General features: G+C 36.2%; 2 protein-coding genes across 2 annotated transcripts; one reads left to right on the top strand and one right to left on the bottom strand.

The window, feature by feature from the left end:
• Positions 1 to 35,564: 35,564 nt before the first annotated feature.
• Positions 35,565 to 125,199, top strand: LOC149793413 (protein Aster-B-like). The gene is made up of 16 exons (XM_089967401.1): positions 35,565 to 35,952; positions 39,656 to 39,757; positions 47,883 to 48,372; positions 54,815 to 54,905; positions 55,885 to 55,988; positions 57,460 to 57,636; positions 62,003 to 62,149; positions 79,208 to 79,400; positions 83,084 to 83,227; positions 87,307 to 87,621; positions 94,755 to 94,808; positions 96,544 to 96,720; positions 97,793 to 97,868; positions 104,796 to 104,909; positions 106,902 to 107,022; positions 114,095 to 125,199. The coding sequence occupies exons 1-16, from the start codon at positions 35,708 to 35,710 to the stop codon at positions 114,188 to 114,190; spliced, it is 2,646 nt and encodes an 881-aa protein (XP_089823527.1). The 5' UTR covers positions 35,565 to 35,707; the 3' UTR covers positions 114,191 to 125,199.
• Positions 125,200 to 140,624: 15,425 nt separating this feature from the next.
• Positions 140,625 to 141,464, bottom strand: LOC149793412 (uncharacterized). The gene has a single exon (XM_089968996.1). It carries the CDS (start codon positions 141,462 to 141,464, stop codon positions 140,625 to 140,627), a length of 840 nt encoding a protein of 279 aa, XP_089825122.1.
• Positions 141,465 to 144,179: the final 2,715 nt, after the last annotated feature.

The following is a 144,179-nucleotide window of genomic DNA, read 5'->3' as shown; positions in this document are numbered from 1 at the left end:
GAATGAAGAGAACAGGTCCAAGAACAGACCCCTGTGGAACACCACAATATAGATCAACTGGGCTGGAGTGTATTCCATTTGCAGCTAAATTTGTGTCCTGTTGACCAAGTAGGACTTGAGCCACACAGTAAGGCTGTATCATGAATGCCAAATACATGCTGGAGACGGTGAAGTAATATATCAATTTCTATTGTGTCAAATGCTACAGACAAATCAAGGAGGGCGAGGACTGTAATCTTTCCGCTATCCAATACAGAGAGAATGTCATTAACTATTTTTAGAAGAGTATTTTCAGTACTGTGGCAAGGCGATATGCAAATTGTACATTGCTTAAAAGACTGTTTGAATTTAGATGAGATACAATCTGGGATAGAACAACCTTTTCTAAGATTTTGGATATGAATTGGAGATTAGAAACTGGGCGGTAGTTCTTTAAATCTTTATGGTATAGTGTTGGTTTCTTCAGCAGAGGCTTTACAATGACAGTTTTTTTTAAAATGATGGGAATCCCCCGGATGAGAGAAAGGTATTAAATAACATCAGTTAGTGAAGGCAATACTGGATCTAAGCATTCAAGCAGCAGTGATATTGGAATTGGATCAAGTTCACACGACTTTGGTGCACTCTTCATCAGGATTGTACGTACGAAATCCATAGAGACAGGTTCAACTGCTGCTAATGGTTGCCGCTCAAATTCTGTATCCCAACTGTATGGTGACGACGAGTGAATGAAATTGTGGTGTCAAGCTTATATCTAATGGTTTGTTGAGTTCTTTTCTAAAGAAATATGAAAAAGATTTCAGATGGTAAAAATTAATATAAATAAACGCACAGAACGTCTAATGTGTATTTATGAGCTCCATTTCACAGTCGATGATTATTTTAATGCATTTTTTTTATTCAAAATTTGTTGGAACAGTTATTATAATGTATTGTAACCATATGACCTGCATTCCTGTCAAAAGTTATATGCATCATTGAGATGGTTTTTTCTTTCATACGTGTATAAATTGTTAAATATTATATATACCGTACGCCTTCGTGAGCAAACACTCATAATAATAGGCCCGTGTGTGTGTGTGTGTGTGTGTGTGTGTGTGTGAGAGAGAGAGAGAGAGAGGGGCTTGGATTTTTAACTCAGTTTCAGTCATATCGCTGTCATGTCTGCAGTGTTGCAGTTTATAGTGATGTTAAGCACTGTGGCATTATGCCGCAGACATGTAGCATCATGTCCCACCCAGTCGCATTATCATGACACCAGACCAACCAGTCCTAACACTAACCTCATAATGCTGAGCGCCAGGCGAGGCAACTGTTAATGCAATTGTTTATAATTGTTTATAATTGTTTGGTATGACTAGGCCGGAGGTCGAACCTGCAACCTCCTTCATCCGAGGTGTACGCTCTAACCACTTAGGCCAGCGGAGAGGTAAAAAAAAAAGGAATAAAACCAGCATGTTAAGGAGGGTGTTTCTCTGAGTCAGCTGTAATATGGATACTGTAATATGGATATTTTCATATTCTTTATATTTACAATCATATGAAAGTCATTATACCGGAGGTAAATATAAATGAAAGCATGAGAGAGAGACAGACAGACAGAGGTACCCTAATTTCAGGCTACGGTTCTGACCGATCATCAAAGTGGGTAACAAAACGGTAACACTCTGACATGTTTCAAATAAATAAAGATGAAATAGATTTCAATTTGTAAAGGATTAGTAAAGTACAATGTATTTAATAACAGTTTGCCTAAAATGGGATCAATTTTATATTCGACGATTTTAATGCATTTCTTTAATTGATTATATCCCTGTTGAAATCCTAAAAATATATAGTTATGAACTCAATTTCAGTTAGTGATGTTCTTCAATTGCCACTATATGCATTGAAAGTTAATATGTAAATGTTAACGACTACGGTATAAGTCTTACGACTTACGATCAAAGATTTATTTTATTTTATTTTTTTAAACAACAAAATTATTATATTCCTATCAGATCTACAACTTTGTAATCCGTATAATGTTTGGATTCCAATTCGTATTAGTGTTAAAATGGTCTGGAATGTTGACCGACTGAGTCAAAACGAAGCAGAAACTATGCAGTTCGCACCAACGTAACGGGTAGACATCATCAATCTACTTTGCCCCACATTGGCCCGTGGCTATTTGCGAATGAAACGTCGGTGTATATATAAAGCCAAATCAATTAACTACTCAGAGACTTTGTTATTCGTTCTGGTAGGTTTTCAATAAAGTGATTTTCATTATGTCTACATGCCTTGACTTGAAAGAAAAAAGTGTCTGACAGGTTTAAATATGTGAAATTTGGACGGAACGTGTATTGTTGTCTACCGACACCTATAGTCACATCGACGTAAGACAAACCGAATTTGTAAGGTAAGCTCACATAATTTCAGTATATAGATAGACAAAGATCAACTATTTATCATTAAGATGTGAAGGAAGTCTCAGTAAAACAATACACAAAATATAAACGCTAAATACCAATCTGTATATAGGAACAGTGGTCGAAATTTAGACAGGGTTTTAGGGATAGCCCAAAAATACAGGATGTTGCACAGAACCAGCCAATTTATTTAAATGCGCACATATATGAAGAACTGTATAAGACATTAAATATCTCAACTCATAATCCTTTTCATTTACGTTCTAAACAGAAAATGGCCTACGAATCGGAAAACCGTTGAACAATTTATTCGCGTTCCATTTATAATACCAAACGGCTGTATAGAATACCATTACCGGGTACTTTGAATTTCCAATTTATAATCTAATTGACCTAGAAAGTGAGCCGTGAGAGCATTATACCATAAAACAACCATAACATAAACCATAACATAAAACATTTTTATGACATAAAAAATGTTTTTTCATAATTAATAGTGTGAAAACAGTACATGATAACTGTTTGAGTCTGAATTAGAAAATTATTCCCATCACCTAACTCTAGACAAACAGTCATGTACTATCGAAGATCAATTTTATTACATGTATTTCACTTCTAGAATTACAGCACTTAGACAATATTACTCAAGCCATCAGTACTGTAGCCATGACTTGCGACATCAGTCAGGTTAAATCAGATGTCTATGTCTGTTGCTTTTAATACTTAAAAATTTGTTTACTTTTTAGTATGTTACAAAAGAAACCATCTTGTATGCAGTATCGATATAAATATTTGAACTTTTTGACATGAAACTGACCTGATCATCAATGGTTATTTAATTGGCAAAAACAAAACAAACGAGTAATGCTTTTATCAGGTCAGTTTCATGTCAAAAAGCTAAAATCAAGTAACCTGGTCTGATCGTCAAAGCGGTGCACTTTTTCGAAACGTATGGTTATGTCATAGAGAAGTTTAGTCGCATGAGAATCAGTCAGTCAGTCAATCACAATAAGAAATATTAAAATAACAATGTAACACCATCAAGAACGGATAGCAGTTGTAGATTAGTTCATTCTTTCCCAACGTTTTATAGTCATATACTTAGCGTACACGATATGCTTCTCAAACTATTATTAACACATCTTAGCCTCGTCCAAGCACATATAGCTGGTTATAGCTTAGAAGTGACACCCTGATTATATCTAAAAGTGTATTTAGTGTGGGTTGACCCTGTCCTCCCTTAATACATCTGTATATGTTCATTGTATAAAACAATAATGTTGATTATGAATTTTGCAGGGTTAATTTCTTTTTTATCATCATATTTGTAAGTTTTTTTTAAATCCCATGAAGCCAAAAGCTTATGTACTTTCCGACCTCCATTAGGACTTTCAGAGGTCCGAGTTCCATAAGTTTGAACTTCCGATTTAGGGTCGTACTATTGCCCCAGTGACATGTTAATGTCATGGGCCAATTTCCTCCCCCTTGTTTTCCTTTTATTATGTTTTTTATTTAGTTGACTTTGCCAGAGTCATTTAGCCCCATTTGTTGTTATTGTATTATATATATATATATATATATATATATATATATATATATATATATATATATATATATATATATATATATCTTTTTTATTATTATTTTTTTTCCACGTATGTTTTTTTTATATTGGCTTATCTATGTCAAATGGTTCCAGTCTTTTTCTTAAGTAAGTATATAAGAATAATAAGTGTTTATATATGTGTGTATGTTTGTGTGGTGTGTAGGGGGGGGGTTTATAGTATGCCATAGCATACTGTATTTTATTAGGTTTTTTAAAGGGTGATGGGTTTTTTTTATAGTTCAATTTTTTGGCTCATTTTAGTTCATGTATCTTAATTCGGGGTAATTCTCTCTTCCCCGTTTGTCAAAACAGGGAGTTGAACTGTATTAAGTTTTGATTGATGTACCGTAGTACTTTTGTACTTCTAAATCATTATGTATACTTTTGGGAGTATTACATATTCATTAGATTCCTATTTCGGTTGAGTCAATTTGTTTATGTTTGTAGATCTTATATACTTGTGATAGATCTTAATATGTTAAATGAGTTAAATTGTACAGTATTTTCTCAAGACTGGATTTCAGTACATATCGCTGAGAAATTTGCCTCGGACCCATCTTCATGAAATGATCCGTGGGCAAATATGCCTCATGGCGCGATATATCAATTTAGAGTTAAGGCGATCGTTTTCTGCCATCAAACAGCGGGATTCTCTGTAATGGAACGTCTGAGTCCGTCTGGACGTCTCTGGTAGTACATCAGGCTTGTTCATGTATATAGAAACATTGTATTGAGTTGAATTTGGAATAAGATGGTTATACAACTGTGGCATAGATTCCATCATCAGAAACTTTAATAAACGTCTGAGATGAACTCTCTGTCACATTCATTGTTCATCTATTAAATTACTTTCCAAATTTAAAAGTTCGATTAAGACTGTAATATCTCTTTATTAAAATATAATTTTAATGTTAAATTATAGTGTTTTAAATGAAAGTTTTCATTATTTTTTGGTTATATTCAATTTAATTGAATTAATTATAAAGAGGAGGGTAGCGGATAAAATCCCTTGCGGGTATCATTTCTCGTATGATTTTCCATCCCCTGCCTCTTCTTTATTTATATATAAATGTTCTAGTCACAATGGTCTAAAATTAAATAGTTTGTATTTATGTAATTAAAATATAAGGGAGGGGAAGCAGTTATGAGTCCCTTTCGGGTGTCACTTATATGATTTCTCATATGGCATCCCGCCCTTATTTATAACTTGAATTTTGAATTTAAGTTAAATTACAGGAATTGCTTTTTCCATTGATTATAGCAGAGGGATCTCTGCAGGCCCCTTTTGGGAATCATGATGATCTCCTGTTTTGATCCCTCTATTAAATCTTCATATAAGATGATAAATTAAGATTTTGTGTTCAATCATATTTGTTTTGCTTGAGTTGGATGTGGAGGAGTCCTGAGGGGTCTTGTTAAAGAATCAGATATGATCTGTCCCTCTTGGAGCCACGCCACAGCTTGTTTTGATGTCAGTCAAATCCGCTATACATGGAGCAGCAGAGGGGGCGAATCCCACAACCTTTAGAAGCCTCCAAACGCCGAAATAAGCCCTTTAAAAAAAACGCGTTGACGCTTCATTGTAAACGTAATTGTCGCCGTTGCTGCTGCGTTTTGTTGTCATCGTCCCCAGAAGGGGCGACCGCTACAACTTTTAGGAAGCCTCCAAACGCCGAAATGGAGGGCTAACCCTACGCCGTTGTAAACTCAATTGTCGCCATTGTTGCTGCGTTTTGTTGTCGTCGCCCCCTCTGCTGATATTTATCCAAAAATCGTATCTAACCCAACTCGATATCGTGTTCGAGGATCATGTAAATTTATCGTTACAAACCCATGTGGTTTTGCCTGAGCACGACTAAAGAAATGTTTAAACTTATTTATATCCATATCGCCGCTGCACCAAGTCTGATGTATATTTCGTAACGTGTGTGTATCAACTCCGTTAAACACCGCAAGAATATTACAGTTATCCCTGATCACTTTCGGTATCTGGATATATCGTTGGGTTACATAAATCACATCAGTGTTTTTGTGTCTGCCGCGTGAAAATATCCTGGCAGGATTTGATTGTTTATCCAACATCACATCATCGTACACAACTAGATTGTTAATTCTCCCGTCAATATCATCAATACTTGGTGCTTCATCGATGTCAGTGATAAATTCAACAACATCATCGCCGTCGTTTAACGATTTTGCGCTTTCATTAAACTCTTTTAACACGCTGTAGCATCGCTGATCGACAACAGATGGAGCTACCAAATACAACTTGTCCCACTTCATCCACTTCATTATTAAATTAAGTAACAACTGTGTTTTACCGCTCCCACATGGGCCAGTTATAATCGCGCGGACAGAATTTGGTAGCACTGAGTTATGCTTAACTGGTTCTCGTCAAAATAACAGATCTACGGTTTCGGGTAAGTGTGAGCGATGCGGTACAAAAAAGTTTAAATTTATTCCCAGTGGAGCGCCAAAGTCAGCTAAAAAAAATAAAAAATGAAGGTGATATTGCAGCCAAGTTAGGAACATTACCAGGAGCTCCGTGGGCTAAATACCCAGGAGGAAAACATCTTCCAGGATATAATTACTGTGGTCCTGGAACCTGACTTGATATCAGACTTGATGCCTTAAATCAGCCCAATCCAGGTGAGTATCCGATAAATGCTATCGATAAAGCATGTCATGTCCATGATGTAGCTTATAAAAGCAAAAATACTGCAGCAGATTGATTATCCAAACAAGCAATATGGCAAATTTATCTACCGCGTATTAGAAAAATTAATTTTGCACATTTTGATGTTAGTGTGCCAAATAAAGTTCATCAGGCTGATATATTATTTCTACCACATGATACCATTCGTCGCAAAACATACAAGTACGCGTTCACTTTAGTTGATGTTGCAAGTAGATACAAAGATGCGGAACCGTTAGCGACTAAAATAGCATCTCAGGTTGCGTCTGCGTTTGAACGAATTTATCAAAGAGGCGATCTGCGATGGCCAAATCTATTGCAAGTTTACCCTGGCAGAGAATTTCAGGGTGCTGTATCTTCAACGATGAAGCAACACAACGTCACCATCGGGCGAGGACATACCGCAATTCACCGTGATCAGGCAATTGTTGAGCGATTTAATCGAACACTTGCTGAGCGTTTTTTTTGGATATCAGTATGCGATGGAATTCATTCAAGACAAGAGATCGCGCGAATGGGTTGCAAGATTACCAAGAGTGATAGCTGCATTAAATAATGAAATTACTCGAACAACCAACATGAAACCTGTCATCGCGGTCACTAAAAGACATATACCCGTACGACGTGATTTTCCAGTGCAGCCAATACTGGGTAATGTCACTGTGAGATATGTATATGAGCCGGGTGAACTTGAAGGTGGTAAAAAAAGAGCGACTGATCCTATCTTGAGTATTACCACACACAAGATATCTAACATAACTAGATCTACTGGTAGACCAGCAATCTACAGGCTGGATTCGACTGCTCCTCAACGTGGATTCACACGTGAACAATTACAAATAATTCCCGAGGACACACAATTACCGCCCAAATCACTTAACTAGCACCCAGGGTGCCTGCACCCCGACGTCGATTACACTCAAGACAGGTCAGCATCACAATATCGCGTGTATGACCGCGACTATTATCTTTTCTATCTACGGTAAATTGTCTTGAATTTTTATTACACCACAACATTATACAATTATAGCTCGCACAGTGATTATTCTGCTATTGTTTAAACGCGTTAATAAATTCAACATCAAGGTCGAAATTGCGATTATTTTTTTGTCAGTCTGTTTGTAACCGGCTAATTTATTTCTTATTATGTCACTGTTGTTTTCATTGTTATCAGCCATTGACTCTTCCAAGACAATTCTTCGCAATTGAGATATTCTTCTGACTCGAGACACTGACAAGTAAACTAAATTTGACCACTCGATTCGATCATCAACGATCCAAACAACTGTATCAGAGATAGTTAGTCCTTGAGATGAATGTATCGTCATTGCGTATCCTAGCGTCCACGGGGATTTGTTCATTTTTAGTGCATCTTCAACAACATTGACATCAACTAGCACAATATCATTTAATACTAAATTCTGTTTTCCTGACTGTCCTGGTATATCAACGTCGATATTTTGTAACCGCGTATCAGCTGGTCTATAACACAATGGCACTGGCAACATTGGAAATTTCTCCCGCTATAATTGAAATAACTGCTGTTGAAGTGTGTCTCTGACTATCTTTCTACTTGCCACTATCAAATCGTCTGGTTTCCACGTTTTCCAAAAGTCGCTCATTGACGTCTCTGAAATCACCCCGCGCAAGATTTCACATTGAATTTTATTCGGTTGTAATCTGATTAACGTTTTAAATTCCCTCAACGTTGCATCAAGTGCTCTGTGATCATCATACACTTCTTCATAATAATCTACATCTTTTAACCACAAATGCGGAGATGGACCAACAAAAGGTGGTGGCTGGCCGTGATCGCCGCACATTATCACAGCTGTATTTTTTGTTAGCAGCCAGTCTAGGAACAATTTTAATATATCTAACGACACTGTGTCTCAGGAATATATTTTTGCCCCATTCGTTCTGGACTCCACGTGCCGCCGCTGTACTTAAAAAAGCCGTGATAAGTACAAGAATTAACTCATCGTTGTTTCATCTCCCTGGCGAGTCTGTGTGTAGGTGTTAGCACAATCATATCTGAATTCCGAAATAACTCGATTGCTCGAGTTGTCTTACCAGAACCACCCGATCCGTTCAAATAAACGGTTTTGTGTCTGGTGATTGGATCATTCACAGATGGTGCATTCGACATTTCTGATAATTCTGATTTGCAATAACTGTCTTTGATAGCAACATTAGCGGATTCACAATAACAATGTAACATTTCCTTTTTTATTCTCCACGAACTCCATGATTCATCAGTGCTTGTAAAACGAGCCAGTGATCCTGAATATCTTTTATCGATATAAAATGAATCCGTTGCAACTCTACTGCAGTGTCGGGAAATCGATTTATCATTGATAGTAAGTTTATAGAAACATAAGCCAGCATCGAAGATCTTAAATGTGTGTATTGAGGTGATTCTCCATTAATATAACTTACAATTGTGCCTAACTTTTTCCCGTCGGACAAGAAAGCGTCCTCCCGATTGCAAAATATATTTCTCGCAGCGGCATCAGCATTTATAAAATTTAATTCAGCATCATCCATAATCAATCGTGAGTGATGTAGTTTATGATCATATGCACCACCTTGAGTAAATTTACCGATTATTCTTCTCCCGAGATCCTTTGCTGTTTTTTCACTATTGCTGAGTTTAATCTTAAGAACTTTAGGAGCTTCTTTAATAATGACATCCATGGGAGTATTTGGACTCTCGCGTGCATATTCTTCAATGACTTCATCGAGACTGATACACTCCGGTGTTGGTAACCAAACCAAAGTCTGCGGTCGATATGATATGATTGCTTCACTGACTGTCAACGATACCAGTATTCGGCTGTCAAGCATATATCGCAATAACACTATTGGTGCCCAACGCTTTTCACTAAAGTGTCTGCCAAACCAAACATAACAGCACGGATGAAGTTTTTCAGCTAGCGCAAACGACGTCACACGAGCAAATCCTGTCAGGGAAAAATCGGGAAAAGGACCGTTTATAGCAACTCGTGTCATCTAGTTCGTGGGATCTCCAAATCTTTTAAAGTATTCGTTACACTCGCCCATTCCGAGAAAGCTTCCCGGATAACACGCAATCATATCCACGGAAATCATCTCGCTGTGGTCATACTTAGTATTCCACAAACCGCCGTGTCCATACTCGACACAACTGAATTGTATATCCTCGAGAAACTCACTTCGGGTTGGCCTCCACGAATTTCTTTCTCTGGCGGTGTAAGCGGCAACACTCGGAACTGTAAAACAATTAGTTAATAACTGCTCAGTGTTTTCTGAATATTTCTCTGCAAGTTTTTTCATTTGTTGTTGCATAGATTCCGTCCGGTATAATTCACCGTTGGATCTTACAAATTGATCATACTCGCCATCTTCGGAACTTTTAAACAACCACATCGACACAGGGTCGGTTTTGCTTATCTGTTTAATACAATCAAATATATTTCCTGAATAATATTTCACAACACGATCCCGCGGAAATATCGTAACTGCGTTAGTCCAAGCGTGAGCGTTATGATCAATGATATTTTTTGGAGCTCCGTATCGATTAGGTTTCGATTTGTATAATACTTCTGCTATCGTTGTTACGGTTATGGGAAATCTTAATGCTTTTTCTAGCTCGGCGACATCGTTTATTGATGCTCCTGTATCCTTGACTCGCTCAGCCCACGCCTGCTATCTTGGAACGTCTTAGATCAGTTAGACCGTTTCCGCGCATCGCATTTTTAAAATGTTCCATTACTCGCTCGGCTACACAATTCAGCTTTGACAATCTCACTGGGGTGAGTTTATTGATTTTGGGGTTTTTTAGATAAATGAGCGCGGTCACAGGATATGCTCGAGCGTAATATGGTTTATCAATCCCAGTCAGCATTCCTGGTTTGGAATCTTTACTTAACAGAATAGTTTTTCCATTAGCAAGGACAGGGTCATTTTTGTCACGGATAATCCACGTGTCGGAATCTGCTTGCACAATAAAGTTTATTCTGAAAAAATATTTCTGACTGAGATAATCAATAATTGTTTTCGCTCGTGCATCATTCATTGTAGCGTCCTTGACACCTTCGGTGTCGCGTATAATTTTAAATGTGGACCATACGTGAGATGCACCGTCGTTACGAAATTCTTTTTTGGCATTCCTGATAATATCAAACAGATCAGGCAGGGCCCATCTCCGCGAGTCAGGGGTGAGTCTGTCAAGATCGAATCTAGAAGCTTTCCAGGGCCTGATTCTTTTAAGCTCCTCCATATTATATTTAAGACAAACATTTAAAAAAGAAATATTATGTATAGAATGAACCGGTGCAAGTGGCTTCAAGTTGGATCTGTAACTGTTTGTAACAAATTCTGCAGAAAAGAATTCTGCGGGAAACATTCCCAAAGCGTCCGAAGGGGGAGTTTAGGACCAATACCCTGCCTGCGATGTGGTGTTGGGGTCAGGAGTAAAACACAGTTATGGGCAAGTCGCGGAGGAAAGAGATACCGTGAACTTAAAAGATATTATAACAAAAAAATAATGATGTTGCGCCAAAATGTGAGCGCGATTATTTAACTAAGTTTTCAGACAAATTATAAATTAAGCAAATATATTATATATATAAATGAGCCAAGAATTTGTCTCACATCCTATCATTAAGAATTACGAAGCGAATCGTGAGGGATTAGTTAGGCCTTGAAGGTTGAAAAAACCAGTTGGTGTTGTTAGTAATGCTGGTTATCTTAAATTTACTGTTGGGAAAAAGAGGTATCATAATCACAGGGTCGTGTTCGAGTGTTTCTTTGGAAAGATCCAAGACGGTCTTGTGATCGATCACATCAACAATATTAAAACCGATAATTCTTTATCCAATCTGAGAATTGTGACACAAAGCCAAAATTGTAGGTCTGGTAATACTGGCTGTAGTAATAAGAGCGCCAAGAAAGTTGTATCCATAAACATAGATACGAATGAAGAAATAATGTTTCAATCGATGAACTCAGCTGGCGAGTATTTTGATATTTGTAGGGCTTCAGTACGAAGAGTCGCAGAAAATATATATAAATCTGCCATCTCAAAAAAATACAATAAACAAAAAATTGTTTTGTTATTTATTTCACTAAAATCCTGAAGTTTTTTAATGTAAATAGCATTAATTAAGGGAGATAACTCCGTTAAGTATATCTCATGCAATTAGTTCCCTCCCCCTTGCGAAACACTCTTTGTGATGTCAATTTATCCAGCGCGGCAGAGCGGTATACAGTTGTTATTTTTTTACAACCAATTGCGTCACAGTCTATAACACTTTCGCGTTTGTCAGTACAGGTATTTTTCGTAAGTAATATGAATCCTAAAATCCAGTTCAGAATTTAAATTCAGTTTAGAATTTGTTAACTGTAACGATATATACTACAAACAGGTAAATGGTTCTCCGTGTTAACTATACGATCACAACACGGAAGTAAAACATCTCCAATTACTTCCTCTTTGACTTCGTCAAGGTGACTTTATCAAAAACTGTCAACACGGGCGGGTGTACAATAAATAATATTTTTTTTTCACAGATAAAATCCTTGTTTTATTACATTCGTTTGGTTTTATGTTTTATCTGTATTTTTTCTGCGATTATATTTAAGAAAACAAGTACGAAAAACCGAGTGAGCTATTTTTGAACTTCCAAGTATCAGTCAGTTTATATACTATAGCGTCCGAATTATGTACGGGGTTTCGAAACCCAACAAAGTTGCACAACTTTCCGCGTTATCACCCTGACGGGGTGACATTTTACACCCCGCGGGATTGATTTTGGGGAAGGGTGTGCAACATTGTGGACAGTAGAATATAACCCCGTATCTGTCTGTGCCGTCCTTGCTATAGGTTGTACTGTCCTACTGTAAACTTGCTAAGATGCGGTGGCACTTTAGGTATAATAGTGTAAATACTATATGTTGTACTGTCCTACTGTAAACTTGCTAAGATGCGGTGGCACTTTAGGAGTTTACAAATGTAAATATTATGTATAATAGTGTAAATACTATATGTTGTACTGTCCTACTGTAAACTTGCTAAGATGCGGTGGAACTTTAGGAGTTTACAAATGTAAATACATGTAAATACTATATGTTGTACTGACCTACTGTAAACTTGCTAAGATGCGGTGGAACTTTAGGAGTTTACAAATGTAAATACTATATGTTGTACTGTCCTTAAATGAACCTTTGGGTAAGCTAGGGGTTCAACATGGGGAATGTTTCGTGTTTCGCAAACCTCTGGGCCTTCTAGACTGTTATTTGACAGGTTAGGGGCTCACATGGGGGTTGTGTTTCCGCTCCTGAGTTTGGTAGCCTATCATTTGATAAGCTAGAGGCTCAAGGAGATGTGGTGTGCAATTTTTTTTCTTCTTTTAAATATATAATATTTATATATATATGAATTACGAAAATATCAATGAAAAAAAAAATTAGAAGAGCGCTGATTTAATATACCACTAAATCCTGAAACAATTATGTCTGATTTTGAATCACTACTTGAAGCTAAATGCGCAGGGCGTTATATTCTTCCTGCTCAGTACCGATTTATAAAAATGATACAAAAAAAATTATATAAATCGCTGGCTACAGTAGAAGAAGCACAAATAAATGAATTTGTTTCATTGTCTCGTGCAATTGAAAAGATTAGGTTGGAATTAGCTCAAGAATATGAAACAAGGAAGATAATAAATACTCGTGTAAGGAAGTTAAAGAATTGTATGTCCTTTGATGAAATCAAGGCTGACGAGGAAGTAAATCTCTAATCTTGATATACCTAGAAGTCATGTACTTGGAAATGAAATCGCCTTGATAAAATCAAGGAAGTTGCACAACTTTTTTTTTTACTTACATTAGTCTGAGTTAGATAATATTTCCCTTGGTCGGCTGGATTTAATGCAAGAGTACGCATAATTGAGAATTTGATCTCTGTCGCACACAATTGAAATAATATGCTCGGGTCTGAGATTATCTAACTGTTGCTGTGTTAGTAAGAAGTCTTCATCTCCGTATTCATCAATAATAAATTTAACGTTAATTTCTTCTTGTGCAGATGCAGCCCTAACTGCTTGCTCGAGCGCTTGTTTGTCATACACGAAAACATCTATGTGGTGGTACATATTCATAAATCTAATCTAAGATCTAAATACGCGTATATATTCTAAAATTTGATGTATGCCGCAATGCGCGATCACAATATGATCTTTTTTTTTTAGTTGCTGTAGTTGTGTACCAGTAAGTATAAAATCGTCATTACCGTATTCATCAACAATTATTTTTTCCGGGGTAACTTTTCCAACACTGACAGCTTCATCAAGAAGTCTTTTGTTATGTATGAAACATTTCACACGGTGGTACATATTCACAAATCTAATCTAAGATCTAAATACGCGTATATATTTTAAAATTTGAGATATACTGCAACACGCGCTCGCGATATGATCTTTTTTTAGTCGCTGTAGTTGGTTATCAGTACGTATAAAATCGTCATCGCCGTGTTCACCGACAACTATTATTTCCGGGGTAACTTTTCCGGTACTGACCGCTTCATCAAGAAGTTCTTTGTTATGTATGAAACATTTCACGCGGTGATACATTATATAATACTTGCTTGATTAATTGTGAAATCGTAAACGATTTTTCAGTAATATATATATATATATATATATATATATATATATATATATATATATATATATATATATATATATATATATATATATATATATATATATATTTGCCTTTTACTAAATTCGCATGATTTTTACTAGTAAACACCCTATCAAAATTAGCAAATCGGACAGTGTGCACAAAATATATATAAAATAAAATATTTTTAAGATTGAAAGGCCTAAGACTTGAAAATCGTTTTACGATTTCACTAGCAGATTAATATGTAGTGTTTCATCCTGTAAATCAAGAAGATGACCGGGTTGGTCTGTCAGCGCGAAATTTATTCTGGTCGGCCACGGATTTAAACACCGTAGGTAGACTGGATTGATCGGTTCTTGCACAATCAGAAATCCAGGTGGTACATCTTTCGGAGTAAATGAATAAAAAACAAATCCTTGCTGGGCTTGATTTGATACTGTCGTGTCCCTGCTGTAACTGCCATCAATGACATCACACACAAGGTTGACCGCGACCACTTTAGTTATATTTACGATGTCCGGGGATACATGTCGGCCTTGCCCTTCGGGGTCATTGTTATGTCTGAGGATAGTTGGCACGGGCAGTGTTTTTCTGTATTGTGCGAGTATGCCATCAAAGGACTCATTGATTAGATCGTTGACTGATTTTTTCAACTCGGCTACATTATACCAGGGAAGTTTAAAATTCGGTAGATTCGCCTCTGGTATTCTAAAGAAGCTTAAAAGTTGTTGCTTATATTTGGTTACGCCGTCAACATGATCGATTATCGCCTGAATTAATCGCTGGTTAAAATATTCCATATCGTATGCGAGCTGACTTAATATCTCAGTTTGTTTAATAATTTCGCTGCGTAGTGATGTATCAAAAATATGTTCTTGGAAAAGTTGCCGTAGTCGCTGTAATTGTTTCTTATGCTCTTCATCAATGAATTTGAAGTAATTATTGATCTCATATAGGCGTACATTAAAGTGTTTAGCTGTTCCTCTTTGGAGATCCCGTTCATAAGTAAAATACCATATGATATTATCCTTACTGTGAAATTCAAATATGCTGCCCGACGTTGCGTTTTTATGCTGAATTAAATTTTCCTCGTATATTGGTAAGACCCCGTGGTATGACTTATTATCCGTGACATAGACTTTTTAGGTTCTGGTGGTATTGGTTGCGCCTCGGGTGGAATCTCAGGCCATCCTTGCACTATTCTGATCGAACTATTATATATATCCACGGCGTAGTCTGGTGTGCTTATTTCGATGGCAGAAGACAGCGTTGGCTCATGAACAGTTATTGCTATTTTGGATTCTTTTGTTGTGATATTTTTTATTCGACGTTGCAATTCCTCATTGATTTCTTCGATTTGATAAGACCCGATTGGTAACCCAATGACGTTCCAGTCTGGCGTGCCATCGTCTTTGATTTATATGCAAATACCAGTGAATTATTTGCTGGCAATCCACCAAACGACTTTGATCTGATATTGGGCCAACTGTGATATACTCGTAATTGTGCTAAAACGATCTTGTTTACTGGAATCGCAGTTGAAAAATTAATACTGAATTCTGGTTTAGTTGAGGTTACTCTTATTAAAGAAGTTCGTTTCAGGCTTGTATTTTCGACTATCTGTTGAAGTAATTCCGTCATTGTTGTTATTTATCTTTTGTCGCTTCAAATGACCGGTGTAGTCTTTATACATCTTTGCCATTTCGGCGAATTCGGAATATGATATTGTTGTATCGTCAAGACTGGATGATATCAGCAACGACAATTAGGCGCTTGTGGCCGCGATGTTTAACTTTTCATACTCGTGCAATTTTGTTAGCGCAAATGAAGATATTTTTTTCGCGATAATATTAGCAACTCCTGCAATTGTCCATGATGTTGAAACTGTAATTGTGACCGCGATTGCAGTTGTCACAGGTGTTAGCGCTGATAATAATACCCCCGTAGATGCAACTAACGCTGACACTGAATACACTATTGTGTCTAACACGATCACATGCCGCTTGTATCTTTTTACCTTTGCTGTGCATTCGTTGATGGTATCTTTTAACTCTGACTGCCATTCGCGTACTTGATCATATCTATATTGTTGCGCATCTGCCATCGTTGTCGTTGATACTGCCTTCATTAGCGCCATTTTATTATATTAAGCAGTAAACAATTGAGGTGTTTCAGCTACAAATTCCAAACACCACCAGTAAGATGTTGCGGTTAATTTCTTATCATCTGCCTCCAGTATAAATATTTCCTCGGTTCCCTTGTTTAATATGATAGTCACAATCCCGGAAAACTTGTCGGTGGAATATCGCCAGGGGTACGTTGTAAAAATTTCAAATTCAGCGGCACTGAACACAGAAAGCCTATACACTCCAGTGACTGTTGCTGTATATTTGATAGTATTATTTTGTTTAGACCATGTTGCAAATCCAGATGATATCGTGTATACTATGTTGGCAATATGCCCGGGAGTAACTCCAGTGGGGACTTTAATCAAACTGGTTTTGTTAACGATATCAGGAATCTCCGCTACGATATCTTGCTGTGTTTGTTTGATCGTGTCAATGTTGGTCTTGATATCAGGAAGTTTCATGTCGATGACGGGAGGAGTTACAAAGAACTTATCCGTGGTCTCATCGGTTTTTTGAAAGTTTCTTCGAAGTCTTGCAAACGCGTTTACATGAACATCATACTCGGCCCGCAACGCGGTTAGTTTACCGTCAATGGCGTCAACATATTGTTTGTTTGCGGCATCTTCCGGGGATGTTGGATCTCTTAACACGGTTATTTTGTTACCGTTCATGCTGAGTTCACCTGTCATTGTATCACCGGTCTTTTTTACACGTTCCCCTGCAGATTTCTGCGTATCATCTCGCAGCGCCGTGATTGATATCAGCGAATCTCTGATTTTTCCGCTATCAGTGAACACAGAGATGTTATCCGGAGTGGCTCCAATAACCCTACGAATTATTTCATGCCATTTGATATCGCTGGTTTTTAGCTTTCCGTGTCGGTCCTGAAAAATAACAACCTCATCTGGGTCTATTCCGGTCAGACTTAAAAGATTATCGATTTCATCTTTGGTCGCATATTTTGATAAATCTATATCAGCGCGCTTCACTTTTCTGTTGAGAAGAGATCTTCCGTAAATATCAACCATTATTTGATAGGAAACTGTTTAAATCGACCCGTGGAATACTCGTGCGCAACTTTGTGAGGTGGTTTGGTTGACGCTGATATCGCATCAAGAACATTTAATACTTGTTGACCACATATCGGAGGATCGGTCAGTGTTTCTGTTGGCAGCGATGAGTACCAAACTTTCCCGGGGGCGTCTTTTGTATATTTAAGAAATTCAACTGGCGGTGCTGACCCATACGAATCAAAATATATAATTCCACGTGGATCGATCGCGTAAGCAACCCAGTGAGTTCCTGGACCATCGCTGTTATCAAGATTAATAATTCCGGTTTCTGGATTATTCGATTGTTGTGGTAATTGATCTCGCATAAAGACGCCTCTGAAATTTTTATATTTAATTGTTTAACAGCATCGAGCAAATCAAAATTTGACAGTGGAGTAAAACCATTGGTTTTCAAAACCGTTTTGGGTACCATGAGGGCGGAGTTCCTGGAAGTCTTAACCCGCGTCCCCTTTTTTTAATCCTTTCCCTGTGGCCTTTTTCAATGCCATTTCAGCAGCGGTTCCAACAGCTCCTAACGCGGCGGCTTTAGCAACAGCTGAGGCATCAGCAGCTATCAGTGCTGGTAGTGCTGCGAGAAGAGGAAATATACCGCCGGTTTTAATCATGTCTTTAACGGCCTTTGGAGCGAAATCAAGTCGAACTCCAGTTTTTGCTTGTTTTGCTTTATTGAAATGGTTAAGTTGTGTTTTAGTCAGCGATAGCTTGTTTGGACCGCCAGTAATCTGATCATTTTTTAGTGTTATCGTTGCCCCGCATGTGCTTGCGTTTTTCGATTGTAATTTCTTAGCCTGACCAGGAGTCAGAGTGACATTAACGTGACTGTATGACATTTTATTTAATACGAGATTGATCTAATTGTTACATATTTTCCACTGGTGCATCAACGAATCTCATTCGGCCGCCAGCACCTTCAAGCAACATTGCTTTATCGCTGTGAATGACCGCGCTTGCTCTGTAATTAGCTATAGCTCCTGCTGCTGCTAGGTCTCTATTCACGGTAGCCCGAAAGTGCACATCAATAACAGACTGTCTAGTTAAATCAAGATGCTCTAGTGAGAAGTAATAGAATGGATAATGAGATATAAAATCCAATTGTGATATTTGCAAACCAGTATCAATATTTAGATCACGCGCTAAATATTTCGTCAAGCGTTGATATGCACGTGCAACATGATTATTACCAAAATTTAATAGTATGTTCTCAGACGGTTCATGATGTCCGTTTATTCTCAGAGAAACGTCAGTGATACCAAGTTGATCAAATATCATATGTGAGCGTGTTTGTGAGCCTACTCGTGTAACATCCTGAAGAGCAATGAAAATATGTCGCGGTGCAGAAATTCCCTGCTGTGATGCTATATGCCATGTAAATAAACCGTTATTATTACTCTGAATACTATCTGTGGTTGTTGTAAGCCACGATAACAACACTTTACCACCTTGATCCATAAAAGAAAGCAGTCGCTGTTCTTCAGTAATTGCAGGAGTCATTACCGGCATCCACAGTGATAGTTTTGTTATTTCTACCATAAAGCATCATTATCGTTATTTTTTCTATCAAGCACAACTGTGTGTTTTGCTCCAAAAATTACCTTTCTGACATCTCTGCAAAATCCAAAGATATGCGACAGCGGAATGGCACATGAAAAATTTCTACGATTCCCGCTCAACATTAATCTACGTGTATGAAAACCTAAATTAAATTCTGTATTAGCGTTAATAATCATGTCTTCCACGTCGATATCAGCAGGATTAGGGGCAGCGCGGTTTTTTGGTCGTCTAATAATAAACTGATCACTGTTGGGAAAATTAGAAGCGTCCTTGGCAAACATCATTGATGGACCAGCTGATCTTGTATAATCATCAGAATATCTCGCTAGACCAATTACTGTTGTAGCAACATCGACATCCTTCTGAATCGATTCAATATTTTTTTCCATCAATCATGTAGATAGCACTATCAAACAAGGTCATAATTCCGTTATTGACAAAACCGATTTTAACATCATTCCCATATACTGTATCGTCTGTTTTTTTATAATTTCACCTTCTACTTCAATAAATGCTTCAGCGGGCAAGAAATATATACTTGTATCCTGAACCTGTAATTCAATTCGTCCTCGTTTATTTGGTTCTCGTGCGTCATATGAATAATACTGATAATCACGCACTGATTCATTTTTAAGAGCCGGTTCGTCTATGTCGAATACTGTGTCGGATTCCCGTTTAAACATTTTATTATAGAAGTTATCGTCTAAAACGAAGACCACTTCCCGCCACCAAACTTGTGTTTATTTGTTCAGGATTTATCAGCGCTGCTAGTTTTTGATTTGCGGCTTCATTTATTACTTTACTAACATTTGGAGCATGTCTGCGGTGGCTGGTAATTTTACCGGCGAACCTCTTTGAGGTTTGCGTATTAATCGTGCCAGTCTGTCCTTGATTGCCAAGAATGCTTTACTGGCAGCGCTACCAACAGCGTCAGTAGCTTTATCTTTAATAACGTCAATAGCTTTCATTGATAATTGTTTTGCGATTGGTATTGATTTAGGTGCCATCCTCGCTAATAAACCCCGAATAACATCACAAAGTCCATCTCCGTAAGTCATCCTGTATACGGGTACTCGTGAGTTTACAACCCTGACCATAACGGTCTACGATGAGAATTGTGTACAATCATTTTATTTAATTAGTCATTTATCTAACTAGTCGCTGTCCGTGAGTTCATCAATAAGTTCTCGATAGATACTAGTATCCATGATACCACCTTGGAACAATCGCTGACAGATATCAGCCGCTTCATTAATTATTTCTGGCGAGTTATTTCCGGCCCGCGCTCCTCCTATGAGAACTTCTAACCGCGATACGTCATTGATGATATTGTTAGGGCAGGGAATAAAATCACCCCACCCCACCCCCCAAACCACGGCCAGTTGCTACAGTGTCAGGTGCGTCGAAAAATTCTTCTGGAGATTGTGGTCGTTTCTTGGTTTCTACATCTTCCATAAATTTTTTATACCCGGGATCTTTTGCATCAACAGGCAAATTTTTAGAAGCGAAATATAATAAAGGAGCCCAATGTTCGGGTTCTATTTTTTTAACTTCTTGAGGTTTTAGATAATTTTTTCTTGAATCATAACCATATGCAGCAATACTGAGTAATTTATCCCGGTCGGTAAAAGTACTAAGAGCTTTATCGGTAAAAAAAATCCTACAGGTGTGGATTGAGATTTTTTTTTTTTGTTTTATTTGCCGCATCGACGAAGTTTGCTCAGGCGGTGAATAGGGAGGTGGAGGTTCTTGTGGCTGTCTACCTTTGTCAAGCTCCTGCATTGCCTTTACAAGTCTTGAATATTTTAGATCGTTAGATTTGACCGCTTTTTTGTCGTAGTATACACGATATGCCCATTTAACAAAATTGTCATCAGTCGCGGAAATATATTTTGAGAATAAAACTTTATTTTTGTTATATAAACCTTCTAATATCAATTTAGGTAAGTTTGCTTCTGGTGTGTTCTTAAGGAATTTAATAAAAGCCGGCTTAAATTTTTCAGTCAGTTCAACACTTTCTTTTGCTGTTTTGGGTGCAGCAGCTTCGGCGACTTCAGTGCCTTCTTCGGCGGTGGGTGGAGGTTGAGCTGCAGCTATATGAGTTGGAAGATCTCGCAAAAGTTTTTTTGTTTTAGCACTGGAAGAATACCCTTTCTTCGTTCCTCTTCCTCCTTAATATCATCCTTAGGATCTCCCAGTAAAGCTCTTTCAGTGACCACCGCAGCTTTTTCAGTAGCTGTCGTAACAGGTCTAAATAATTGTTCTGCACCTGTCGCAAATTCAACTTGTGCTTCTTGCCGCGCTTGTAATTTTTGTCTTACAGAATCTCTCACAGGAAGAAATTTCTCAATTGCGGCTAGTCGCTCTCGAGCTAATTTAGCGGAATGCGCTTCTCCAATGTTGGCCATTATTGTTAACTTAAATTTTTAATTCACAGCAGCAGAGGGGGCGACGACAACAAAACTCAGCAACAATGGCGACAACTGAGTTTACAACCGCGTAGGGTTAGCCCTCCATTTCGGCGTTTGGAGGCTTCCTAAACGTTGTAGGGGTCGCCCCTTCTGGGGACGACGACAACAAAACACAGTAACAACGGCGACAATTACGTTTACTATGAAGCGTCAACGCGTTTTTTTAAAGGGCTTATTTCGGCGTTTGGAGGCTTCTAAAAGTTGTGGGATTCGCCCCTTCTGTTGCTCATGGTTGTTGATTTATTTTGTACTGGTCAATGAAGCTACAACGGCGGGCAAACTTACCCGCAGTCGTTGTATCCTTCATGTATGTTAGAAGAGAATACCTATTTGTTCCTCATCACGTGGTAGCCACTTGGTTTTATAATATTAGTTCCTTGTTTGCAAGCAAACAACGTTCTTCTCTCTCTCCTGGTGTGTTTTCACTAGCCTATAAGCTCTCCATGTGGAAGATTTCTTATTGTAAAAGTAGAATTAATGTTAATATCTGGTGTGTTTTTTAACTAGCCATTTGGTTTTCCAGGTATTATTCAGCTTCAGTGCTCCATATTTTACTATTTCTTTCACTGATTGCATAGTAAATGAAATTAATAACTATTTGGTATGTTTTTTTATCGTTAATATATGCTGTATGTAGTAAGTTTAGTGGATTAAAGTTACCTAATGTGTCGGTTATTTGATTTATTGCTTCAGTTCTCATTATTTAAATGTGTACATTCCAATATTATGTGTTCTTTCCTATCCGTAGCAGTATTACATAATAAACATTTTGGCAAAGAGTGGATTATGTTTCTTCTATATGCGTGTTCTTGTGTCCACCATGCATCATGAAGATAGAGATAAATATTACCATATTTATTTGGTTCTTTTATTTCTCTACAGTGTTTCCACACTTTAATCCAATCTACATTAGATACTTGAATTTCTATTTTATTAAGATCCGAATTTGTTTTTTCGTTTATTTGTTTCTCTATTAATGATTTTTCAAATATTTGCCACATATTTGCATGGTCTTTAAATTTCCTAATTGTCATATTAATTTTATATGTACAACTAGGTGGTGGTTTAGTAGAAAAATTTAAATTTCTATTTTGTTGTAATTTTATTTGTTTTCCGAACCAGTATATATATAGTCCCTGCCAGTAGTATAATGGTTGGGGGTCTAACATATTCAATCTTGAGATTATATTGGCTTGTTGTTTGTTGACTAGATTTGGTAGGCCTTGTCCACCTTGTTCATATCCTTTTTGTAATGGTTTTTTAGATAATTTATGTATCCTTTTTCAGAGAAATTTTATAATTATTGATTCAATTTTATCTAAATATAATTTTTCGAACTCTATATTGTCGAAAAGGTACCATATAGAGTTGCATAAATATGTTTTTGCTTTTTGTATTTTATGAGTGAAATTCAAATTTCTATCAGTCCATATATATATTTATGTGTTTTTCTAGAGTTTGCTTTATATGTAAAAAATTTATCATTTTGCTATCTTTTCCATACGTCACAACAAGTGCTTTTACCTGGTGTCTAATTTGTGCAGTTGGAAGTCCTTGTGGATTATCCTTCCACTGGCTTATTAATAGTATTTCTGTTTTGTTATCGTTTGCTTGAGATCCAGAAGCTTCACTAAAATTTTTGTATTGATTAATCAGACATGTATAGGATGATTTTGTGGTTATTATTTTATTACAGTCATCTGCATGTTGGAAAGTTTTACATTGTTCTTTCATATTTGTTATGTTAATACCATGAATATTTTGATCTTGTTGTATAGCATTATGCAATATTTCAATGCCAAGTACATAAAGTAACACAGAAATTGGACATCCATGTCTTACTGATCTATTAATTTTAAATGTTTGGGGGTTTTTTTGCCCCATTTGTTTGTACATGTGAGCTGATATATTCTCAAACTAAAGGTTTATAACACAGATGGAGAAAACAACTACTGTAAACAGTATCTGAAAAGTATCGAACTGTTTTCTATATCTTTTCATGACGTGGCAGTGGATGTTATTAACAGAATTTTTAAAAAATAGCATTTATTTTTAGCCTTCGCTAAAAAAATAAATGCAAATCGATGGTTTACATTTACTTTGAGGTAGACTTGAAAATGGAATTGGCTTGTTTGGTGACTGTCTGGTTCAGTTAGACTAGCACTGGAGATCAAATGGGTAAACTGAACTGAAAATTAACAGCCTACTCGGCTTACGCATTTACGTATGTCTGCTACAGAGGAAAATATCTAAAAATCGAGATGGTTGATGCGTGATGAATGATATGCTAACTTTATTCATGCATAAGGCACATACTGATTCTTTTAACGGCCTTGCCACAGGAAAATATTCAAAATAGCTATTTGCTGTCAAAAATTAATGTAAAAAAGAGGGGTTGGTGGCAGTCTTGGATCAGCATAAATACCACAAGTTGTTCTCATTTTTCTGAATAGATCATTGTCGGATGAAAATTCACCAGATCAACAGTTCAGTGACACCTTAGTAGGTTATTATCAGATCTTCTTGTCGGACAGCGGAGATATGATTTTAATCAGATTATGCACTATGTATATGTATTGCCGGTACACTGATACGTTGAACTCAATATTGTACTGGCATTTACTCTACTCCGGGACATTCTATCGTTCTGTACGAAAATCCAGTTTGGTTCTGCTTCGTGCTGTACGGCAAATCAACATAAGTAGGTCATTTAGTGCCAGTGCAACTAGAGGTAAAGCGCCTTGCCCAGGGACACGCCAGTGCAGACGACTCGGGCTGATCCGATGACAGGATTCGAACCAGCAGCGTTTCAGTACCGACTCTAGATAGCTAACCAATGAGATACTGCGACTCATAAAATCCAACCCTAACATAAATTATTTTTCAAAATGACACATCTAACTATACAACGAAACACATATAACCTATGACAGTACACAAAAGCCTCTTTTAAAATATTTTTTAAATGATAATTTTACTTTATCGTTCACGGTAGCTTTTTGAATCATCGACAATAAAAAAAAAATACCCTTACTTATAGTTCTTATTTATAATAGTCACTTTCATTTACAAGTGTGTTCTGCCAATAGAATTTACATGTACATATAACAGTTTCCATTTAATTAATTTCCTTTCCGTCTCTAAGTGAGACAAAACTTTTGCGAAAAGAAAAAGATTAAAATTAATTTTGTTCAGAAATTATGATACAGCCTAATTCATTGTGAAAACTCTGTACACATAAAATTTTCTTCAATTTTTTATTGATTTTTTATTGATTTTTTTTCTAACTAGAAGTTGTATCGTCAACGCATGGTACCACATATGCGAGATTTTTTATAGGCAACCGGAACCAGTTCCACAAAAGTGGTCAGTCCACATGAAGTGCATATAAACTGTGCTATTTACACTTACGTCCTGTAATTTGTGTAATGTAAGTTAATTTAAACTTGAATCTTTTAACTAAACAGGGATTTGATTCGGCTTTAACGCCACAGAGGTGTTGACAATGCAATAGCTTATTTTTATACCAACTTGCACACGACAAAATAAATATAGACAATTAAATATTCCAAGATGCAATAAAACATATTTGACATTTTAAATTTTATTCTTGCATGTATAATTAGTTTTCTTGCTTTAGTTTTTTTTTAAGTCACACTTTGTTTTAAAGTTAATAACATTATCTTTTTTTATTATTTTTTTATTTTTTTTATTTTATATTTTGACGGTATTTTAATATTGTCTGGAAAGTAAACTTACAAGCATCATATTAACAAAATGAAATTCGAAGATTGGTCTGAAGAATGTATATATTGTACGTCACTAATTCGCATATTTGTAATTATTCATTAACGTGTGAAAGAAAAGAGGAACTTCGCTCTGAAAATGTAATAGTGCGTGTTTGATTATAATGTAGAAGTGTTTATTTGTTATTCTATTTGTGCAATAATCCGACCTTTCAATACAGGTAAGTGGGGAATAATTTCCACAAGACTACTTATTTCAGTGCTAATCAAACATCTCCGGGCTAGTCAGGAGTGCATTGGAACAACGCGTCCATGGTTACGCACTGACGAGACGGGGTAGTATCTCTCATGTACAGTGCCCAAAAGGTGAAACAGAGGTCAAGTAAGTAGGCTTTTCTGCATGTTATGGAGCCTCCTAGTGTAGTATGGATTAAATAAGTATTAAATTTGCACCCGAATTTTAAGGCAAGGTAAAATAAAATTATTTATGTTGTAACCACACTTTTTTCAGTGAACGATTAATGACGTAAAATTAAAATGAACATTAGTAAACGATCTCAAGCAAGTGCTTATTTCAACTGAAATTTACGAAACGAGTTGAATGATTAAATACTCGTACGAGATTTAAACTATTCAAAGTATTTCATAAAATTCAGCGGAAGTAATCTCAAATCTAAGATTATATTATGTATTTCTCTATAAGAACTGCATGCTTTGGCCATGATGCTATCATCTTATATGACGTCATGATATCAATCGTTCTGTCACTCAGCGTTAGTAAACGAGTGCAATATTGGAAATTGTGATATGGGTATATAGATCGAAATAACACAGTAGTCACGTGATAGATTAATTTATGTAAAGCAGATTATACATGTACATGAAACACCTAAAGTATTTACATATCGCCCGTTGTTAACGATTGCTGTAGAGTTTAATGCAGTTAACACTAGACTACATCATGCTAACAGTTGTTGATCTCGCCAATACGACCCACCGACGTTTTCATAACTTTCTAATTGATATAAAGTATTGGGTATTGTTTCTATCGCCATATGTAGAGAGAAAAAGAGATAGAGACTAATTTAGCCTGCCTACGATTGAAGTTTCGTGTTCGGAATCCCATTCGTCACACTCTAATGAGCGTTACATAATAATAGTAATAATAAAAATGCCCTCTTCAGTTAATCAAACGAAATGTTTCACTATCTTACTCTCAAGAACCACCACCACAACCCTCCAAACATCCAGAATCACCCATTACATAAGCTGATTGAAGAATGTGATTTAAAGGTCACCGGCCATACTCTGACCTTTACGCAAACCTCCGGCAAGTACAAATTTATTTGTACAATGTTTAGTCCCAGCGGCTATCAGAAAGCACATATCTGCCAATAAAGCGAAACACGGTTTATAGAACGTTCCACCAATCAATAGCTAAAGTTTCTACTGTGTGATCTATGACATGGATTATTGCCTACAAGCATAATCAGTTGTTTATAAATCATTAATGCGATCGGAATGAGGTCGAAATTTTTTTAAAATGTTAGGTTCATTGGAAAGGATGCGTAGTTGTTTTTTTTTTTTTTTTTATAACATTGATCAGCCTTTGGTTTATACTCATGGTGCAACCATATGTGTGTGAAGAGTGAAATAGGCAGATTAAACATTACAGTGTGGGTAAAATAAAGATAAAGTAAGTGAATATTTTATCTTTGTCTTCATGTGTGTGTGTCTGTGTGTCTGTTTAAGCATAAGGTTATGTGTCATCATAATATTGGCATGTACGCATGAGGTTTTTCTCCTAATATAGGTAATGTATAGACAGGTTAAAATCATTAAGACCTCTCAAATTTGATGTTTTAAGCAAGTCACGCGTTAAGACCTCTCAACTTCGATGAGTATTTATGTCATCCAAGCCATTCTACTGCTTTTACGTCAGCTATGTTTTTATATAGTTGCAAAGAGAGGATGAAAAATCAATGCTATTGAGACATATTCATTGATATAGCAAGTTTGATTTAATTTCTCTAGTCTTCAGCAAAAAGGATTCCGAATTAATCGTAGTCAAACTACTATTTCTGAGTCATTGAGAACGAAAATGGTGCTTAAAATTGTTGATTGGCTCTAGTTTTAAATATATGATACTAGTCAGCATAAACGACCCTTGAATTGAAAATGACAGAGGATAAGTGTGTTATGAAGGGAAGGGGTCTCATTTTAAACCAGAAATTACTCAAATACACCTTTGACTGGATCTATGAATAAATCTATGACTGGGTTTGGACAGTACTTGCTTTTTAGGCAAAACAATGAATGATGCAATATGCAGCTGGTATCGCATCATACATGATGTTAATTGTATCATGTAATTCCTAAAAGTCATGGACGATGCAATCGTAACTAAGCTTCCATCACTCTGCTGAACAAATTGCCCTATATCAGCTCTAGAAATCATACCGTGTCATGCTCTCTTATTTGTCAGTGTTTGATTTTGCAAAGAGACACATTTCTGTTTAGCCAAAGTAAAAAGCAGAGATGCCTCGTTCTTGTGTGAATAATGCATATAACATCTGCTATGTTTGTGGTAAAGTAAATTTTGCATCACAAAATTATAACCACTATGGTTAAGAAATATATCACCTTTATTTGGCTGCAAAAATGGAGATCAGAACAAAAGGTGGGCCCCACACATATGCTGCAACACTTGTGCAACAAATTTTTGCCAGTGGTTGAAAAGGATGAGGAAATCTATGTCTTTTGCAGTGCCAATGATTTGGAGAGAGCCAGCAGATCATATCAGCAATTGTTACTTATGCATGGTGCCTCTAGTTGGGAAAGGTCTGTCAAAGAATAAAATAAGTACCATCAGTATACGCCATGTACCCCACGGAAAAGGACTGCCGGTTCCTCATGCACCAGATTCATTCTCACTTGAGTCAGACGAGGAAGAGAAAACGGATGAAACTTATAGTCCTGAACCATCAATGTCACATGACCCATATTTTCTCCCATCCTCCTCCTCTGAACCACACCTTTTAATACAAGGTGAACTTAATGACACTGTCAAGGATTTGGAACTATCCAAGAGTAAGGCAGCGTTGTTGGGCTCCAGACTACAGCAGTGGACTCTCCTGGCAGGTGTTGTTAAGGATTCATGTTCCGTGACCGTCAAAGGATCTTGTTCCATTCTTCTTCACGGAATGTGATCTTGTAGCCTGCAACAGCATCGATGGTGTGAGGGCAGACCTCAACATCGTTCATAATCCAGATGAGTATAGACTGTTCACTGATCCATCGAGGACGAGTCTTAAATAAAATTTGCTGCATAATGGCAATGTTTTACCATCAATTCCTTTTGTTGATGTAGACCTTTGAAACATAAAACATTTTTTGCGGAGCATAAGCTATGACCAACATCAGTGGCAGCTTTAAGGCGATTTGAATGTTCTTGCTCTCTTGCTTGGTCTGTACAATGGATACACAAAGTACTGCTGAAATAGTCGTGCGAGAGATTCCCACTACATCAAGAGAGATTGGCCACTCAGACATTTATTAAGCCTGGGAAGAAACGTGTTCAGCATCCACCACTTGTTGAATCAAGGAAGATTGTGTTACCACCCTTGCACGTCAAGCTGGATCTGAATAAGAACTTTGTCAAGGCCATGGACAAACCACGAGCAGCTTTCAGGAACCTTCGTGGAAACTTCCCAAGGTTAAGTATAGCTAAGAAAACGAAAGGTGTCTCTTTGGTCCTCAGATACGTGAACTTCTTTGAGATGATGCATGTGACTGTTCACTGAGGAAAAGACGGCATGGAAAACCTTCCAGTTAGTGGCAAAAACTTTCTCGAAAACAAGGCAGACAACGACAGGGAGTTGGTGGAAAACCTCCTCAAGGCATACACAAGCCTCTATTGCAACATGTCACTAAAGATATCATCTACAGTTGTTCCACCAAAATGCGGAGCAGTGAGCAACGAGCACGGCAAGCGATTTCACCAGGACATCTCAACAATGGAAAAACGCTATCAGGGCAATTGGAGCCGATCAATGCTTGCCGACTATTGCTGGACAATGAGGACAGCTGCTCCATTTAATGAATACAAGAGACGAGCCAATAAGCGCCGAATAGACAATGAATAAGGACTAAACTATGTACTTATATATACATAATAGATTTTTGCATTTTGTTTCATAATAAAATTTATTTATAAAACCATTTTGCTTTTTTTAGAGTGTTACGTAAACAGGACAGGTGAAATATTGTCATGGAAAGAAACCATAAAAGACATAGTTTCACAATCTATGATTAAAACTCATCTATCAACATGATTTACAGAGAGGTAAAGTGTAAGAACATTATTTTAATTGTGTATTTGAATTCAGCACATCGAAAGCCATAATAAATAGCACATTTTATCTCTGAAGCAGACGACTTCAGACAAATTGTAAACCATTGTTTTCAGAAGCACTTAAACCATATCATGATTATGTTTTTGAACTTTTAATTATTGATCAAATGGAACCTGAACAAAGTGTACCATGCTAGTAAACGGAAAGAAATGCGACATCTAACTTTGCACGATGCAATAATTTATTGAAGTAGTAACGTCAATAAAATATATAAATTAAAAAGAGTCTGTATAACATTATACAAGGACTGTATAAAAGGATAATCTGCATTTACGGGCTAAGGTCCATATGTTCCATTTATATGTACATTAAAACATGTATATAAAGACAACAACTTCATAAATACCACTTCCGGTCGACTTAGAGCGGTCTTTGCGGACAGGTTTGACTACGCCTCGTTAAGAGCTCTACACTTTTCTGTGGAATTTCAATAATGATATTTTTATAGAATCTATATGAAATATATACAAAATCTCGATTACATGGTCAACATAACATTTCCATGTTATAGATAGGCTGTCAGTCAGTGAAGTTAACGGATGCATCACCGGGATGACTACGCTTGGATTCAGTAGATCGGTAGACAGCTTGAGAAAGTCAACTTCATGTATATTATCTGGCCCTTGGCCATCTCTTCTATAGCCTTGATTCCTGAGAACAATGATTGCATATTTCTGTGTAATTGTGACTACCAACGTTCCGTTGTCCCCAGAAAATCAATTTTGCGTGTCAAACATGATGGTAAGTGTATCACATGAATACTTTTATTAAGTAAACAAAATGACGATTAATAGCAATCAACAGAAGTAAAATACATTGATTGATAATTATATCTATTTCATATAAATAAAGACAATTTTCAAAGTTAAATGGAATCATTGTATACAAATTGAACACTTATTATATCAATTATTGAACATAATTGATGTTTGTTCTATTTAAGTATATTTAATTGGATTTGCAACATTTGACACTCTGTCAGTGAATGTATGCTTTGCTCGTTTCACATCACGCATTCTTTCATTAGGCATCAATAATTCTTTATTTAGACTGACCACATGTACGGATTGATTGATTCGTATAGGCGTGATTGAGAAATATTGAGTTGTTCTTGTATACATTTCAATTGATTCTTTTCAGTATAATGTTGTTGTTGTGTAGTTTAACGCCATTTTTCAGCACACGATAGGCTATGCATGGCGGCCAGTATAAACGGTGGAGGAAGAACCCGGGAAAACCACGGGAAGAACCACCGACCCACGAGAAGCTACTGGCAAGCTTTCTCACATACCCGCATTGGCCGAATCCTAGACTCGAACCCACACAGGCAGTGATCCGTAGCGGAGAGCGCTTTAGACCACTCGGCCACTAGGGGCCCCTTTTTCAGTATAAGATGAGTGATAAAAGAGAGCTGATCAATTACGATCCGGAAAGTAAAAAATATTCTCAAGCGTAATACCATTGATATAGTACGGTGAAGGACTCAAAGGGTATATTCGCACAGATATAATAATTCGACTGCTAAATAGCCCTCTCTTTACGTCATACTGCCCAAATCTACGATATAACTGGTATCCAGCTCTTGTATATGTTGTAAATAATCCTTAAACACAAAATTCAAGACCGTTCCGCTGGTCTATTGGTTAGAGCGTCCACCTCGGATGCGGGAGGTCGTGGGTTCGATCCCCGACCGATTCATACCAAAGACTTACAAAATGGTACTAACAGCTGCCTCGCTTGGCGATCAGCATTGAGAGGTTAGCGTTAGGACTTGTCTGCCTGGTGTCAGGAAGACGCATGTGAACACAGAATAGTACATCCAAACAAGTCGTGATGTATTTCGTAATAAGACTAGCATAATTTCCATGAGTCGCCAAATGGCGTGATCGTTTGTGCATTAGTTTTATTGTTTGTGAAGTAACTAGTGGTCAGGTACAGAAAAACGCGTCTGATCACCTCACGGTGCGAATAACAATTTGAAGCTAAGGCGGTGAAAAAAAAAACAGTTAGTCAATGAAGTCACTTACAATGTGGTTGTAAATTCAGGGCAATAAAAATAATAAAAACACGTCCGATCTTGTCACTGTGCGAAAAGCTGCTGAAGTCATTTCGAAGCGAACGCGGTAAGAAAATAAGTATAGTCAATGAAATCGGTTATGATGAGTGATGCATTGTTTTTTTCTTTCTTTCTTAGGTAGGTGTGGCAAAATAATGCCAACGCAAGAGCGTTGTTACCATTGCAGTGCAGACAGACTGGAGTGTAAACTTGTAATCCCTTTGTTGCGTATTGTACTATTTCTTCTTGTCACATCAAATATTAAACGGCCACAGTATTGGTTCGCGTTTTGAAACTGACGAACTTGTTTAATCTCACTAAAACATTTTGACAAGCACACTCACACCAATAGAGACAGAAGTGTTACAGTACCGTGTGTCAGTTTATGTTGCTTATTTTTTTTTTTTTTTTTTTTTTTTTGTTTTGTTTGGTTTTTTTTCGGGGGGGGGTGGCCTTCAAACTAGTGAATTGGAGTTTGTGTGAAGTACAGAAGCTAAAGTTCAGTGAACCTCAAGGATGATGACCCAAGCAGCCTGTCCATTAATGCTCCATGTATTTACATAAGAAGAAATATGACCTCTCAGATACAAAGATATAAAGCAATCATGATTAGAACGAACACAAAGACATCAAACTGTAATAAGAAAGGTGTTTTTCTTCACGTCCGCGTAACGTAGAGTTTTAATCCCTTTCAAGACAAACATTACACCTTTTGTAGAGCTTGAAGGAAAACACTGAACTTAAGCGCTTTGCTCTAGAAATTTTCTTTGGCAGCAACAGACTAAACATAAATACCGTTACAACAATAACAAATCTTACATCTTCTATAACAAAGAAATACAATTAAAAACGTAGAATGAAAGTTAACGATGACTAACCAACAAAACCGAATTGAACAAAGGCAATGACGTGTAGAAATGCCTATCACTTTGGGAAGGTATGCGAATGTGATCTGCCATGCACCATCAACTTGGAAATATAAATTATAAACAGAGAGAACCCTGAATTCAAAATTTAGTTGTTTTTTTTTTCAAAATTATTTGTACATACCTAAGCATTAATAAAGAGTGGAAGAGGGAAAATACACATAGACCTAAGCATTAATAAAGAGTGGAAGAGGGAAAATACACATAGACGAAGAACAACAAGAAGTGCATTGCCCTGCTTGTCAGCGCACTTTTGTCAGCCCTATCTGTTACTAACAGCATCTAAAAACGCAAGGTTCACAGCCGAAAAGTGCTTGTCAACTCCTGAGATTGTGCCTTACTTGTGGACAAGGCATGCGTATGTTCAGGAAAGAAACGATGTCACATTTGTCACCAAATCGTGGACTTGGAACACCAATGCTACATTCAAAAATACCATTCCAAACATCAAGAGGAGGAAGATGATCAGAAGAAAGGAAATTTTATCTTTTTCGATTTCCAATTCGGTTTCGATTTCGAATGCATGCAAGAGACTGGCATTCACATTCCTAATTTCTGTGCGGCTCATCGAACGTGCGAGAAGTGCATCCAAGAGCCTATCTTTAGCCATTGCCCTCACTGTAGCAAGATTCCTGGAGGACGTGAAAAATATTTCGGGGACCGAACACGCTAACCGAATAACCCCTATGGATCTTAGACCCCATCGACGAGACGTGGAGCCAAGAGGACATCGCACGTTACGGAGATTGTCATCGCCATGACACAGTGCTGGCTCACAATTTCTCGGGATATGATGGACAGTTTCATTTGAGATACTATCAGGAACCAGGCACCGAACGTCCTAAAGTGACTTTAAACGGTTTCTCAAGAGCACATGGATCAAAACTTACATACTGTGGAACACCAGCACTACATACTTTCTTACAGGTGTCACATGTTTTGTTTGCAATGAAATTCAAAAAGACTTCATGTATAAAGTTGAAATAGGTATAGCATGCAAATATAAAAGTTTGACTAAAATTGGCATAAAACAAGGGGCCTGTCAGGAATTAGGTCACAATTAATACTTCCAGTTCAGTACGAATGTAGTTCTAGTCTATTTTTAGAACATTCTTTTCTCTCTCATTTTGGTGGTGATCGAAGAGTTTCATTTATGCATTTATTGTAGGGATTTAAAGGTAACTATTTATTCTTGATAATATGAGCCCAGGGTGTTGCTTTTTGTGTGTATTTCGGCGACAGTACACAGTGAGTAATAAGGCCTTGGTGATAATCCGGAAGTGAAATATGTGTTCTGTTTACATGCTGCTATGTTGACAGTCCAGCATCTCAAAAAAGAGAAGGTCAACATTTGACAAGAACTTCACCGTTAAATCATCTTTGAAGGTATTTTAGATTAACATAATGATTTGCATTGATTGTCATACAGTGGAAAGGTCATTTTTACTTCCCGAACTTCAGATGTAAATTGTATAAAAAAGAGCCGATAACATTTTTATACATTTTATATATTTGGTAATTCTTTCGTTGCATTTTCAGAAGCTGGTATTTTCTAGTCCGGCAAAATTCATTTTCCCTATTTTAATAGCTGCTATGGATAGTGTACTTCAGACTAATTCAGGCTGATTTTTTTAGCACAAGGGAGCAGTCATTTTAGTTAGCAGTGTGCTTAGATCTTGTACAATTTCCAAGAGTACAATATCCAGAGAAATATCATCCACATTACATTAATGTAGCATAGAGGTATGACAACATTCTATCCATTTTGCATGTTTTAAATGCAAACAACTTCACCTTACATACGTCACTCTCTCAAAAGTACGTAATAACTGGTGAGCGCCCCCTATAATTATTCAACATATTATCCCCGTCTGTTTAATACTTTTCTTGCTCAGTATACCCTTAATTAATTTAATTGCAAGCAATAACAGTAATGTGATCTGACCATCAGTTTGCAAAACCTGTTTGAGCATTGCCGCTATAATTAATGCACTTTGATGTAATTATCCAATTTAATAAAATTGATGCCATAATGAGCACTAAAAACAATGTTGACGTTAAATAATTTGCGGTCTTTGGTTATATGGAAGTGCTATATATTATACATGTTTTAAAAATATTTTAAAATCTGTATTCAGAGATCAAATTTAAATGAATTTATTATGAGCTTGAAATAAATTATCTACACTTATTATTATTTACACAAATTGCGAAGATAAAAATAGAAACAAAAGTTTGATTACTGTTTCGAGATTTTATTCGTAAGATACAAATTCAATAATATTAGTTTAAAAATTGTGTTACTGGTCAATAACTCTTTACACAATATTTATTTCGTAAAGTTAGTGTAAATAAAACACGATTTCCATTTGAAATCTATGTTTGACAGTGTTGAAGGCAGATTTACTTACACGATTTATGATTAGTTTCAAACTGTCTTTTAATGGTATCATTTCAAAGAAGAAACGTCTTTACATTCTCTTATTATGTTTGCGAAAACTGTAATAACTACTAAAATAAATCAGGTGCAGTTGTTTTTCTTGTAATATTTCACATAGTTCTAATCAGCCAAATTACTGTTTTGAAATTTTATTTGTAAGATACAAATTCAACAATATCTGTGAAGTTCTAAAATTGTGTCACTGATTAATAATTTTTTTCACAATAATTATGTCGTAAAGTTAATGTGAATAAAACACGATTTCCAAATGGCCCAAATCTACCTGAAAGCGCCATGGTCCGAATCAGGCAGCATTCGGCGCCGTGATATTGTACTGTAGCTCAATAAAACCGGAAGTGACGTATAGTTGTATGACGAACTAGATACTCGCCTGATTATATATTTTTGATAGTGAATACTGCTATCTAACACGGTTGTAAATATGTGCTGTCATTAGCCACCGATATTGGTTAAATAGTTGATGTGATAACAAAATTTTGTACAAACAGAGTACTATAATATGGACATAGAGAGCGATGATGTCGGTGAAGGTCCACCGAGTTCAGATCGGGAATCGGGGAAAATATATGTTGACAGAAGAATTTCCCATTCAAGATCTAGTTCGTCGGGAAAAGGTAGCACTGCCTCTTCTACGTGTTCTACTCCAGTTCGTCAGGGAAATGGTTACAGCACTGTAGCTACTGTCACAGGAGCATTCAGCAGTTTGCTGAGATCCACTTTGTCCTCGTCAGCCCTTGGAAAAGAGTGAGTCAATTGTGTTTGGTGTTTTATCTCCTTTACATTTTATTCATTTGCACTTGGGGACGGGTTAGACAGCTCGGAGTCTTACAAAGTTATGGACTGTTTTGATTTCATGTTTAAAACAGTCGGTTCGTTATGACAGAAACACGTTTGAAACATTTTGAACAGAAATTTGGGCCATAAACGAAGGGATAGGTGGTGGATAGGAAGGTAGAGGGGCCAAAAGTTTACGAAAATTCTATAACACATATAGACCCCTGACAAATTTGCTCCACCACTAAACCCTCTGATTATGATCCAAATACCTTCTCAGTCAGTACCATGGATGTGGACTCATAGGGTATGGAATAAGGTGTCCACTGCATATGGTGGATGTCCGTTGTATTTTCTGAGGTGCACTTAATCACTTAATATAGCTGATCTGTCATAGATTGTATTGCATTCATTGTGTATTTGATGGCACCCATCACAGATTTTATTGCAGTTACCCAGCCAGTCAACATACTAAAGAAACAAATAGGATTAATGCAATAAATGATAGCTATTTTACTTGAATGCTTTATGTGTTTGTGATATGATTTTAATTTTGTTAATGTGCATAGTGCTTTCTGTAATTTGTCTTTGAAATATCATGGAAATTAACCCCCAAAAAATAATAGCCAGGACATGCACAAAGTTTAATGCTGCTTTGTGCAATTATTGACTCATTTAAGTAAATTTCATATTGTTGACTTTAAATTGTCTATGCCCTTTTTAAATATGTTTTACATATTTTTCCATGACAGAATCTTTATTTGTCTTCATACTGACTTCTAACAAGGAATAATTGGGTCAAAATGTGACCCAATTTCATCTAAACATTATAAACTGGACATTTACAAATAGTTTTAAAACATTAGAACTGAGAAAAATGTATTGAATGAAATAATATATGCATAAACTTAAAATAAGTATAGAAATTTAACTCCAACTGTAAATATTGAAATGATTCATCTGATTTGATTCTTACAAACAAATTGCCAGGGCTAGTTCATAATCTTGAAAATATCTACTGATTCATATATGGAGATCACGTCTAACTACTGTACTGAGATTTTCGAAGCTCTTTCTTTCTAGTCTAACAGAATAATCAAACCTTTAATAACAGCCAGAAATTAAATTATTCAGTAAACATTTTCCACCAGGATGTTCCCCCTTTTCATATTCAGGTCATCTGTGGACAAGCTGCACAATAAGTAAACAGGCAAGAAACCTAAATTATCAGTTAATCTATGTCATTGCCATTATATTGTGAAATGTTCTGCCCCACAGACATACTTTACAGAAACCATATTCAGTTGAGTATGCATGTAAGTACCTGCCATTGATTGGTGAAAAAAAATGATGCCCTAATTTGTTTAACAGTTTTAAGGTAAATTGATGACAATACAAATATAAATAATGAATGTAATTAAAGATTGTCAGAATCTGATTTGCACAGTATTGTCAAATCATGAATATGCCATGTTTATAATAACTGTTACTTAAGTACATGTGACAAGGCACTCTGTTATCACTAGAAACTTTTTAAAAGCGTGCAGACTATGTTGACTTGCAAAAAATGAGTGGGCAAAATCTGTTTTAATTTTTTGGTAAACAGACTTGCAATGAAAATAAACCAACAAAATGAAAAAAGTACACATTATTGTTGATATTTGAGCATGAATACCTAAAATATGTGTGAATTCTTCTTGAAAATTGTTCATATCTGCAGTCTCAAACTACCTGTATTTAAGTACTGTATATGTGTTAAGATTTAATTTTAAAAAAATTATTCTATGAGCCCACATCATATCCCCATTTATTCATAGTGTCAGTTCCTAAAACACTTAACACTGTTTACTAATTAACATATTTATTCTAAATTAGTTGATTTTTGCACATATATGCTGCTTGGGATATTTCTTTATTCCTTCAAATTTAATGATGGTAATTCACTTATATATATGATCATTTGATCATCACATTTTCCCACTCAGCAGATGGTTGAATCAGGACTGGCAAACCCTTGAATTTGCCATCAGGCAAATGTGTGCGTACAGAAAACTCCTGTATAAGCGATTCTATGTGTAAAAAAATTGCATCCAAACACAAGTGATTAAGCATTTCTGAGGCCTCTGTAATTTAAGTACAACTGAATCAGAGCATACACGTATCAAATGATTTGTTAAATCTAAGTATAGTACAGTTTTATAGCAGTAACATCTGTGGTTGGTGAAATGATCAGCATACTAACATGATGAAAAGCCAGACAGGATACAACAGTGGTCGATACAAGATACATTCTTAAAGTCTTTAATAATTAAATAAAATAAAAAATATTACTTGCCTGTCTATACTCATTCAGAATGTATGTTAACAATAGGAATCATCTGCCATGGTTATGAAGAATAATGTGTCTTTTAAGAAAATACTTACATTACTCCTGGATAATTGCTGGAAATTCATTACATTTCAGAATGACGAGTTCTTTACTCATTTGTACCAAAGAGTTGTCACTACACGTTAAAGTTGTACAAAGGTGGAAATGCATTTTTAGTATTTAGTGCTGCTGCACCAGTAATGAAGATAATCAGCTGTAAGGTCTATCTTTGTTCATTAACTCACTTTTTGTTGGAGAATATTTTTTATTTTCGTCTGAAATGGGAGTAGGAAAACATTTTGTTGGGATTGCTTAAATTTTGCATTCAAAAACATCATTTTCAGAATGATTTTCATTTTACATTTTACCTGAGGCAAAGATGTGTAAATGATACTATTTTAGATTAGCTATTTGCCTGCACATGAGCAGATGGGTGAATATTGTACTTTTATTCAAGCAAATTTACTTGACCTATGATTTTTATGTCCTGGCCTGTTGTACTCCAAATATCAAACCCTACTCTTTGCAAAGGTTGATCAGTCAGTTGGCAGTTTTTGGGCCAGTCTGCTTTAGCTCTAATAACAGGAATTTTAATGCAGCTTTAACAATGTTTTCAGTCATATTCCTACAGTGTCTGGAATTTGGTAGTTTTTAGTGATGTTTAGCACTGGGCATCATGCAGCAGGCATGTAGCATCATGTCCCACACAGTCACATTATTCCGACACCAGTTCAAATACTAAACTGTTAATCCTGAGTACCAAGCGAGGCAGCTGCAAGTACTATTTTTATAAGTCTTTGGTATAACTCAGCTGGGGTTCAAACCCATGACCTCCCGCATCCTGGCAGATGCTTTAACAACTTTGGTCACTGGAAAAGTCTGAAACAGGTATTTTTTGTCCTAAAAAGAGTCTGGTAAAAAATTAGCTGTTTATTTTATGGCTGTAATTTTATAGCATGAGTAGAAAGTCTGCATTACTTGGTATCATTTTAGACCTACATATTTCCCCTTTTCTGTAATACCACCTACTTTGGTGTATTGTTAGTCTTGTTGACACGACGGAACTTGGAACAAGAGTACTACCTCATGATGCAAAAATGTGACATGCAGGGATAACGAGTTTTTTTTATTACACAGGTTTGTTGAAACATACTATATTAGGACCTATAAATATGTAATGTATCATACTATTATACAGCTTCCCATAACTCATACATTAATGAAAATGCTATAGGTGATAATTTCCCTCTATGTGAAAGTCCTGGAGAGCTTATTGATAATAGTTTTGTTTTGTCTGTCTCACAGGAAAAAAGCCCATTCTGTGGAATCATTGCTTCCTCAGGGAGGAGATATCAGCAAGATGAATGAAGGATCAACTAGTGACAGCAAATTCTCAAGTGATAGACGGTATGTTTACCAGTACTGTCTTAACCAAGACAGTGGGTCTTACTGTCATTAACTTAACTGATTCATTATGTTAGTATGAATTTAACTAAGACAGTAAGTCTTATCAGAATTAATTTATTCAGTCTTATAGTATGAATTTAACAAAGAAAGTTATCTTTACCAGTATTAACTTAACCAAGAGTCTTATAGCATGAATTTAACAAGACAGTCTTACCAGTATTAACTTAATTGATCCAGTCTCAAAGTATGAAATTAACCAAGACAGTAAGTCTTATCAGTATTAACTTAACCAATTCAGTCATATAGTATGAACTTAAAGGTCACCGGCCATACTCCAACATTTTCCTATTTATATCAGATTTGCATTACATGATTAAAAATAGTTATACTCACTAAAAAACATCATCAAGTGTAAAGAAGAAATAATAATTTACTCGAAATAGAAGTATACAATGTTGTTACTTCCCCTTAGTTATGATTTCCCGCTTATAGAGGATGCAACTGGAAATTACGTACATTTATCCATACAAAATGAAGTATGTGCTTCTTATTGTTGAAAAATAAAACACTATAAACTATGGACAGGGAATATTTTAGATGAAACTAATGAAAACTAATTTACTGTTCAGCCTTATATTGGTGTGCGTACACGAGGCTCTAGATTGTGTCGCTTTCAAAACTGTTCCGTTGTTTTAATTTAGTTTGAAAATTCCCATTAATACCGGAAAAAAGAAACAATGCTGGCTTCCCTGTGTTGGCAGACTTTATTAATAAAAAGATGAAAGAAATCGACACACTTAAAGAATCCAAAGGAACCAAATTTGACTTCCTTTTGTCGGCCGACTTCAGAAGAAGAAAAAATAGGCACACTAAAAAGATACTAAAGTCAATTTTCCAGGGTTGGTTTGCATTGTAATAAAATAACCTATGTATTTGATATCCTGTCGGTAAGTTTAAACAACGAGTTTATTGCTCCATGCCAGTTGTGTTTATCACCCGGGCTTCTATTTGTTTGCCTTATGTAATCATAATTGATTGAAGGGCAAATATTATACACAATAATAACTTGCTTTAATAATACTTTTGTAACCCATGCTAACAAAAGATTATCATTTGCACTCACATTAAATGTATTTTAAAATAATGATTTTTTTAATTTATTTGTGAGATACCGACTTATAGTTAACCTGGATACAATACAGTCTGGGTCATTTTGCAATAAGTAACTTATCATGCGTAAATGGCAGGTGCCTTCAAGCAATCGGGTGATACTTTGTCTCGTTTACGATTTTGTTATTTGACATAAGCGATGCACACTACACTAAGGATGCATACGCAAGCCGACATCTGATACATATATGGATTTCTTGAATATATATATTTTTTTAAAAAATAATTTTCGCATGATGAAAAAAGAAGGAATGAATGATAACAATGCAAGGTTAATTTCTTTCATTTTATTTTCAAACAAGTGTATGTTTATCAATTTATTTTTGTACCGTGAGTGTGTGTGTGGGGGCGCACAAATTAAACATAAAATTATTTCCTTTCTAATTTGTACGGAATAATGGAGCAAATTTGATTGACGATATTGACCATTAATGACAAGCTTTCAATTTACACGCACAAACACAAAGACAACTTGAAAAATAAAAACAATAAAATTAATTGGTAAGAGCTTCATATTGCAGCAACTAAATACTGACAAAATGCACAACATTATTCTCTCTCTCTCTCTCTCTTTCTCTCTCTCTCATGTGTAATCTAGTATGTATTGTATGCAGCTGTGTTACGTGAAGCCTAAAATTAAGTATATTTGTTATAATATCTCATGTACACTACCCTTAGCAAAATGTATACATATTGTGTGGAATATTTTCTGTTATGTATTTTTGTTTTATAAGTGATTATTGATAATTTGACCGGAAGACTTAAATTGAGAATGTCGTTGTGCAGATGCATATATTTGTTAGCATATAAAATGTATATAAATATTTTAATTAGAACAAGCAAGATTTGTCAGTTTGTGTTTTCTCTCATAAATATGTACGTTACAAAGTATGATTATTTTCTTAGAATATCAAAATAGTTTGTTTAAATTTAGTTTCTTTTCTCCCCTAAATCCTACTTACATAGCATCTACTTTTTTGTTGAAGAAAAAGAACGTACAAACTATTGTTAAGTTTGGCCGAATTGTATTTTGAGTTGGGCCAAATTCACTATAATCTGGCATAAATGATACAACTTTCCCATCCCTCCCCTATTCGATCCCACAGATTAAATAATCTTTTTTCTGGTAAACATGGTTTTTCAGAAAAAGAAAGAATGCTTTTTCTCATCATCACTCTTTTGGTTACATCTGTATGCAACACAGTGCACCATATTTGCTGTACAAAAGCACGATCGTATGCTATATTACAGACATTTACGTGGGGAAATTAAGCACTTGAATGGCTAGGTTTAATAGAAGGGATAACTGTACGTCATATCTGATTTTGGCATGTGGAAACTGTTGATTGTTTACAGAGATTGCCAAATAATTTTTTCATTTTATAAAGCGGAGTTTTAAGTCTAATTAAACATTTTTATGGTGTGCATGCATAACCAGTGCATTTTGTTTATAACTATAATAATATCACACGTTTGTACAATATAGGTGGCCGGTGACCTTTAACCAAGACAGTAATTTTGACCAGTATTAACTTAACTGAATCAATCTCATAGTATGAATTTAACCAGTAGGGAGTCTTAACTGAATTGAATTAACTGAATCAGTCTTATAGTATGAATTGAACCAGTAGGGAGTCTTTACTGAATTGAATTAACTGAATCAGTCTCATAGTATGAATTTAACCAGTAGGGAGTCTTAACTGAATTGAATTAACTGAATCAGTCTTATAGTATGAATTGAACCAGTAGGGAGTCTTAACTGAATTGAATTAACTGAATCAGTCTCATAGTATGAATTTAACCAGTAGGGAGTCTTAACTGAATTGAATTAACTGAATCAGTCTTATAGCATGAATTTAACCAAAACAATAAATTTTACCAGCTTTAACTTAATTGCTCCAGTCTTGTAGTATGAATTTAATCATTACAGTAGCTTTTACCTGTATTAACTTATATATGAGAGTAAGTCATACTAGCATTAACTTGACTCAAAGAACAAGCCAAATAAAAAAATATATGTGGTTCCAGTAACAGTGTACAAACAAATAAGGTAAGAAAGTAAATACAAAGTTTTTTTTGATTATCTTTTTTTTCCAGCTCATATTAGTTTGTCACAATTTCCTATTTAAAGTTACCAGTTTGGATGTGAGAAATGGTACCAGTTTGGATGTGAAAAATGGTACCAGTTTGGATGTGAAAAATGGTACCAGTTTGGATTTGAAAAATGGTACCAGTTTTAATTTTGCTGTGTGCATTGCATCATGAGAAGTTATAGGGATGGGGCTATGAAATAAATTAGGCTGGGTTACCAGAACCACACATCTCATGATTTGAGAATTGGGACTCCAGTTTTTAACTGGGACTTTAACTTTTTTCCAGGTTGGAAGTTCTGGGTTGCAACTTTTGAAATCCTAGTGAGACTTTTATCTTAGCTGTGTTAACTAAGTAAGCTTGACTTGAAAATAGTGTTGATGGGTCCAGGACCTGTAATCATTTGAGGGAGCTTGGTCCAGCATGCATATAAACTGTTGTGATGAACATCAAATTTAATGCAAAAGTGATGTTACATGTATGAGGTTTAATAAATGAATAATGTAGTTATTTTGAAATAATCAATGCAGTTTCTGTTCTTTACTTATCTGAATGTTAGTCTTAAATGGTTGTTGTCTTCCATGTCAAGGGACGCTTGATTATCCATCTGAAGTCGAATCAGCCTTTGAATTTGTTGTACCATGATAAAGGACAAATAGGGCACTGGATCTCTTGGTTAAGTCAGGGAACTATAAACAGGTTGAACACATTTTCCCTGTATCCCAGTCATATTCAACCCACATCCTATTTGTTTCCAGTGTTATTTCAATGCATGTACATGGTTTTCATCACACTTTGTATTCTTGTTTGGCTTACTCCTTTTGGCTTGGGTTCATTTTCTTCATTTTTGGGTTCATGCAGCTCAGAAAGCTAATAAATGAATGAAAGAAAGTGAATTAGAAAACAAAGTTTCAGTTTTGCCAGCCATTACATCAGCCTCATTGAATGAGGCATCAAGCAGATGCCTTTGGAATTATCTCTTTCCAGGTAATAAGGTGAGGCCCCTTTGAATGAGATAGGACTTTTAGGTCTTGCAACTTGTATACTTGTTTGGAAGGATACTTGAATTCAGAGGTCAAATAACACAGGTTCACACATTTTTCTATACAATTTGTTCCAGACTGATTTTCGTGTACACAGCAGAAGTGTTAGAAGGCTTCAAGCATCATTGCTTTTAATTTTGCGTATATTTTTCTTGACATTTTACACTTTAAGAACAATTCTGAGACTACTTTTAATTTTCAAGTTTTGGAAAAGGGGGAGGTCTGACGGACTTCTGACAAATTTATCTCATGGACCTAGCTGGGAAAACTGCAGTTCCTGGACAAAGGACTGCAGTGATTTTCAGCTCCTGATAAGTCTCAACAGTATGAATCAGAGGTCTCACTAGGATTTGAAAACTAGGAGTCCAGGACTTCTATTTTGGAAAAAACGAGTCCCACCAGCAAAAGTTGCTGTAACCTACCAGAAGCATGTTGGGCATACCTAAAATAGCTAAATTTCCAGATGATTAGAACCAGTGGTTGCCATTGAGTTTAATTTTCTAACTTCTTTATAACACTGATATATAACTCTTGTTTGTACATTAAAGTGAGAGTGAATTATGACAGGCCAAGGAAATGTCTTACTCCATGCACTGAGCTAAGTTAGACACATAGTGTTCCATGTGAAATGTGAAACATCAGTTTTTTCACTCGGTTTAATCCCATTACAATCTTCACCAATTTGCCCTAAAATACTTATCCGAATTTGTAATCAGCATTTTATCTAACTCTCAACATGTCTTGATTTCAAGGTCACATGCACTGCTTATTTGGGTACACTTGTTGTTTATTTGATGTACTCTTACACAAAAGTACATCACTGGGTCTTTCTGCCTCTGTATTCAGTCATTGTAAATATCAGTAAATTTTCCCATCACTCTGCAGCTAGTCAAGCCTTTGAATTTGCCCTCATGTTCTCCAGATGTAGTCTTACAATGACTATGTGTACATCTGTGGGGTCTTTCAGCCACTAAATTTTCTCATTGTAAATATTTGCACTGCTAAAATGATCATTTGATCATCACATTTTCCCACTCAGCAGATAGTTGAAGCTGGACTGGCAAGCCCTTGAATTTGCCATCTGGCAAATGTGTGCACATGGAGGACTCCTGTATAAGTGATTTTCTGTGTTCCGGGTGAACAAATTGCATCCAAATACATGTGATTTAGCGTTTTACGAGACCTATGATGATCTTAATCAGGCAAGTCTTATCATTATTAAATGAATCAAGATTGTCTTTTTTCACAAGCATGAACTTAATGAGGCTAACATAATTATGACTGTCTGACTAGTATGGAAGTAACCTGATAAGTTGTACAAACATTAACTTGCACAGTGAATGAAGTCTTACTACATGTAGTGACCAGTATGGTTAAGTCTTATTATTATATTAATTTAAAGACCTCAGTAGTGCTTAATTAACCAAGATGGTGAGCCTGATCAGTACAAGGTCAATGATGGCAGTAAATCTTGCCAGTATTAACTTGATCAAGATACTAGATCTTAAATGAGGGGCCCCAAGTGGCAGAGTGGTCTAAAGTGCTCTCCATTACAGATCACTGTCATCTCACCTCTGTCTGCGCCAGCTCGAGTCTCAGATTCAGCCATTGTGGGTATGTGAGAAAGCGTGCCAGTAGCTTCTTAAGGGTCGGTGGTTCTTTCCAGGGTTTTCCCGGGTTCTTCCTCCACCATTAATACTGGCTGCTATGTATAGCCTATCATGTGCTGAAAAATGGCATTAAACCCCACAACAACAAGATCTTAAATGTACTAGAAAGTATCCTGGATTGGGAGGGGGGCAAGGTGAGGAGGAGAGTGTCATAAGATTCAAAATAAAATAAAGTGAAAAAACCTGCATTGTCACTTTTGTTCATACCACATGCTTATGCTAAACATTGGATAACTTCCACTTATGATTTTCATAATAAGGTCATTTGTCATGGGCACTTGGACAACATTAACATTTTCTTTCACTAACTTTCATTTGTAAGTGACTGTTTCAGTGGCCAAAGTGGTTAGTGTCTGCCTTGGATGCGGGAGGTTGTGGGTTTGAACCCCTGCTGAGTCATACCAAAGACTTTTAAAAAAATGGTACTAGCAGCTGCATCACTTAGTGCACAACATTAAAATACTAGAGTTAGGACTAGCGTCATTATAATGTAACTGGATGGAATATTGTGCTGTATATCTGCAGCATCATTCACCAGTGCTAGACATCACTATAAAGTATCACACTGCAGGCATCATAGCAATATAGTCAGAAAATTGTCAAAGCTACATTAAAAATCAAAATCACACACACTACTTTAAAGCATGTAAACTTTGGTTTGCGGTAACAAACTGGAACAGTTATGGGAAGGAGGTTACTGATATACACAGATGTTAAAAGTTGGGCACAACATCCCATATAAAGGAATAATTGTATGATGATTGCTTTGTTGTCAGATCTTTTCCATGTTTTCAGTTCTGGTAACCCATAAAGTACTAGAAATTCATATTCCACAGATGGACATTACAAAATGGAATGTTAATTAATGATGTTGGAGAAAGAGGCAAACAATTTTTGGAAATTTAATAATTAGTTACATCAGAGGCAGACTTTAAAAGCAGCTTACATTTATCATAACATCTTATACATGAATATTTGAAGAAAACCTTATATTTTGAAAATAAATAAAGATGAATCAATGCAAGGAAAATCTAGATGAAAAAGAGTATATTTTCAAAATCAGTTTAGAGTATACAAATTACTGATTTTGTGCAATTTTTAGAATGTGTACAGTCTGTAAACTTATTCTAAGTCAGTATGAATGTGTTCGAGAAAATAAAGGTAAATAATATTTCTAGGTAAAATTTTGTTGGACCGTTAGAAAGTTGTGCATTTTCAGGTCAGTTTTCTTTCAGTAGATGAAACAATGGTACTTTTCATCAACGGTCTGTTGTTATGACGCATTAAAGTTTCCTTTAATTAGATCCATAACTATAGGCCTAGATAATGTCTTCATTTCCACTAGCTTTTCAACAGTGTCCAAAATGTGTGGTAAGATGCCATAGTATAGTCTTGACCTAGTGTACTGTATTATTGGACCATAAAACTTTCACTTAGTCCAGTTCACTCAGTTTGGATAAGTGCTGGTCATGCAAAATATGGCTGAAAGATCTGACCTAATTTTCAATGGCTTTAAGAAACCTGGACATGTTTAAATATGCAGTTCCATCATTATTTTTACCTGAGAAACATTGTGTGTACCAGGGGAATTGATTGACATGATGTTGATTCAGTGGTTTTGTCCAAACATCAGTAAAGCGTGAGCTTTACTACACTGCTGCAATTATTGTAAAACATAGTGTTACATAGTGATTGCATTTCAAGCATCAGTTCTAGAATTTTACAGTAGTGTTCTGTATTCAGATTAAAACTTTTGTTGGTGGGACTCCTGTTATTTCCAAAATAGGAGTCTTTGGACTCCTAGTTTTTAAATCCTAGTGAGACGTCTGAATTACAGTATATAATATAGTATTGCACTTATTTGTATTGTCTAATACTTAATTTCTACAGTACAGTTTAGTTTGTGTTCTACACCATTTTTTTCTCTCCAAATATTTTAAATGGTTTGCTTTCATGGCAAGGAAAGAACCTATTGCTTCTAGGGTTGCATCATAAGGAGCTCTGTTGCTTGTAGTGTTAGAAAGTAATGCGACTCACTTTTTTAGACTATTGTAAATGCTTTTCAGAGTCTTGTGTCACGCAGGACTCTTAAGCACAGAGTCTATTTATAATGTACCATAATTTACAGTACTTTCTTTTCTGTTATTTTAGAAAAAGCTTGGGGACCAGAAACATTTCAGGTTCAACCATTTCCATTAAGTATCACAAGGAGAGCTCTCAGGACCAGAATTTATGTCCTGCAGGTCCAGAAGATGAAAGGTCTACCTTAGAGGAAAGTTACAGTGGTCACAGCGTGGCATTTTCTATTGAAGGTTTCCCTGCAGCATTGGAGACAGATGTTAAAGGAGTAAACTCAGCATCTACGCCAAATTCAGCTTTCCCAAGTCGGAAATCCTTAGATGGTAGTTATGTGGGTAGGAATTCGGCAGATCTGAGTCCTAGTGGTTTGCAGGAGCAAGCGTTTGAGAAATCATTGAACAATATTCTTGAAAAGTGCTCAGAAACTTCCTTAGATCTCAGTTTAAATATTGACTCAAAAGATTTGAAAGAATCTAGAAGTCAGGATGATGGGGGAAGCACTCAGACTGGTAAAGCTGCTAAAGTCAGTGATAAAAAGAGGAAATCTTCAAGTTGGTATTCGGTAAGTGTTAAGTAAGCTCATGAGATCCTTCTCTATGCATGCATTTAAAACTTTTAAGAAGCCACCTATGGGTTTGTTGTTGTTGTAGGGTTTAAAGCCATTTTTCAGCACAAGATAGACTATACATGGCAGCCAGTATAATTGGTGGAGGAAGAACCCTGGAAAACCCCGGGAAGAACCACCGGCCCATGAGAAGCTACTGGTAGGCTTTCTTATGTACCAATGTTAGCCGAGCCTGAGACTCGAACTAGCACAGACAGAGGTGAGATGGCAGTGATCTGTAATGGTGAGCGCTTTAGATCACTCGGCCACTCAGGGGCATCCCACCTATGGGAAAAGGCTAAATTGTTTTTTAACATAGGTGATCTTATAATAGAGATTCACCTATCAGACTTGACTTTTGAATAAATGCCATGCACCAAGTACTGTTATTATGATTATTGCTGTTTTTGTTTATTCAATTGTTATTGTAAATTAAATATTTAGTCTTATTTTCTACATTTTCAAAGCTTTTTAAAAACATTTCTTTGTTGTGAAATTGTTTAGGTAATTGTCGTAATTTCCTGTTTAAAGAATTCACGAGCTTTCCAATGTTCATCTGCTGGTTCATGTATCAAAATTAATTTGTAAATTCAGCACAATATCACGTACAGTCATGTTATTATTTATTCATGCACGTTTACATGATCATCAAGAAGGCTCTCAAAGTAGATGTTTAAAAGCCCTTCCATTATCACATATATCATATATTTTCATCATATTTACTCACTAATAAGTCAAGACCAACTGCAACCTTCACAGATCCAGATCTGTTGTTTGCATAATGCTCCAGCAGATCTGGTTTGTGCAGTTTGTTAGGACTAATCACAAGAGCAAACAGGATGGACCCTGATCTGCAGGCACATTATGCTATGACAGAACATTATCTTTTTTGTTTGCAGATTGAACAATTGTAGACCAGATATAGAATATGTCAATCCAGTAATTGACAGATTACCCTTGTGGTGTTCTTTAAGTTGTGCAGGCAGGAAACACAGTTCCATCAGACATTTATTGTCAGACGTGCATACCTCATTTCTGTGTGATAACAGAATGCTTCATGGCATTCCTTGAACACTTTGAGATAACAGAATGTCTTGAATTAAAGTGACTGTAATGTTGGTCCATTATGTATTAATGGATTAGACAGAGTAACCTATTAAAAGCTGCTGTTAACATTTTCATAGTAAACATCGATGTTAATGAAGGTCCTGTATGAACATTATGAATATCTCTTTGTTTTTCTTAGACTAAAATACATTTGTGCATGCAGATTTATGTAGAAATTTCCATACTTTTATACAATGCTCCTATCCTATGACAAAAAGCAGTGTTTGAATGTTGAATTTAATTGTTTGCATTATAACTAATGTTGAAAGAGCTTTTTTATAAGCTTTATCGACCAAACTATTTCTATGCAATAAGCAGTGATAAAAAGTTTTGATTATGTCATATTTGATCAAGCAAATGCAAGTTAATATGATTACTAATAAAAAGTATCTATTCGTGACTGATCTGCATTTTGCGGACTCTTATTTGGTTAAACAAAAAGTTGGGGAGAATATAAATTAACAAAGGGATTTAGCTATCGTCAAAGTTAACTTCATGATGTGAATGATGCCTATTTTCTGGCTTATGCTTCCATTCAATCCATCCAGACCAAAAACAAAGAAACAAAAAAGCAACCAAAACAGTTTGTACTAATCTACTACCCAGTTTTTCTCTTCTTCTCATTTGGCCTTAGTTCTCAATTATTTTTCTGATAAACACATTTAGCACAGCCATCAACATACCCAAAATTAAAAGGGCTGGTTGGGGGGGGGGGGGGGGGGCTGTAAGAACAACAGTTTACCTTGAGTATTTATCCAAACAATGACTTGTCAATAACAATCTTGTGGTTTAATTCAGTCTTAAAATAACAATGGACAGATGAAACTTAAGCTGACTAATTGACTTCACTATTACACGTAGGATCCCAAGGGCAGGAGACCATGTACCCTACCCTCCAAATTTGGAGGACACATTTTAGGGGGACAAATGAATATAATAGTACATAATATATTTATAATAGTACATAATATATTAGTAGTGCTACAAAAATGAGATAATCTTACTTTCAGTTTTGTCACCTTAATTATATTGTCTACATTGTAACATAAATATAGTAACATAATTCTGTTATTCTTGGAGACATGTTATTGCAATAAAAGTTCTGTTGTACTCAAATCACCCATCAAAACAGGAACATGTGCTCAAATCACCCATCAAAACAGGAACATGTGCTCAAATCACCCATGAAAACAGGAACATGTTTGAATATCTGGTTATTAACCTAAGTGAGCTGCACCATTGAATTTCTTACTCAGGATCTTGCTCCCATTTAACTTGAATGTCCACTCATTATCTACCAGCATTCATAATAAATAACTCTCTTTTCTTACTTACTTTTTTTCTAATCAGAAAATTGTTAACTAAATGACATATTGTGTACTTGTACAAATATAGTTTATTTTTCATAATTTCAACCTCAAAAAATAAATCTTCATTGTTGTGGTGACTTTAACCTCAAAAATACATTATACAAATGGCTGTCAAACACACTGCATTGCTTCTTGGCAGACTGCATAAATATGAATGTTTTTTTCATGGCAGACAGTGTTTTACAATAGATATTCATAGCTATCTTTCCGTTTTTATCACCATTTGAGACTGTGACCATTGCTAATGCCAAGAGCTACATCGATGGACATCCACTAATGAAAGCTCTGTATGCATTTTTCAGTTGGTTCTTTTTCTGATGAAATAGTGCACTTAATGGGTGCACGGGGTCAAGATTTGAAGAACATTGTACAAATTTAATAGTAAAAATATAGATGGAAACCCTCAAGCCTGCACTCAGCATGCAGTACTTTTCACATGACATATCACTAATTTATAAATTAGACCAATCACAGTCTGTCCACTTTGATTGACTGCTTTAAGCAGCGAGAAAACACTTTTTGGTTGGGAAATGCCTGGCCATTGAAAGAAGAAAGAAGGTTGTCAATTAGTAAATGGCTTGAAAGGCCACTTGAAGACCCTAGAGTTATTTATCCCTTTTTCTGTTGCACTGGCAACAGTTCTTACCGGTATAATGCAGGCCCCAAGTGGCCGAGTGGTCTAAAGCACTCTTCGTTACGGATCGCTACCATCTCATCTCTATCTGCGTGGGTTCGAGTCTCGGATTCGGCCAATGTGGGTATGTGAGAAAGCTTGCCAGTAGCTTCTCATGGGTTGGTGGTTCTTTCCGGGGTTTCCCTGGATTCTTCCTCCGCCATTAATAATGGTCGCCATGTATAGCCTATTGTGTGCTGAAAAATGGCATTAAACCCAACGACAACAACAACCGGTATGCTGCAAGGCACAGCTGCTAACCTTTTCATCAGTAATTCCAGCTGTTGGCAGTGACATTGTGGTCCTGGAATTGTCAGCCTTCCTCAGTGTGCATGGACCAGAAGTCTTTTCTTCATACACAACTGCTTTGAAATGTTGTAGTGATAGGACCCGTTGGATTCCATGGTTTTATTTTTCAGTAATCTGAACATAGCATACACATTTTAATACACATAAACATTTTAATTGAGAAGACCACTAACATTTATGCATGAGAACCAATTTCTCTTATGGCTTATGTGATAACAAAGAAAATCACCACTTCTTTACTTGATGACATAGTTCATCTGGCAGAAGGAGATGTGTTTCTCTCCATGTCTGCTATCTGGGCAATTATCACATAGCCATTTTAGATTTCAACAGTCCATCAAACATGGAGAATTGGCAGGCCCAGTGACCCAGAGTCATGACATTATTTCATAGGAGAGGTCAGAAAAATGTAGGAGTGGCCTACCGAGGCATGCAAAATGGGGAACAGCCTTTCCATTCCCTTTCAGTGAATTCCATCAGCAATCTTTCAATGATTGCACTTCATTTCAAACATCATGGTGGGCAGAATTAATTTTTTCATGGAATAGGAGACACTGCCTATGCTGACCTGAGTATTATACAGCTTGTTTCACAGAGCCTCAATACCACGTTTATTGCCCCTCCCCCCCCCCATTATAAACGGTACACATCTTTACAGACATTACAGAGGTCTATTCAAAGTGGACATCTGGCAGCAAGAATGAATGTACTCCTTACAAGATCAGGGATTATTGCTATATAAACTAACACATTTTTCTCCATACTCCTTTTAGTTCCAAAGGTCAGTGGCATGCTTCAGCTGGTCATGAATCTGAGCTCTCTCTGACTTGTTCATTCATGAACCATTGTTCATATTGGAAACACCTAGACTAATTCTCAGTACTGTTTATTAGGGAGATTTGACATTTATTGATGTGGTATGCCAGTTCAGGCCAATCTTTTTTTTATCTAAACAGCAGTCTGGGTCTTCACAATAGTGTCTACAGAGCTGTGTTGCACTTCAAAGACACCACTACATTTCTGGCTTCAACTGCCACGGTGATACTCGGCAAAAGCAGCAGGTGAATTAATGCTAGATCAAGACATGAAATCCCTTGTTTGACTTCTGTTCCACCTTGGATACCTTGCCAAGTAGGACAAATCCCATCTCAGCATTTAATATTTTTTTAGTTCAATGCATGTGAGCAGAGTTTTTCTTCCTCAAGAACATGCCTTTGCCCACAAGATCAGGTGATCTTAGTTTTGGGGATACGCGAGGTCTAATCCAGCAAATATGAATACCTGATATGAGTTTAATAACATAAAATGTTTGGTATCATTGTATACTGCATTACTTCCATACATACTGTGATACTTACCATGGTATATCAAAACACATTATAGACCAACAATTTAACTTTCAGCTGCAAATGCCTGATATTTTTGTTTTTAATTTACAGCTCTCAGAGGGGAACTGAGTGGTTTGTAGTCTAAAACTGTTGCCAGATTGTGATGATTCAGCTTACACTATAGGTCACACCCTGTAAAAAACATTGTGTTGACATAAGAGAGAGTGTTGATAAAAGTAGGAAGTGTTGTCACACTGAACCCTACAGTTTACTAGCTACACTATTGATACAATTGCAGGGAAACTTTGAGTGGGATGCCAACACTCAGGCGAGATATTTATCAGAGATGTTCAGTAAACATAAAACACAACAACTTGACAAATGAGAAGATATTAGTGGACTAAAGAAATTATCTAAAATTCAAACAGAAAGCAACTGCTCTCCAGAAAATCTTAGGATGATTCTAGGTCTTACAAAGGAATACACGTACTTAACACATTGATAGATGCTAGTAAAAAAAGGCATTTCTTTTTATTCCTTGTTTGAATCTGAAATTTTACCAAAGGTTGGAATTGGCCTGAGTATCTTTGACAAAATCCCATTTGACATTCATAACATGTATCAAACATGTGATTAGAAGTTCATGCATATAATTATATTTGAACTATTAGAAATCTTATTTACTGATACTACCGAGGTACTGGTACAGTGAAACATACCATGGTACATACCACCAGAGAGAAATATATTGGTAATACTGTGCAAATCTAGCAGGGTATTCACTTTGAAATTCAGCTTTGTTAAAATCTATTGGCAATTATTCAACCACAGCATGCCAGAGTTGCCCATTTCCTGCCCTTGTTTTGGAAATTAGTGTGGCGTGGCCCCATTCAGATGTATTTATTACATGGCAGTCTGCTGGAGATAAAGGTCATAGTAAATGTATTTCTATTGTGGCAAGAGTCTCTGTCTGGAAAGTACGTTCTCATCTTATCCAACAACCACTGGCAAGGGAGAACCTAAAACCCAGACCTCTGCTGTCTGCTTTGGGATTTTCTCAGGTAGTGTCAGACCTTCATCAATAGCTGCCTAAGAAGAATTCTTCAGATCCATTGGCCAGACACCATCAGCAACACCAACCTGTTGCAGCGAACCTCCCAGCTTCCAGTAGAGGACAAGATCAAGAAGAGAAGGTGGGGTTGGATAGGACACAACCTACGGAAGCCGCCCACCAACATTACCAGACAGACAGTGGAATGGAACCCTCAAGGCAAGCATAGAAGGTGATGACCAAGAAACACCTGGCGACGCGACCTTGAGACGGACATCACTAAGATGGGTCACACCTGGAGTCCGCTTGAAGGGATGGCACAGGACAGAAGCCTCTGGCGATCTTTTGTGGGCATCCTATAGCCCGGCAAGGGTGACGGGCAAAACTAATATGGTGTTTTGATGTGTCATGACAGACTTTTTGGCCGAATGGGTTGTCTTTAAAGAGTGGTTATGGCGTAAATGTTGTTTAATGAGCAAGATAATGTAAAATCTCTGTTTTTAGGAGTCAGAATGTTTCAGAAAGTTTATTGAAACTAGAACCAGGTAATCTTTCCTTTCAGATGCTTACTCCCACATACAAGTCCCGCAGTGAGGATTTCAGGAGACTTTTCAAAGACAAAGATATTCCAGTTGATGAACGTCTAATTGTTGGTAAGTTGCACTTTCCCAAATCCATTGAGTAATCAGATGCATTCATTACACACACAAACTAACCATGTTTTATTCATGCTGATGGATGGTGTTAAATGTACTTAAGTTAATTATGTCTTTGATGTTTAATGTCTGTAGCCACCAGGTCTAACTTTGAGCTCTTCTTTAGGAGTAAATTATATCTAGCGAGTATGTGGGAGACATATATATCCCTCAAGGACTTGGCGGTAACATTATGGTCGTTGTTGTAGGGTTTAACGCCATTTTTCAGCACAAGATAGGCTATACATGGCAGCCAGTATAATTGGTGGAGGATGAACCCTGGAAAAAGCCCGAGAAGAACCACTGACCCACAAGAAGCTACTGGCAGGCTTTCTCACGTACCAACGTTAGCCGAGGCTGAGACTCAGACTCACGCAGACAGGGGTGAGATGGCAGTGATCCGTAAAGGTGAGCGCTTTAGACCACTCGGCCACTCGGGGCCCCCAACATTATGGGTATACATCATTACGTATGTTTCTCAGCATCACAGTGTAGCTCAGTGCTGACTCCACCTGTAAATCCCGAACATGTCAGTATGTAATTGAATGTACTTCAGTGGATTCTGCACTGACATAAGTGGAAAATGGTCAGTACACTTTGTGAATATGCTGTTCTTGTATGCCATCATCATTTGTGTGCATCACTTTAGTTTGAACTTGTCATCATGTATAATGAGATAACAACACATCTTTAACTGCTCACTAAGTTTAAATCTCACAAAATCTTTGTCATTACAGTAAAACTCCAAAACATAATGCCATAAAGTGTAGTGTTGTTTTTACTAAGCAATTTCAGTAATGTTATTAGCATTGTTACCTGTTAACTGTATATTTATTTTTGTTTCACCCAGAGTTTTGCATAAAAGGTTTTGAAAGAATTAGTAGCTATACTGACAAACATACAGATGCAGGTGAGACACGATTTTTTTCTTCTCCAGATTACTCCTGTGCCATGCAGAAGGAAATTCTAGTGCATGGACGTATGTTCATCACACAGAACTGGATCTGCTTCTATGCCAACATCTTCCGTTGGGAAACTGTGGTATGTATTAAGTAAGGTAAAAATGTTAGACTGTACTTTGTTAGATTTAAATTGTAAATAATGTGATAATGTCAATTTGAATGACTGAAAATGTAATGTCTAAAAGATACAAATAAAATTGATAATGTAATTATTGTCAAAGTAGAAGCGTTTCCATGGTGCACTGATGTCCATTGGAAATGGCATTTTGTTGAAATAGTGGGGAATAATTCTGTACTTAAGGTCATAATGACATATATATGGACACCTTATGGTCATTATCTTGATGTTTCCTACATTAAACACATCCGTCACAAATTGCCAAGTAGGTTTATATGGAAATATTTGTGACAGATTGGCATACAGACAGACAGACACTAGATGTCTCTTGCTGGGGCCTCTTAAAATAATGTCCTGATGACCAGATGTTTGAAAAGTTAAGTCACTTCAACTAAAACCCACCTTATAATGGTAAACACATCTCCTTCATCATGAGCTTGTTATTGTGTTGACACAGACTCTTTTGTGGATAAAATGTGGAAATGTGGATTTTTTTTATGCCTTGTCGTCATGACAACCTTTGCAGAAGCTTGACATAGCAATCACTTTGGCATCAATGTGCATGACCATCCATGCATTCAGATTCTAGAGTTTTCAAGATTTTAGATCAAGCTGAATGTTCAAGATTTCTTTCTTTGTAGCTGAATTATAGGCAGGTTTGACAATAAGAGATTCTCTTATGTTATTACAGTACACAAGTGAAATTTTGAGCAGGGCTTGAAAAAAGTTCCTCTTGTCCACTCGCATTTGTGAGCAGTGGCTAAGGTAATGCAATTCCTTTTTTTCAAAATGCTCATAGAATTGGACAAGCTGCATTTTACGCAGATTTTTTATTATGTAGAATTTAGGATGTACAATTTAGAATGAATAAAAATGGATGCAGGAGTACTAAATTTTCCGAATAATTAGTTCATAAGAAGTAACCAAGAGAAAAAAAAATTCAACCGTGAGAAAGAGCTCTTGGCAACATTCAGCTTCAGTACCCTCATTGTGGACTAGATTAGTATAAGAGGCATTATGTGAAGCTTTATATCAGTGGAAACTTTAGTATGATTTATATGTGCCAACTCTTAGACAATGCTTTACTGAATCCAAAATTGATGGTATGGTATACAATGGTAATGCTTGTCTCAGTTCAGTCACATTTGTGACATTCCCATTTACAAAACAGTTTCATTGCCGGAGGATAAACTAAGGCTGCAATGGGTGTCCAGTGATGTATACAGTAACAGTGACTATGATAGTGAGCAGAGTATTCATAGGTTCTTACCTGAGTTGTAAGCAGCACATTTGTATGCATCATAGTTGTCAATTTTATACCACATGATACTCCAGGTTCTTGCTTGCATTGGGTTATTTTCTTGCATCGATTACTTTAGTGATTTTTTTTTGCATGTTTTCTAAGCTAATTGAAATTTCATTCTTTCTTCAGTTAACTATTCCATGCAAAGAGATTAAAGGAATCACTAAAGAGAAGACAGCCCGGGTCATTCCTAATGCCATACAGATCACTACCGACAAGGAGAAGTTCTTTTTCACATCCTTCAGTGCCAGAGACAAGACATATCTCATGTTATTCCGCATGTGGCAAAATGCTTTATTGGATCAGGTGAGGAATGTAAATTATGGACTTGATAAGATTGATCATTTAGTCCTCTTAAAACCTCGCATCTTTTTAAGGCATTGATTTCTTTGTTTTCTATCTTTCATTTTTACTGTTGCATGATGTTTGGAGTTGAATTTCCTTAACTTTTTTCTCAGTGTCCATGAAACATGGCTCTTAGCATCCCCACCAATAGCAAATTTGCATGCTGTTTCTTTTTCCGTCGTTAAATGAGTTACCCAGATATATGAGGAATGCATATCTACCTTGCAAATCCAGCCCTCCCAAGGTAAAAAGTACCTTCACCACATAATTTGGTTTGATTAAGCAAGAAAAGCACTAAATGTTATATGCTTGCCTAAGCGGAAGTCAGACTAAACAGTTTCCCATTGAATATCAGAGTTTATGCTAAATGCTTTCATATCAGGTGGTTCAATTATTTGTACTCAGGGGAAGTACACTCCAGCTGTATTTGTATACTTTATATTTCTTGCATTAATATTATTGTGAACGAATATTTATGGTTCATGTGTCTTCTTGTGCTGACCTCTCAAGACAGTAGCCTAGTGGTTATGGTGTCTGCTTCAGATGTGGCAGGTCACAGGTTCAAACCCTGACTGAGTCATTCCAAAGACTTATAAATATGGCACTAACAGACCTGCCAACCCTCATTATTTTGGCATGAATTTCACAACTTGAGATAGCAATATATGGATTCATGCTGCATGCAAAATTTTTACGAATTCACAAATTCTCAGTCAGCTTAAATCATGAATAAAATAAATTTTATCCTGTCAGGTCAGAATAGTAGCAGTGGTCCCTCATACCGATAACAGTCCTGTATTGCTAGTTGGGATGTTAGCAGAACTATAATCCATTGTTATAGTTTGCACTGTAGCAAGCATTGTGATGTATGTAATCTATATTTAGAACAGAAGTTTTAAAAATACTTGTGAAGAAAACCAGGACCCAACTGATTATCTTTTTTAATGGCACTTATAAATACTTGTAGCAACTGATGTTTTTTAAAAACAAGCACCAGATGAAGATAGCTTTTTCGAGTGTATGAATATTTTGAGATATTGAAAGATTACCATGTATGGTAATTTGCTCGAGTTCATATTTTTCCACGCATGCACCAACACCACTAATCATTATTGGTGTAATGTTTGATCTTATGGATTAATACCATTTCGTAATTGAGCTACACAACAGTTAAAATGTTTTCACCTTCGTGGAAAAATATATGTATTCCACAAAAAGTGAAAAATAGATTGGAGTGCACCAAGAATTGGCTGTGCATTCAGCCATCAAACATTTATGTACAATATGCTTTTTATACAGTAGTATGCCGCAAATTTTAGAACTGGGAATGTGCACAGAGGCTCATATTGTTGCTTACAATTTACTTGTCATACATCTACAATATGATGCTTACAATTTACCTGTCATACATGTACTATATAATAATATTATTATATAGTACATTTAGGACAGATAAATTGTAAGCAACAATACAAGACCCTGTGAGCATGTGGCAGAACGATGTGAAAAATCACACAGCTTGCAAAAGGGACATATTGGAAAAATGAAGAATACCTAGCAGATTTCAGCTCGGGAGTACTTTAAACCATCTACTCAAGTCTAGCAAAAATTGTTAACACTATGTTAAAATTCAAATCTCACACACTTTTCTTGTGCACTTCATCATATGATAAGCTTATTGGGACCATCTTATCCTATTGTCTAAAGTACTTGCAATTTAAAATGGTACTTGACCCTATTTATGAGTGATATCCACTAATTGATTGTTTATTAAATGTGGCATGATTGTTAGTGTGATTTACACCTCACAGTAAGTTCAGTACAATACTGGACTGATTTCCCCTGTTCATACCATTTTTCTCATCTCTATATTGACAGGTGTCAACACATTGGGTAGACTAATTATGTGGGGTGCAAGCAGTTCAATGATTGTTGCATAAAACAAATCTTGTATAAATTGATTTGGGTGAAATTCAGGCTGTCCATGTCATGCATGTTCATGCCAGTCTGTTGATGTATGTTGATTGTTACTGCCATCAAAATAAAATGGGCAAATGAGAGAACCGAGAGGTGCATGATAGGGATGCCATTAGTCATGTGCATGATAGGGATGCCATCAGTCTTGCTCATGACAGGAATGCAATCAGTCTTGTTCATGATAGGGATGCCATCGGTCTTACTCATGATAGGAATGCCATCCGTCTTGCTCATGATAGGGATTCCATCAGTCTTGTGCACGATAGGGATGCCATCACTCTTGCTCATGATAGGGATGCCATCAGTCTTGGTCATGATAGGGATGCCATCAGTCTTGCTAGACTTACCCTTGCTACTGAAAGCAGAACAGATCTTAATGGCACCATCTATTGAGTCAGTACCTACATGGTACGTTGGCCTTCCCAGATTAGTAGTGAATATGACATTATCAGTCATATCATAGTACACACACTATGGTGATATTTTCTAGGATATCCAGTGCTGAACCTTGACACCAGCTGCCAACTGGCTGTGGACCATACCAGCTCTGGCACAGCCCAATGTACCCCTTCTACTTCTGGGGCTAGATACAGTGATTTATTTTCTCTATATATTAGGTTCATAGTGCTACAACCAGTTCATGCCATCAATGTACAGAACACAAGGACAGTACCATCATGGTATAACAATCAAACTGGATCAGTGGACATTTTGTCACCTCAATGAACATGATAAATCTATCTGGTGAAAGCTCCCAGACAGCATTGTCAGTTCCCTATCACACATATTTACTGAAATCTCCTGACATCATTGCCAGTTCCATATCACATACATATACTGAAATCTCCTGACATCATTGTCAGTTCCCTATCACACATATTTACTGAAATTTCCTGACATCATTGTCAGTTCCCTGTCATACACATATTACTGAAATCTCCTGACATCATTGTCAGTTTCCTGTCATACACATATATAATGAAATCTCCTGACATCATTGTCAGTTCCCTGTCATATACATATTACTGAAATCTCCCTTACTTCATTGCCTGTTCCCAATCTTACACATATTTACTGAACTCTCCCTGATATCGTTGTCAGTTCACTATCATGTACATATCACCCTAATATCATTTTAAGTACATTGTCATACACATATTGAATTAAATCTACCTGACATCATTGTCAATTCACTATCATACACATGTTTGATCCCTATCCCAGGCCACATTTTTTGATAGAGACACTTACACCTTGCAGCCTGCACAAAATGGCAGAAACAACACAAAGGCAAGGAGATAGATCTTTCATGAGAAGAGACACAACGGATTTTAAATTATTTTAGTCTTTGGTAAGTTCATGATGATACTAAATATTTTTGGCTAAGAAAGGACAAGAATTGTTTCAGATAATTAGGTGCCCATTCACGACTAATTGTAGCAATCTTTGCTTAACTACCGGGAAACACACTGCAACATTTACTTGAAAACAATACATGAGAGCTCTTTAGAATGTGAGCAAGAACAAAGTTCATGAAAATATTTTTTGGAAAACATCATTCTAAAATTACAAAGTATTAAACAATTATTTTTGGCAAATAATATTTGATATTTGAAAACATTGTCCAAAAAGCATTTTAAAAATCCCATTAGGCTAGAACAAAGACCTCCCTGTCTCGTGCAGATTTTGACTCGACTTAAGACACAACTTTAACCCTTGTCTAGTGCATATGTGATTCACCTCTCAGACATGACCTGCTTCCTAGTTATTGTAACTTTAGCAGTTAGTGTCAAAGTTGCATGCATTATTGATTGACTTGAACTCTCTGCAGTTTTGCCATAATGGTATATTGCCTCCCATGATAGCCCATGCTTTCATTGCCATATTGGTAAATTGCCTCCCATGATAGCCCATGCTTTCATTGCCATAATGGTAAATTGCCTCCCATGATAGCCCATGCTTTCATTGCCATAACGGTATATTGCCTCCCATGATAGCCCATGCTTTCATTGCCATAATGGTAAATTGTCTCCCATGATAGCCCATGCTTTCATTGCCATAATGGTATATTGCTTCCCATGATAGCCCATGCTTTCATTGCTGAAAATAGGATCCTGATCATGAAATGTGTTTTAAGAAGAAACCAGTTTTGAGAGTATAATGTTTCTTTGACGATATTTACCCCACTCATTAAAAACCAAAGAAATATAATTTGTATGTTATGAGTGCCTCTGTGTGTGTGTGTGTGTGCATGCAATGGGGCGAGTGTGTGTATGCAAGCATGCATGTGTGTACATCAATAAGTTATAATTTACAGTACCTTTGACTCCATGTCATCCCCTCTTTTCAGCAAATGACCCAACAGGAACTGTGGCACTGGGTGCGCTCCAGTTATGGGGAGGAACTGGGTCTGACTTCCAGTGATGAAGACTGTGTATCTCCTCTCATGGAAGATCTCAAGGACTGTCTTGGCAAAGATGACAGCATGATAAATAAGGTTAGTGTGGATGTGTATTGTATCTTCATTCTGTCCTTTTTTTAAAACCCAGTTGAACCATCCTGCATTGGTGGCATTTGGACATTTCAGATGTTTTATATATCCAACATAAAGAGAAGCATTTGATGATATGATGTCTGTCTGCCTGTCCATTGGTCTCTTACCAGTTTTTTATTTACTGCACAATATCTCAAGCTATCCACCATGTACAGATAAACAAGCTTTGTGGATGGTATACACTTAATGTAAAGAAGAATCCTATCAATCTCATGGTCAAAAGTTTGAAGTTCAGGGTCATTGTTACTGAAAGAAGAAAAATAATTTGTACATAATTGTATTTCTCCATATATATTTATTTAACATTGTGAATGGCTTAGGGTAAAGAAGAAGCTTTTCAGTTTTAGGTTAAAAGAAGGTCATAGGTCAAGGTTATTGTGACTGAGTGACAGAAGAAAAATGGTTGCCAAACAATAACTTGAGTTCTCCATCATCAAACCTTATAAATGACTTGCAGTTTGGTAAAGAAGAATTCTTTTAGTTTTAAGATCAAAAGGTAAAAGTTAAAGGTCATTGTATCTGAATGAATACAGTTTCCATTCAGTAACTTGAGTTCTCCATCATCTTCATTTACCAAACTTGTTGGATGGCTTCCACTTTTGGTAAGGAAAATAAATCCTTTCAATCTTTGGGATCAAAAGGACAATGGACATGGTCACTGTGACTGAAAGTAGAAAATTGATTTCAACACATTAACTTGCGTTTTCACCATCTAAAGTTACCAGACTTGGTGGATTGCACACACTTAAGGTGAAGAAGAACAACAGTGATATCAATATCAAAAGGTCAAAAGTCAAGGTTTCTTAGAGACTTTGTATGTTGTCTAGCTGGTCTTAAATGAAAATGGTTCTGCTGTAACATCAAATAGGATTGTCACAGCAACTCTTGTGAAAATATTGTTATTACTGTTCATCCTGAATGGAAGGTCATATCAGAATAAGGTTTTCACTGAAAAGATATTTTTATGATGTCAGCTGCATCCAAAATGAAAGCAGTGCTGATATTAAATCCAGTATGACCACCATGGCAGTCTTTGTGAAAATCGTTTTACTGCTACTTCATTCTAAATGGAAAGACTTATCATCATGGTGTTTTCACCAGAATTTTTTTCTTTAGAGTAAAGCTGGAATTATATGAAAATGGTGCCAAACTGACATCCAATATGGCCTATGGAGCTGTCTTTAAAATAGTATTACCGCTACTATTCCTGAATGGATTGTCATATTTACATGTTTGTTCTTTTTTTTCTTATGATGTTTAATTGGTCCTAAATGAAAATGGTGCTGATCTTGCATCAGATATGGATGCCACATTGAGTAATTTTAAAAGTTTGCTAGGGCTGAAAAATATCAGAGAAGGTTCCAGCACTCAGCAGTTAAAAAATAACTGTCTTATCTTGAATTTTCTGCAAATTCTTTAAGATCAGTAGAGCTCTGTCCCTTCTTGGGACTCGTTTAAAGGATTACCAGGTTTGATTCCCTGTGTTTGTTATAGGAGAAATAGTGTAAATAGTGTGTTATCACAAGATCATTAGTTGGTGGCTTTTGCTGAAATGTTATGGTTAAAGGAAACTTGAGTGGGTGGGTGAGTGAGCTATCATATTCATGTATCGGTTATTTTTAGCTCTACTGGTCATAGCCCCAATGACTTTTTCAGAATTACTACAAAAAATACCGGAAATTTATAAAAGCTGACATCAGTGATTAAATAATACATAGGTGATAGGAGCCATTAAGAAGGTCATATTATTTACAAAATAGGGGATTGTGAGGCAACTGAATCTGATTTTGAACATTACAACATTATCAAATAATGCATAATTATTGTAGCACTTATTTCCAATATACTTCCACATTCATGGTTCTCATTATTTCTCAGTATTGATTGATGATTGACAGTTATTACATTTGATTGGCTTTAAATTTCCTTTGACAAATTAGATATTATAGTGGCACTGACTTAGCATGGCTATGGTTTGATAAAAAGGTTCCACTCGTATCTATCTCTCCATGTAAAATTTATTTTTACTTTAGAAAGATAATTTAATTAATCATTATTCAATTGATAATAGTTGCAACTGATTGTGCTTGCTTCTGATTGCTGATACACTGTTAGATGTTGTCATCAGGATGTGCAGATTTGGTTCATATATAAACACATACAGTGTAATAAACAAAAACTTTGTTGGTCGTGGTAGTAATCTGTATAAGCAAAAATAACCATTTTCTGGATAATCAACATTTTTCTGTATTCACTATGATTTTGTATTAAAAAAATCATGTAAACTGGCTTTTTGATTGTAATATCTGTTAGGTTTCATTCAGGCAAATTATGGAAATTGATTTAAACCTTTATTTTGCAGAAGTCATCAAGGAAAGTACATAATATTGAACAAGAGGTAAAGTGAACTGAGTTATAAGCGTTAGCTTGTTTCAAGTTCTCCCCTCATTAACGATAATGTTTACTCTAATATGGACCTTGATATATATTTTTCAGTTTATTGTATCCAAACTCTTGTAACCAGCATAGAATTTGATACCTAGATATTAATTTTAAAGTGCTCAGAATTTATGAGAATTGACTGAACACCAAAAACAGAATCAGAAAATCTTGATACAGAAAAAGGTCATTTTTAGCTCACTTGTCCATAAGACCAAAAGAACTTGTGTGATGGTCCTGTGTCTGGCACGAGTCATCTGTCTACATTTTCAACTCATCAGACACGACTGGACCAATTTCAACCAAAGATGGCAGAGAGTGTTATGTCTTGATTTACCTTTCAAATGATACAAATCTGCCTTCACATATGGCTGATGTTACTAAAAGCATTTAAATAAAAACTTACAATGACTTTTTCGGAAAGACTGCAATACAGAATTTGACCAAACTTGATAAAGCATCTTGGCTTAAAATCCTTTCGATTTTATTTCAAATGATGCCAATCCATCATCAGATGAAACCTCCATTACTAAAAATTGAAACAAACAAAGATCTAAAAGCCTTCTCTAAAAAGCTGAACTTAATTTGATCATATTTGACAGTATCCTCGTTTGAAAGCCTATAACAACTGTACAAATCATGTTGATACCATTTTCAATATGACTGTCATTACTAATAATAAAAAAGAAAACCTTTAAATGGATTTGATGCATAACTGCCTTAGTAGAATTTGACCATCTTTGACTAAAAGCTTCCTGGCGAAAAGGCAAATAATGATAATCTAACTAAATATAGCAATCATCACTAAAGAAAAAAATTGGTAAACTTCTGTTCAAAAATGGCTAAACAGAATTTAATCAAAATTGACAGTAACCACTCATAAAGGCCTTTTATATTTGTGCAAATGATACAAGTCTTCCATCAAATATGGTAACCATTACTAAAAACCGAAACAAAATTCTCAGAACTGTAAAACTGACCAAATTTAACAAAGCATCATAGCATAAAACCCTTTCAGTTTTATACTAATGTTGATGATCGGCCATAAAAAATGGCATCTGTTAACTAAAACAAAGAAAGACCTTTAACTGACCAGTGTGGTTAGAATTTTACCCAATATGACAGATGCATTATCAGATATGACCACTGTTACTAAAAAGTAAAAAAAATTCTAAACAGTTTCTTGCCCAGACCATCATGCAGAATGTACCAGATATAACAAGAAAAAAATATACATTTTGACATATAGGCATGATGAGGGTACACTGTAATACATAGCCACCTGTACTAAAAATAGAAAAACTGTTAAATGACTATAGTGTAAAAATCTTTCAACAGATTTTGACAAAATTTGACAGAAAGCATTCTGGTGCAAAGGTCTTCTAAGTTTATGTAATGATGCAAATTAGTCGTCAGATTAGGCTGCCGCTATTAAAAATAAAAATAATATAAAACATTTTTGAAAAACCTCTTTGCAGAACTACTCAAAAGAATTGAACCAAATTTGTGTGAAAGCATCCAGGCCTTTCAAATTTTCTCAGATGATGCTGATCTGTGTTTCATTATGACCATTGCTACTAAAAAAAAAAAATATAATAACTTTAAACCACTTTTTTCAAACCACTTCTAAAACTGGTCTTCAGAAGTTCTCCAAATTTCACAGAGTAATGCCTTTCTATTTTGCTCAGAAAATGAGAATATGCCATCCAATATGGCTTCCATTACCACATGCTAGAATTAACTTTTAGAGTAAAATAGCATCATAACTAGACCAGATTTATTGGTCAACTGCCCATACATTTTTGTTGTAGGTGATGTCTGGGGCCAACTCTAGCCTTTTGTTTTAAAGCATTATAATTTGTATTTTGTATATATTCATGAAATAGAATTGGTGTATGACAATGAACCTATGAACAAATGCAACAGTATGAAGTTTGTAATCTTGATCGAAGTGCTGTTTGCTGATTTATAACAAGATATTTCATAACATGAATTTCCTGAAAGTTCTAGCACTGTAAATACTATTTTTAAGAAGTATTTGATTCCATTGTAATATTTCTTATGTTTTCCTAATGTAATAAAAGATTTCCATCACAAGGACTAATTTTGCACATATATGTATCTCAATTGCAGGTTCTATGTTTAACAAGACATTTTACATTAAACTGGTTCTTTACATGTTATATTGCAACAACACATTCTTGCACAAATAATTTTAATCTGTTTTGCAATTTAGGGTGAGAGAGTTACTTTTGAATCCTTATTACAACCCCACTCCAACCCCCACTATATCCTAACCTTAACAATAATTGAGAATATGTTCAAATTAAAGATTGATGATTTCTTAATGTGAAATCCAGAGAGTTGAAAAGTCATTGTAAAAAATATAGCTAGATACTGCCCACTCATAATTAACTTGAGGATTAGTAAAACCAAGTGTAAAGCATGTGCTTTCACAAGAGTGCTGACTTGTCAAAATATTACATAAATTATGCAGCTTTGACAGAGATGATACATTATACGCTCTCATTGTGAAAATTAATCACACATATCAAATTCATTGTCAGTAACAAGACCTTCAGGTCTTTCACAGCAGTGTTGATCATCATGTGGCTTTTTACTTCCTGTATTAAATTGCCCACATCCATTTGCACATATATTGAATGAACACCACGCATTAGAAATCATTTTATCTGCCTTACTCCACATTGTGACTGTTAGTCAATTATTGATTTTCTTCAAAGTGAGTACTGAACAAGCACTATATGATAGTGATAATTTAGCTGCCCTACTTCACAATGTGGCTGTCAGTTCATTGCCATATTGCTCTGGACAAGTGCAGAAAGCCATGTTTTAATATGTTTCTCTGGTATTATAAGCTAAAACTATTATAGTTGACATACACGCCAGTGGACAGTGTGCTTGCAGATTAGGATCTGCCCTGTTTTTTTAATATTTTTCTGATGGTTCAAGAAGAGAACCACATAGACCGGTGGCAGTGCATTATGTGTTGATTAATGCAAGTCTTTCCTTGGCAGTTGTGTGTGTTTATACTAAAGGAATTAAGGTACTGTATTACTTAGACACAATTAATACTGTCCACTGACTCCTAAAATTATAAATGTGACTCTTAAATTTGGCAGATTATGGGTCAGTTGACTTCAGAATGTGACTCCTGGATTTGTCAGTTTATGGATCAGTTGACTCTTAATATAAAATGCTTGTAGGAACTATGTCTCACTGTCCCATTGTATCAATATTGGACAATATTAGCCAACATAAGGACTGTTTTACCTCATAAATTATAATAGACCCAATCAAAAGTTAGACAATTTAACTCTGTTTTTCACACACTGTTGCATTTTTAAGGGTACCATGGGACAAAGGTAGATTACAGTGACCTACTTTTCACTCTCGGGGCCCCGAGTGGCCGAGTGGTCTAAAGCGCTCTTCGTTACGGATGACTGCCATCTCACCTCTGTCTGCGGCGGTTCGAGTCTAAGATTCAGCCAATGTGGGTATGTGAGAAAGCTTGCCAGTAGCTTCTCGAGGGTCGGTGGTTCTTTCCGGGGTTTTCCCGGGTTCTTCCTCCACCATTAATACTGGCCGCCATGTATAGCCTATCGTGTGCTGAAAAATGGCGTTAAACCCCACAACAACAACAACAACAACAACTTTTCACTCTCAAGCATTGAGTTTTTGCATTGAACTCTGATTGTCTTACACTAATGTATGTACAGCTCTGGATATGTATGCTTATCCTGGAAGGTACTACTCAGAGCTGTATCTTGCCTGCTTGATTGTGATAAAATACATGATAGTTGGGTGCTGATATAATACATACCATGACATGTATTACTCAGTGTTAGCAATCATTACAATGCATATTTTTATACAGGAGCAATGGTACAGTTTAAATCATAATCCCTGGTCTGTTTGACTTTGCATGTAATGTCTGTATGGCTCAGTTGTTGTTGTATGTGGTGTGATCATTAGTATTACCTGAGGAGAAATTAGTAGTAGTCAGACAGTTTAATGGCACATAAACACTTTACAGCCAACATGGTGCCAGTTAAAAGAAACATTTAAAAAATTTAAATAATTGCAATCCAATGACCTGAATAACTATATCATGACAATTTTGCAGATTCTGCATGATTCTGCATTTTGTTGCTAATTGTTCAATGCTTTTATAATTATCTGACCCTGAAATCCAAAGTATTTCCAGGTGGGAACCTTAAACAGAGCTGAGAGATTTACATTTAAGCTTTCATCTGCAAAGCAGGATGGAACCAGAAGTTAATTTTTCATATTGTCAAGAAACCTACACATGATCTTTTTTTACCTGAATCTATAATTAAAAACAGAAATGTTCAGCATATAATTAACACTTTAATTAACCATATCTCACTAAAAATGTCCATATGTTTTGTCACTGAGGCTGGCGGTTTCTATCACTGACATGAGGAACCAGTTTGATAACATTTTGTAGATGGATATTAATATATAAAAAAAGAACAGCGCCAAAATATTAAATACCTTTTCATGGAGAGACATAAATTGGGTGCTCAACAGATATTATGAACTTCTGACACTGTGACACATGTAAGGTGAGGTTGTTTGCATTTGCAGCATGCACAGTGGAAACAATATTATCATACTTCTGTTACTTTTGTATGCCTCTCATTTAAATATATGGCGGGGCAGACAGATCTTTGTCCCATGCTGTTTTTCCCATGCCTATCATTCTGATCATGTCTGTCACATAATGTCATGCAAATTTAGTTTCAGGTGAGTAAATGTTTTTGTATTTCATGTATTGAAATAAAATTTGTATAAGCTTTACATTCAGAAGATTTAGGTCAAGTTTAATCTTCACTCTTTTCTGGCAGATCCTATGGAGTTATAGCCCCTGGTTAATTCTGAAATTTGCTCTTTAGTTTCTGCTTGATAACTTTTGAAGGATTTTCTTGTTGGGGCATCCAGACTTGTTTGGCTGGGGTCCAAAATAGATCAGATGTTTAAGTTGCTGGCCACATGAGCAAGAAACGTTCCTTATCACTAATTTTGCATATTAATTCAAATGCAAAGTTTTAAAAGCCCTGCCTACATGGCCACAGCCACATAGTGTGAAGTCATTGCATGCAGTCCATAGGTTAATCATGCCTGGTACAAGGTTTTTCATTAGGAAGACCCAGGTCAGGTCTTATTTCCAGTTTTCCACCCAGTTTTAAGGAGTTATCACCCCTGTTTTACTTGACAGCATTCAGCTTTAGTTGGTGTTAATAACTTTAAAAAGATTTCATGTATGGAAACTGAATTTGGTATGAGACTTTACATGAGGAAAACAGAAGTTTAATTTTTTATTTTCAGTTTTAAAAAACGGCATAATGTTATGGAGGTTTGACCCCTATTTGATTTTAAGGTTTGAGCTGCCATTTTGATACAGTACATGTAATTTTTAGGGATTTTGTTGATTGAAACTAAATTTGGTAAGAACTTTACATTACTGATATCTAAGCCAAGTTAGATTTACACTGCTTATGATCCGCCACTTGCACGAGTCTACCTTGTGCATAGTTGTCAACATTTGTTACTGTGCTTTGACTGCACTTTCATAATTATGTTTCAGTGAACATGGCCCATAGTCCTCCACAATTCTTTAATTCTAAACATCCCTACAGCATTTATATAACACTGTAAATTCCCTATTTATTATGGGTGCACAAATTGTCATGAATTTAATTGTTGCTAAATCAATGATCTAAAGAACCAACAAAGATTGTTTTCTATACAGGATGAGCAAGACCTTTTTCCAGATCTTCAAAGTTAAGTAGTTCATCCAGGTAAATGTCATTTTTCACAAATGTTAGTACCAAAGATACCAGTAAATGTCAGTTGTTACAAACACCAATGCTAGTGATGCCAGTAATATAAGTGCTAGTGATATACAGGTAATTGTAATTTTTCAGAAATACAGTTAGTAATGATACTAATAAATGTCATTGATCACAAAAACACAAAATATTGTGATACCCACAAAAATATATGAATTTAGAGGATTGAGTATAAAAATATATGATCTCAATACTACCTGTCTTTATGTTCCAAAAGGTCATTTCATTGGGTAGACACCTGGATTAATAAACTGGGATTGAGAAAATGGAAATATGATCAAATCTGTCCATACAGTCACATTTACAATATCAGTCACTTGGTCACAATGGCCTTTTTAATTTTCCCGTGGCAAATTTCCAATATAAAATATCATATGCAAAACTTGACTGCAGACTGTAGTCACAGGCTTGGTGTTTCCAAACTAAACAGTCCTTAATGAAGCGGTTGCTGGAGCATATCTACAGTGGCAACTTGATCTGTGCAAACTAAACCTAGCTTGTGAGCAAGGCATTGTTTAGATAAAGCAATCTTGTGTGAAACCATATTGTGCATGCATTTACCTATTTACCTTGGTTGTCAATATAGCTCAAAGTAGTCGGTATGTCGAATTTGGAAGTGAGGACAATTTTATTATTGGGGTACAGGGTTTAGACAATTCATGTACTGGATGGCGGGAAAAGTATTTGTGTAAAACGGCTGAAATGGTATAGTTCTATATCTTTATCTGTTTCTCTTATTTGAAGCTACCTATTTTTTTTTTTTTTTTAAATCTTTGAGAAGTTGAATGAGATAACAACCCTTTTCATATGGGCAGTGGTCATTCGTTATTTTAAACTTTACTCTAATTGGTAGGCAAAGTTTCGGTTCATGGCTCACAATGTAAGCTGAGAATCAGTTCTGAATCAGTGTTTTGTCATGGTTCAGACTAAGATAAGTGATTATTTAAGTTGGTGATGATTTAATCTGATCAGGATATATTAATATTGTGTGGAGCATGACTTTTGAAGAGAAGAACAGTCCTGTATTTTATGATTTTGTTGCATAATGCAAATTTTATAACTTATTAAGGTAGTTGTTGTTGTTGTTGTTGTTATAGGGTTTAACGCCATTTTTCAGCACAAGATAGGCTATACATGGCAGCCAGTATTAATGGTGGAGGAAGAACCCGGGAAAACCCCGGAAAGAACCACCGACCCATGAGAAGCTACCGGCAAGCTTTCTCACATATCCACATTGGCCGAGTCCGAGACTCGAACCTATGCAGACAGAGGTGAGATGGCAGTGATCCGTGACGGAGAGCGCTTTAGACCACTCGGCCACTCGGGGCCCCTATTAAGGGAGTAAAAGTGCCTTGTCCAGGGACAGACCACATTAGCCAGTACTAAGTACATGAGTTCCATTTCTTAACTGCTGAGCTAGTGATGGTTCTGAAGAATAATGATCTGCCACTTGCATGAGTCTACCTTGTGCATAGGTGTCAACCCCTTGAGATGAAAACCTGTACACAAGACCAATAAAAACCTTACCAAGACAAAAAAAAAAACTTTCACAAAAAAATGTATCCATACATTATATAAGAACAACAGTTTTAAAACAGCAAAAGTATTTTTTACACATATTTTGTATAATTATTTATATTTCTGAAACTTTATTTCATTCTTTTTACTATCATCTTCCTGCTTTTGTTAAGCAAAGAAGATTTTGATGGATGCTCCCTTCATTTCACAATTTCTGTTATGCAGTTTTGTCCTGAAGTGTTCCTCTATGCTCAACACCACCACTTTAATGTCTTTACTGCATATTTTATAAAAAAAGCATGTGAAGAACCAAACTTGGATACTTCTACAGTGCCAGGAAAGACTTTAATCCAATCAGCCTGACACTTGCCACGCCCTCGGTCAGTGTTTTCAAGCTTGCGTTTCTTTGAGTTAGGCCCAGCCATTTGATGGATGGAATATTTCTACTAGATGAGAGAAATAAATAAAAAATAATTCAAATTTTTTAGATTTGACAGTGTGATATAGGAAGATCTCCCGATTACAAATGTGTTATGAATTTATGTTTTTCCCCATAAACCCCAAGATACTATGCTAAGAACTCTCCAAAAATTGAAATCTAGAAATAAAAAAAATTAACACAGTAGCAGTCCAGAAGTTTATAACTTCTAAGCTGTCGATCATTTCTATTAAAATTGCATATCTGGTGTTTGAAAAGTTATGAATTTGCTATATGGTGTGCCGATTTTGGTCACAAACTTGATATAAATTGGCAGTGTCTTATATTTTCGAGCCATGAGAATGACATCACTCAGTGTCTGTACTACATCAGTCATTATGGCAAAGTATCTTCCTGTTTGCAATACGTATCTGACAAATTTAACTCAAAACTATAACACCACAATAAACTGCCAGTGCTAAAATCAGTCATTTAATTTTACTTTGTATATTGTTAAAGTTTATTAAATTGACTTTATCACCACACAGAAGAGTCAGACAAATTACGGTCACACCAACATGACTGCCACACTGTGTAAAGAGAAAATTGTTGTTAACTTTATGCATTCAATAGTAACAAGTATAAATAATAAAATAATAATGTATAAAATAAGAAAATATCCTACTACACACTGTCAGCTCATTTAGTCAATTAAAATTTTGATTGAGTGTCAAATTTCAGAGTGATAATCGACAAGATCTTCACACGCAGGAGTTGAACCATGGACGAAACTTGTTTCATTATCAAAGGAAAAGTGCGGTTTTGAGTATGATTGGATTGGTTGTTTCGGGCTACACTAGTCTCACTGAATTATCATTCCAAAAAAATTTATTCCCGTAGTCCTAGATGAACACACACAAAAAATAATAATAATTTAAAATTACAAATTTTGTACCACAAAAAATGTACAAAACATTTGTACGGCCATACACTGATGAAAAAGGGAAAAAATGTTACAAATTATGGGTAAACTGTACAAGTTGACTCCTATGCATGTATTTCCAAACCTCAGAAATATGCAATAAAGTTTTAAAAAAATTATATACTGATATCACTGTTGTTGTTATTTTTAATATTATTGTTATTATTATTATTATTTTTATTATAAAAGATTTTAGAACTGCTCCTTTTGCCTAGTGGTTGGAGTGTCTGCCTCAGATGCAAGAGGTCATGGGTTCAAGCCCTGGCTGATTCATACCAAAGACTTATAAAAATGGTACTAACAGCTGCCTTGCTAGGCACTCAGCTTTAACATGTTTGTGTTAGGACTGGTCGGCCTGGTGTTAGGATACTGTGACTGGGTGGGACATCATGCTAGGTATCTGCAGCACGATGACCCAGTGCTAGACATGACTATAAACTGCCACACTGCAGATATGACTGAAAAATTGTTAAGTGATGTCACAAATCCAAATCACACACACATAAAAGGTTTTAATTTTTTTTTGTTGCTGCAAATTGCATTGAACACAAGACCTACATCACCTCTGAAACAGAGCAGTTGAGAACAAAAGAGAAAATTACACTCATTTACCTACTCAAAAGTGCTTTGGAACTACTTAGAAACAGGAAGAATGACATGCCTTATAAACTTTGTAAATATCCAACATCATAAACTGAATGTCATAGGGGTGGGGTCCTCAAACTCTGAACTTTTCAATGAGTTTGCAGATTTACAACAGATTCGTCATTTTTGCAGATTTTGATTTTCTAGATTTTTCTCTTTGAGATGGGTGTGATACCATTCAAGGCTAGCTGATTGGATGCATTTGAGAGACCTTGGGGAAGGCACTTTCTTCCTATTTTCTCTGCATGATTAAGCTAGTAATGTGTTAAAACGTCTGTTAAATCCAACCAGCTACAACCTCCATGTAGGTTGTGCTTGATGTTATAATGGAAGGAAGACACAAGCTTAAAGATTTACTGCAAGCTCCTTGGTATAGAGGGCTGAGAAAAAAAAAACAGTTAGCCTGATGCCCAGTGCCCCACTGAATCTAAATCTGGTCTGTCCCGTATTTTAAGTGACTTGCCATTTAAACTTGAAAATTAACATGTATCATTTGCCTAAAATGAACCTTGAATTTACTGAAAATGCACCATTTTGATTTTGAAGTTCTCGAAAGACCCTGGTAGATTAGTAATATTCAGTTAATTAATATTAATATTCAGTCCCCTCTCCTCCTCCCCCTCCCCCCGCTGGGACCCCCAGTAGATCCCGCCACAATATGAAGATTGTAAGTTTAATTATATCAAAATCTGTAAGCTTTTTCGATAAAGCAAAGTGCATATATGTGACCACTATTTCTATGTTGAGTATTTGATAGGGCTCTGATAATAAGGACTAATAAATGTGAATGTTTGATAGCTAAGCTAAATAAACTAGGGGAATATTGACTTCTAAAAGTCTCGAGTACAATTTGTGTCACCCTCAGATGAGTCAAGTACCAGAAGACTCATGCATGTGTCATACTTTCATGTAGCTAGTGGTATTTCTCGTGCATTTAGATTTGTCACAGATCATAAGACTTACACAGCAGCTTTACAGGACAGTGATGAGAATTTTATGTTTAATTAATAAATAGTCTTTGCAACATTTCAGTTTTTGTTAAAAAATATTTCATGGCATAAAACATAAAGATATCTCAGATTGCAGCATCTAAAGTGCAAGGTTCACAAAACATCAGATAGAGCATGCCCTTGTCCCCCCCCACTTCCTCCAGCATAACATGCCTAGCATGACTTAGCTCTGCTATATTTGAACAATGTCCCTTTATTACAGATCTAGCTTGAGAGCTCTGCACCCTAAAAGAACTGAGACAATTATTCTATATTTTAATTCGTTATGTGAAGAGTTGATAGCCACTGGTTGTATTGATGTATGGAGTGAGTGTTTCCTAGGGCTGTGCTACATTTACAGTACATGTACTATGACATGAAGTAATAAAGAGACTTCATGGTACTGTTTTTACTGATTGGTATCATAACATTTATATAACAAATTCATCTCTTATTTTCCATTTTTAACTTTGAGAAACATGGATATTTGTCAGTGTTCAGTTAATGCAACTAAGAGTACTGGTTTACATAAGACCTGGAGAAAATATTGTTTTTGTGACATCAGATTTTAAAGAAACAATTTTAGTTGAGAAGGTGACATATTTTATTTGTCTGAAGTACACTATTATGAGAGGCAAATATGCATGGAAATTTAGTTTCAAACATTTTTATATTTTTGTTAAATTTTGAAGTATAGCATTTTGAACTTTGTGTCAAAATAATTTCTTAACATTTCTTAATTGGTCCAGTGGGGTAAGTGGATTTTCAGTTAACTGCTGTGGTGCTTAGAGCATCCACCTTGGATGCAGGAGGTCTTCAGACCCTGGCTAAGTCATACCAAAGATGGTATTATCAGCTGCCTTGCTTGGCACTCAGCATTAATCAGCCTGGTGTCAGGATAATGAGACTGGGTGGGACAGGATGCTACATGTCTGAGGCATGATGCCCCAGTGAAAGACATCACTATAAACTGCCATACTGCAGAACATCATAGTGATATGACCGAAAAATTGTCAGAAATATTTTTTTTGTTGAGATCAGATGTAAAAATATTTAACTTGTATTGCACAGTGAAGTCATAGATTTTATTTTGAGTGGATTTTAAAAATTAATTTTTTGTGAATCTTTTTTTGGACATTGACATGGTCACACTGAAATGTGCAGCTTCAAATAATTTTATTCTTGTATGTATATTGAGATATTTGCAGTAAATCTAACTAGACTGTTAAAATGAATTTTTAAGTCTGTGATAGAGTGTCAGAAATGTGTATTACTAAAACAAGTGAGCAGAGCCGGGTCTGACACTGACAGCAATATAATGGCTAAAATTAGCTTCATATTTGCACCTGCTTCAGACAAATTGACCGGGAAAGGTGTGGACTAATCAAAACATTATATACCATATAGACACGCTTATTAGACAAGCTGAACTGCAAACTGCACAGATCCCAAATTGCCATCCCATAATGCACCGGCAGATCTGAGTCTGTGCAGTTTGTTTAGAGTAATCAGTAGAACAAACGACATAGGCTCTTATCTGCAGGCACATTATGCTGTCAGGATCTTTATTGCTTGCAGTTTGACTTGACCTATAAATGAGTATAGATGGTAACTGTTTCTTTTACTAGAATTAAAATTGCTTTGGTGGGCAGAAAGTGTTGTATCAGCTAATTATGAAGGTTGAGTTGACAAATTAAAGTACATTCGTGTCCTACATTGTTAGTATTCACAGATAAATGTTCAAGTTTGTAATATTGTCATTCATGATGATCAAGCAGATTCTCATTCAGAGGTGGTTAATTTCCAAACTCAAATCTGAAAATAAAATCACGCTAATCTTCCTTTATATCTCCTACTTTTATGAAAATCACAGATCTTTTATTTACAGCATCATGGGCATAGTGTACTTAAATAGTGTCACTTTGATTTATTATGTCATGTAGATGCTATAAATGGAGTAGATAATTCAAGTGGTGTGATATAGGGTGATTTATGAAAGCTTGTCTTTTGAATTGTGTATAAATTTACATCAGACCACTGATAAAATAACCCAATCTCTTTGATAACTTTTTCGGGGTCAAAATCCAGGATAGTTTTGTCTCATGGTAGGGAAAGCTGATCACAAATTCCCTCTGTTATCAGTATGTCTACACAAGTTACAGAAAGGGACCTAGTAAAACAGTTTGAGGCCAGGAAATCCCAAGGGTCAATGTTTGTATAACATTTTTCAACCAGTCAGACTTCTTGCAAGAGGCTCTCTCTCTTATTTTAATGTTAAACATAATCTTCCCTGTGGTCATGCTGCAAATTCGGAATGGAATGATGAAAATTGAAGCACTTGTCAATGGCATGGACAGGAAGTCAAAGGTCATAGTAACAAAAGGAGAGATTTGTGAAAGCCAAAGCAAGGTACAAATTAAATTTTCACTATAGTGCACAAAATCACTTGCTTTGGGTCATAACTGTAAAGTGGTACGTTCCTTTGGCTGATTTAGATGCATGGCCACTCTTGTATGAGAAACCCTCATTAGTAACATATTTCTGTTTATTGTTTTATACCCAAAAATTTGATAGATCAAATATAGGTACCATTGTAGTGTGGCCATCTGTCTGTCTGTCCTCCCTTTCAGTGCTATCATTCTTATTGTAGAACACATATTGGAATATATTCTTATATCACTATTTTCTCAGATGAGTTCGTTAATGAGCATGACAACATGCCTTTTAGTGAAATCTTGCATCAAACTGAGTATCTTACCATTTTTAAAGTCAGATTTCCAATGCGATTTTGATCAAACTTGGAATATTGGCTTGTAGCATCGGCATCTTGGAGTAATTATTTATGAGCAAGATCCAAGCATATTAATGAGGTGATCTTGCATCTGATTGGCTGATCTTGTTAATGCTCTGGAAGCTGTGTTTATATCATTCAAATATTGGATTAGTTTGATAATGACCAAAATCCATGCGCATGCATGATATGATCTTGCATTTGACTAGAAGTGTTTGCTACCTTTCCAGAGGTCTGTTTGAAATTAGGTTTTACTCATACCTGGAATATAGGCTTATGACAAGAGCCATATGTTATGTTGGGGGATATTGCGTCAGATAGGCTGAGCTTGTTGCCATTATCTAGACTGTGTTTCTGATCCAGTTTTGAGTACATTGATAAATAGTATTAAATAAATTGGGCACAATTTTGAGTAAGATGAATGCATATTAATGAGGTGATCTTGCATCTGATTGGCTGAGCTAGTCAACACTTTAGGGACTCTTTCTGTTATGTTTTTTTTATCAGATTTAGAAGATAGGCTTTTATAACAAGGGTATCCAATGAGTTTCATAATGAACAAGATTTTGACATATTAATTTAATTTAGCACAATTTTACAGATAGTTCCCAATTTATATGCTATGTAATCATTTTTTATGTTTTTTTTAACATACTTTCTTATGCCTCCAAAGGAAGGCAAGAAGGTTAACCATGAAATCGATTATTAAAATTCACGGGTTTGGGGTTACACAGAGTTCTTCCACTTGCCAAAGAATGCAATCCAGTTTTTAGTTTGGTTTTGGTTTTTGGTATTTTGAGGTTTAATGCCATTGTTGAGTACATGCTGGACATCGTGTCCAGTATATTTGTTAGAAAAACAAGGAGCAAGTATGAAAAGAGAAAATCCCCCCTTTACACATGCACAATTGAGTTTGTATGCGTGTTCAGGTATTTCAGATTATGAGACATATCACATAAGTTATGGATTATTTTATTTATGACCCCAGGGTCAAGTAAAATGGGAAAGCAATGGAGAATATGCGTAATAAGAAGTATATGGATATTCCATGGCATTCCCTGGAAGACATTCTAGTTTAGCATTTGTACTGCATATGAATTACTGTACCCTTTGTATCCACTGCCAAGCATCTAGAGGATTATGCTGACACTTTTAAAGGATCATTCTCGACTTTGACAAAATTCCAGACTCTGCCATTTATGGATAACTGAGACCTGATAAATAATGGACAACCATTTTGCACATTTCAGTTTACTGTTGGAATCAGATGATGAATCAACTCAATTATTTTGTAATGCTAGTTCTAAATTGTAATCCCACAGGATATGCAGACTGATTCCTCAGATATAGCCCCATTGTCTGACATCCAGAACCAAAGCAACCCTGATGAAATTGACCATGTTCTGGTTGAAAAGAATTATGGGTTGAAAAAGGCTGTTGACATGTCACAAGCTGGGAACAATGATGAGGCACCAACAGACTTGAGTGATACCACAGAGGAAGATAATGGTGGTGGTGAGGACAGTCTTATTTTATTTTTTTCCTCATCTTTATTTGTGAAAGATGAGAAATTGGTGGTGGAATTAATTATGTTTTTACTTGTACATTTAGTGTAATAAAAGCACAGTATGCGAAGACCTGTAATTTATTTCAAAGTGTGATTAATTACTGTCATTTTTCCAGTTATTATAATACATGCACATCGTGTAGAGAGCATTATTTTTAATTTAAATTGGAGTTAATTACTATCACTTGTCCCATTATTGCAAAACACATACAGTTTGCAATGCCCATTTATTGCAATACAAGCACAATTTGCAAAGACCTTTATTTAATAAAAAGTGGGATTAATTACTGTAACTTGTCCAATCAGTGTAATACATCTTTTAACACAAACATTTCCTCCTGAGACTAGTTAATGTGTATTAATTTGTAAAGGAGACAAGTGGTATTTTTTCCTCCTTTTTAAGTTGAATAACCAGGAGATCTTTGTTGTATTACTAGAAGTCATAGTTTATCATTTCAGTTTATGCACAGGTCTTGGAATTAGACAGTTATTGAGAAGAGTGATGCAAACTCTTTGATAATCTGAATATAATTGGGTGGGAATAAAAGAGTATACAAACTAACAGAAATCATTGTTGTTATCATTTATCTGCTTGGCTGGCTGTTTGTCATATGTTTTGTCTCGCTTGCAGAATAATGGTGAGATATATAGAATCTATGTTGGGATTTGGACTGAGACGATGAAATCCCAGTCAAGGGGTTACATTATTTGCCTTCCCACGAGGCTTGGCGAGGGGGGGAGGAGACAATGTAACCCGGCGACTGGGATTTCCTTGTCTTGGTTCAAAATCCAACTTAGTTTTTTTTTTTTTTCATCCAATAATTTCCTTTAAAGTAAAAAAGAAATCACTTTTGCAATATAGTTCAAGCGCCAATGTTTATATGCGAGGCATTAATACAAATAAGTTAATGAGGACTGTCACATGACCGTGTCATCCGAAGTACTCAGTTTTTATGTGTGAGCCAAACAAAATAACAACATAAAACATTGCATAGTATTATGGTACTGAGGTTTTATCACATTTAATATATGGATGTTATATGAAATTAACAATAAATAGCTGATACTTATTACATTAAAGTGTTTCCTTTTCGTCAGTTCCAATTCAGAAAATTATTTTGTAAATAATGAAATGATACTGGGTTCACACCCATGTTGTAGTTTATAGGCTATTTTTATATGAAAAATTACATGTAGCTTGAATGTCCATGCTAGGGATATTAACAGGTAATTAGTGATCTGTGACACTTTCGTATATAACTTCTTTTCGTTGGAGGAGGTGAAACTATTTGTGACATACTTGTGTTGTCCTTAATATTGATTGTAAAGTAAACCCCCATGTATAAATGACCCTCCAAATATGGACCCTGGTGGATAACCATGTGTTAAACTTTCAAGTTCACAGATTCTTTGGAAATTTATTTTTCTGTCTTGGAAATATGGCAAGTGTTACCTTCGTGAAATATGCTTATGAATGAATGTGTTGACGGTTAAATAATTCCTTCTGGCTGGTAAGCGCATTATTTGTCATTAAATATTATTGGTATGTCAGGTGTATAGGTCTATAGTCTATGTGCATGGATCCGTGTTTTCTGTCATAGTTCATTTCATTCAGCATTGAGAATTTTATCCTATCTGTAGCAGTCATTTTTCAAGTCAGCGTCATTCAGTGTAGCTAATAGTATATAATTTGTTTCACACAAAGTATTTAAAACTAGTTACGTACCTTTAGCTACTTTTAATGACGTTGACCTGAAAATGTATTGAGCCAGGCCTGCATATAGGATAAAATTGACCATGCTTCGTGGAACGAACTAGCATAATACCAAAAAAGCTCGACATAGTATGTGTATGTCTTCTTTTTCTAAAAGTAGTTCTGAGCGCGTGGACACCTTGACTGAGACAACTGGTCTGAGATGACTAGACTAAGATAAGAAAAAGTAAGGTTAGCAAAACAGCTATATTTCTCTGTTGCATGGGTGAGAAATATGTATAGCTTTTATAACACTCTTGTGATCGTCATTGTACCTGTAAGCATCACTGTCAGTGTCAGCAGTTAATTCTGTTACTTCTTTTAATGTTACCAAATCATATGATATTGGGAGTACATACAGCAGCTTACAAATGGAGATACTCACTATATCGTTTGAATTAGGCTTGCAATACACAGCAAGTAACAATTTCACTACTTGTTTTGCAGTCCAGGGTTGCATAATGATCAAAATGACATATAAATGATGTTTTCTTTTGCTACGTTAATACCTTGTATAATTCATCATGTTATTTTAACGAATGGTTAAACCACAAGTTAAACTATGTAGTTTTTGGTATCGCAAGATGAAATATATCCAGTATTAACATAGTAAAAGAATATTTTCGTTTTATTATATACCAAACTTGCTCCAAAATTAAAGTTTAAAAGATTAAACTTACTCTTTGGCACAGTATACACCTCCAATTTCTTTTTTTTTTAATTCACCTCGCTTTCATAGCCTGATCATATAAATAGATGATTTAAGAAAGTAAACTATTTGTCCAATTCAAGAATGCATCGCAATGGCTTTTTGTCGTTGTTGTCAAGGCAGTAAGGGGAAATAATTTGGCAAAATGATAATGGCATCTAGTCAGATTTTATTATCAAACATTAATTTCCATGTCTGAAATGTTAGGCAGTTTCTATTTATTTGTACTAGCTCACAAGGTACTCTTTTTTTTTTTGCAAGTAAAACTTCTGTAGTCACACACAAATCAAGGATATATTTGTCACATGTGAAAGTATAAGGTTATATTTTTCACATGTAATATAATGGAATGAAACAAAATAAGAAAATTATTTTGCCAATAAGTCTATATTCCACATTTAAGTATAAAATAAATTCAGATATTTTAGAATTTATTTTTGAATATCTGTCTGCATGTATCAATTCAAATTATGCATTTTTTTATTGGCATACATCCTAATAAGATTTATGGCTTATAGGGATTTAAATCCCCTTATGTCAGTGGTATGGTATCCATCTCTTTTACCAAATATAATTTACATTACTAATAATAGTAACAAACTGTATGGTCTTACTAACAATTAGTAACAAAGGTTTTGTTATATTCGTTTGCAGTTTAGACCAGTTTTATATGCAAAACGTGACATCTCAAATTTAAGTAACTAATTAGGCTTTGTAGTAGTTATCTTCCTTGTTCCCCAGATGGCAATAATTGAGACAGCTAAAAGGAAATGATCACGATCAGTTCCTCAAATAAAGTTTTAGATGTTGATATAAATTCTCTTGTAACAAATTAAAAACAAGAAAATGTTTATAATATTATAAAGATTATTTTGTAGCGGTATGTTACAAGATTTAAAAATTAACCATAAATAGCAGCATCTCTTGTTCATTTTTACCATTAGATCTTATATAAATTCTCATCACTTTCAGCCCTGTAAGCCATCATTATTTCAATTGCTTTGATTATGGTGAATTACCATATTTATTTATTTTCAATATTAGAAGAAAAATAAAAATTGTATTGATATTTAAAACCCTAAAACTGTCTGAATTACATCTGAAATTTTGTTCTGAATGACCATTAAGCATATTAAGTTTTATTTGCATGTATATGTATTTATTTCCAGGTGAAGTCGTATGTTCTGAACATGAGCATCTACCTAAGTTGGCACATAACGAGGTTTACCAGATGCCGGTTGACAAGTTGTTTGAACTGATTTTAACAGACTGCCCATTCTTTCGCAACTTCACTGAGGCTAGAAAGCTACAGGGTAATTATTACTGGATCAATACATCTTACAAATCAGAAAGTCCTCAGCTGTTACCATTTTATGCTAGAAAAAAGAAAGGCTGATGTAAATAGTTGTTGTTTTGGTTGCCCTCAAGCCTGTCGTTGTTACGGTCTTTTGACCTTATGACAGATGTTGTTTGTAAAATACCATTACTAATGATAACTCTTCCCAAAATGAAACTCTACATTTGTCTGATAGATTACTAAGGAACTCCAGCCATCTCAATTTCACCAGCTTTAGTACTGCACAATTTATTTCAGTCAAATTTCCATGCTAGAGAGCTACTTGGTGGTGCCATATAAGGGAAGACTGCTGGCTGGTCAGAATAATTAGAATGTTTCTAGGTCATGACCCCAATTCAGTTTTGACCAGTCAGCTGTTGTCTCAATATTACATTCTTTATAGATTACTGTGACACGCATTGTATGAAAATAGGTGGAAAAAGGTGAACACAATTTCAGTACTCAAGTCAAAAGTTGGAAATATTTAGTATCACTTACAGAAATATATTAGCATTTTCTTTTTGGCATGACATTTTTACATTTTCTGTCGCTTTATTAAAAGAGAAACTTTCTTCACATCACAGTGATAAAACTGCAACATAATTTGGTCATATTTCACAAGGTACCAGTGTAAAGAAACAAAGGCCACTTCCTTTGTGACATATTCTATACTGCTATACTGACAACAAGTAGGCTAAAGTAATCAATAAGTGATGCATACTAAATGACCTATGGCACTTGTAATGGGTAGAAAATACATTCGGATTTATTCCTGAGGTGCAAATTGGCACCCACCTGACCCATGGATGAGTAGGTATGTAAAGTTTTACTGGGCACAGTCAATTTTTACCTGGTCAGGGATAGAGAATAATGGTTTTTCTGAGCCCTGCAGTTTTATGTCATATACATTAGTCTGCAGTCTGTTGTTCCAAAGACGTATCTGATATGAAAGTTGGGGCATTGAAATATTTACAAATCTGGCTTTTAGATTTTTCAAACCAGATGTTATTTTAGCTGCTACTTCTGTGCGGACAATCTGTTAACAAGGACAGTAATAGTTGGAAATGTAGCTTGTCTTTGGGGCTGAAGCCAGGGCATATTTTGAGAAGTGTGAGGATGAGGAGACCAGGTCATCACCTGAATTACACAGAATTAATTTTTTTTATCTAGTTTGCAATGCTGTGGATTACATAGTTGACCATTTTCTGATGGATGATGAGGCACCCAGACAGGCCAAGGTTACAGATACTGCAATCCAAAACTTCAGTTCTTTGAAATACTTTGTTCTGTAAATTTCTTACCTCATTGCTAGTCATTTCCAGGGCCCTGAGTGGTCTAAAGTGCGCACCGTTCCAGATCACCACCTTCTCACCTCTGTCTGCGTGGGTTCGAGTCCAAGGCTCAGTTAGCGTGGGTACGTGGGAAAGCCTTCCAGTAGCTTCTTGTCTCATGGGTTGGTGGTTCTTCCCTGGGTTTTCCAGGGTTCTTCCTTCACCAGTTATACTGGCTGCCATGTATAGCCTATTTTGTGCTGAAAATAGCATTAAGCCCTAGAACAACAAGAATAGCTAGACATTTCCTGTACAGCTCCAAGGTACTGCACCAAATTAAAATGAAATTCTCTTTGAATCCGATTACAACTCCTCCAAGAGTAGTCCTAGAGGCAGATAGAATACTGTATATACTTGATTGCAAGTTGGGTCAAACTGCAAACTGAACAGACACATACTGTACAGGCAGAGCTAGGTCTGTGCATTTTGTTAGGAATAATCAGTTAAACAAACAACATAGGCTTTGATCTGCAGGTGCATTATGTTATGGCAGATCAGAATCTATGTTGTTTGCAGTTTGACTACTTATAAACGAGTACATATGGAAGATACAGCACTGAATATGAAAGTTACTAGATTCACATCTAAATAATGCTTGGCATTCTTCTACAGTCTGATTGGACTAGCATGCTTGGAAGGATCACTTTAGGAAAATAATGAGATTTTCACCTTAGTTTGTAGAATTGGAGCATAAGCTGGGCATGTGTGAATTATTTTCAGCTGTTGTATGCTGATGAGTACAAAACTGTTCAGTATTACAATTTTAAGAATGGACAGAATTCAGAAGATTATCTTAATCAGTAATTTCTGTGTTTAGTATCAGTTCTTCACAAAATAATTTGGCTGTACTTTCAGTGTGGGTTCTCCTTTCTTGTTTTACTGATCATATACCAGAAAAGCATTTGGGATGGTCCATTGTCCAACATATGTCTTTTGTCTATCGACCATCTGTTTCTTAGTACAACTTTGCTATCACTATTTCTCCTAAACTACTTGGAGGTTCGCAGTAAAATTTCACACATTTATCTCATGTTCTAGTGCAAGGGTCTCAAACTCAAGCCACCCTGAGGGCTGCATGAAGGCATTTTTGATGGCCCAAGGGACGCATCACCTTTGTTATCTCTCATGACACCTTGTGATGCCAATCATTTTGCAGGCCACAGGATGTGGCTTAGCCACATGTTTGAGACCCCTGGACCAGTTGGTCCCAAATTTAAATGGTGCTGCTGGGACATCCATTATGGTTACAACAATGTCCTTCTTGTAAGTGTTGTTATCGCTACTCTTCCTAAACAGAGTGTTAGATTGATGTTAGATCAGCTTTTCACCAGAGGACTCTAATGATATGTAGCAGGTCCCTAATGAAAATGGTGATAGCCACTGTCACTCTTGTATTGCTCCTCTGAGATCTAGTGATCTCACCAAGGTATATATAAAATATTTCTGCTATAATTGGAAAATTGAGTTTTTTGTTAAGGATTTTGATCTTGAAAATCACCGATTTTAGTCTCAGATCAGAGACTTTTGAGTTTCAGATTAAATATTGTCTTGATTGAGGGATGGCAGTTCAGCATATGTGTGAATCAAGCTTAAGAAGATAATATTGATTATATCAAGGAATACAATGTATATTGTTTTCAGAGTGTAAGCTTGTGTTGTGTTTGGTCAATTGGTAGAGCATTAAATCCAAGGGTTTCATACATATCCAGACCAGGCTGTGTTGGCTGCCTTCGTGTGTCTTTGGGAATAGCACTTAGCTCCCATTTCCTATATATGAAATAGCCAGTAATGTATTTTAAGTGGCATTAACACAAAGGAACCAATTAGACTTTTCATATTTACTGGTATTTCTTGTGCAGTATGACTGCTGTTTGGTACAAGCACAAAATATGAACATCATGTTTATTTGGTACTTAGAGGGTTTGAACGATGTTTTCTTTACCTTATTCAAGAAGAAGTCATGTATTTATATTCTTTGTGTCTCTATGGTAGTTTCAGATTTTGCAAGATATTTGTCATTGGTCTTGTGGAAAAATAAAAACCTAGTCCATAATAGAAAACAAAAATACAAAAGTGCATGATCTTCAGTTTATGTTGTGGTCTTGTAAATCCCAATGTCCACTCTAGTCAAATATGTCTGTCTGAACACGTTTTTAATATGATGAAATTTAATCAATTCATGTTCAGTTAGGTTTTGTTAAAATACTGTAACCGGTTTTCAGTTCAAATTGTTGGTTGCCTGAGGTGAATGACCTCAATCTGACTTCAGATATAGCTTAATTGTTGAAGGTTAGAATGATTTCTCCAGTTTTGTATAAAAATGTTTACTAAAAACAAATCTGACTGTCAAAATGCTGAAAAAGCAATAAATTAGTTACATAAAAAAATTAATGAAAAGGAAATCAGAGATCTCAGAGAAAATAAAATGCATTACTACACAATTATTAAATTTGCACCATAGACTTTTCAATAAAATTAAATTTTGATATGCCCATTTTTTTTTTAAAAAAAATTGTTAATATTGATTGTCCAGTAAAATGTCAGTTATCTGCACTCATCTCGTGGCATGGATGTAATCAAGGTAATTGGTTGTCCTGAAAAAATGTGTAGAGAGTAAATTGGTCTATATAATTAAAAAGTCATACAAAATGGTAACTATATTCAGTATATCAGAGTATTACAATTTTGCTATCCTCTGTATGTTTTTCATATCATTGGTTTCCAGATGTTTCTGTGGGACCATGGAAGGACAGCCAGGAGGATAACATTGGCCGTGTTCGTACAATCAGTTATACTGTTCCTCTTAATTCTTCATTTGGCCCAAAGACCTCTCATACAGAAGAGAAACAGATCTGCTACCAGCAGAGTCAACCAGGAATGATGTACATTATCGATGGAGAGTGTTATCCCATGGGAATACCATATGCAGATTCATTTTATGTAGTGAACAGATACTGCTTGACTCGTGTGTCTAAAGACAAATGTAGACTGAGAGTGACTAGTGAAGTTCGTTTCAAGAAAACTGTTCTTTTAGTGAAAGGTAAGTATTTTTATTCTTCATTTTCTGTATCAAAAAATACAATATCGCAAAGTGTGTTTTCAAATTTGAATGGAATTCCACAATACATGGAACTAAAATGCATGGAAAATCAGTTTTCTCTTGGTCAAAATGCATCAAAAATCCTTGTGAAAAAATATAGTGATAGTCCAAAATTGGGGGGAAAAGTGTGTTTATTAAAATATCATGTTTTTATGTCTTGAAGCTCATATAATCTCCACCACAGACATTTTCTCAGAAATATCCATTGTTGTACTCACTTCTTTTTATTTTTGGCTTGGAGGGAATTCAAAGCCTTCTAGTCATAGGCATCAAATCCATTTGCTTTTCGCAAATAAAGTTTGTATTACAGTAGAACACTGTGTCTTCAAAGACCACTCCTTCGGCCAAAAAAGGATAGTGCATAAATGGTCTCTGATGACAGGTCATAACACTATAATCATTAAATATGTGCATAGAGAACTTTGTCTCTCAAGATAGAGAAAGGTTAACTGTACTAATAATAGTAACAGATGATATGATATTGCTAAAATTAGTAACAAAGTATGGATATACAGGTCCATCAAATCAGTTTTATGTTTCATCAGAGACAATTCCTTCGGTATTGTTTCACTGATAGTAATGATTGAGTAGAAAATGCTTTTGAAAGGTAATCAGCACAATAAATCCTCAAATAATGTTCAGATGTTAATATAAGTTTTCTTGTGAAATACAGTTAATAAAATGTAGAATAAAATTGTGAAGGTTATTCAGAGAAATCTGTAAGAATGACTATAAATAACAATATTGATAACAATAATAACAATAACAGTAATAAGTATAGTTATGTTCTTCCATCTGTCTCATATCAGTTAGCATGACTTCACCCATCCAAACAGTCAGTGGTTTCAGTACTTTGATTCACACATCTGAAACTATTCTTAGCACTCACCTCAGTATAAAGGACATCTACCCACAAGGGACAGATCTTTAAAGGTCCTGTTTATTTTTTTTGAAATCATAGTCAACCTCTTCACAAAGTTCTCCTCTGCATAAAGGGAACAGTTTTGGAGTCCTTTCAGTGTCCATTATAGATGGGTTTCACTTTATTTTGATCAGACTATATATAGCAACAGAAGAATGTCTGCATGTGTGTCTATTATTTCCAAACCTCTATAAACATTATACAATACCTGCTATATTGTGTTCCTGTATCTTTTCATGGTGCTGGTCACCAGTTCGAGAAAATGATTCCTTCCACAAGAATGAAGAAAACAATATGCTTCCAATCTTATGCATTAGCCTACTTCCAACATTTGGAACGTCCCTCTCTTTTCCCTGGACTTTTGCAGTTCTATACATGTCTCATAGGCACCTATCATTTAATTATTTTGGCATTTCTCCTGTTAACTCTATCCTTTTCTATGTTGAATTCATTATTTTCTCATTTTGTTTGTATGATTGTCGTGTGTCTGTGTCCCATTTCATTTAAGGGTTTGACTACATTCTTGTGGGGGCCTCGAGTGGCCGAGTGGCCTAAAGCGCTCTCCGTTGTGGATCACTGCCATCTCACCTCTGTCTGCATGTGTTCGAGTCTTGGATTCGGCTAATGTGGGTATGTGAGAAAGCTTGCCAGTAGCTTCTCATGGGTTGGTGGTTCTTTCCAGGGTTTTTCTGGGTTCTTCCTCCACCATTAATACTGGCTGCTATGTATAGCCTATCGTGTGCTGAAAAATGGCGTTAAAACCCTACAACAACAACAACAACAACCTTTTAGTGTGTTCACCACTTTCTTATTAAATTGATGTTAGGGTAAGCATCTCTTTCTTAATTCTTGTATTATTTCTTCAAGTTCCTTTCAGATTCAGTAATGTCACAATGTGTAGGTAAATGCATTCCTAAAAGTGTTGTGTGCACAGCATCTACTCAGCATGTACTGTGTATTTACTATTTGTCTTTGGAAAGATGAAGTATGGGACATAATAAAAATCACTGTGCTCTAAGGGCTAAGAAGAAGTGAACTGCTTCTTCCTCTTCATCACATGAAGACCTCCATGCAGATTGGAAGGTCTTGCTCCTGATTTACAGGTCATTAGCTACATTGAAATGTGACTATCACTCAATTGTGTATGGATCAGCATGCAAGTATCCTACTTAAGTTGCTTGATCCAGTACACAGTCTGGGATTTAGACCAGTCTGGGTGCATTTAGAACTTTCCCTGCAAAAAATTTGTATGCTGAGTCAAGTGAACCAAAACTTCATCTCAAATAAATGGAATTTCCTCATCAGTAGCTTCAGTATTGTAGGAACCTAGCTTCTAATCCATCTTACCCATCATATGATATAGTGTTTAGGAACAAATGCCAAATCTATCCATCTATCCCATCATATGGTGTAATGTTTTAGGCCCAAATACCAAACCATCTTCTAATCATCTAACCCATCATGTGATGTAATGTTTTAGGCCCAAATACCAAACCATCTTCTAATCCATCTAACCCATCATGTGATGTAATGTTTTAGGCCCAAATACCAAACCATCTTCTAATCCATCTAACCCATCATGTGATGTAATGTTTTAGGCCCAAATACCAAAGCAACCTCTAATCCATCTAACCCATCATATGATTTAGTGTTTTAGGCCCAAATACCAAACCATCTTCTGATCTATCTAACCCATCATATGGTTTAGTGTTTTAGGCCCAAATTCCAAACCATCATCTAATCTATCTAACCCATCATATGATTTAGTGTTTTTGGTCCAAATACCAAACCATCTTCTAATCCATCTAACCCATCATGTGATGTAATGTTTTAGGCTCAAATACCAAAATATCCTTTAATCCATCTAACCCATCATGTGATGTTTAATGTTTAAGGCCCAAATACCAAGCTATCCTCTAATCCATCTAACCCTGCATATGATTTAGTGTAGGCCCAAATACCAAACCAACCTCTAATCCATCTAACCCATCATGTGGTGTAATGTTTTAGGCCCAAATACCAAACCATCCTCTAATCTATCTGACCCATCATATGATTTAGTGTTTTTCATCCAAATACCAAGCCATCCTTTAATCCATCTAACCCATCATATGGTGTAATGTTTTAGGCCCAAATATCAAGCCATCCTCTAATCCATCTAACCCTGCATATGATTTAGTGTTTTAGGCCCAAATACCAAACCATCCTCTAATCCATCTAACCCTGCATATGATTTAGTGTTTTAGGCCCAAATATCAAACCATTATCTAATCTATCTAACCCATCATAAGATTTAGTATTTTTGGCCCAAATACCAAATTTGTAAGTTCAGAAACCTATCTTCTTTCCACAGTTTTGTCCTCAGAAACAGCAGAAATCAGTGTTGCAAATATTACAACATTCAGCACCATTACTGTGGTTATCAAAATCCCATAAAATAATGTTTGACTTTGGTGAATTCAAACAGTCAGCAGCTCCTCAGCTTTTTCAGAGTAAATTCAATTAAATGAGAACCTACAATTGTAGCCATATTTCCCTATATACAGATTGTTTGAAAGATGGAGACAAAGTTGGAGCTGCCATTGTAATACTCCCTTTCAAGCTGTTGCCAGATGAAGCCTCAGTTTCTACTGCAGAAATTACAGCCATACTCAAAGCTTTGAACTACGTTGAAACATCACAACAACAAAAAATGCATCTTTCTGGATTTCCCTGTCTTCTCATTGAAAGCCTTGCAGTATGTTTAATCTGACAACCCATTAATACCCAGATATTAGAGAAACATTATGTTCTCATGCAGTCTAGGCACACTATCTTGTACTGTTGGCTGCCTTGTCACATTGGCATGAAGGATAATAAAAGGACAGATAAAGCAGCCAAAGATGCCCTACAGTTACCTGTTTCTGAATGGAAGATTTCATATACTTGTTTGAAATATTGGATAAATCAGCATGTTTGTCATACTTTTGCAAGATAAGTAGAATGAGAACTTCACACACAAACTTAGGAACATCAAACCAACTATTAAGAGTGGCATTCCTTGTATGAAACAAATTGGATGATGAGGCGGTTTTGTGCCAATTGCACATACCTTATTGATGCATACATTCTGAAGGGTGAACTTTGACCTGAATGTATACGCTCATAGTGTCAAGTGACAGACCTCTGTCTGCGAAGGTTCAAGTCTAGCATTCGGCTAATGTGGGTATGTGAGAAAGCTTGCCAGGAGCTTCTCGTGGGTCGGTGGTTCTTCCCAGGGTTTTCCTGGGTTCTTGCTCCACCATTAATACTGGCTGCCATGCATAGCCTATCGTGTGCTGAAAAATGGCGTTAAACCCCACAACAAATCAAGTGACAGTGGCACTCATTCTTGAAGAGCATGTTCATTTCCACCCTGCGAGATGGAAGTATTTTGATGTGAACTTCTTTAAGAAACTTTATGTGGATGTACCACTCAAGAATATCTTGAACTTTTTAAGTAAGGGAAACTGGTTTGTATGACAGATTTTAATCATGTTTTCTGCATTTTACATGCACTTTTATCTGATATTTTAGATACATTTACAGTATTTTATCATCATAACATGTTATATATATATATATATATATATATATATATCTTGTACTAGTATTTACATTTATTTTGAAGGCTTTATCATCCTGATTTTTTAATGTTTATCTTGTAATTAATGGTTACATTTATTTGGAAGACTTTGTCTTCCTAAGTGTTGTGCAGTTCATTTTTACATTTTGCAGACTATGCCATTAGTTGGCACTACATAGCCACTTTTGTACTGAGGTGCTGTAAGGCATTACTACATACATACTATTCCCAAGAGGGTTCTAGGGAAGTGAAGAAGTTGCCTGTTTCTGTCAAGGGTGGGATGATTGGCACATTGGAAGGAAGTTGCCAGCTCCTATGAGGGAGGAATCATCAGCACTTCCTGGGAGAGGGAAGTTCCCAGCACACAGTGTCAAGTCCTGCCTTCCTGATGTAAGGATAACATGGCCTTCTCAATCAAGTAGACCTGGGTTTTAAATCTGAGAGGTTGCTCATCAGTCAGGTTTCCCAAAGAGTAGACCTAGGTTTTAAATCAACAAGATATTGTTCACCACAGTCAAGCCTCTGGAAGAGAGACTTCCCACTAAGGCTTACATCAACTGACTGGTCATTACCTGGTGATCATTCATAGAGTACCTGGTACTACGCACCAGAGCATAAGGCACTGGTCTAAGAAGAGTGTTAGGTGACATTTTCCAAGGGTCTATCATGGGGCACTGGGCACAAAGTATCAGGTACCAGTCACCACTAATATGTCAAGTGACAGTCATTGAAGGTCTATCACCATTCACTAGTTACCAGGTGTCAGTCACTAGGAAATGCGCCAAATGAGAGTCATAAACATCTATTACTTGGTGCAGTTCACCAGCCACTGGTTACCAGGTAGTGTGTCAAGTGACAGTCATCAGATTTCTTTCACTGGGTACTTAATACCTGTTACCAGGTACCAAGGACCATATGCCAGTCACTGGAAAATGTGTCCTGTGACAGTTGTAGAGGTCTGTCACCAGTCACCAAGCACCTGATTACCGGATATGGGGGCCCTGGGCACCAATCACCAATAACTGGGTGTGGGGATTGGTGCAGATCTTTCATTTGTCATTCTTGTACCATTTCTCATTGACACTGGGTGCCATTTACTGGGAAATATGACAGTCATAGAAAATCTGTTACGGGAAACAAGGTAACAAACATTGGGTGTCAGGCACATGGGTGATCATCAGTCACCAAATATGGTGCTCAGTACCGATCTTCCAGTTTTTACCACTGGTATCAGGAAATATGTCAGCTTGATAACAGACTTTTTTGCAGTGCTTCTGTACAATCCTATGGGGAACGGTCTCCAAGTTTTGATGACCTGATTAGGTAATGGGATTTGATTCACACCCCTCAACGTTCTTATTCAACCCAGTCAGGATGTGGAGACTCATGCCACCTCTTGGTGAATCAGCCATGTTTCCTACTTCCTAACATGACACCATGGATGACTTTGTTTTGACTCCATAGATTGGCAGACCAGGCACACTGTAAATCATCCCCATCTCTTTTGGCCTTATTACCGAGGGTGAGGGAATAGGGATTGCCATTGCTACTTACTTTGTCATTCCCTCTCTCTACATTGAGAGGAAGAATGTATTAGTTGTCCCTGACCCAATGAGGGACATCAATGCCCCAATCATAAAGTCCCTTTCTGAATAGTCCTGCCTTGCCTAGAGAGTGAAGATGAGATGACAAACTTTCAATTTTGGTCAACACAGATCAGCTTCCGGAGGGATGAGTCATGTTGGATGCATCTCCATTTTCATCCCACCCTCCTGACCAGATGACACTTGAAGAGGACCTTTGACAAGGTTTACTGCCTCCTTCCCCACATCTGCATCTGGAAACCTGAGCATTGTTGGATGCTAGAATACCCTCTAGTTTGGAGAAGCCCTCGAGGGCACAGCTGAAATTGGACCTGCTGTTGCTTCCTCACCATCACTGAAGATATTGAGGCATACCCTCCCATCCTAGGGAGTGGTCTAGTCATCCCCAGTCCCAGACCAGCTTCGTTATCTTTGTAACTCATCAGGTGGAAATGGTCTTGTTGATTCATATTTTCATCAGAACCAGCTTAAAACTCCTTTCCACCATTCTTTCTCATGACAAGGTGGCTGGAGGGCCAGGGAAGGAACTCTCTAAACCTCTCCCTCTTTCCAATGGAGAAAGTGACCCACTTGTGCCAATTCCCCCTGTTTTCAACATTTCAGTAAGTACCATAGTGGATATCATTCTAGTGGTCCATTGGTCAATCTGTTTTCCCACCTATATGTGAAATGTTTATTTTTACTCTGGTTTTGGGGTTTGTGAAGCAATAAGACAGGAGCCAACCAGTGGGTCACCTTTTTGGGGGGTTTGTACTATAAAATTTAATTGCATTCTTTTAAGTCCAGTGTTAATTACAATTGTTTTGGGGAGTTTTGAAGGAGGAAAACTTGAGTCTTAAAGGATTATTTATACTAATTAGTGGATGGAACATTATCTGATTATATGAGAGCTCATTTTATATAATGTAATACCTTAAAGTAATGTGTAAATTCTATATTTCAGGTATGATTGAGAGGAATAGCATTCAGGGTGTCCTAGATTTTTTCGACTGTTTAGGTGAGTAGATATATGATTGCAGCATGTAGGTAAATGTATTTGCAGTCATTGCATACATTTTTGAAATCTATGTTAACCTTACTAAATAGTACTGACTCTATTATCTGAACTCTGCTTGAGATATAAATTTTGTTCAGATAATTGTTTGACCATAACTAATAAGTACAGCATTTCCTTACTACAAGACCTTCATTATAAGATTTTCCAGTTTCAAGGTGGGTATGGTCTTGGATCCCATTTATTATAAAGCAGTAAATTAAATGTGTGTGTGTGTGTGTGTGTGTGTGTGTGTGTGTGTGTGTGTGTGCGTGCACATGAGTTTGTGCATGTGTGCGTGCATGCATGCATGTTAACATAGCTTTAACAATTAAACTGTCATACCACTAAGATGTCTACAGTTTGGCAGTTTATAGTGAAGTCTAGCACTGGAGCATCATGCTGCAGACATGTAGCATAATGTCCCACCGAGTCACATTATCCTGACACCAGGATGACCAGTCCTGACTCTAACAACTTAATGCTGAGCTCCAAGTGAGGCAGCTGCTAGTACCATTTTTGACAGTCTTTGGTATGTCTGGGCTGCGGTTTCAACCCACTACCTCCCACATCTGAGGCAAATGCTCTAACCACTTAGACCACCCAAGCTGTGCAAATTATATGTATTATGTAGTTCATTATAATGTGGTCTCACTCTATAGTGGTATACTCTGTAGTACCCATCCACAGTATTCTAAAGGATTACTGATGTACTGAATGAATCATATATTGGGGAACACCCATTGAGTCTGTATGATCCAGGTTAGTGATGTCTGTATATGACATTTAACTATACTTCCATACTTATGATTTGATCATCCTGATTTGTTTTAGTAAATAATTTTCATTTCCTGTTAGCTTATTTATGCCACCTGCAACAAAGTTGAACATGACATCAGTTACTTGCATTTAGATTTATTGCACATCGCAAAAATTACAACGTTTTTCAGTGCATTATTTGTGCTGAACAAAATTCAGTACCAAGTGGTCTAAAGCGCTCACCATTCCAGATCACTGCCATCTCACCTCTGTCTGCGTGGGTTCGAGTCTCAGGCCCGGCTAACGTGGGTATGTGAGAAAGCCTGCCAGTAGCTTCTCGTGGGTGGGTGGTTGTTCCCGGAGTTTTCCAGGGTTCTTCCTCCACCAATTATATTGGCCGCCATATATAGCCTCTCCTATGCTGAAAAATGGCGTGAAACATTACAACAACAACAACAAAATTCAGTATTTGAATAGTATACCGTACCTGTATTTTAATAGTATGCATTACCTGTGAATTGATCCTTTTGACAAGAGCACAAATAGGTGTGATAATTTATTATGTGCAAGAATTTAAGACCTGGTGCTTTGTTTCAATATACATACATGCATACTACCATAGATATTCTAGAAGTAAGAAGTAAACTATATATCAGTTTTAACAATGCTGTGAAGCATAGAGTAGAAAAACAACTTGAAAGAAATAACCAGCTTTAGAGGGGCAAGCATGTGCCTTTACATTGTCAAAATTGGATCATATGCAGGAACACAAACTTGTAAAGCAAGTACATTACCATTGTGTTATCTCGGTCTCATTACATTTGGGTTGATCTTACCTTGTTATTTTATGAGTTTTATTAGTGATTTTTTTTAATTAGACTACATTTGTTATTTGGGTATGAGCTGTTATAATAATCAACATGATACCTACGATTTTCAGGACTTCATCTTCGAAGAGAATGCGACAGGCTAAAGGCTATACAAGGCAAACCTCAACCCCCACCGATAAAAAGGAAACTACGTAAGAGACGATCTCATATTACAAGAGGTGCAGCTGCAGAACTTCCTACCTCACGTCCAGCAGAAAAACAGGTTGCACCACCAACTCCTATTAGGAGTAAGTGAGATTTTTTTATTACACTTGACTTTTTTTCCCCAAGAATAAGCACAAACTAGAACTTTAAAGAATATAGACACTGTTGGAAAAGGAAAATAATTTGAGACTGTATAATTCATCAGAATGTATAATGGTATCTGCAGAAAAATGTAAGTCTATTACACTGGTTGTCTTAAAAGCTTTAGTGTGCCAGACTTGCAACTGAGATCATTCAGGTTTGAATCTTACCATTGGATCAGTATTGGTCAGCTACTGCAGTGTAGGGGCCCCGAGTGGTCTAAAGTACTCACTTTTATGGATCACTGCCATCTCACCTTTGTCTGCATGGGTTTGAGTTTCAGGTTTGGTCAATGTGGGTATGTGACAAAGCTTGCCAGTAGCTTCTTGTGGGTTGGTGGTTATTTCCCAGGGTTGTGCTCCACCATTAATACTGGCTGCTTTGTATAGTCTATCTTGTGCTGAAAAATGGTGTTTAACTCTTCAACAACAACTGTAGTGTGTCCTTGGGCAAGGTACTTTAGTCCAATTGCCTCAGCACAAAATGACCTACTTATGTTGCTGTGCCTTAAAACACTGAACCAAACCAAATTTGTTAACGTTGAAACTGTCAGAGTCTATGTATCAGTCAAAGTAACAGTTGTATACCTTTAATTTACTTGTTACTTTGTATATCTTTGTTTATGCTTTTGAAAGTATGAACACTTTATTCACAGATGGAAGTGAATAAATTTGAACTTATATATACCTAATCATAGAGATTTGTTCACCTTATCATAGGAACCAGAGATATGTTCACATTTTCTTAGGGACTATGGATATTTTTTCATCTAATCATAGACACCAGAAAAGATTTTTGTATATGCAAGACTCTTCATTTTAGAGCAATGTAGCCATGGACTTCCATATATTCCTTTTTTTTTTTTATATTTAAAAAAATGTTTTTACACCTTTGGCTAAAAGGAGAACAGGTTGAATATTGTTCTAAAATTCAGTACATATGCTATCTATATGAAAACGTATGCTATAGAATTTTAATATGTGATGTTTTCTAATTTTCGTTTGTCTATATCAGGTATGATCTCAACACAGAGAGAGGAGAAACTATCCAAGCTAAATGCTGATACTCTGGTCAGGATCGTCTGCTTTATGCAAGTATTATATTTCTTAATAAAAGAGTGGACAAAATTTTCCTGGCCCAACTAGCCAGAACAAGTAAAAGTCATTGTTGGAAAAAGGAATTTTCCTTTAACAAGCCCAAATTTTTACCCTAATATTTTCTTGGTATCTTTCATGCCAGGCTAGCAGAAGCAAAAGTTTAAACTGTCGCCCACTGTAAATAAATGATAGTATTCTATGTAATATTAATGTCATCTGTATTAATTTACCAAAAGTAGCAAAACTTTAATCACATGCAACCATTGAACATTGTATTGTACTTTTATCTTTATAAAGTGCACCCAGTTGTAAATAGCATAGACAGTTTCAGTCAGTCAGAATATGGCCTTTCAAATGTAAAGTCATATTTGATTGGTTGAAATACACTTTATAGTATAGACAGTTTCAGTCAATCAGATATGACCCTTCAAATGTAAAGTTGTTTTTGATTGGTTGAAACCTATAGATAGTTTCAGTCAATCAAAAAGTGGCCTTTCAAATGTAAAGTCATATTTGATTGGTTGAAGCACACTTATAGGCAGTTTCAGTCAATCAAAAAATAGCCCTTCAGATGTGAAGTCATATTTGATTGTTAAAACACTTTCAACCTCAAAGGTTTTATAAACTCCATGCCAGATTTTGAGTCAATCATGCACTGGCAGGTCAGGGTCAGTGATGTTTACTTGAAGTCTTATGCATAAGGGCTGTTCCAGTAAAACAAATATCTCCCCCCCCCCCCCGGGGACGGCACTTCAAAAAAACTTCTGTAGGAGGTTGTGTTTTGAACTGTTTTGATTCTGACAGTGGAAGGTTGGTTAGGAAAATCACTTCTGTTGTGGGTTGTGTTAACAAAATGAGATATCGCTGGTGGGGTTGTCAAAAAGAGGAAAGAAAACGAATATATATTTAAAATCGCATCTAACCGCCTCCTAGCAGTCTAACATGAATAAAACATTGGGTCTGAAAATGATGCCAGTACATGCGAGTGCACATAATTTGTATGAATTCACATACTTTTTAAGCAGTGATACGCGTTCAGCAAATTACGTCAACGTCGCGGATATAAAAAAAGTGCTTTGCGCAGTATGCAATTTTTATTAAACTTTTAACTTTAAAAGTGCATTTTGCGACATAATTTGTGCTGCTGCAGCTATCTCACAGCGCTTGATGCGACATCCAGATATCTGGATACTTCGGTTCGACATGAATGGCAGTTAAACTAAATTTGATTGGTTCATTGGCCCTGGAAAAAGCATTTTATGGAGTTTTGGCCTTACTTTCAACATGGAAGTTTTACAAATGCGTGTTTCCAATAAGGGCCACACAGGAAACCAAAATGGTTGAATCACAACACAGTTTGTCTTTAGACGACATTTTCAGTCGGCAAATACTGGCTGGTGATAGCTATGATGACAATGAATTTCATGTATATCGGTCTGTTGGACATTGGGAAAATGTCACTGGAAATACCAGTGTGTGATTCTGAGTCCAAAATTAATGTTGAGTGCGAGTCCGATGTACGTGTTGGATGGACAATATGCCGGTTATATTTATTCAAGATACCCATGTCTAAACAAGCAGATTATTTGAATGTTGGACTTAAAACCCTAATACAGCATTATGGAAGAGAAAAATCTGGCATAAGAGGCAGCAAAACACTGATTCAAGGAAGTGAATCTTTGGCAGAGTTCATGTTCGTGAAAACTGACAGAGGTCTCGGAAACGCTTATAATCACGCGTATTTGGATGCCATTTTTTTTTTATTTAGGTGGGAGTAAAATTCAAAGACTTGCCAGTCCTGCTTCAGTCACCTGCATAGTGGGAACATGTGTTGATTAGTTAGCTGTGATGATATTTACAATGACAGAATTTAGTGGTTGAACCAACCCCAACCAACCCCAACCCCCCCGAGTCGTCACCGTTATAAGAGTACATCAAAAGGGACATGCTGCAATAGCTAAGCGGCAAGATCAAAGGCTTTGACTGGCAGCTGGGTGGGAAAATCTACTGATATTTACAGTGTTTGAATTCAGAGGCAGAAATATCCAGAGATGTACATGTGGTCATTTATAACAGTACATCAAATAAACAACTTTCACTTTCATTATTGTGTTCATTTCCGAGTGTAACAGAATAAGCAGTACACGTGACCTTGGAATCATGACATGTTGAGACCTAGACTTGAATGATTATTTTGGGGTTAAATGGCAAACTGATGAAGATTGTAACGAGATTCAGGAGAGTGCTAAAGTTGCTAGAACTGATAGTTTGGAAGGGACAGTAGTCAAGTGTAATAAAGTGTATGATGCCTAGCTTAGTGCTTTAAATAAGATCTTCCTTGGATCGAAAAAATTCAGACTCACTCTGATGGACAAGCAAGAGCTATGCCAGTGTTATAAAGAATGTAGAAATTAAACTCTATGGCAACCAATAGTTGTTATAATTTGCATAGTTTTCTGAGAGGGGACTGCAGCTTTTCCTGGTGGGACTCATATTTTTACCAAAATGGGAGCCATGGACTCTTAGTTTTAAAATCCTAACAAGACCTCTGGTTCAAAACTGTTCTTTTTGGAACAGAGATATCCAAGAGAGAATACCCATGGGGCCATACATGTGAGATGTTGAAAATTGTACAACCATAAAGAATAGTAACTTGTTCAAGCTAGTTATGCATATGCATTTCAGACAGCAGGCAATGAAAGGAGTTCACAGCACAGAATAATAATCGTACACAGAGGAGGAGGATCATATTAAATTCAGAAACAATTAACAGATTAATGCTCATAGGGAACATCAGAGAATCCCCATACAACATAATTAAGTGTGTGTAGATCTCTAGTTGGCAGAACCACTGTGGCAACAAAAGAATAAAGAGACAAACTTTTATATCATGCAGATGTATGACCAAATGATGTACGTGCTGTCTATGTGCAAAAATTAAATTACATTAAACGTAAGAGACTGACTGATCTGTGTAAACTCAAAGCAAGATGGATAAAATTTGTCCTGTTTGTGTTCGGTTCTTCCTATGTATATTTTGATCATGGTGGTATTTTCTGCAGACCTTTTGGCACTTAGTTCCAAGCCATCATTTAATATTTGTATTGCAAAATGGATAACTAAAAAAGTCTATTATCTAGTACAATACATTTTAAGCAGTATCATTAACTGTTGATGAAATTGATGAAAAAATACTTGATGTCATTCTGATATATGGATTCTTTACTACACTACTAATCTGTTGATCCTGATTCTTTTTTTTAAACCATCTCCTTTAGTCTTGCTGGTACCAGTGCTTTTAATAAAATTGTAACTTCTATTTTCTTGCAATCTAAATATTTGTAATGATGTGTTATTGTCAAAAGGTAAAATGTGCTTAGTGTTGTAAAATCTAAAACTATTAATTAGCAAGGGACTAAAGTAAAAAGTGGACAGAAATTATTGCCATATTACAGTGTTGTTAGAAACAACAGAATAGTTGTACAAGATGTATTTTGCACAAAGTTGTAGAACTAGCGCTCGTATTGTCACCACATATTCTACTTAAATAATTATATCATTATTTCTGTATATTCCTATCAGTATTTTCCCAGTGGTAGTAATTTTCTGATCTGATGTTGTTCATTTCTTGCGCAGTTTTTACACATCAAGAATTCTCATCGTATCATTAAAAAACAATGTAATCTGCACCAAATTGAGTTGTTTGAGAAGAAATTAATTTGTTTAACCCAAAAATCACTGAAGCTACAAGTTCTTGCATTAAAGTCTCACATTAAATAACATTTGAAGTAGCCATGATAGTAGTTTAGGATGCAACTATACCAATTTCACCTTTGGTATATCCAAGTCTTGAATGTGATGAAGGAACATAGCTCCAGAATAAACAGATCAATTTTAGAACCTGTTCATTGACTATAAATCAATTTATCCGAGTCCAACTGAATTGTTAGAAAGTTTTTAAATCTTTTGACAACATCATAATTAGCTGTCAAATATAGAGTAAGCCTATGGTCTTTATGCCATCCCAACCAAGACCCCACCACAACCCCGTGACAGTGCCCAATGACATGACAGTAATAATCGCAATACAACTAGAGAAGACATCTCTTCGAGAATTTTGATTTCAGTAGAGCCATAACAGAGTGGAACAGTAAGAAAGAGTGACAGATATTTAGGCTATTCCCACCGCCACCACTTCCTGATTGGAGATCACACACACACAAAACTTAGAAATCCTGGCAGCATCCCTGCAGGGGAAATAACTTGACTATTCGATTTTATTGGTCTCTGGTTATCCCATGGTATTTCTGTTACTTGAACATTATCTTACAGTGTGTCCATTCAGCATGGTCGAAAAAGGCTTACAACCATTGAGAGTTGTTAAAGGACTCACATTATTACAGATGTGAAAGAACAAGAACCATACTATAAATCAGTGGAGATAAAATAGAGTATGTATGGGTTTGACTGTCCCTGATTGGCTGATAATGAAAGTAAGATTTTAGTAAAAACAATCTTTTGACAGCTTGCCCTACTTGTAACTGAAAAAAGTGAGGGACATTGTTTTATTAACATAATTTCCGTCCCTTTACAGACCCGAGTTTGGATGACTCATTACTGAAATCAGCAGATGACTCTTTGGTGTAGTATTGAAAGCACACATTTCAGATTTGTATAGATTCAGAAAATGGTGTGGCTGTTATGGTTTTCTTTTCACAAAAGCTGTCATCATAGATGTGTCTATACTGATACAAATTTGATCTTGAGCACTCAAAATTTTAAGTTACTGAATTTTAATATCATTGTGTTTGCACAGGTTTACAGTGGGAACTGAATTAGTACAGTGAGTCCTGAACTCTTGAGTTTTGTGCAGAAATATGGAATCCAAGCAGAATACATCCAGAAATGTAGAGGTTTTAAATCTTGGATTTAGTCTCCCCATTGTGTTTCACACTGATATGCATATTCACAGAATATTTGTATAGTAGTAGGAAAAGTAAGTGAGAAATTTAGATACATATCATAAACAAGACAAACAGTATGTGGGGGGACAAGATCATAAGAACAGGCTGGAAAGGAGAAGTATGATAAAAACAATAATGAGTTGAAGTGTGGCTCTTTTTTTAAGTGTGCAACATTATTTTCTTAGCTTCAGTAAGAAATTTCATCAAAAGGAAGACAATAAAGGGTGTACAGTTAGCTAAACCAATATGAATTTAGTTACTTAAAAGCTGTATCAAATTGATTTTAACCTTCTGGTCTGTTTCTGTCCATTCTGGTGATATGTCCACTGAATCTGTGTGGTTGGAGAAAATATTTGGCAAATTTAAAAATTTATAAATCTTTTGGCAGATTATGATTATACCCTACTTCTGCCTGAGAGATTTGAATAATTTTATTGCTTGGTTTGTTGATTGTGGTTGTTGCTCAGTTCAGATGCATCATTGAAAAACATTGAAGATTCTCATGCTTTGTTTCAAATATTTATTACAGACGCATATCTCCAGATATTGATGAATATAGCTTGAATAAGTTACAACAATTCTAGTTGGAACAATGAACATTGTTAAGAGAAAATTTAAGTGAGTTAAAATGTAAACTTTTTGACAGTGTGTGATGCAGGATTGCTCAAGTCTTTCATCCATTTTTTAAAATCTAACTTGTTATAAAAATGATTGACTTGCTATATGTTTTTAATAACTTTATATTAGTCTTGCAGCACAGCGTAAAAATAAGACATCGGTAACTGAAAAAGATGTTCTTACAAGAAATGGTATAGTGTAAAAGTATGCAGAAAACATGTGACATCACTTCCACAGGCATCGTTGGTTTTTTTTTCTGACAAGTCATTTAAGTTTACCAAAACATTTATTGAACAAAATAATAACAAGGAATCAAAGAATCTGACGACACATTTAAAGCAATACAAGATTTAACTATTATTCTAATCAAAAGCCTGAGAACAAAGAAAAATAGCAAGACATAGTGATCACTTTAGTAAACACAGAGTTTAGTAAGGATACAAATTCATCATTTCTGTATTAGAATAGAAATATTTATTATAAAATCTGTATTCATGGATGTTAAATTAGTAGGTATTAAGGGACTGATCAATGACATCTACAAATAATAAGCCACCATGATTTCACAGTATCAGAGACATACTTGGCTGACAGACAAACAAACAGAAGGACAAAAGACTGATTATAATGAATGAATACAAATAAAAATATGCAGTAGATTACCTCCAGCCAGCTGTCATTTAAATCGCTTCTATCCCCAACCCAATATTAAAATCGCTTCTACCGCCCACTAACCCATAGCCATAAATTATGTTTAAAAATTATACTTCTGTAGGGGGCACTGTTTCTCGATTAAAACACATCTGACGGTGGATCATAATTTTTTTTAATTGCTTCTGTTGTGGGTTGGTTGAATTTGAAAGTGCCTTACCCCGGGGGTTATATGTTTTACTGGAATAGCCCTAAATAAAATGGATCAGATAGATGCATATATGCCACTGTATAATATTCTGTCATATCATGGTTTATACTGTATGTTTAAAATCACATAGCACAATAATGATAGACCCTGATTGCTGACCTATTAGTTATCAGTGTCATCAATTAGCTGTAGGGAGGAGGCTGATTGGCCTACAACTCCCTGCACCATAAGATGACTCCATAATTGTTAGATTATCTTTCTTTCATTGAAATGGGTGGATAACTAAGTTCCATCTACTTCATCAGTCACATTTAATGTTATCTACCATTTCTAGTCCAGCCAGATAACTAAAAACTCAACCTTCTATGATGTTAATCAATATTGATGCTTCATTGTCTGCAAACACTTATTTAAAAAATAACTACAAAATCTTGATATGATTATTCTAAATGTGTATATGTTCTTGTTCTTTTCAGATTGGTTTTACTAGTGATGTTTAATGCATTGCTTTTTTACAAGCTGTGGTCATTAGAGACACTTACTAATGTTTTGTACTTCCCGCATTCAGAAGAAACCATCCAGAGTTTACAGTATGCCTGCCCCTCCCTCTCTCTCTCTCTCTCTCTCTCTCTCTCTCTCTGATACACATACATACTCGTGCAGATAAACACTGACATACAGATAGAATATATGTTACTATTCTGAAATACAATACTGAGTGCTGTACTGTCTTGAAGACTTTGTGATTCATTTATTTTGTGATGATCAGCTTTATGGTAAACAGAAAGAGCATTTTCACCATAACTTAAATTCATGTTTTGGGGAAGAGCTCCTATCTCTTTGTATTTAATGCTTTTTTTTGTAGCAGCCTAAAATCCACAAAAACTGTACCACAGTGGGGTGAATTCAATGTAATTTTTTATTTTGTAAAGTTATATTTTGGGGTGTGAAGTTTCATATTCATTACATTGCTTGTTAACTTCATGAAGTGACCAATACACCTTAAATCAATTAAAACTCTGTTCAGCACATTCATTATGCCAGTGTGTCTTAAATTTTGATTGAAGAGGTCAGTAGTACTTACAGTACATCTCAGTATACAACGATTATAGCATTTTATTCCAAGCGAATGATCATTTATTCTCAGCAATTAGATCATTTCAGTAATTTGTCTGTGATTTATTCCAGTTTTCAGTATGCACTTCACAACACTTGACTGATTTTGCTAATATATGCCATTGTTTCATTCTGTTAAGGTAATAGTTAATTAAATGTGGGGCATAAAAGCTTTAATTTGCAGGATTAAATGTTTGGATAAAAGCTTTAATTTGCAGGATAAATGTTTGGCATGTACAAGGTTTAAACAGGCTGACCACATTTCTTATGGTTAATGTTCATCCTGCTGAATGACAACCTATCCATTCAAAAATAATAAAAAAAATTGTAAAATTTCCTTCCTCCATTAAGACTGACTATCAGCAATTCACTTCACCTACAAAACATAAACCAATACACTTCACCTACAAAACATAACCCAATACACATCCTAAGATGTACCAGTATTCATGATACAAGTTTATTGCTGTTCAAGGATACTTATCTGTAAACCGTTGTTTTGTTGGCTTCAGAAACACCAAAGTGTTCCAAATGTATAAAATGTGAAATAAAAAAAATGAAAATATGCTTATTTCATTGCTGCACTATTAGTTGTGCAGATAGATGTGAAAAAAAGTACTTAGACATTTTAGAGTGGCCGAGTGATCTAAAGCGCTCTCTGTTATGGATCACTGCCATCTCACCTCTGTCTGCGTGGGTTCGAGTCTCATATTCGGCCAATGTCGGTATGTGAGAAAGCTTGCCAGTAGCTTCTCGTGGGACAGTGGTTCTTTCTGGGGATTTCCCGGGTTCTTCCTCCACCATTACTACTGGCCGCCATGTATAGCCTATTGTGTGCTGAAAAATGGCGTTAAACCCCACAACAACAACAACTTAGACATTTTGTTGTACATAGTTGATTTGGTTTACTTCCTGTTGTATTTGTTTGACTGATTTATACAGATAATAGCTGTTTTTATTTATTCTATTTATAGAGTATAATGTTTACAATAAGTAAAGAATTTGTTGAAATTATATAAAAAATCATACTCAACTGATAATATTGGTTATCAGTTATCACATCAGCATGTATATCTTGATAAAATACTTTAACTTTGAACTTTGCTAAAATACAGCTCTGCCAATAAATTAATTTAATTCAATCCCTGCCCCCCCCCCCATAAAACCGTCCTTCAAAATCTTGATTAGCAAATGAGCCATCATTGGGACTTTTGAACTGATTTTCTCTTAAAATTGTAATGTACAATATTTGGCATTAGGTGCATTTTTTATTGTGAATTTTGGAGAAATAAGCATGAATTTTACAAATTACACTTTCTAGAAAAGGACATGATTATTAATCAGTTCGTATATCATCATCTAATACCATCATTAACAAAATGTCTTCCATTTTGGTCTAACCAGTTGGAATTATATTGTGGCATTGTGATCGTATGAGAGATCTGAACTTGTTTTTTATTTTTCAGAAATCCACCAAAGTCTGCTGATGAGTGGATGCATTTATTGCAGCAGCAGCAATTTTTACATGAAGCAGAACTTGAAAAATGGAGAGACGTTCTAGCCACATCAGTTACTTTATTAGATGAGGTTTGCTAACAAGAATTATTTTAGTCACTTATTATTTTAAAACAGTTGTGTGAAAATTGTTTTTTTTCATCAGGTAGTAACACACTCATGTATGTCAGCAAAATCAGAACAGCCTGGGTCTTTTAAAAGTACATCACTGTGACCTATATTTTGTGCTTTCCATGGAAAAAAGATCACCATCATGTAAATTTTACTGTATTGTTGGGAATTTTTTAACACAGCCATTGCACAGACACCTTAACTTAGACGTGATGCTTTGAATATACATGTGGCATGGTATTTAGTAGAAGGATATGACTAAAAAAAGACTCCAAGATTTGTATGATAGTAACTACTAAATTCAATTTAATACCTCAGCTTTATAAGTTCACATCCTCTTTTTGGTCCAAGGAAAATATGTGGCTTACTGAGCATACATTTATAGATCTTGGCATGCCATGTGTAGGGATAGGAGCTGCTAAAACTCACCTATAACATCATGTGTTGGAACTTGCTTCTGTGAATATCTGATATATGAATTTTATTTGTTGGTTAAATCGGTCATAAAAAACAAATCAAACATGCATTTGTTCAGTGTATCCATTTTGGGAGGGACAGAGCACCTAAAAGATGGAGAGCAACCAAACATAGAAGAGTATATACATGCATATGTTGCAGATATTGTTTATGATGTAATCCACCTATTGAATGTCGCAAAATTTACTAGCATAATCTCTGATATTTGTCATCACATTACAGAACTCCTACTCAGAATTTTTGGCCTGACACAGGTGTCAACATTTCATCTTCGAATATGTTGCCCAATCACAATAAATTAGGAGAACCTCAACAACTCCAGTCCTCCCAGGCTAAAACATTTTAGGTAAAATGCAAAGAGTTATCTACCCACCTTGGTTTTGGTCTGAATGATCTCCCCTTGATACAGGAATTGGCTCCAAAATCCTGTGAATACTACTTGTATTGAGTAGCACACACTCTGCAGAAAGAGAGTCCTTGCAATGCACATACAAGTATGCTAGAAGTTTTCTACCTTAAAGCTAGTGGGAGCATTTACTCTGAAGAGAAGTTTACTCTGTCCAAAAATTTCCAACTTCTTCGATAATAAAGTTCTGTTTCTTTTAGTACCATCACTTTGCCATCCTCACACATTTAGGTGATCTTGGTATGCACCTGCATGGGTTGCTAGTCAGTCCCCTCACATTGCAATAACAGTATTTAAATATGTACAGGATTTGTGTATGATATAAAAACTAATATTGCTGTATAATTTGCACTATGGCTGGATACATAAAAAAACGTTTTCTATACTAATCTAGTCATAGCATCTAGTTCATAGTTGTACATGTGATGCTTTACAGATTTGACCTGGCCTTCCCTACCAATAACATTGTCTTACAATTGCCATTCTGATGTTAATGTCATAAGTATCAATAGTGATGTTTCATTGCATTTTTATGTACATGTATTGTGTTTGTTATGAAAACTCGGTTATATTGCTGTATAGTTTCCACTGAGGTCAGGTATGTACCGGTAAGTTTTCTATGCATAGGTTAGTCGTAGCATCCACTGCTTCAGTGATGTAGTCAGTTGGCCTTTCCCAGAGGTACCTTTTTTAGAATTTATATTTTAGCATCAACTTCATAAGTATTAACAACATCAATCCAATATCCTACCTATATTTGCTGCTACATGCACCCTTGTACAAGTAAATTGTCATTGTGTGTAGTTCTGCACATTGAGTTCATAAAGCGGGATGCTTGCCACACTATACCTGTATATATTGTCTGCACCATTTTGTCTTAAGATTTGGATCATGGGCAAGACCATGTGTAAGCTTTGTAAACATTACAAACATAGAACAATTTCTGTACATGTTTAGTTTGCTGTGATTGCTAATCTATGAATACATGTGAAACTTGCACAGTGTGGATAAAAAGTCATTGGGCTACAGCATGTTGGTACACACTCCACATGGTTCATCAGCCGTGAAGTCATCCTAGGTAACATGATTAGTGACAGCTCCAACTCCTTCCTCACCATCACCTTTTTTGTTAAAAAACACCTCATTTACTGTCTCATACTTTAGATGTACAGACTGGCTTCATGTATCAAATATACCTGGACCCAGTCCTAATTTAATGAACTGGACAAAATCATACCAACTGTGATGGCCCTGTTCATCTTGAGATGACAAAATATGGTTACAAGCTCCATTGTCTTTGTTAGATTTCACTCACAAGAGAAGACTCTGTCTTCTGAGCATCAATGAAGAAAGTCCTTAGCTTGTTGCCACCAGAGTTTTTGCTCTCCTGCCTCCTCTGTTATTCCATGCCACTCAATGGCCAGTTGGTGCCCTTGTGCCCATTTGCAATTATGGCACCAGGAAGACGATAGCCAAGTTACCAGTAAGTACTATGAATATGACCCCAAAGAAGGAAACGATGGCTTTTTCATCAATACGGAACTTTGACAATTAATGGGGATCACTTAACAGCCATCACATATTCAGATACAGCCTTTTCTCGCACTTAAGGGGACAAGTGTCAGGGTTCCAGTGTCCCGTATCCCACCCTGGCACCATTACATGGGCTTTCACATCGCAATCACATGGTCTCTGCCCAGTACTGGAACCATATGACCTTAGTGTCTTGGTGGCAATCATGTAAAACCTAGCTTCAGTTCTTGCTAGAATCATATTTCAACCAAACGATTCCTCCACTAGGAAATGGTATTGTAATCATTTCAACAGTGGCTTACATTCTTACAAAGAATTGTTTTTTAGCCTGACAATCCTTTGCATACAGGGTTTACTGAATGCAACAGCAAACATCATCATCCTTACTTGCCTATTGATGAGGTCATTACAGTGATGCTGATTGTGGCTGAAACTTTTATCCTTGGAACAAACAGTGTATATCAGGTCCCATGGGAAATAGAAGAACCTCATTTGACTTATATCAGGTTTTCCCTGGCAAGTACAGTCTTCTAGTTGATAGTTTGTACATATGTGAGCATAGTGGCTGGGATACATATCTCATTCCATTATTCCAGGAGGCGAGTGGACAGTTACTCACTCAGGTTCGTCTGTATCTTAGATATGACAGCCATAAGGAAAACCTTCCATTGGTGGCAAGAGAATCTAGAGTACACAACTCCTCTGTGGTGAGTTATCTCAGAAGACAAGGGGAAATTATGTCCCCTGAGCTTTGCATTCTTCTTTTCGAATTTCTAAGCTGGTGTCTTCAATGACAAATCTGTGGACAAGTTTGTCATATTACAGGCCAGCTGCAGGCATTAGCACACTCACTACCCCAGAAGAATCCACTAAAACAAACAGAATTGTAACTTCAGTTTTCATTCGCATATGTACCTGCTGAGATGGAGTACTGGCGGATCGGTTGGTAATAAGGGAAATGCAAAACTACCAACCCTTGTCTCAATAATCCTGGATCCATTGAACTGGGCAGTTGATGCTCTTTGCAAAGATTGAAACAACTTTAACACATATGCTCACCCTCCAACACAGCCTGTTTCAGAACATGACACACAAAGCAAGAGAGTCACCTCTTCCTTATTATTCCACACATGTGGGAATAAATCTTGGGTTAGTGGCCTCATCAGTCAACAGGAAATGGAGATATTTCCCAATCTGTTCAAACAGCATGATGGCTGGCATTCTATCCCAATGTAGAGTTGTTGAACTACATCTGGATCCTATTAAACAAGCCCTCATGAACAAACGGTTCTCTCATTAAATGGTGGAGAAGTTTGCTCAGGCAAGATAGCTCTTCAGTCGAAGTGTATGAGGGAAATGGAGAATTGTTGTTGTGGGGTTTAACGCCATTTTTCAGCACACGATAGGCTATACATGGTGGCCAGTATTACTGGTGGAGGAAGAACCTGGGAAAACCCCGGAAAGAACCACCGACCCACAAGAAGCTACTGGCAAGCTTTCTTACATACCCACATTGGCTGAATCTGTGACTCGAACAAGCGCATACAGGTGAGATGGCAGTGATCCGTAATGGAGAGCGCTTTAGACCACTCGGCCACTCTGGGCAATGGAGAATTATTGTAAAATGGTTGTTGTTGTTGTAGGGTTTAACGCCATTTTTCAGCACACGATAGGCTATACATGGCAACCAGTATTAATGGTGGAGGAAGAACCCGGGTAAACCCTGGAAAGAACCACCAACCCTTGAGAAGCCACTGGCAGACTTTCTCACAAACCCATATTAGCCGAATCCGAGACTCGAACCTGCGCAGACAGAGGTGAGATGGCAGTGATCCGTAACGGAGAGCGCTTTAGACCACTCGTCCACTCGGGGCCCCTTTGTAAAATGGTACAAACGTAAACACATTGTAATGCTGAATGTATCAGTACTGTAATAGCTAACTGCCTACTTTAGTTTTTTTTTCTCACAAAAACAGCACAATCGTGATAAAAGACCACTATTTCACAATCTCTGACATGCTGCATCATCATGGAATATAAGATATCAAATGAGACCCATCCCATCTGCTGTCAATTTCAAGTTCACATTTCCAAAGGCGTTGGCTTTGTGCTCAAAGTGGAACCAGTCATGGATGCTAATCTGGCTGAATAAGACTCCATTGGAACTGCTCTTGAGAGCATTGTTGGTTCATCTCTCATATAAGACCTGTTTACTACTCACTCTAGTGAAGGCGGGCAGAATCAGTGAGGTACTGGCTCACATTGATGGGGAATCAGATTTTTGTAGACACTTAATCTCAGGGTCACCTACAGGACCCAGTAGAAGCTCTGACTTGGTATTTAGGAAGGTCCAAGATGTTGCATTGAGGGAGATCGCAACTTTTCTTACCTATTAAAGATGGAAAGGATGACATCAGCAGACACTTTCATACTGGATAATATGGCCTTCCACATATCTGGAAATAACGCCAGATCAAATGAATTTGCCACCAGTTCAGCTCATAATGTTAGGGCAGTCACCACAAGCACTGGATTTGAGCAAAACTGTTCCCTAACTGACATGTCCATGCTGTGTGATCCAGGTCAGAGTCTACTTTCTCCAGATTTTATCTCAGAGGTCTTTTATCCCAAAATGCTCAACTCAACCTGTTGGGACCTATAGCTGTAGTACAAAAGGTTACTTTCCAGTTCATTCAACAACTCATGGTTTCACAACTTCCACTGGATTTAGGGGAGGAAAGATTTTTTGCTTTTGAGGCCTCTTCTCACCATATTGGAGTCTATTCTCCAGTCAGGTTTTATAGAAGCTGTCTCACATACCTTAGAGGACTGGAGAAGGCCTCTCCAGAGTAAAGGAATGTAACTCCCTCCACCTCTTAAATACTCCTTAGGTGTTATGATCAAGTAAAATATTTGAGTAGAAAAAAAAAATCCTGTTTAAGTACGTTTCTTCAATAATACTTGCCTGATCATAATACACATACACCCTCCTAGTCTCACCACAGTCACATCCATACAGAGATAATGTCCTCCACTCCAACTGAAGCATTCAGGAGATTTAGCACCAATCCCAGTATCAAAGGAAGATCACTCTAACTTTCACCTATGCGAGCAGATAATATTTAGCCTCAGAGGGCTGAATTGACCAGGTAATATTAGTTCTCCTGAAGTATTATAATTGAAGAAACAATTTTTTTATTAAAAAAAAAAAATTGTTTCTTTGTAAGGATCACTTTAGTTTGAATTTATTTTCTCCATGAAAATTATAATGGCTACATGAGACTGCAGAAAAGTTTTCTAGAGATGATCTATGTAAATCTTGATTACACTCGGATGAAATATGATATCAATTAATACAATTAATCTTAACTAAACCAGTCCCCTGGTGACCTGATATAATTTTAAATGTGGCCGAGTGGCCTAAAGCGCTAACCATTCCGGATCACTGCCATCTCACCTCTGTCTGCGTGGGTTCGAGCCCAAGGCTCGGCTAGCGTGGGTACGTGGGAAAGCCTGCCAGTAGCTTCTCGTGGGTCGGTGGTTCTTCCCTGTGTTTTCCAGGGTTCTTCCTCCACCAGTTATACTGGCCGCCATATATAGCCTATCTTGTGCTGAAAAATGGCGTTAAACACTAGAACAACAACAACAATGTCCCATTGTGGCCTAAATTAACTCTAAACATTTCTCTGTATAACCTGAAATATCCTAAACTAGACTTTCTTTATGTATTAATGTAAGTATTAACATTTAAGGGCACATTAAAACAAAAGTTCTATGAATGTAAATAATTGTAAATAATTTTTACCCAGAAATATCTCTTTACCATTCCATTTATACCATGAAGTAACTCAGAACTAGCCCTTCTTTAACTTGCAATAACTCTAAATCAGTTCATTGAATGTAAATAACTGTAAATAATCTTTAGCCAGAAATATCTCTTTACAACTCCATTTATACCATGAAGTAACTCAGAACTAGTCCTTCTTTAACTTGCAATAACTCTAAATCAGTCATTCTGTAACTTAAAATAATCCTATTTAGTCCTTTAGCTACTCAGCTTCCTTTGCAGACTGGCCACTTATTTATTTTCCCCTTAAGTCTGTTCTGATACTAATCAAGCCTCTTGATACAACCCATGTCTATTATGAACCTTTTCTCTTCTCCAAAAGACCGCTCCGGTGGCCTAGTGGTTGGAGCATCCGCCTTGGAAGCGGAAGGTCGTGGGTTCTATCATTGGCCGAGTCATACCAAAGACTTACAAAAATGGTACTAACAGCTGCCTCACTTGGCACTCAGCATTAAGAGGTTAGTGTTAGGACTGGTCGGCCTGGTGTCAGGATGATGTGACTGGGTGGGACATAATGCTTCATGTCTGCGGCATGATGCCCCAGTGCTAAACATCACTATAAACTGTTACCCTGCAGATATCGTAGCAATATGACTGAAAAATTGTTAAAGCTATGTTAAAAATCCAAATCACACACACACACACACTCTTCTCCCAAAAAATAAAATATATAATTTCTTTGATATTTAATTTAAGTATAACTTCTTCACTTCCTAAAGTGTTTTGCATTTAATAAAATATAATACATTTAACTCAAATCTCAATTTCAGATGAAGAAAAGTTTGGTCCATCTAAAGGAGACCCTCGACCACAGATTAGAGAGAGATACGTTTACACGGAAAACTAGTGTGAAGGGTGAAGGTTGACCATAATGAAGTGGATTACTGCCACAGAAACTAAATCAGGGACAGAGCAAGTGACATCATTAGTGGTTTCTTTTCATAGTCTTTCAACCATATGTCAAAAGGAATTTTACTTACGATCAAGCCGTTTTCGGAATGGCAAAAATTCTATTTATTGTTATCGTACCGTCTTTTATACCAAGTTCATTAGTACTCCTGTTTCATATAGTGGTGGTCGTAATTTTTTATATATTTTGTGAAGTCTGATAGTATCAGCTCACATAATTTATAATCCATAATTCAGAACCAAATTAGTCAATACATTATACAAATACATTTTTCCAGCTATCACTATGTCCTTTTGGTTTCAGAGTTCTTTATTGTTTTTACTGCTGCCATAATTAATAGTAGCCACAAGGGCTGAAGGATTTTTGCAGATTTTTCTTATTTTATTTATTATGTAACGTCCATAGCATTGTCTACAAACCTTGATGATGAAGAAGAGAAAGGAAAATCAAAGTGATCTGTGATTCAAATTATTGTGCAGAACATACATATTTGGACATTGGATAGGTCATCAGTGATACTACTGCCAATGTAGATGGATATGATGAACAAACTGGATGGTCTTTTATTATATTATACTAATTTTCAGCTACTAGCTTTCTTGTACTTGCTTTGTATTCTGTTTAAGATATTTTCCTGAAATTTGTATTAAGAAATGTTGTGCATAAATGTAAAAAAAGACAACAAAGGCTGCTTTGTTTGACCTTAAGAAGCATCCTGATGTTACTATGGAATTATTACAGATGTGTGACATGAGGATTGTAAGCACCCTATGTTCAAGTGGACTTATCACTGTTTGAGCACTTGGATGTTTCAGAATAATGTTTTTTTGGTTATACAAATATGATTAAGAAAATGAAACAACAAAAGCATCACTATTCAGAGATCAATTGGAAAACATGAAGTATGCTTTTTGTTATGAAGGTGAAGATGGACTTTGAACGAATGCAGTCCCTCATGCTGACCTAGTCCATAAGTGCAATAAAAAGTCTCCATTTTGAAAGACTTTTATATATCCTTAATTTGTCTTGTTTTTCTTTTTAATTATAAAAATTGTGTTATTAATAACGCATGAATATAGTACAGGAATTTAAAAATTGTAATTGCTGCCCACTGTGCTGCCAAAAGACTATAATTTCTCTTTTTTTCTGTAGAGATATAAAAGTTGCTTTTCATCCACACCCACTTCATATCAGGACAAAATGAGGAGTCATTTTTTATAGCCTTTTGGCAATGTTGAAAGCGTGTTTTAATTGTTTAGATCCACATTATGTCACCATTGTTTTGAGAAATATAACACAACGATTTTGTCTATCAGGTTTGTGAAGCAGAGACATTATTATGAATAATACCAAGAATCAGATGTACTTGTTTGGGATTTGTTATGCATCCCAGGGCGGAACAAAACAAATTATTATTCCTTGTTTTATCTTCTGTCAGTCCATCTGTTTGTCTGCCTGTAAATCTGTCCATCGATTTTCTGGTGCCTAAATGGCTGGGTGGGAGTTCACTAAAACATGATATAATAGCTGCCTAACTAGGAATCAGTAGCAAGAGTCTGCTTTTGTTCCCATCCTGCTGTACATTGGAAGGGGTGAATGTTAAATGTTACAAAAATTATAATTACAAACAGAAATGCACACAAGAAAAATACTAGATGTAACAGATTTATACATACAACCTCAGATTACTGTCTTAGGGAATTGATGGAATTGAAGTGTCTTAATACTAATTAATTTCTCATTAGATAATACATAGGATATGAGATGTCACTGGTTGGAAATTAGTCTTTTCAGGATTGGCAGTAGTTGGAATTAGAGTTTTCTGGATTGGCAATGATTGGAATCAGTGCTTTGAGGATTGGCAATGGTTGGAAATTAGTGTTTTCAGGAGTGGCAATGGTTGGAATTAGTGATTTCAGGATTGGCAGTGGTTGGAATCATTGTTTTCAGGATTGGCAATGGTTGCAGTTAGTATTTTCTGGATTGGAAATGGTTGCAGTTGGTGTTTTCAGGATTGGAAATGGTTGCAATTGGTGTCTTCAGGATTGGAAATGGTTGCAATTGGTGTTTTCAGGAATGGAAGTGGTTGGAATTTGTGTTTTCAGGACTGAAGTGGATGGAATTGGTGTTTTCAGGATTGGAAATGGTTGGAATTAGTGTTTTCGGTATTGGAAATGGTTTTACTAAAGCAGTTTTACTGGTGACTAGTTAAAGGAACTTTCAGAAATACTAAAAGCATGATTACTCAGAAATGCACAGCTAAAGATTTTTTTTTTCTTTTCTGAAGTTTGTTTTGGGAAATATTGTGCATAAGTTATTAAATAGGATCCATTTCTTTTACCTTAAGGAGCAACCTGATGTTACTTTGGAAACAAAGATGCAAATATTTTCTTATTGGTTCAGATATAGGTGGTCACTTGCATTTGCAGAAGTCATGGAGTTATCATTTTTTTCCACTGGAATGGATTTGTCTCATTTTCTTATTTAAAGACACTGTTTGTGTATTTTATTAAATTTTGATGTAGGTAGAAAATGTCCTATCCTTCCATACACATAAAGTTATGGGTATTATGTTAATTACACCCGTATAAAGAGCACTGGAGCAAAATTAAGTTAATTTATATGACAAATTTATCTTTCTTTACAAATCAGCACATGTGAAAACAATTTTCCTATGCTTTTCATGAACTGTTCACAGTATGTTTATGAATCTTGTTTCAATTGTTTGGAAATTGATGAAAATGAAAAATGCTGGTTTTAAAGACAGGTTTGCACATGGATAGATGTAGCAATCTCAATACTTTTGAGGGGTCATTTATCAACCTATTCAAAAATTGTTTTCTGATAAGCCCCAAAGCTCTTAGTGCTCACAATTTAATTTAATTTAATTTAATTTAAATATTTTCAGTTCTGAAGCATAAAGCTTTTATTCATTTATGATAATTTCACTCGTTTATTCTTTCAGCTTTGTATAATTATATTCATTTTAATTTCATAATTTTTGTGTGTGTGTGGAACAATTGGTGTATAAGGTCTTTATTTGAGTCCTGTATATCCAATACATTTGGTAGTGGAGGCATCAGATATGCTTTCAAGTGGCCTCAGTTAAATGTATTTTTGTTACCATTTTGGATGAATTTATTATTTTAACCCATGTCCTTATGAGAAAGGGTTTTTCTTTATTATTCATTTTTGTCATGTCCCCACTGAAATAACCCATGGCAGTAAAGGCTCAGACATTCTGTTAATAGTGCTGTAAGTTGCATCATACTTAAATTTACCATGATGTTGGTCCTAAATGAAAATGATGTGAACTGACTGGTGTTATTTCTGCTTTGTTAATATCAACATGGAGTTTTTACCAGATGATCTTAATAAACATGGTCATTTTTTTGACCTCTAATACTGCCATCTTTAAAACCTTGTTATTGCTACTCCTGAATGGACCGCTCCAGTTGCCTAAGTGGTTAGAGCATCCATATTGGATGTGGGAGGTTGTGAGTCATACCAAAGACTTTTAAAAATGGTACTAACAGTTGCCTCGCTAGGCACTCAGCATTAACAGATTAGTGCTAGGACTGGTGTCAGGATAACGTGACAGGGTGGAACATCATGCTTCATGCCTGCATTATGCCCCAGTGCTAGACATCGATACTAACTGCCACACTGCTGACATTGTAGCAAAGACTGAACAAATTTTAAAGCTATGTTAAAAGTCCAAATAACACACACACACCTGAATGGATGGTCATATCAACATTCGGTTTTGACTAAAAGACTTCTTCTAACATCTAGTTGATGCTGAATGAAGATGATGCCATGATGGCCATCTTTAAAGTATTGTCATCACTCCTGCTTCTGAATGAATTGTCATATTGGTGTAGGTTTTTTTTATAAAGATTTGTTAGTCCTAATGTCAATCTTACATGTAATGTGGCCCTCACAGTGTCTATCTTGAAAATCATGGTATTGCTCAGGAATACCAGAGATGGATTCAAAACTTGGCATTGAAAATGAAGAAGCAGTCTTGGATTAATGGAAACTTTTTGCCAGTAGAGCATCATTCCATTCAAGGAACTCTTGTTCAAGCATGTAGCATGCACAATGCTTTTCAAATCACTAACTTGTTGCCAAATTTTACATTGAAAATATACAGTTCCATTTATTTTGAAACTTAACATATCTGAGTTACCAATTATTCATTTTGAAAATCCACAAATATCTTGAAAATTAAAACCTAAAATTTTCCTATGCAATAACATTTTTAAGGAGCTTTCAGTAAATTGTTATATTAGCATCAGTCATTCCTGGTCCTACGCTACTGGAAACTTGGGAAAAAGTCTGGAGAAATAATTTTTTTCCCAACCATGAAAAGTCCTTGAATTTTGCAAATATTGATGAAAGTTTGGAAAAACCTGGGAATTTTCCCCCACAATGTGACACCCGAAACAGTTATGTAATTGATCGTAACTGAACTGATCGTGAGTTTAATTAATCGATTTCTTACCAGAATATTAGGAGGTTGCAGTATGGATCATTTGGATGCTTGCCATAAACATATTTGTTCAGACAATCCAAACGGTCAGTGGGTTAGATTCATCTAGTAGACTTTTTGTTTCACAGACAGCTATATATCCGTATTTTTTTTATTGTGGAAGGTATGAAAACCAGTCTAGCATCACAAGAGGCCAACAAGGTGGAGTTAAAGCATAGCCACTTTGCAGATGGGTTAGCAAGCTTAAACGTTGTTAAATCGAGTTATACTTGCATGAAATCGATATGAAAATTATTTATTTTCTCAGAAATTGTGAGAGTATTAAAATTGTTATGTCTTTAATCTGCTGAAGGATGATGAAACTAATGCATTGATGAAATTTGAGCTGGTACTAGCGATTTCGATAGCATGTCGCACAAGCACACAGAATCTCACAACTGTCATTTTCAAATATTGTAGAATTTTTTTAAAAAATTAAAGCCGTATACTGGTTGTAATAAAAATACAAAAATGGAAGAACACAAAATTCTCTATATTTATTCCGAGACCAACTTCTGGAGTTTTGCTGTATCATGTGACTACCACATTAACATGTGCTCTCTCACATAGGGAGCATACAAAGCAGGTAACCAGACTACACTGCTTGACGAATCAGACTTGCCAAGTTTCTTGTAGTTGTTCTCAAAATAAATATGTTGAGAATAATGTTCTTTCTGGTTTTTACAAAAGGTGTCAGACTTTCATTTGATATAATTGAAATCTTGTACAACAACATTAAAAAGGAGTTTGTTGATATCATGTGACTTGGACTTCCGATGTCATTGTTTGAGATTTGTGAAGTAATGTGACTATTAACGCAAATGGCAAATACCAGGTCAGGTTTCATATATGCTGAGTTTCGTTTAGTGTGTCAGCGAGTTAAAGACATAACGATTATAATACTTGCCATTTTTGAGAAAATAAATAATTTTCCTATTGATTTCATGCAGGTATAAGTCAATATAACCTGGTTTAAATTTGATTGGCCTGCTGGTAAGCTGTCTTATGGTGGCGGCATTTTCCAAATTTGTTAAATAATTGCTCTGAACCCACACTCCGTCCAAACTGTCCAGATCTGAAAAATGGGGTTGGAATATTTGGTGGAAACCTGGATTTGAAAACTTTTGAATCTCTGAGCTGAACTTTGGTATGAATTACACAGTGCCGTGTAGTTTGAAGCATTGGTTTCAGATCTTAAATGGAACACAGGAGAAATGGGACATTGTCCCTTTTATTATATATTAAGAAATGATAATAGCCCATGTATCAATACAGGTTTGGGGACTGGTTTATTGAACACAAGAATACAAGTTGATTTTACAGAAACTTCAGTCCTTGTTTATACAACAGTATATAATTTTGAAGGTCTTTTGTCAAAATTTAAATCAACCCTTTTGTAAATCATCAGTCTTTAAATGATGGAATTTTTAACCAAATTGTCTTAAGGAGTTTAGGTTGGTTGAAATATCTTGTTTGAGATTTTATTGGCACACATAATTTCAGCGTTAAACTTTTTTTGTAACGAGATAAGATTCTAAAACTTTGCATTTATTGGGGGGGGGGAGGGTTATACTGCGATAGGAAATGTTTACTTTGTATAAGATGCACACGTATTGCTCTAGAATTCTTTGGAATTAAAGGTTTGAAAGGAAGCAGATAATTTATGTTCATTATGTTGTTTCCATGTAGCAACATAATGCAGGTCAGCAAATTAAAGTTAGAATTTGTATTCTGTTCATTGAAATGGCTTTAAATGCCAATTTATGGGAATATAGTCAAATTTGTTGCATATGACTCATTTTTTGGTTTTGTACATGATCATCTTTTCTGACATATATGTTTTAGAGAGTCTTGAAAGATATAATCCAAAATGTTCTTTAATTCCATTCAGTAATGGTCATATGTTAACCTTGAAAAAATTAATTTCATCCTGGAAAAAACCTGGAAAAGACCTGGAAATTTATATTTAAAAAAGCGTAGGAACCATGTCATTCAGCAAGGTTGATTGGGGAGGTATGCCAATATCAAGGGGGGCCCCGAGTGGCCGAGTGGTCTAAAGCGCTCACCGTTCCGGATCACTGCCATCTCATCTCTGTCTGTGTGGGTTCGAGTCCAATGCTTGGCTAGCGTGGGTACATGGGAAAGCCTGCCAGTAGCTTCTCGTGGGTCGGTGGTTCTTCCCTGGGTTTTCCAGGGTTCTTCCTCCACCAGTTATACTGGCCGCCATGTATAGCCTATCTTGTGCTGAAAAATGGCGTTAAACGCTAGAACAACAACAACCAATATCAAGCTTGAAGTGCCATGGGAAATTTGGTACACTGCAACATTTTACGTCAATAGTATCATCCATGGATTGTTCAAGTCTTTATGGCCATGTGTCTGGTAACAGGAGATATATTGTTTTGATGTTGTCTGTCGGTAAGTCATTGTGACTATCTTGAAATCCATTTTTGTACAAAGCACAAAAACTTGCCAACATAGAGCCATCCAATTTTACCTGCTTTGTCATGGTCATCAGTAGATGGCCTGATATAATTTTACATACTTTATCATGGTCACAGGTAGACAGTCTGATATAGTTTTACACACTTCATCATGGTCGCAGGTAGATGGCTAGAAAACAGTTCAGGACCCATGTAGTAGTTTAACTTTTTAACATTTAACTTTTTGGGCAAAAGCCTTTTTAGCACCATTAGGAAGAAAATACTAAAGGTAGACAAAATCTGGCTAGAATTTTTGTATTACATATAGATCATCTGGTAGATATTCAGGACATAGGCGATTTTTTTAATTTACACAGTGTTTTTTTCATAAACACTTTGTAAGGGTAATTTAGCACAAACCACTTAAGGTAAACTAACAAAATGTAGTATCCAGTGTATAAATGACCTGATTAGAATTTCATTTCATTTTAAAATCAGATTTGTAACAATTTTATTTAAATTTTTGGTCATGTACATTTTTTGTTTGTGGTGGGGCTTATAGTTTTACAAACACATCTAGATTTGATGTTAATGATAATATCAGGTCCTCCATAATGAGAGGAAACCACACCCTCCCTGCAGCAAGACAGTGCATTATTTCAGTTTTTTTCACCATCATCACTAGTCCCCCGTCTATGATGCCATCTTGTAATTGTAAAAAGCATGGTGTCACAAGAAGGGAGACAATTGTATGTCAGCCAGGCTTTTGTTTGTAGTCAAATACAGTAACTAGTATGTAGTGAGATGACAAATGAATTTGGCATATCATCTATGAAGAATGAATTGATCCCTTGCATCAGTTTTATATGTGACAGTAGGAAAGTCAAATTGAGCAAGATTATACAGGTGCAGATCAGGGTTTATATTGTTCACTGTAGGATGTGCATAATACATACTCCATTATCCCTAATGTTTTTATACCATTTTTATTAATTGAGGTGTTATTTGTAAAAGTAATTACAGGTGAAAATGTTGAATATAAGTTTTGCCAAGCCCACCTTTTTTGGTAGCCTGACAGATTGATTGATCATTTTGCCATCCATTTGCTTGTCCATACTTCCATCTGTCTGCCTGTACATTCATCCGTGTCCTTGATTGAGATTATAGTTAAAATATTTTTAGATTAAAGCTGAATGTTACTTTGAACCTAAATAAAAAGTCTCCTTAAGAGGGGCTTCTTGTCTTAAATTAGAAAACAGATAATAATTATTTTGTGTATGTATGATATACTAAAATTTAAGGATGTGAAAAATTATGATAGAGTAAGCTAATATTTTTTTTTTCTGCACTTTTATATTGCTGCAGTACTAGAACTGTGAAGTTAGGTTACAGTATATTGTACTGTATTTAAGCAGTCATGGAAAAGTTTTAATAAAGCTGGGATGTAAGAAAAAGGGACATTGACATTTTTTTGTTGTTGCAGATTTAGTTTTGTTTTGGTAATTTTGAAATTATGCTCCATAAAATGATTGTTTCAGGTTTCTGAGAAACAATGATATTCTTGTAAAGTACAAGTCATACATGTCATATAAGGCATACATGTCATATATGCATACATGTCATATCGGCATACATGTCATATAAGGCATACATGTCATGTAGGCATTCAGTACCAACCTGTTTAGTATTGTGTGTCATTTCTTAGAATTTGATACACGTACCTTCAAATGGCAATTATTCACTTTATTTTGATCCTCCTACATCCGTATTCCTTGGAAGGTCATTATATACCAGTTTTGAGAGAAATTCATGCTGAAAAATCAGTGTTAAAGTATGTGAACATTTTTTTATAAGGTCAACCTAAAAGTGTGATCCAGTAGAAACTGGATTGAATTTCATTGGCTTGTGATGACAAAATGAAAGCTGTGCATGTTGAAGAACGTTTGTGTTACACTATTATTTGCTGTAATTGACACAGTGTTGTCATTTTTGATCCAGTTCAGCACCTGATCGTCATTGTAAAAGTCAATAGTGATCCAAAAATTTCACGTGGAATTTTTTATTATTATTCAGGATTGAATATTCTCTGGTTAAACTGTATTACCATTAGCATTGATATTTTTAAATTGAATTTGAGTAAATGTGCCGGCATGACTGAGTTAAACAGTGACCTTGATTAAAGAGATATTTATGGTGATTAAACAACAGATTATATTATTTGAGTTTTATCAAGGTCACATCATGATTTTATTAAGTTGTCATTGAGGTTTTATCTAAACAACCTTGAGAAAACCAATAAAATTCCTTGTATGTATGTATGTATTATAACCTTTACTCATGCTTGCTTCTGAATGGAATCTGATGCAGATATCCAGGCTCAGGAGTTTAAAAACATCTAGGATGAATATACAGTGGCAAGATTCTCTAGTGTTCAGTTAAGAAACAAACAAAACATACATGTAATTGTATTTTTTGCTTTCTACTATCCCTGTTTTCTCTCGGAGAAAAATTTGAATATTGTTATGAGTATCATAAGCAGGATAATAGTTTCCTATATTGAGGAAGCATTTTTGACATTTACTGAATCAGTGACCAGATGATTAATGGTTGAATTAATTGGGAACTTTAAAACATCCTTTTTGTGTAGGACATACTAAATCTTGCAGTTATGTTGCTGATAATGTGCTAAATATTTATTGAAGACAATGCAACAAATTCCAATAAAATATTAGTTGCTTTGTTGAGGTGGCTTTGTAGACACTCGGCATAGTGATCACTTTGAATCCATCGCTGTTTGTGTCTCTCTGTAAGTAGTGCATTCACACCCAAGAATAACTTTTGTTTAATATTATTTACTTTACTCTTTTTTTTTCTATACCACTTTATCTGTCTCATCCTATTTTGAGTTTGTAGATAGCTACAGAATACAGTTACCTTTATTTAGCTTAAGAAATCCCATCATTATCGAAGCTCAGGAGTGGGCTTTACATGCAGGTCATTATCATTTTATGTTTGTATTATTTGCAACAAAGAGAAGTAAAAGCATTATTGTACTGAATGTGTGTAACTGTGAAACCTCTTAGCTGCCAATAGGCATGAATACTGTGTGTACATACTGCATTATGTGTAACATTGTGAAATGCATTAACTGGTCATAGTCATGAATACTGGTACATATGTAACTGTGTGTGAAATACATTAGCTGGCCATGATCATGAATACTGGTACATATGTAACTGTGACTGTGTGAAATACATTAGCTGGCCATGATCATGAATACTGGTAAATACGTAACTGAAGTACATTAGCTGGTCATAATTATGAATACTGTTACATATGTAACTGGGGGAAATACATTAGCTGGCCATGATCAAGAATACTGGTACATATGTAACTGGGGGAAATACATGAGCTGGCCATAATTATGAATACTGGTAAATACAAAACTAAAGTACATTAGCTGGCCATAATTATGAATATTGGTACTGTATATAATGTGTAGCTGTGTCAAATACATTAGCTGGCCATGATCAAGAATACTGGTACATACTGTGTAACTATGTGAAATACATTAGCTGGCCATGATCATGAATACTACTGGTACATACTGTGTAACTGTGTGAAATACATTAGCTGACCTTAGATATGAATACTGGTACATACTGTTTAACTGTGAAATACATTAGCTGGCCATGATCAAGAATACTGGTACATACTGTTTAACTGTGTGAAACACATTAGCTGGCCTTAATCATGAATACTACTGGTGTGTACTGTGTAACTGTGAAATATGTTAGCTGGCCTTAGGCATGAATGCTGGTACATACTGCATACTGTAGTAGAGGAGATAGCATGCTTTTATTTATTTAGTTACATTCCTTTTATTTTAAGTATTAGATAAAACGAGGGATCATTATTTATTGTGCAATACTTGTGCAGAAATTAACTTGTTATCAAAAGATGAATGATAAATATTTAATTCATTAATAAAAGATCAGTTTTTCCTTGGTCAGAGTCTTGGGTTAATACTTCCTTTCATTTTATTATTTGTCTCTGTGCATTAATAAATGTATTATGTGTGTTTGTATATGTTGACTGGTACCATAAATATTCTTTTGCAAAATTTCAAAAACCATGAAACAATTTCCAAGTATTTTAGCACTTTTCATCCAGTCTGGGTTTCAGGTTTTTTAAAAAAAGATTATGTCCTTTTTTTGGAGCTCCAGAATAATGCAATTAATATTTGTTTAGACCATCATTAAAAAAAAAATAAAACAACCACAATGGCTGTGAAATAAAACCACAACCCACAGAATTTAGTTACTTTGGTTTCATTTATTTGTGTGGGTCTCAATTGTCTTGGTTTTATATTGTAAAACAGAACACTTTTTCTGGGTACTTACCTGAGTGGATTCGCCTGTCAAAGTTTGCATATCTTTAGGTATTAAATTTTAAGGATATTCAGATACCGAAAATAAGGACTGCAGAAGAAGAAAAAAATGCCATCAACAAACTTCAGATACTTGAATGATCGAAACAGTGGTTCCTCCCGTATAAGCACCAATAAAACACTTGTCAAGATCAATCGCTTAGACTATTTTCATCTGAAGCACATTAAATGGAGTTGATGCAGCCAACAACACTAAGCCAGTCAGTTATTAAAGCACATGTGTATGATACATTAAACAGCCATCCATGTAGCTTCTGTACTTAATGCCAAGCCTGGCATTAACACATTAGCATAAGATTAGTAAAATGTAACCCGGAGCTCCCTCATTTTGGATAATGTCATCATTCCACATGTGAGCTAAGCAAGTAACCAGCAGTCTCTTGCTATGCAAAGTTAGCAGACAGGACTGTATTAGATGTGTTCATAGTACATCAAAGTGCAATGATGCTGCTACTAAATTGAAAGACAATGGAACCACTCCTGTCTTTGTGCTCGCCTCATGCTGTCATGTACAAACCAACGTCATCCTCTAGACTTTCCAATAAATAAAAAATAACAAGAATATTTAAAATCACACTTCCATAACTGGTATGCTCAGTGATCATGGAGACCATGAGGAAAAGGGAAGATGTCACTGGTTAACATTATTGTACTACATTAGTGGATCTTGATATTTCATCAAATTAGCTAGTTCATGCTGAGTGGTTAATTGTAACCCATGGAAAAAATTTGTGAAACATTGGACCATAGTATCCATATCTCCTGATAAAGCTGGATTGGATTCATTGGACTGTTTCAGGATTATTTACCTGTCAGATATTTGTGTTCAGAAAGACCTGATTAGTCAATGTAAGTACTGTGGTTTGGTCCTTAAATCTGTGAAGCATGAGCTTCATTATTTGAATAATTGGTCTATACACATAGTGCCTCATTAGTTGTTGTTGTTGTAGGGTTTGACGCCATTTTTCAGTACATGATAGGCTATACATGGCGGCCAGTATTAATGGGGAAGGAAGAACCCTTGAAAACCCCAGAAAGAACCACCGACCCTAGAGAAGCTACTGGCAAGCTTTCTCACATACCCACATTGGCTGAATCCGAGACTCGTACCCACGCAGACACGGGTGAGATGGCAGTGATCCGTAATGGAGAGCGCTTTAGACCACTTGGCCACTCAGGGCCCTGCCTCATTAGTAATTGTGCTTCAAGCAGTAGTGAAGTTGATTTATCAGATAGCTTTGTCAATTGTTTAGAATGTGTCAGTGACAAGGTAGGTGATTTCTGCATCACAAATGACTATATTTTGGTTAGGTCTTTAAATTTGCAGTTCAGTACAATAAGAAATGCATCAAGACGAGTGAAACCATAGTAGGCAACTATCATAAAAATATCATACAGGAACATAAGTCATTAAGAGCATTTTTAAGTCCTTTTAGCACCTGGCATGGGTGAGCCATCTAATGCTGTTAAAACTTTCAGTTCATACTAATTTCTTTATTTTAGTAATATATTTAACTAGCTTTTCACATTGACACAATTTGCTTCATTTGTAGAACCTAAAGAAAGAGTAAAAACATTGGAAGACTTCAGGCCAAAACTGCTTTCGGTGTATTATCTCTTGCACATTAACGCCAACTACATTTTTAGAATTTGACAGTTATGACTCAGACAGATGTAGAACAAACATATGATATGAAATTTTTGCCAAGTCAGTATGAGCAGTATGGATGGCAACTGCAGGTTGTGGTATATCATATTGGCATTTAAGAAATCCATATATTCAAATGTTGGTCAAATTAGTACATAAATTTAATATTTATTTCTGGATTAGGAAATTGATAAGCGTTCATCATCTTCAGCAGATACTAATGCATTCAAATCGTAACACTGACATAAAATATAACTGTATCAGCAAATTTCACAACATCATGACTAGAGTTAATTAAAAAGTCCGAATGAAAATATAAATATGTATGTTCATACCTTTCATCCTCCTGACAATGGATCTGATTATTGTGTGAGATTAAACAACTTTTATGAATGATATTGTATTGATGAAGATGAATTTCTTAGATCTGGAGTTCGGTGGACATGAATAAGTTGCCATTTTGGTATGATAACTCCTTGTAAGTAGTACAGATTCAAAGGTAATTTCTAGCATCAGACCATGTGCGATATATATCTTTCAGAACAAGGTTAATTTTGTGCAAAGAAGAAAAATGCTTTTAGCATAATCAATTTAGCTAAACCAAGTTTGTAAATGACTTGCACTTTAGGTATAGAAAAGACATCTTGATTTGGAGGTCAAATAGTCAAAGGTCAGGGTCATTGTGACTACAAGAAAAGTGGGTTTTGCAGAATATCGGGCCAAATGGTCACGCTCAGGGTAATTGTGACTACAAAAAAAGTGGGTTTTGCAGAATATCTTTTGTTTTGGATTTAGTTACTTGACTAAACTTGGAAGATGGCTTGCAATTTGGGTAATAAGGTTAGATTATGGGGTCTATAAATTAGAGAATATGGTAATGAAAAATGTTTGTGCTGTAAACTTTGTCGAAGACTGAATATTTTGACCAAAGGTTCAGGTCAGTGAGACCTATTGGTCAGTAATCTCCAACCACGTCTTACTAATGTCTACATACACAATTCAGCTCAACATGGGCATAAAATGTATTGTTCATGATACTTTTGTTTGATCATTTTGTCACTGGCTATTATTGATTATGTGTTCGACCAGAGTATGCAATTTCTTTGCTCTTCAGGATCTGATAAATCAAAAGAAGCATATAGAATAAATTAACTGGATCAATATCATTATCATCCACGCCTTCAGGGTTAGTCAAATTCATTGACGGTTCTTAAAAAATGAACCGATGGTACACGTAACATTTTTAAAGTGGTATATATTGAGCTAAATGCTTATCATACTATGAGAGCAAGAGGAAAACATGGAAATCCTTTCTCTATATTGAACTCTTGTTATTCTGTTAAATAGGTATGAAATATTGTACAAAAAATCAGTGGCAAACAGGAAATCAGTTGTATCAAGCAGTTAAAATTTCACTCCAAAAGAACTACACAACTGGCTTGGTTGACACCATGGTACTTCAACAGAACCACGATATACATAGTCAATGTCTGAAACACTTATCTGACACAACTCACAATACACTGACAAACATGTAGTGGAGTTTTGGAAACTGGTGACTTCCCAAGGCTGTGGTGAGAATCAAAAATGACACCCATACCAAAACCTAGAGAGGACCATACATACCCATACTAATGGTTTATGTCATTAAGAAGCTGGAGTTGCAAAACAATTTAATGGACGGCAAACGATAGACTCCACTGATATTTCAGGGTCCAACAAATTACTGTTGGGTGATCAGTATGGATTATGATGCCACTGAAGCACAACAGAGCATCTTGTCAAACTTGATACATTTATAAGGGACACTCATAAAAGTTAGATAGAATTTGTAGTCTTTTTCATCTTTTTGAAAACTATTCTCAGGAGGTGAGTATCTTGAGGTATCATATTTCCATTCACCCTATTCAACATCAAAATTAACAGTATAGTCTAATTCCTTAATGCATTCATCGACTGCTCATTATATGTTGATGACATTTTACCATAAAACAAAGAACATTGTTATGACTCGATGGTCACAAAGTAACAGAAAGAAGTGAAACCAACATATTTTGTAATCTTAAATAATTTAATTATCAAACTTATAAATGAAAATGTAAGAGGAACATAGAGTGTTATAAGCGAATCCAAAATAATCCTGAACAAGTTAATATTTCACAGTATGTCATACGTGACAGATCTTACTACTCAATTTATCTCAAACTTGCCTATTGGTGTTGCCTAGCCCAACCAATGGGAATTTACTGAATTTTTCTAGAACCGTCCAAACATGATTAGTCAATGTCAACACCTGTTTGATCATATACTTATAGAAACTATGTAATTTTATGCTCTTAACAGACCCTGTCATGTAGGCAAAATCTAACTAGAGATAATCTGTACAATTTACAGCCATTAATAAAAATTACAAAAATTAGATAAAAATCATGTACCAGGAGTTTATATAACATTGACTGTCAACTGCCCATGCTTAAATATAGTTACGGAATGGGCATTTTAAAAAATCAGGTTAAAAATTTCGAATCTAGAACTGTTTGTATACAATTCTGCCGACTGTATTGAATTTAAGATGACCTCCAGATTTTGGGGATCAGATCAGAAGGCCATGCTATACAGATCACTAGTAAAATCTAAACATGATCAATGCCGAGTGTGTATGGACCAGCTTGAAAATCTACAATGCAGATGATTGATCCAATACACTATCTAGGACTTGGGGCCCCGAGTGGTCTAAAGCGCTCTCCGTTACGGATCACTGCCATCTCACCTCTGTCTGCGTGGGTTCGAGTCTCGCATTCGGCCAATGTGGGTATGTGAGAAAGCTTGCCAGTAGCTTCTCTAGGGTCGGTGGTTCTTTCCGGGGATTTTCCGGGTTCCTCCTCCACCATTAATACTGGCCGCCATGTATACCCTGTCGTGTGCTGAAAAATGGTTTTAAACCCTACAACAACAACAATCTAGGACTTAAACATTGTGTATATGCATTGAGAACTTCCCTTTCAGTAATCCTTTATAGTGAGTCAAATGAACTATCACTCTGCCTCAGACAAACGAAACTGGTTCCTAAGCATGCTGTCAAACAACCATCAAGTCCATCTAATCCCCATATGATATAGTCTTTAGTCCCTTACACCAAACCATGTATGTGCAGAAATCAAAATTTCATCCCACCTTTCAGCATACAAATTTGTTTTCATTTAGAAGCACAACATTTTTTTTGGCGGGGGGGGGGGTGCTGCAAAAAAAAATGTTTTTATTTATCTGATCTTTGAAAGTTCAGAAAGTCTTGAACAAATCCTGATTTTTCAGAGTTAATTAAATATGAAAGGCTCCTATTGTAATGATGGAGAGACGTTTATGCACAACTTTGAGCCGGTTACCAGATAAAGCCTCGTTTTACCGCTGAAATTACAGCCATGCTCAAATCTTCGAACATTGAAAGCTCCCTAACAAAATTAAGTTCATCTTTTGTGGTGCCCAGTCCACACAAAAATCTTTAAATCTGACGACCCGTTAATCTCCTAGATCAAACAAAAACATGGTTTGCTCATACGATCTGGAAAACGTATTCAGTTCTATTGGCTGTCTAGTCTATCTGGTTTCAAGGGCAATGAAAGGGCAGATAAGTTTGCTCTACAGTCGCTTATTCTCAACTGAAAGATTCTATAAACTGACATTATACAAAGCAACATATTTTCTTACTTGGCAAAATATGTAGAGTTAAACTCCTCAAGCTTAAGAAATCCCCTCATACATAACAAATTGCAGACACAAGATGGTATTGTGTCAATAACAACCGGTCTCGCAACTCATGGAGTCCTTCTGAAGAGTGACAGTGGAACATATTTTGTGGGTTGCAATTCAAAGAACAAATTATCTGATGGTGTTGAACCAGAGAAAAGATTTGACTTATTGTGTTTATATAACACATTTTGATCAAACGTTTTAAGGATTTTACATGTTTAATCATTATCTTTTATTTATATACATGGACATTTTACAGAATTTTATCATCTTTACCTTTTATATTTTAAATTGTTGTACTTTATGTTTACGTTTATTTAGACGGGGTTTACTTTTAGTTGACACCGTGTAGCCGTTATTGCACTGAGGTTCTGTTAAACGCTAAGATGTACGTACTTAATACATGAAATATCAAGCTGTTTTCGTGCATGCAATATATATGGCTAAAGTACTCATTACAGTGTTCTTTATTCTTCTCTCTAATTTCTACAGTAGTCGTTATTTGTTATCTCCAGCTTTGAAATTATTCTTTCTTTCATTTTCTTGATATTTATATACCGCTTGCTTGCTGTATACCGTATCCTAGTATTCTTCTTTCTATTTGGTTTGCAAAAAGCGGTTTTGTAATTTTCAATAGTGTTCTTTTTTATACAAAATCATTGCATTTTGAACACGTTTTCTTTTCCAATGATTATGTTTCACTATATTTTCAATCATGTTGTACTACTGTTATTTTCAAACATGGCAAAAATGCATAAAGTTAGAATACATTTTTAGTTATGTGATGTTGGTTTATTTAGAACTAGGTTTAAAAGCATGTTTGCATTAATTTGTATTCACTTGATTATTAACTGAAGGGTAAAATCGGTCAAAATACAGATGAAAATAAGTATGAATCAAAGTCTGAAATATAAACTGGATAAAAAGGAACAGAGATCCACTTAGCTGTTAGCACAATCAGAAAGAAAGAAAATCAAGATCAACAAGAGCAAAGCTTGTTGAAAGTAGTTAACGCATTACGGGATAGGTTGTCGTATTGGTGTTTGCAGCCACGTGATGTTGTATGCAAAGAACACATTTGTCTGAAGAAAAAATAAACCTCTAAAACACCATTTAAATTGGCTTTTATACCAACTGAATGCACAAATGTCAAGTGAGACAAAAATATTATTAGCTATGTTTACCACGCAGCTCTCAGATCTACGCTCACCATTGTATACAACACGATTTTGAAGAAACTGCTTCATGTCAGTAGATCCATCCGCAATCATAGATAAATTGTAAAAGTATTTATTCCATTTTCACATTTTGTTTGTCCTTCGAGTGCAAAGCTGACCATGACATCACTAACTGGTTATCATATTTGACAATGTTTTTAACTTTTCAACCACATACACAAACAAAATAAAGAAAGCTAACCTGAAGCTTTCGTTCTCATGCTAAGGACTTACCTTAGCGTGAGGACGAAAGCTTCAGGTTAGCTTTCTCTATTTCATTTGTTTATGTGGTTGAAAAGTTAAAAACTTTGTCAAATATGAATAATATTACTACACAGTTAAGCTTTTATCAAAGTAAACTAATTGGTTTTGTTTCTGAGACTATATGATCAGGTCAACTTATGCTCTGAATTAACTCTGACACACTTGATCGGAGACGCTTCTCGGTTTGCTTGATCGATAGAGGACATGCTGCAATTTGGAGAATTAAATTGCTTGTTATTCTGCACTACCTTTGCAATTCTACTCAGTTCAAAGTCTGTAGCTCTGATATAGATGAGAATGAGCCAGGTGGAGCTATCCGGTACGAAATCTTCCCAAGACTTGCACTAAGTGTTAAATTGGTTCAAGGATTACTTTAGGAAATCTTTGAAGCGTTTCTTCTGACCAGATGGCTTTCCCACCTTCAAAATACTGCAGATCTTTGGTATTTAATCTTCTGCCATCCTGATGATGTGGCCTGTTCATCGCAACTGCAGTTTCATCAGCAGAGTGTAGATGCTTGGAATGACTGCCTGTGCGAGAAGCTCAGTAACTGTGACCTTGCGCTGACCTCATATCCTCATTAGTTTCCAAAGGCTGCTCGTGTGAAAATGGGCCATCTTCTTTGGATGGCGCCTGTATATGGTTCAGGTTTTGCCAACATATATCAGGTTTTGCTTGTAGACTGGTGCCACTGCACTCCCACTCATTTGTGCGTAGTCTACCAAAGGCAACACCTTTCTGGCATTAATTTTGTCATTGGTATGAACTGCATGTGACAGTGTGCTGCCGGGATAGATGAACTTGTCCACTGCAAGGCAGGTTTGGCCAATTACAATGATGATAGGTTCTGCATTAGGTTTTCCCGGCACAAGTTGGTGCATCTCCTCTGTCTCCTTGATACTGAGTGTGAGACCGAAATCGTCACTAGTTGAAGAGAAATGGTCCATATCCTGCTGCATGTCAGACGCAGAATCTGGCATTTAGGAAACAGTCATCAGCCATAGGAGATCACGAACAGGCATTTCGTGTAACTTCATTCTCGCCTTTAATATCCTTAGATTGAAGGGCTTCCCATCAGTCCAGTGTCTGATGCCATTTCAAGTGCTATGAACAGGGATGCCTTATGGAAGGCATCTATAAGCTTGGTTGAAAGCACCACACTGAAGATAGTTGTGGCCAACACACAGCCCTGCTTGATTCCATTAGTGACTGGGTAATTGTTCAGCTGATTATCCGTCGTCGTCAGGCATGCCACTATTGCCAAACTATCACGATAACATTATCTTGGTAACCAACTTTTGCCATGATCTTTTAAAGGCGCCGAGACTGACTGTTAAAAGCTTTTGTCAAGTCAAGGAATGCGGTGTATGGGTTGCAGTTCTGTTCTTCGCGTTTCTCCTGGAGTTGACTGTATTGGCAGTAAGGAAGTGCAAGATAATTGTTGCAGATTTGTCTGTTGTCTCTTTGCTTGTAAAAATGGACGATATATGCATCTTTGTACTCCAGGGGTACACATCCTTGAGTCCCGTCTACATTGACTGAAATAAGTCAGTCAGTTTCTGTGCCATGTGCAAAACTCTGGATTTATAAACATCTACAGGTACATCATCTTGTCCAGGTATTTTGCCATTTGACAGCAGGTCAATAGCTTTCTCCGTTTCAGTCAGCATTGATGAACCAACAAATGATATATTGACCTGAACATGGGGTACTCGATAAACTACCTCGTCACTGATTAATATCTGTTGATTGAGGATGTTGTTCAAGTAGTCTGCCTATCTTTGTGGTATATTTTCTTTGTCAGTATGCAGTGAAGTGTTCTCGGCACTCAGTATTGGATATGTTTCGTATGACTCTGGCCAATAGAGTGTCTTCAAAGCATCATAGAAGTTATTTATGTCATTTCTGTGTGTGTATGACTGAATCTTACCAGCTTTATCTTAAATATGCTTTTTGTAGTCGATAATTTCTCATTAAGAAGTCTCTGTATGGCAGTACTGTTCTCATCCAACAAATTTTTTAAATTACATATGGTTGGATAGAGGGTTTCGGATGCAGATGAGTAAACAGAGTCTATGAAAGATGCCCAGTTATTTGCGACATTCTCGGAGCTCGTAAAGATTATATCTAGTTGGCTGCACAGTTGGTCAACACGTGTCTTCTTTATATTCTCCTGTTTCAATTCGGAGACCTTGATCTTTTGGGGAACTGTTTTGCCTTGAGGTCGTGGCTTGGTGATAATGAGCCTATGGCCAGTCCAGCAATGTGCACCTCTCACTGACCAGGTCACTCATGCATGTCTCTCCTCCTGATGATAACATAATCGGTGAGATGGCAGTGTTTTCAGCGTGAGTGCATCCAGGACTATTATATACATTTTGGCAGGCAGAAGGCTGTGTTGGTGAAAATGAATTCGTTTTCAGGGCATTTCTTCAGTAGGAGTTCGTTATTTTGTAATTACCAAATCCATTTTTGCAATTGACACCTGACCATTTATGGCGATTTGTGCCTACGTAGCATTTAAGTCACCAAGGATAATGAGATTGTCTCCTTAGGTATTTCTGCGGTAAGAGACTCCAGATCTTCGTAAAATTTCCAATTGATCTCGTTTGGGTTGGTGGTTATATAGGTGCTGATGATGGTTCCGTTTCTTTGTCAGAAGTGTAATTCCCATTTGCATTAGTCTACCATTCACTGGCCAATTATCTGCAAACTTGAGCTGTTCTTCTCTCTGGTCTATCTGCTGATGTCTTGTCCATTAGCATGCGCACGTTCCAAACACCGATGGTGAGCTTCATGTCGTACGTCTTCTTCTTAGGTTTTCGATCTCTAAGGTGGGATCCCTGTCAACCGCAGTATGCAGACCAGCGTTAAAGTGAAGCAGGAAATGTTTATGGCACCTTTTATAGCCCGTTCCTCGTGCTACGGAGACGGAGGTGAGTAGGGGGCTACAGAAGTCCACTGCGGTTTCGGTACAGTGACCCTATGCCATGAATCGCCTCTCTGCAGGTCTGCAGCTAGAACCCCAATTGTATACATACCTGCTGTTTTTCCGCTCACCCATCGCTACATGGCTTGAATGTGTCTGGTTATAGTTGGGGATAATGTAACGATTTGAGCTTGAGTTGTCTTTAAGTGAAAGAGAGTTGTGCAGTCAAATTTCTCTCTCGTCTAGGCCTATCTGAATCCAATGGCATACATTGTCGATGTGTCTAGAAACAAAACAGGATGCAGTGGATGGTAATACAGTCTATCTTACTGAACAATCGACTACCTATTAGTATATGAAATGTTTTTTTTTATAGATAGAATTATTGATAAAGTAATTTGACCAGACGCTGTTCGCGTGTCTATGAAGTTATTTCCTCTCGCTTCCTTCACAACAACAACAACAACAACAACAAACCCGCTGTGATGTATTGCTGAATCGGACTTGTATTGTTTTCATTTAGGTTCAAATAATATACAAAATGACAAATATGTAAATTACTGCGACATATTACGTCAATCTACCGCTTTCTTAGGTCTCTTGTACTTACTTGATCAGCTTATGAAAGTGAGGTGAATTTAAGAAAATGGGGTGGGGTTAGAGTCTTGTGCCGAAGAGTGAGTTTACGATTCTAAACTTCTTTTCGGAAGCTAATTTTGTATATAAAATAAAGAAGAAGAAATTCTTTGCATACGATAATACTGGATATATTTTATTTTGTGGTATAAAAAACTATATATTTTAACTCGTGGTATAACAGCAATAACAGCAACAACAAAAACTAACATGAAGAAGGCATTAACACCCAGTGCTTGAAATAAAATTTAAAAAGCTACTGTTACTCCGTTAAATAGCGTATATAATTCTAAAATGTTATTATTCGGTAGAAGAGCTATACAGACATCTATTAAATCATATTTTAGTGGGTGTGGGTGTTGTAACCATCAAATATATACATTCTTCTCGATTCAATCAACCGCATCAACAATTACTCTACATGTTTTTATTTATGTTTCCTATTAAAATTATTTTCGCAGCGACTTAATACAGCGTTATTGGTCATTCGAATGTAATATAACGCTCTACTTTGAACAGATTAAATACCAGCATCAAAGAGGAAGAAAGAATGTGATAGAATGTCACGGTATATAACGCATGCTTTTATGTTTAGTAAATAGCTCATAAAAAGGGATAAATATTAAAAGATCTGTAAAAGCCAACATGAAACAGCATGTTTCGATAAATCAACAAATGATATTGGTCAAATATATTATTTTGACCTAGAATATGCAATGAGTACCGTAAACACCCCGAAGCTATCCAGCTTGACAAATCGACAATGTTCCATAATCGACTTTATGAATGAGATGTTTTACCAAACACAATTATTTCATGGTGAGTTATTTCATTAGAAACGCCACAAATATTCCTCTGGTACGTTCAATGACAGAAATGAAATTTGTACAAGACTGGCTGAGAGTGCCAGATTAAGTCAAAATATTCGTTCATGCAGATCGCTATGGTCGTATATATAATTCATTCAATTTTATCAGCAACAATAAATTTGAATATTTTCTGGTGCCGCTGTTGGGTTGGTGCCATTAGCACATGCTTAGTGTGCTTAATGGGTAATTCAGTAACAACAAGGAGGGTGGAGCCACTGAAGCTATCTATGCTGCTAAAATGAATCAAAACGAACAAATAAAGTTCTGATCCGAGTGGAGATTTTCCAATGTCGAAACGCCCAAATCAACTAGACAGCCAAAACGGTGATCACATACGAAATACAATCCTAGGTAGAAAGACAGAAAGAGGTTAATTGAGTAAGGGGTGATGTATACTCTGTAATGGCCACACATATAAAGAAAACATCGCCTCAGGCTTGAATTTGTCATCCTAAGAATGTGTGTAACTTATATAATGCTAGGACATTAACTATCTTACGCTTTGGGCTAGTGTACATCAATGCTAGAGATGTCATGCGATTACTCATTTAAAATCTATATGGTATCACGGTACCAAGGGTTTGTTCACGGACCTTAAAGCTAACGTTCGATGAAATTAATATACCTTCTATCCTACTTCAACAAGGCGTGTCACGCATTGTCAAAGGGAGCAACGTTTGTGTCAATTTTACAAGGGACAGAATCACGTTCTCCGGAGTACTTAAGAGAGACAACTCTCCTTGATGTGATGTGATTTGGATTTTTTTACGTAGCTTTAACAATTTTTCAATCATATCGCTACGATGTCTGCAATGTGGCAGTTTATAGGGATGTCTAGCACTGGGGCATCATGACCAGTTTTCACGCAGGTGCCATTGCCTACTGATATATATTCGCCAGGAAGTAAACAAACAAATTACACGTGTTAAACTTAAATCAGCAATATAGTTCGTCTAAGAACAACAAGTCATGTGATCAAGCTTTATCTAGGGTTGTTCATAATTATGAAAGAACATCCTGTTGAAGCTCACGAAACACGGTGTAACGATAGCTGGATATTTGCTGCTAAGTCACGACTTTATACCCTGGATTATTAACGTAAACAACAGCCATTCGTGTGAGAAAAATAGGTCACTGTGACTGAAGTCACCTTCGGTGGTTGAGAACAATGCAATAAACACACTGACCTAGTTCTATTTCATAGTATGCCTACAGTAATAAAGTAGGTTATGGTGATAGTGACCTTCCCCTTCCCCCACCCCCACCCCCGGCCCCCGGATTGTTGTTCAGAATGATGCACAAGAGTATGCATCGTATAGAGAAAATGCCTAAACATGGAGATTGGACACGAGAATAAACAGTCACTGTGACCACGTTTAACTGGGGTAATTAAGAATACTACAAGAAAAATCCTTCATGAACAAACCAGTGCTTACGACAGGAGATTTTTGAGTCAGACAAGATCTTTAAATTGGGGTTAAACAGTAAACAACATTTATTATCATAAGAATAGTAGGTCACCGTCACCTCTATTTATATGAGTCAGTTCTGAATATTGTAAACAAAACACCCTGAAAATGAACTTGATATGCCCACAGCTGTGGATTTGCCGCGAACACTACCCTTTACACAAATGGTAACCTTGAATAGCAAACTGGTGTACAAATGGTCAATATGTCCTTCTTTTGAAGAGAATGAAATAATGCAAGAAACGCTCTATGTTCCATGAAGATACAATGCCTAAAGATGTGAAGAAAAACTGAATTTTGTTTAGTAAGTGAAAAAATGTTGAACTGGGAAGTTGTTTCTTCTTCAAGGCTTAAAGCAACTAATTTAGTTTCGCTCGTTACACTTAATATTGACAATCGAGCATTAGTGTCCTCCTTCAAGAACAAAAGCACATCCAATGCATGAGAGGGGCAGCCATTTTGAATGTAATCTATGAAAAGAACCTAAAACATGACGGGATCACGTGTCTGTATATAGTAAAACTAAAGTATTGAGGAAATAAGATTCGAAAGCTACTTTCAATTCACCATATAGTATTAATATACTTTATTAACCGTGTATTTAATCCAATTGTTTTTAGGAAACATAATTTAGTGCTGTTTGATTATCCTTTTGTTTTTCCGTAAATGAAGAAACGCATCCGTCTACCACATCTGATGTATATCTGGTTTTAAGGAAAAGACCGATGGTGCTTCAGTTGTTGCAAAAAGCTTCACTAGGCTTGGAATCAAGTTTTCTAACCTTTGCTGTTTAATACTATCATTCGAGCATCATCGTCATTGCCGCTGCTATAATTATCGTTATAATTCTTGTCGTTGTTGACTTCACTATTATTATTATTATTATTACAGAATTCTAAACCAATCTTATTCATCTTGACAAGCCTTTTGATTTTTGCATTATGTGCCAAAAGGACCAAAGGTGGTAAATATAGAAAGAGTCCAGTTGTAGGACGGAAAGTCACAGACAAAATGCCACAATCTGAGTTTTCACTTATATGTTTTACATGTAGGGCAACAAGTCACAGAATATAAAGTCACACTTTGAATTTCACTTGCTAATCAATTACCATTTTCATATCAAGCCGTGAATTAGTTGTGATTATTATTAGTAATAATTAATAATAATGGAATATAACTATTTTAGTATATTAAAATAAATAAAGTTTTGAAAATTCAAAGTGTGACCTTATATCCTGTGACTTTTGGTTATGCATGCATGCCATTTCTATGATATTTCACATTGTCACTGGTTCTGTGACTTTCTGTCCCATGCGTATATGTGACCTTTTGTTAGTGACTCGTTGTGCTGTGACTTTCTGTCCGTTTAGCATTTATTCCATATAAATCTGCCAGACCCAAGGGATAAGCCATTAAAATACCAATATAGAAAGATACAGTGGGGGGCGGGGCATTTTAAAGGCTTATTTTTATTTTTCTCTTCTCGTGCTTTACACGAGAATTGTTCAATTTAAAATATGTTCACACTGATGCCTTTGTTTCCCTGTTAACCAATTCATAGAGTAGAAGTTCGGTTTAATAATAGTGCTAGTTGATCATCGGGACTCGATGAAGTCAGTCTTGCGCTGCTCTTTGCTGATTGGTATTCATGTGGCTGATGAGCGAGATGCGCATGTCCTGGAGCAGTGTATGCACTGGAGGCATCGGTTGTTTCTTGATGTTGGGGCCCTCCTGCGTTCCCAGGAGTCGGCGACTTTCATTCTTTGCGCATTCTCGAAGGTTTTGCACCCATTAGGACAGCCAGATCTATCCTTAGCGAAGGACTCGAGGTCTGTCACAGTAATCGAGCTGCATTTCAGGCCTTCCTTGATGGAGTCTTTGAATAGTTTCTTCGGGCGACCAATTTATATGTGATAACTAGATAGAGCTCCATACAAAATCTGACGTGCCATTCGATACTCCTCCATACGGATGACATGACCCGTCCAACGGAGTTGGGCTGTCATGACCATCGCTTTGATGTTGATTAAGCCTGCTCTAGGCATCACTTCTAGGTTCGTCACTCTGTCTTGCCAACTGATGCCCATAATCCAGTGCACGGCTCTCGTGTGGAAGTGCTCAAGCAACTTGATGTGCTTCTTGTATGTTGTCCAGGTCTCACATCCATATAGGAGGCTTGTTATATAAGATTTATACACCATTATCTAGGTGGACAGTTTAATATTCATGTGGCTCAACATGCGAGAGTGTAGACGTTCTAGTGATTGACTGGCGCTGACGATGAGAGCCGTTGTCTCTTTGTCTAACGATCCATCGGAAGATATGATGCTTCCAAGGTATTTGAAGTGATCAACAATTTTCAGCTGGGTGGCTTCGATAGACACATGGGGGGGAGGCACGCTATGTTGCCTGGGACAGGTTGGTGAAGTACCCCTGTCCTGCTCAGACTGATATTGAGTCCGAAGAGTCTGGAGATCTGCTTCGGTGTGTGACACGAGAACACAGTCATCCGTGAAAAGTGCTTCATGAATAAGTTTCTCCATTGTTTTGGACCGGGCATTCAGTCGACAAAGGTCGAAGAGAGAGCCATCCAGTGTGTACTTTATGTACACTCCTTTCTGGAAATCACGTGTAGCATGGTTCAGGTCACATGTGAAGAAGAGGTTGAATAATACTGTGGCGAGAACGCAACCCTGCTTCATGCAGTTAGGAACGTTGAATGGCTCAGAGACATCACCGTTATAGAGAACGATTCCCGTCATGCCGACGTGGAAAACACGGATCATCTTAATGAACTTCCTAGAGTAACCGAGTAGTGCTAAGATGACCCATAGTGCATCTCTGTTGACCGTATACAAGGCCTTTGTGAGCTCTATGAAGACACCGTAATAGTTCATGTTTTGTCCAATGCACTTTTCCTGTATCTGTCTTACTGTGAATATCATGTCGATCGTGCTCCGATCTGGTCTGAATCCATATAGGGCCTCTGGCAGTACGGATTCCGAGACATTGCCGATCAGACGGTTGAAAAGGACGCGCACCATAATCTTGCCTATATTCGATAGGAGTGATATGCTCAAAAGTTTCCGCAGTCAGCTTTGTTCCCTTTGTTTTTGTATAAGGTGACATTCATTGTGTCTTTGAACTCCTGTGGCATGGACTCCTCCTCCTAAATGCTGATCGGGATGCTGTACAGTGTCTCTAGTGCTTTAGGGATTGCTACTTTGAAGTGTTTAACATGAATTCAATCCGCGCCTGATGCATTGCCAGATCTGATCATGTTGATGGTTCGCTCGACTTCTTCCGAGGTAGGGGGGAAAGTCCAGGTCCGAAATAGTTGACTTCGGGACAATTGCGTCTAATGTTGCAGAGTCTACGGTGGAGGGCATGTTCAGTAGGTTGGAGAAGTGTTCCTTACACCTTTCAGTGGTCCGGTTAGAAGAGATTATCGGGGTACTACAGGCTATCGACGGTCCATGGACATCTTTCAGTGCTGAACTTTATCTGCTCTGTTGTCCCACCAGCTAGTACTTGATGATGTATTAACCGACGAATTTAGCATGCCTTGATTGTTTGTTTTTCACAGATGTTTGTAGTAACCAACATCAACAGGTTCGAAGTGACAATGTCAGCACGAGTTTAGATAAAGTCAACGACAACGTTTTGAATGAAGGAGCCAGGAGAATTTAAAATTGCAAGTCACTGATTTGTGGTATTTATTTATTTATTAATTAATTATATGTTGATTATGGTTATTCCCATACTTCATCGAAGAGCGTGGATTTGTTATAGTCCCTGTGGGTCAGTCTGTCCTTACGAAGCTTATCATTCCTTTGTAACGGTGTAGGCTGAATAAAACGTTGCATTTCAATATGCATTCAGGATTTATTGAAACTGTATGGGCTGCATAAAAATATATCCAAAATGGTTATTTTTTAACAGTCAGCCGGTTATCATCATTCCTTCTCCACGTGTAAATTTCGTTTTTTTAAGTCCCAAACTGCGATTTTGAACAGTCATTTGGTTGCCATCACTCCTTCTCCTTGCGTCTCGAGAGATTATACTGATATTTACAAATTATTTGTTTTGGATACACGACGAAACATGTTTCTACATTTTTGCCTGTGGCTAATTTCTGAAAATGGATAAGAAGAAATATCTTGAACAAAATAGAATTTCAGGTGGAAGATGGTTATCGCTTCCACTGGGCTACATAGACTGACTTACACTATACAGGCTTAACACATTTGATTGGGTGATATTGATAACCTTTAATTTACAATCAATGTACATGCCAATGACCGCATATACATCAATTTAGTATTATTATTATTATTATTATTATTATTAGTAGTAGTAGTAGTAGTAGTAGATTGTTGTTTCAATTTTTAAACTTTGTTTATCAAATTTATCTTAACCTCACGAAGATCCGCGTTGAGCCCTATTACAGCAGTGCACACTTTTTCATGTGACATTGGTGGTTGTGGTGGGATTGGTCATTTTCAAGACTTCTCAGTGCGACATTGTTTTAACCTGAGATGACAAAGGGTCGTTGCGACCAATAACTCTAAAACTCGAGGGAATGTGTCACTCGTATATGCAGGGTAAATAAGCTCAGATTGCTAAGTAGCAGAGACCCATCCAACTTGTGAGAGATTCGGGTCGGAACTTCTCATCAGTGAAGATGCAATTGTTCATGTGGAAAAGCACCATCTGTGCAAAGCACAACACGCTACCTTAAGCACGATTTTCTCCGAATTTTTATTTGACATTTTGTATTGACTGAAATTAAAATGCACAGATAGATGGTACAATCAATATTTCAAATGAAGTCATTTGTAACACTGACAAATTTAATAAAGAAAACCTGATAGAAGAAATTGAAAACATTACAAAAAATACAAATAGTGAGACGTAACATATAAAATCAACAAAATGAAAACAGGATGACATTAACAGATTAGATCGAGAAATAAAGAAATTATTACATGTGGATGTCCTAAAACAGTAAACAGAGTCGAAATGCAATTACACTTAAAAGGCCAAATTCACAATAATATTAACACCTCGTCCATATCGCGGTACGTATTATTTCACGATGATCGTTCGTCCGAACTCTGTCCTGTTTCCGCATAATGAATCTATTTTTATCACCACCCAGTATTTAAAAAAAAACTTTGTAACTTGTTTGAATTTCAGGCAAGAATGAAACATCGATTTCAGGTTCAGAATATCAATGGTCAAGGTCACAGAGACTGGTTTAAGGAAAGCTGCCTAACAAAAGCTTGATTTGTGTTCCTTAGACCTTGGTCAACATTTGAAACTGACTTGCATCTGAGATATATATAAAATAAATACACCTATTAATCTTGGGGTCAAGGGTCAGAAGTCAGGCTCTCGGTGACTCTAAAAAGTAAAATTGGCAAAAATATATGGAGTTATTGACTTTGACAAAAGTTTTTGGACGATTGTACGTATCTATTTCTGAGTCCAAAGGTCAAAGATACAAGAACTGAAAGAAAGACTAAGCATTTAAAAAGAAGAAAAAAATACCTATATTTTTGTACCAAAAGCCTTAACTGTAATGTTTGGCTTACATTTAAGACAGCTCATTTTAGAGGGACTCCAAGGAAGAAAACTTTTTCTAACAAATAACTCCAATTCCACAAATCATGATCAAACTTTAAGAGGATAGCTTGCCTTTGAGCCAATGATGCGTTAATATATTTTGGTTTCAGTACGTCAAAGGTTCAGGTTAT

This window comes from Sinohyriopsis cumingii, chromosome 8, assembly GCF_028554795.1.
Source record: "Sinohyriopsis cumingii isolate HCF-2022 chromosome 8, ASM2855479v2, whole genome shotgun sequence".
NCBI classification, from domain to species: Eukaryota; Metazoa; Mollusca; class Bivalvia; order Unionida; family Unionidae; genus Sinohyriopsis; species Sinohyriopsis cumingii.
Note: the sequence above shows the minus strand (reverse complement) of the source record. Positions and strands in the feature narration are given on the sequence as shown.

Excerpts from the sequence above, each read along its gene's own strand:
- LOC149793412 (XM_089968996.1), bottom strand. The coding sequence starts at position 141,464 with ATGGTGCGCGTCCTTTTCAACCGTCTGATCGGCAATGTCTCGGAATCC.
- LOC149793413 (XM_089967401.1), top strand. The coding sequence starts at position 35,708 with ATGGACATAGAGAGCGATGATGTCGGTGAAGGTCCACCGAGTTCAGAT. Across the intron at positions 35,953-39,655 it reads TCGTCAGCCCTTGGAAAAGA|GAAAAAAGCCCATTCTGTGG; the intron begins GTGAGTCAATTG and ends TCTGTCTCACAG. Across the intron at positions 104,910-106,901 it reads GAAACCATCCAGAGTTTACA|AAATCCACCAAAGTCTGCTG; the intron begins GTATGCCTGCCC and ends TTTATTTTTCAG.